The sequence below is a fragment of the Phalacrocorax aristotelis genome, unplaced genomic scaffold, assembly GCF_949628215.1.
Source record: "Phalacrocorax aristotelis unplaced genomic scaffold, bGulAri2.1 scaffold_64, whole genome shotgun sequence".
In the NCBI taxonomy this organism is placed as follows: Eukaryota; Metazoa; Chordata; class Aves; order Suliformes; family Phalacrocoracidae; genus Phalacrocorax; species Phalacrocorax aristotelis.
In genome coordinates this window covers 146,386-290,564 of record NW_027441142.1, presented here as the reverse complement: position 1 = coordinate 290,564, position 144,179 = coordinate 146,386, and the positions used below count along the sequence as shown (strand labels likewise).

At 55.4% G+C, this 144,179-nt stretch overlaps 1 long non-coding RNA gene across 1 annotated transcript; it reads right to left on the bottom strand.

The window, feature by feature from the left end:
- Positions 1-17,599: 17,599 nt before the first annotated feature.
- On the bottom strand, positions 17,600-21,274 carry LOC142050943 (uncharacterized). Its single transcript, XR_012658219.1, has 3 exons — positions 20,402-21,274; positions 19,728-19,886; positions 17,600-18,795 (listed from the first exon to the last, which is right to left on the bottom strand). It is a non-coding gene; the product is annotated as an uncharacterized LOC142050943 (long non-coding RNA).
- Positions 21,275-144,179: the final 122,905 nt, after the last annotated feature.

The following is a 144,179-nucleotide window of genomic DNA, read 5'->3' as shown; positions in this document are numbered from 1 at the left end:
CACCTGTTGATCTGCATTTTAGTCCCTAGGCGATCGTTAACGTCAGCAAAACAACAGACAACGTGCTTCTGTCAGAAAAGGACGACAAAACGCGGTTTCGTGGAGCGGACTGAGAGAACTAGCCAAGACTGCCAAGATTAACAGCCAAGAAGGTAAAAGGCAATTCTGGCAGGGGGAGATCGCGACCACCGACTCACGGACCACCACCGAGCCTGCGCAGCGATTTACATACGGAACGAGCAAGTTTGTACCGATCAGCAGACAGGACAATAATGAATACGTATGAATACGTAAAATTTTGATCTACAAATTGAACGGGAAAGGTGCGTGAGGTACGCACGCCAGGAGGAGCGATCCCCCGTGCATCCGGCGCCGTGAATAAAGAATGCCTGCTCTTTAATACTAAATTGGCGTTGAATAGATATTTCTGATTTTACCGCGTTTTTCGGTAACAGTTTTGGCACCCCAGATGGGACCCTGCTTTTGAATCTCGACGGATCCGCGGGACCGTGGGACCTGCAGCCAGCCCCAAGGAATTCTCGGGGAGAGCTTCCGATCCCCAGGCCAGAGAATTCTGAGCAAGATCCCTTGGACTGAAGTAAACAAGGCATTCTTTTAAGAAGAAACTTAGGTAGAATAATACGTGGGGTTAGCTTCCCACATAGGATAGGATAGTGGGTTTGAGTCCCACGGGCCTGCCCGTAAGGCGCGGCAAAAGCCACGCAGGGTTGGGGCCAAGAGGTACCCCGGTTGGTAAGTCTCTGCTAGGCGAAAGCCTGTGGAGCGGGACCCGAGGGTAGGGGGGTCTTCAACAGGGGGTTGAAGTCTCCAGGGATATCTAGCAGGGCGCTACAGATCCCAGTGGCGGATTTCCAGTGAGACCTCTAACGGGGGTTGGAGTCCCTCTGACTACTATTTGCGATAGCGCACAATCACAACTACTAGTTGACTGGGAGATGGGAGCATTTCTGAGTAAGAAACCTATCCCACAGAGAACACCTTTGGGATGTATTTTGAAGCACTGGAAAGACATCGGGGGTGATGACCTACTAACTCGGAAACCATTAATTGAATATTGCAATCATTGGTGGCCAACGTATCAATTGGAAGGTGGGCACAAATGGCCAGAACGTGAGACATTGCAATATCGTACCATCTTGCAATTAATGTTGTTTTGTAAAAAGGGAAGCCAAATGGGAAGAAGTGGCATATGTTGATTTGTTCTTTACACTGTGGAATCATCCAGCGTGGCAGAAACAGCGTGAGATACGTCCACAGGATTCTACGGCAATGTTTTTGGAGAGAGGAAAATGTGGTGAGAACTTGAAGTGTTGCTCTACTTGTGATACTGGATACTTCACTTGATGGAACTGACAAGAAAATAGTATTGAATACAGCCAGAAGGCAGGTGCAGGGAGCACATGCTAACAGGAATTTACAGAGAACAATTAATAAGAATTTTCCATCTACAAATCCCGAGTGGGACCCTAATCAGCCAGGACCCAGGGGAATGTTGACTAGATGTCAGAGAGAGATTTTATTTGGAGTAAGACATGCAATGCCAAAAGCAATAAATGGGTCAAAATTTAGGAAGCGAGACAAGAATTAAAGGAGTCCCCTTCAGCCTTTATGGAAAGACTGAAGGTGACTGCCAGAAAATATACTCATTTGAACGCAGAAAAACCAGAAAAAGCAATTCAGTTGGTCTCTATATTCATAAGACAATCAGCCCCAGATAGTGGGGGGGGGGGGGGGGCGGGGGGGAGAAGAAACCTTCAGAAGCTAGAAGAACCCGAATCCAGAGATCTGGGTAAAATGCTTGAAGTAGCTTGGCATGAAGGAGACCAGGGGAATCAACCCTAGCTGAACACCTGGTTACACTGAAGCTAGGGAATGAAGAAATAGAATTTTTGGTAGATACGGGAGCCACTTCTTTGGTATTGAATACACGTAAAGAGAAATTTAATCATAAATCCGTAGGTGGTGTTAGTGCGACAGGGCAAAGAAAAATTAGCCCCTCTCAGAGCCATTAAAGTTTAAATTGGAGAAGCAATGGGCAACTCACCAATTTCTGTATATGCCTGAATGTCCACTGCCTCTGTTATGATGAGATCTATTAAGTAAATTAGATGCTCAAGTAACTTTTAAAGATGGAGAGATTAAATTACTAATACCAGAATCAAAAGCCACAGAGGCGAGAGCGTTTATGTTACAGGATTCCTCCAGGGAGGAACAGGTTCCCGAAGAAGTGGAAAACGTAGTAATTATCCTTTGGTTTGAGCGAGCGGAGCTCCGGAGCGATCTAAGTGGGCAGAGCCGGTAAAAGTAACCTTAAAGCCTGGAGCCAAGCCGGTAAGACAAAAACAATACCCTATTAAGCGAGAGGCTCAAGAAGGATTAGAGAAGTTAATTATAAAATTTTTCAGAATATGAGCTTTTAGTGGAATGTGAATCAGAATATAGTACTCCTGTGTCGCCAGTAAAGAAATCTAGAGGCAAGGAGTATTAGCTAGTTCACCATTTAAGGGCTATATATCAGGTGGCCCAAGACATACATCCGGTAGTAGCTAATCCATACACTTTACTGACCTCTTTTAAAGGAGGAGCATAAATGGTTTACTGTACTAGATTTGAAGGATGCCTTCTTTTGCATACCTCCAGGCATAAAAAGTCAAAGCCTATTTGCTTTGGAATGGGAAAGCCCCACCACAGAATGAAAGACACAGCTAACATGGACCGTACTTACACAAGGATTTAAAATTAGTCCTACGATATTTGGGACTCAGCTGGCAAGAAAAAAATTAGAAATATAGAAATGCATAGAACAAACAGAACCCAGGGAGAGGCATATTGTTACAGAATGCAGGTGACATTCTGATAGTGGCAGAAAGTAAAGAATAATGTTTTGAAATGTTTAAATTTTCTGGGCCAAGGAAGATGCAGAGTTTCCAGAAACAAAACCCAAATAGGAGAAGCAGCAGCCATTTATTTAGGATTTGAAATATCTCAAAGACAAAGACAATTAGAAAGTGAAAAGAAAGAAACTATTTGTCAAATTCCCAAACCTAGCGGCCCGAAGGAATTGAGAGCTTTTCTGAAAATAGTGAAATGGCGTCAGCTCTGGATTCTGAACTACAGACTCTATGTAAAACCATTATATGAGGCATTGAAAGACTCAAAAGGATAAATATTTAACCTGGACGCCCGAATGCCAAACGGCATTCAAAGAACTGAAAAGAGCCTCGATGATGGCCCCTGCATTAGGCCTACCTGATTTCGCTAAACCTTTTCAGTTGTTTGTGCACGAAAGACAACATTTAGCCCTTGGAGTGCTGACACAGCGACTGGGAACCTGGAAGAGACCTGTGGGCTACTTCTCCAAACAACTCGACCACGTGAGTAAAAGACGGCCTAGGTGTTTACGGGCAGTAGCAACAACAGCGCTGCCGATCCGGGAAGCCCCAAAGTTAACAATGGGACAGAAGATGACAGTATGTGTCCCGCACATAGCGGTGACTGTTTTAGGACAAAAGGGGGGTCGTTGGCTATCCCTTAGCAGAATGTTGAAATATCAAGTTGTTCTGTTAGAACAAGACGATGTGGAATCGAAGACTACTGCTATACTGAATCCTGCTATGTTTTTAACAACAGAAAACCTTACGGACAATTTAGAACACGATCGCTTGCTAACTATTGAACAAGTCTATTCCAGCAGACCAGACCTGAGACACAAACCTCTGGGAAAATCCTGATCTGGAGCTGTTTACAGATGGAAGAAGCTCTGGGCGAGAAGAGAAGCGAATGGCCGGATATGCTGTCGTTATCGCCGCCGAGGGAACGGAGTCAGGGGTGCTGCCTGCAAACACCTCAGCACAGAAAGCAGCATTGGTAGCATTGAAGCGAGCTCTGCGAATGGCAGAAGGACAAAGGATAAATATCTAGACTGATTCCAAACGTGCATTTGGTGTGATCCACGATCATGGAGCTATTGGGGAGGAGAAAGGACTGCCATCAGCCCAAAAATCATCGATACAGCATAAAGAAGACACTCTCCAACTTCCGGAAGATGTGCAGAAACCAAAAGAAGTGGCGGTAAAGCGTTGCAAAGCTCATCGATTCGGCCAGACGGCTGTAAACATAAGCAAACGATTGACAGATAAAGCTGCAAAGAGGACTGCAGAGCAAGGTATCCTTGCGCTAGTACCAGTAAAACAGATCAGAATTCCAAAGTTGAAACCGAGATATAATAAATTGGATGAGCAATTAGCAGAACAATTGGAAACATCACAAAACACAGAGGTGGTAGATAACACCAGAAAAACAAGTAATAATAATAACAACCCCACAAGTTATGACAGAACTTGAAAAGAAAAGCATGAGCAAACACATTGGGGTGTAGACGCTACGGTTTTGAGTTTAAAAACATCTGTAGCATGTGTAGGCGTGACAAGAATAGTTAAACCCATAGTAGCTAAGTGTCCAATCTGTCCTAGAAATAATCCCCTGAACCAAAGGAAACCACCTTTAGGAGTAACAAAACAAAAAATTCTCCCGGAAATTATTAGCAAATTAAGTTCTCTGAGTTACCCAGACAAAATAGATATAGCAGTATTTCTTAGTGCTGATTGACAAATTTTCTAGATGGCCAGAAGCTTTCTCGTGCTGCACCAACAAAGCTAGAGTAGTAGTTAAAACGTTGCTGAAAGAAATAATACCAAGATTTAGAGTGCCAACGGGAATGTCCTCTGATAGAGCACCACATTTTTTTGCAGAGGTAGTTCAACAAATTAATAAAATTTTGGGTAGAAAATGGGACCTGCATACACCCTGGAGACCACAATCAAGTGAAAACTTTGAGAAGATGAACCAAACGCCGAACTGACATAGTGGAATATTATTGATCTAGGATGGAAGTATTGAGAAAATTATTATTTCAGAACTTCCATACGGGGGAAATGTAACCAAAGCGATGAAATCAACCAACCAGAGACAGTGTTCCATTACGGGAACATGGAGCGTACGAATCCGCGCATCCGTCGATCTGCATTTTAGTCACTAGGCGATCGTTAATGCAAACAGAACAGACGATGTGCTTCTGTCAGAAAAGGATGACAAAACGCGGTTTCGTGGAGCGGACTGAGAAAACTAGCCAAGAAGGTAAAAAGGTAATTCCTTTACGCAGGGGGAGATCGCGACCACCGACTCACAGACCACCACCGACCCAAGTAATACCACCTACTCAGAAGAGAACAACGGAAGAGGACAACCGAGCCTGCGCAGCGATTTACATACGGAACGAGCAAGTTTGTACCGATCAGTAGACAGGGCAATAATGAATATGTATGAATACGTAAAATTTTGATCTACAAATTGTACGGGAAAGGTGCGTGAGGTACGCACGCCAGGAGGAGCGATCCCCCGTGCATCCGGCACCGTGAATAAAGAATGCCTGCTCTTTAATACTAAATTGGTGTTGAGGAGTCGTTTCCGATTTTACCGCGTTTTTCGGTAACACAGGGAGTCAGACCAAGAGGGCCAGAGAAAGACAAAATACCGACAGGCTACAGGACAGAGCAGGAGGAATAAAAAAACGGAGCCAGAGCCAGGCAGAGAGAGGCGGAGATAGAAAAAGGAGCCACAGGCTACAGGACAGAGAGAGGGAGGACTGAAAAAGACGGGGAGGCAGGGAGCCACTCAGAGCGAGATGGAGAAAGAAGGTGCGGGGGGGGCCCAAAAGAAAAAATAAAATTTTGCAGCAGGTAAGGAAAGAGAGGGGGCCGGGGGAGAGACAGGGAGGGCCCAGGACGCACAAGAGAGGCAGCGGGGCCCCACTGGCCCAGGACTCACCGCGACTCTCGCTCTCAGCGCTGCTGGCACAATTTAGCCGTTCACATGCTTCTTTCCCCTTCTCTCCTCCCTGCCTCTTCTGCAGTTCCAGACTCTAGGCCGTCCTCCACCTGAAGAGAACACATGGGTGTCTTACAGCTCTTACGAGATGAGGCTTCCTCGGCACGTAGCCTAGCTCGCTCGTGCTGGAGCTGGGAGCAGGCGCACTGGGCAAGGGGGGCCAGGGGAGGCTGAGGGGGAGCTCTGGTGAGGTGGAGAGTCGGCCATCTTCTGCACCCTGGGCAGGGGGAAAAGGTCATCATCCTCCTCCTCCTTTCCCTCTTCCCTTCTATCAGCTCCCGAGTAACTCCTAGGGCTGCCCTCACCCACTCGCCTTTAGCATACCAGAAGCCTGCCTCGGCGGATCGTTTGAAGCTTCCCATCCCACCAGCCCCAGTAGTGCAGGCACACCAGGAGACACCCCTGCACCCACCAAAGGCGCTCGCTCACCTCGCCGGCAGCCCTAGGCCTCACCCGACACAGGGAATCGTGTCCGACACACCACCACGCTGCAGCAGGAGCGGAGGAGGCCTTTCCTTACCAGGAAGCAGCAACGAGCACGGCGGCATCACCTCGCAGGCACCGCAGCATCGCAGGGCTGTTACCTGCGGAGAGAGCAATGGGGATCACAGGGACGCCACCGCGCGTGCGCGGCTCCCGGGCTCAGTACCCAATTCTGGTCGCTGGGCAGCAGCATTATCTGAATTACTCTTCTCGATTAATACCATCCAGAAACCGTAACTTGGCTGCATCCACAGAGCTTCTATTCCTCTGCACCTTTCCCCCTCGCAGCCCCAGCAGCGCCGTTCATTGCCTCTGCACCAAACAGCAAAGCGTCTCGAGCATTTGTCCTTTCCTCTCGACCGCTTAAAAACATCTGGTGCTTGCTACTGTCCATGCCACTGCCCCCCCCATGCCCGAGGGAGGAGAAGCAGCACAGCAAACCTGGGGAACAAGGTTGGGTTCCCCACCCCCGCAGAATAAGCCCCAGGAACTGCTGGTAGGCATGTGGCATCAGGGTTGTGATAGGGTTTTGTTTTGGTTTTCTTTTTTTCCCCGCCTTCTTTACATAATGTAATAATTGGGGTTGCTTTTCCAAACTACTGAGTTCTGTGGGGACTTTTTGTGCTTTTACCCTACAAAAAATGGTCATTTTCACTTTCGGTTTTGTGCATGAGAATGGTTGGTGGGTGCTTTTAGGTGGTTGTTCCTTCCCCACCACCACCCTTTTTTTCCTTTCCAGCTGCACAAATCCAGCTGGAGTTGGCTTTCCCAGAAGCCCCAAGTTGTTTTCTTTCCACCAGAATTCTTTCTGTTTTTTCACCCCCCATTGCAGACCCAGAGTAAGGGGTTTGAGGTATTTTTGTGCCCAGGCAGCAGCTCCCAGGCTGCATAAGCAGCCCCACAGGGGGAAGTCCCCGTTTGAGGGAATCGGCCCCAAATTGGGATGGGAAAGTGAAGAGAAGGAGAAAAAACCCTGAATAACCTGAAAAAGAACACCTACTCCAGCCCACCAAGCACCGGTCACCTTGCCTGACTCACCTCCAGGGCCCAGATCACGCTCGGCTCATCGCTTAGCACCCTCGGATCACAAAAAAAAAAAAGAGTAAAACCCATAATGGAGCCCTATAGCCATCAGTCACATCTTCCCTCCAGTACTACACAGACTCACCTTCTTACAGCGCTCCCCTGGGCCCTCCTCCGTTGCCCTGCACGACTCATCCATCTGCACCTGGAAAAACAGCGTTACTGAACAAGTCACCTGGAGGCACAGCAACAGCTTAACCATTCCACAGCTCCTGCGCCCACGTAGGAATACCATCTAGAGCCCAACTACAGCCTGCCGTTAAAGGAAATGCATTAAATCAAACGTTAAGCCCTCGCACGTACAAGCCGGAACAGCAAAAACACGGCACGCTCGCGCACCCAGGGCGCAGCCCGACGGAGGTCCACGCGCACCTCGCCGGTTTGATGCGGAGCCACCCAGCATCCCTGCGAGCACAGCTGCAGGCGCAACAGCAGTTTCACCTACACCCATCTCGGCGCGCAGCGCTTCTGAAGCTTTAAGCTGAAAGCCCTACCTTGACGCTTGGCCACACTAGAAGCGAGCCGTAGCTAGAACTCCACAGAAACACAGCAACACAAATTGCGCACCCACAGCGGCGACAGCTTCGCAGCTATTTAGACCTGGAACAACAGAGGAAAGTAAAACAGCTTCATCACCCGCACAGGAAAAGCGGCAGACGGAGACAAAGGGTCAGCATTCATAGCCCTTACAGAACACAGGCGTTCTCTCTCCTTCCATTCCTAAACCCATCCCCACTTAGGTCTAAATATCGCAGCCCTGCTGTGGCAATAGCGAGAGCGGGGAACGAGAGCCCTGCCGCCGGCCGTTTGTGCAGCAGGACACAAAAACAGAGGGACATGTTTTGCCACGCACAACCCTGAATCTCCTGAAAATTTATGTTTACTAAAAATAGCCATTGGGAACATATTCCCAAAAACATTCGGCAATGAAACTTTTATGTGTTTGACACCCGCACATTTTTTGGGAACTTGCTATTTGCTTCCTGGTTTTGCTGGTCTTCCCTCAGAAATTCTACCTGCAGCCAAGTTATTCCCACCCGCCCGACCGGTTCAAGCATTCACCTTCCTGGTATTACCAGCACATTGACACAGGCGAGCAACTTAACTGCTCTTCTAAAACTATCCAAATGACAATTACAGCCCTGAAAGAGGAGTGGAAGAGAAGAAAAGGAGAGATCAGGCAGCAAAAGTGCTCTGCAGGCTGCTGCCGGCCAACACTGCACTCTTTTGTTAAAGCCACCCCGCCCCCCCAAACGCAACCAAAAAAACCCCATGACTGTGGAATGCGTTTTTTTTCTTTTCAGCAGTCCTTTTGGAGCTCATCCCTGTCTCAGCATCTTGTCTTGTCAGAGCATGAAGTGCAGATGATCTGTATCCCGATGACATTTGCATGGGATTAATACATTTTCAGAAATAGACCAGATGCGTGAGACTCCTGTCACCTTTGTGGTTTTAACAATCGTAACTCAATTTTATCGACTGACACACTTGTGAGAACTAATTAACTTTGAAACTTAGCCTCTCCTTGGGGAAAAAAACGTCTTAGACACCAAATGAAACCGATTCAGAGCTCCGAACCACGATGGAGCCGATAGAGCTGTTGTGACTTAGTTTGTATGATTAATTAATTGGTTAATAACTATCCTAAGCAGCACAGAAAGAAGAGCTGGACCCAAAGAGGGTGCGCTGCGCTGGATCCAAAAAGCACCCTTCCTCCAGAGACCCGCCTCAGGTGGCGAGTTCGCTCTGGTGCATGCCGGCCTCCCGAACTTCGGGGTCCGATGTGACCGGACCCCCACCTCCGGGGAGGGTCCTCATACCCTGCCCAACCCCTGCTTTCCCCTGCAGCCCCCAATGCCCCCACCCCCCAGCCTGCACAAGCAGCCAAACCGGCTGCTGCTTTTGGCCCCCAAACCAGCTCACTTTGGGACCGGTTCTGAGCCAAAAAGCCCAGCTGCTGAGCCTGTTCTCAAGTCCCAAAAATGCAGCACTTGACCTCTGCTCCTCAGCCCAAAACCACACGACTTAGTCCCCTCGCTCAGGCCCTCAAAACGCACGACTCGATCTGTTTCAGGGCCCCGGCGTCAGCCACAGGAGCCTGCTCTCAAGGCCCAGGAACAGAAGAGCTGTGCTCTCCCCGTTCAGGGACCAAACCAGCAGAGCCTGGCTGCGTCCCGGCCCCCTCCGCAGTCCCCACGGGCAACGCTCAGGGGCGCGGAGAGCGCAGCCACCCCACAGCCCTGCACCCCCACGGCCCACGCGGGCACTGTCGGGGAGGCCTTGGGAACTGAACTGCGCGGGCCCGGCCCCGCACCCCGGCGGGGCAGCCCAGCGCCGGCCCGGCAGCGCTTTCTTCCTGCTCTCGCAGGCCGCGTTTCCCCGGCAGCGCCGGGCCCGCACCCCAACCCCACAGGGGGCCGGGCCCAGCCCGCCTCCAGCAAACCGCGGCGGCAGCAGCCAGGGTCCTTGCCTGCCTCGCGGGCAAGGGGGGACCCGCCCGGCACCACAGGAGCCCCCGCCGGGGTCGCCGCCGCCGCCCGACCCCGACGAGGAGCAGCCGAGAGCCGGGTGGGGCTGCCCCTACTTCCCCACGGCCGGGCACGGGCTCGGCCCCAAAACCCAACCACCGACCCACGAAATCGCTCGGCCCGGGGCCACTGCTGCCCGCAACCCCCCCCCGGGGACTCCGCGGACCGGGAGACCCCACAGCCGAAACCCGCCGACCCACAGCGCGCCCGGCCACGCGGCTCCTCACCTGCCCCCCGGCGCGGCTCCGGCTGCCCCACGGCCCGGCAACGGAGCCGAACCCGGCCACCGGACCATCCGCCGCCCCCCCAACGCTCCGGGATGGTTCTCGTCCCTTTTCGCTCTGACGCCTCGAGCCGAGCCGGCCCCGCTCCTCCGAGCTACCGGCGGTGCCCGCTCGGCTGCTCGGGGCCAGGCCCTGTTCTCGCCCAGCCGCGAGAAGCCGCCCCGGGGTCTCCTCGGTGCGTCCAGCCCCGTGCCGTGCCGGAGCGGGGAGAGCCGGGTACGAGCGCGGAGCCCTGGGGCAGGGGTTGCCCCAGTGCCGCCGACTGTGTGGGGGTGTGTCGTCCCCCCCCGCCCCACGCGGGGGGCGCACACACGGTACACCCGCGGGGCAGGGGCATCCCCGGGGAGCCGTGCAGCCGGGCTGCGCCGTAGGAGGGAAGGGTGATGTTGGTTTCCCATTTTCCCCGCAGCCTGATCCTCCCCCTCCCCCGTACTGAGTCGCCCCCCCCCCCGCCCACCCCTTCCCGCGCGTTACAGCCCGCGAAAAAGCTTTTAACAACCCGATCGACAACACTCCCTTTATCCCTCTTCCAGCAGCAGCAGCAGCGAGAGATTAAGCCAACTGCAGCACAGAGGAAGAAGGCAAGGAGAGCCTTTTCAAGCAAGGGCAGGACAAAAATGCACGGCGTGGACAGGCACAGGAGAGGCTGCATTATCTGGAAAGCACAACACCTCCCCAACGGCAGAAAATAAGGAACGAATCGTTTCCAAGGAGCTGCAGCAGACGAATCACCTTTTTCTTTATTGCTCTCCTGCCCTTTGTTATCCAAAGCGATAGGCTTCACCACCGGGCAGAAAATATCTGCCTAGATTTACACGGACAACCAGAAACAATCAAGCCACCCAGGAAAAAGTTCACAGCAGAGGTATAACACATCAGCAGCTAAAACATTTGTTACGCAGGCACAACTAGGCACTAAACAAAGGCTTTCCAACACTGGAGGTCTAGAACAGGTAGACATTAGCACAGAAGCACAAGGGGCTCTGTCACCCTGCACAAATCTCCCCGTGCCTACACACGCACACGTTCAGAAGTTATTTATCAGAAAACGCCCAACTGAGCCATTTGCCACAGTCACCAGACTCACGACGTGATAACACGACATGACACACGAGGTGGGCTCAGAGTTTTAAGGCAAAAATACCTCCCCCGCCCCCCACCCGAGATCTTTCAGGCTCCGGACCTGCCATCTCCCCGCACCAAACCTACCCGGCCAAAGGGTTTCAGGTGGCCCAAAACACAGTACACAGAAAATAGACGGGGAAAGCCCTACATTGTGCAAAAGCGAACGATGCCCGACCAGGGCTTCTCTGCGGGGCCCGGGCCCGCACGGAGCCGCCCCCCCCACCCCGGCGCGGGCCCGGGCCCGGCCCGGAGCCGCCCCCCCCCACCCCGGCGCGGGCCCGGGCCCGGCACGGAGCCGCCCCCCCCCACCCCGGCGCGGGCCCGGGCCCGGCACGGAGCCGCCCCCCCCCACCCCGGCGCGGGCCCGGGCCCGGCACGGAGCCGCCCCCCCCCCACCCCGGCGCGGGCCCGGGCCCGGCACGGAGCCGCCCCCCCCCACCCCGGCGCGGGCCCCGGCCCGGCACGGAGCCGCCCCCCCCCCACCCCGGCGCGGGCCCCGGCCCGGCACGGAGCCGCCCCCCCCCCACCCCGGCCCGGGCCCCGGCCCGGCACGGAGCCGCCCCCCCCCACCCCGGCCCGGGCCCCGGCCCGGCACGGAGCCGCCCCCCCCCCACCCCGGCCCGGGCCCGGGCCCGGCACGGAGCCGCCCCCCCCCCACCCCGGCCCGGGGTCGGGCCCGGCACGGAGCCGCCCCCCCCCACCCCGGCCCGGGGTCGGGCCCGGCACGGAGCCGCCCCCCCCCCACCCCGGCCCGGGGTCGGGCCCGGCACGGAGCCGCCCCCCCCCACCCCGGCCCGGGGTCGGGCCCGGCACGGAGCCGCCCCCCCCCACCCCGGCCCGGGGTCGGGCCCGGCACGGAGCCGCCCCCCCCCACCCCGGCCCGGGGTCGGGCCCGGCACGGAGCCGCCCCCCCCCACCCCGGCCCGGGGTCGGGCCCGGCACGGAGCCGCCCCCCCCCACCCCGGCCCGGGGTCGGGCCCGGCACGGAGCCGCCCCCCCCCACCCCGGCCCGGGGTCGGGCCCGGCACGGAGCCGCCCCCCCCCACCCCGGCCCGGGGTCGGGCCCGGCACGGAGCCTCCTCCGCTGCCCGAACTCACTCACCAGCGCTCTCCGGCCCCTGGCCACAGCCGCGCTGCTCTCCCAGGCGGCTGCCGCAGGCGAGGGTCGGGCGCTGCCAGGCCTCCAGGAGTCCTGAGGAGCTGGCGGCCACCGCAGGGGATGGCTGCCTGCGGTCGGACTGCCGCGGCGCTCCCCGCCCAGCTCCGAGCAGTCTCCGCCGGCCACGGGCTTCCCACGCCGGGCCGCAGAGGGGCCCCGGCACCGCAAAGAGACACCTCGCGGCGCAGCCGCCCCACGCACCGCTCCCACCTCCGCTCCGCCGCGCTGCGCCACCGGAAGCCGGAGCCCCGCGGGGCGGCCCTTAGAGGGCGGCCGGAAGGACCGGCCCCCACCGGCCCCCTCCCCCGCGCCGGACCGCCCCCGCGCCCAGCCGGTGAGCGCCAGCGCCCCCTGCTGGCCGGGCCGCGCTCAGCTCGCGAGGGCGCCGTGGGCCGGGCGGGGGGGGACGCGCCGGCTCGGGGCCAGCTCCTTTCGGGGCGAGCGAGCGAGCGGGAAACCCCTGCGGGCCCCGGTCACGGCCGGGCAGAGCCGCGCGCCCTCCGAGAGCTGCTCAACGGGGCTGCCCCTCGTGACACATACCGAACCGTCCGCGACGGGAGCGGGCAGAGGAGGAAGGGGCCGGCGGCCGCGGGGCCCTGGCCCCAGGCGCGGGGTGGGGGGCTGGGGCCCGTGGGGCCGCCCTGCTGGGTCACTGCCCTGCGCCGCACCGCGCTGGGGGCTGGGGCCCGACCGGCGCCGGGGGACCGGGGGCAGCCACGAGCAGAGGGCCTGAGCTTAGCCACGGCCAGCAGAACACCCCGAAGCGTGAGACGCTGCAAGGCCAAGGTGGTCCTTGGCAATGGGGGCGCCTGGGCTCGGCCTCCGCCTTACCCGTCCTGGGTCTGCGTGGCGTTCCAGGGGAATGGTGTTTTCCTTGTGCGGAAGGTGGGCTGGCCGGTCGGCCGTGCCCCGGTCGTTACCGATACTGCCAAAGGCGCTCGCACGCTCTGGCCCATTACTGCTGCGGTGCCGCGCCGTAGCAGAAAGAAGAGGTGTTGTGTTATCTCACAAAAAGCCTCCTATGGTCAATTGAAGAAATAACCTCTTTCCGTGGCACTGACTCTTTTCGTACAGTCCATAGCCGGCTTTCGGCTTTTGTCTTTACAGCATTCAGTTTGCTTTCCGCCAAGCTTTCTACCTGCTGTGAAACATTTGGATGGTTTTTTCTTGTTGTTTTTTTTTTCCCCTACTTGCTCCACAACTCCCACACCAACCACCCAGCGCGGCTCGCCTTTCAGCCCCCAGACCGAGGAGCCTTGCCCTGGGACGGCCCTTACATGTCAGCAGAGTTGTTCCAGCTCTCACCCTGTCCCTACCCAGCTGAGGACGTCTGTGTCCGTGGGAGGCACCCAGAAACTCCCCCTGCTGCGTGGCAGTCCCCTGCCCCGTCAGAGAAAACTGCGGCAATATCGGCTAAGTTTAAAAGCGTCGGCAGGAGGTGCAGAATACGTAAATAAAGCGGCGGTTGGCTGCCGGGTATGGGTGCAATATAAATACATTTTGTTTATAGGCCTTCGTGCCTATTCAGCGTTGAACGGCACTGCAGCCCACCCAGCCCGGGGCTCGGAGAAGGGTCTCTCCAAGGGCACAACCTAAGACAGCGCAGGAAGCCCAGCTGCCACGCTCCCAGTCGCTACGGGACGCTCGCTTACAGTTACACTAACGAGGGTACGGATGAGGCTGGAACTAGCAGAAATGCTGACTCTTCTGGCCTTTTATTTGTGGAAGGTACAGCGCGCGAGCCTCGGCGGCTCACAGGAGAAGCGTGCAGTGCTGCCTGACTCTCATTCTCAGCTCACGTACTACTGCCAAAGCTCCTGCCCTGTGCTGTGCCAGATGCCGGCTGGCGTGAGCGCCTGGGCTCCTGAGGGACCCCCTTGTCCTGAGAGCCAGAGGTACTCGCTTCCCTTTGCATGAGGCCTGTAGGAGATATACCCTGCAATTTTAAAAATCTGTATCAAACGTGGCAGACTCAAAAGAGGGCATTTTTAAAAAGGCAGGTTTGTTTTCTTTTTTAACTTTACGATCTACAGCCTAGCAAAGAGCTCCCTTTCAGTGTCAGTCGCTTGGCTTTCTCCCCTACTGACGAGGTCCCAGCCTCCCGGTGAGATCTCGCTGGAGATATTATCAGTTTCCCTCGAGTACGTGGCTGCCCTGGCCCGAGGCCAGCGAAGAAGCTGACTTTGCCCGTGCCTGAATCAGCAACACGTCCAGCAGGCGACTTGCAGAGCCCAGGGAACCCTCGTAAAGAGGTTTGGGGGTGGGGCGCGCCACATCTGCGGCATCGGCCGTGGGAAAGGACCGGCGCAGTAAAACAGGTGGGTGAAACCGCGGTGCGCGCCAATACGTGCTGCTGCCTGGGGCATCGCTTTGCTGCGGGTCAAGTCAGATGCTCTCTGTAAGAGCGAGTCAGGGTAAAGGCAGCAGCAGATTTCTTTTCTGCTCATTTTAACAAAGGCTGGACGGAGCCCATAGAGGAAGGCACTACGCGTCTTGCTGGGTTGGTTTCCCTGCCTTCTCGTAAGCTGTCGCGGAAACTTGCACGAGGAAAGCCTGTGCAAGCTGATGATGACAGCCACACACGGTTGAAGAGGGAGCAGATGGTGAGAGCAGAGGTACGCGCTCAGGCTGTGCGCTGGAAGCTAATGCTAATGCTGCAAAATAAAGAGTGGATTTTCTTTTTTGGGTTTAGGTGAGCGCTAAACATTACATGTGCGTGTGTGCGTGTGTCTCTCGCAGGTTTTTGTCATACACCCCACCCTCCCACCCCAAAAAAACAACCCACACATGCCACGCGTTAAACAGTGGTTTTCCATTGTACTTAGACGTGCTTACATAGGTGTGTTGGTTTGTTACTTTTTTAATGCAGAAACAGCAATACGATAGATTTAATACAGCTAGCAGTTAGATGGGTGTAGCTTTAGAGCGTCGGCTGTTTACAAAGCAACTGCACACCTTCTTTAACTCACAGTTTAAACAAATGAACTTGCAGTGCATCACACGTGCTTTGTACAGTCACGTTCCACACGGCAGGTCAGATGCTTCACCCTGCCTTGTCCTTGTTCCCCCGACTCCGACGGGACCGCCGAGGCCATCCTGGGGACAGCGCCGCTTTCTAGCAGCTGGGTTGCTTGCCTGGACGCCCCACAGACAAACAATCATTTCCCCACTGAACCTCTTCTCAAATATTTTCCTACCCCTGCAGGCCCCACGTCCTTTGGTTCATATTTCCTTTTTTCCGGGCTTTATGCACAGGACCGATGATTTCCAGAAATAGAAACAGAGGCTGATTCAGTCCAGGCTAAACATTCTCTGACCTAAACCAAACTGCCTTCGAAGAGATAGCTGTACTGTAGGCACCACCTCAGGAACAGAAGTTGCCCTGTCATAAAAAAAAAAAAAAAAAAAAGAAGGAAAACAAGGCATTTCAGGCTGAGGAGGCTGAACGGTGTGCTGGGGGCGGTGGGGAGTTGGAAAGAAACAGTTCAGACGATCAGAGCGAGCTTAGCGTTGCAAAGCGTGCCATTATTTTTAATTTGGCAGTCAGAAGAAAATAGATTCCGACACTGATTTCCCGTGTGCTGCAGGAGTTCTCGCCTCAGCATTCCTGTGCACCATTTTACTTTTGTGTCCCGTCTGCTTTGCTTTTGCGCTGTAGCTCTCCGGTTCTAGCTACGCTTCCCACCACCCCCGTTACTCTTTGACAAGCCCAGCTCTCACTGCGCTTCCCTTCCCGTATGCGCGTGCAGGGAAAAGCCCGCGCGTCTGCCACTACAGGACACGCTCTGGGAGGCAGGAGAGATGACGACGCTCCCTGACAGAGGACACAGCTGAGGGGCGGTCCGCCGGGGCTGGGGAGATGGCAGCACCTTCCCTCAGCTGCCCCATCCGAGCACGGGTGCAGGTGAGCACTGAGGAGAGACAAGCAGGCAGGAGCCGCAGAGCGAGAGAGAAAATAAAATTCACGGGTGGGTGCTACTTGCGTCTCATTTTTAGCGCAAGGGATGAATTCTCAGCACATTCTTGGAGCTGCCCCTTTGGGACTCACGGAGAAGAGGGAGGTTGGCCACGCGGTGCAGCCCAGCTCTGCTTCCCCTAAATGGTTTTACTGTTCAGGTGTTGCCCTAATCTGGCCGGTACCCCTGCAAAGAGTTTGGGATTTCTGCTGCCTCTCCGGGCCAGCCGCAGACCCTGACTTCATCGCAGCGAATGACCCTGCACTCCTCAGAGCGGTTGCCGAGTCACATCCCGCTGCCTTCCCTGCAGAACTGGAGACCCTTTTTCAGCCCTTGCCCCCTCTTCTCTCAGCTCGTTGCCCATCCCTTTTTCAGGGCCAGCACCGATCCTGCCTCCAGCTCGCCCTGTCTCCACCTGCGAGCGCCCAACACGAGCTAAATGCCTCCTCAAGGACGCACGGAAGAGACGCGCAGGCAACCCAGCACAGACCCCCTGCAAACATCTTCTTTCCATTTTCTTTCCTCTCCTGACACGAAGAGATGACTTAGGAAAAGCGTACTGCTCGCATTTCACCTGCACTGCTTCTACTTTCACTTTCGCTCTCCTTGGCAGTAATTAATAGCGGTGGTTGGGGAGGGCTGGGGCATTCCCCCAAAGCGGCTGCAGTTACATCCGGGCGGTTGTGGCACTCCATTAGCTTTGTCATTTTAAATCTAAATCTTCTGGAATTGTTAGTTCTCGTCAGGAATCACCCGCACCTGCAAATTTTCTTAATGCCTACGCTTGACCCCAGCCACTGTTTAACAGCTCACCTTTATTTCTGTTCATTTAAGAATCTAAAGCTTCGTTTACTGCTTGGGTTGGAAGCAGGAGCTGTCGCTGCCTCTGAACTTTCTAACAGCCCTGTTACAATTTCAGTATTACCCACTCCCAATTTAGCTTTCCAGTTCAATTTTCATTGTAGATTCTAAAACTGTCCTTATTTTGTTTCTGATCAGGAGTCATTAATGCCTGCAGTTGATGTAATAACGGCTGTATTTAGATTGAGCTATTAATGACTCGCAACTCTATTTATGGCATAAAAAAGGACTGCCTTTATTTTTTTTTTAATTACAGATTAGGAATAATGACTGCCTGGTTTGCTCAGTAATAGGTGCGATTAAATTTAGTCACGACTCCTCCCTAAATAAAATGTATTTATTTGCACTCTAACAATTTAACCTTCCCTTTACCGGTCAGGGGCACCGACAAGTGCCCGTGCGTACCTCCGCTCCCCCTGCGCCGGCTCCCCAGGGAACAGCCTCTTACCCTGACCAGAGCCTGCAGCGGCCCGTTGTCGTCCCAGCTCCTCGCCCTCGAGAAAGCGGCCGCCTGAAGCGGCAGCAGATCCGCTGCTGCCCAAAGGGGACGGAAATGGCGTGGGGTAAATGATAATATGAAATGATAAATGAATGAAATGATCTCACAAGGGGGAAGAAAACCAGCAAAGCAAAAAACAAACCCCAAACAGAACACCATACCACTAAACCGTCTCACCGCCCCCTCAGCGCCCGAAACAACATCCCGGGAGAAAAAAAGCAAAGCAGGCCACAAGGGACCTTTCTAGTACAGATGCTGCCAAAGAGTGCCAAGCTCTGGAATCCTTACCTCAGGCAACGCCTCCGCTTCTCTAAACGCCAGAGCACGCCTGCCCGGGGGGCTGAGACAGCCCCAAAGCTGCGACCGCCCGAGGGAACACGGGAGCACCGACGGCAGAGAAGCCCAGGGGCAGCAAGAGCTGCCCGAGCCCCGGCTGGGGCTCTTCGACCCCCGGGCCCCGCCCCCGCCCTTCCCACAGCGCCCCGCAAAAGGGGCGGGCCGAGCCCCCCCGAGGGATGAAGGCTCGCAGGGTGGCAGCAGAGAGCAAAGTGCACCGCACAGCACCAAAGTGGGTGGGTGGGGCCAGGTGGGTCAGACATCAGACGGCCCGCCTGCCCATCGCCGGGGGCAGGGCCCGTTGCTAAGAGCGTGGCGAGGGGTATCAGGACCGCCCTCAACGGGCTATCGCAAGGGGTCAACACCTGTCGCTAGGGGCTGTGCCTACACGGTTCCGGCCCCCACGGTGACGTCACCACGTAGCGTGCGGGGGGTCACTAAGTGGCGTGGAGAAGTGAGCGCGGCAAAATGTCGCTACAGCCCGTGCACGGCTGCTGGCTGCAGTACCGCAGTTTGGTCGCACGGTGGCAGCAGAGAGCTAAAAGGTCGCCACTGCGCATGCGCGGCTGCCCACCTGCGGTACGAGGGTTTGGGCGCTCGGTGGAAGTAGGGGGCAGAAAATAAAGCGCCACCGCGCATACGGAACTGCCTGGCTGCAGTACCGGCATCTGCTTGCACGGTGGCAGCAGCGACCAGAGGAAAACTTCAGCCTGGGGAACGGGCAGCTTCCCGTCTGCAGTACCCGGTTTTGATCGACCGGTGACTGCCGCGATCGGGTAAGGGGCGGGTGGAAATCTCTACCAGGATAGCGCAGCTCCCGCCTGCAGTCCCGGGGTTCGGTCGCTTGGTGGAAGCAGCGAGCAGAATACAAAGGGTGGCCACTGCGCATGCGCGGCTGCCCACCTGCAGTACCGCGGTCTGATCGCACGGTGGCAGCAGAGAGCAGAAAGGCGGCACTGCGCATGCGCGGCTGCCCACCTGCAGTACCGCGGTCTGATCGCACGGTGGCAGCAGAGAGCAGAAAAGGCGCCACTGCACATGCGCGGCTGCCCACCTGCAGTACCGCGGTTTGGTCGCTCGGTGGCAGCAGAGAGCAAAAAGGCCCACTGCGCATGCGCGGCTGTCCACCTGCAGTACTGCTGTTTGATCGCACGGTGGCAGAAGAGAGCATGAAGAGACGCCACTGCGCATGCGCGGCTACCCACCTGCAGTACCGCGGTCTGGTCGCACGGTGGCAGCAGAGAGCAAAAGGGCGCCACTGCGCATGCGCAGCCGCCCACCTGCAGTACCGCGGTTTGGTCGCACGGTGGCACCAGAGAGCAAAAAGGCCCACTGCGCATGCGCGGCCCCCCACATGCAGTACCCGGGTTTGATCGCACGGTGGCAGCAGAGAGCAAAAAGGCGCCACTGCGCATGAGCAGCTCCCCCCGTGCTGTTCCGCGGTTCGGTCGCACGGTGGCAGCAGAAAGCAGAAAGAGGCGCCACTGCGCATGCGCGGCTGCCCACCTGCACTACGAGGGCTTGGGCGGTCGGTGGAAGTAGGGGCAGAAAGTAAAGCGCCACAGTGCATACAGAACTGCCTGGCTGCAGTACCGGCATCTGCTTGCACGGTGGCAGCAGCGACCAGCGGAAAACCTTCACCGTCGGGAACGGGCGGCTGCCCGTCTGCAGTACCCGGTTTTGATCGCTCGGTGACTGCCGCGAGCAGGGTAGCGCAGCTCCCCCCCGTGCTGTTCCGCGGTTCGGTCGCTCGGTGGCAGCAGCGAGCACAAAAAGGCGCCAGTGCGCATGCGCGGCTGCCCACCTGCAGTACCGCGGTCTGGTCGCTCGGTGGCAGCAGAGAGCAGAAAAGGCGCCACTGCGCATGCGCGGCTGCCCACCTGCAGTACCCCGGTCTGGTCGCACGGTGGTAGCAGAGAGCACAAAGGCGCCACTGCGCATGCGCGGCCGCCCACATGCAGTACCGCGGTTTGATCGCAAGGTGGCAGCAGCGAGCACAAAAAGGCGCCACTGCGCATGCGCGGCTGCCCACCTGCAGTACCGCGGTTTGGTCGCACGGTGGCAGCAGAGAGCAAAAAGGCCCACTGCGCATGCGCGGCCGCCCACCTGCAGTACCGCTCTTTGGTCGCACGGTGGCAGCAGAGCAAAAAAGGCGCCACTGCGCATGCGCGGCCGCCCACCTGCAGTACCGCGGTTTGATCGCTCGGTGGCAGCAGCGAGCACAAAAAGGCGCCACTGCGCATGCGCGGCTGCCCACCTGCACTGCGAGCGTTTGGGCGGTCGGTGGAAGCAGGGGCAGAAAGTAAAGCGCCACTGTGCATACGGAACTGCCTGGCTGCAGTACCGGCATCTGCTTGCACGGTGGCAGCAGCGACCAGCGAAAAAACTTCACCCTCGGGAACGGGCGGCTGCCCGTCTGCAGTACCCGGTTTTGAGCGCTCGGTGACTGCCGCGAGCAGGGTAGCGCAGCTGGCCCCCCGTGCTGTTCCGCGGTTCGGTCGCTCGGTGGCAGCAGCGAGCAGTGACACATCGTCGCCACTGCGCATGCGTCTGTTCCGGGTGCGGTACCGCACTTTGGCCGCACGGTGTCAGCAGGGTCCACCATCGCCACTCCGCATGCGCGATTCCCGGCTGCCGTAGCACAGCACGGCGGCAGCGGCACGACGTCCGTGACTCTTCTCTGGGGCAAGACCCGCGCCGGCTCTGGGTCACGTTCGCCGGGATAACGGAACTGTTACTGCGTGCGCAGAGCTCATGTTTCTCTGCACCTTCCCCACTCCCGCAGCCCCAGCAGTGTCAGTCGTTGCCTCCGCACCGCCCACCACCAAAGTGCCTCGAGCATTTTAGTCCTTCCGTCTCGACTGCTTTAAAAATCAGGTGGCCGTTACCGTCCTCCCTCCTGCCCCACTCACCCCCACCCCACGCCCTAGGGAGGAGAAGCAGCACAAACGACCTGGGGAGAAAGGTCCCCTTTCCCACCCCCCACCCCCCCGGAGTGAGCCCCATCAGTTGCTGTAGGCCTGCGGCATCAGGGCTGTGACAGGGAGAGCAGCAAGTCAACAGGTCCTAGAGGGTTAAAGAAGAAAATCAATCAGGGGAACACAGCTGCCCTTCCGAAGGCAGGCTGCCTGGGGTGAGGGGGGCAGCTGTGCGTCAGGGCACGGGGCAGCCAGGCAGACCAGGTGCCAGTGGCTGACCTGCAAAGGACTTGTGCGCTGCTGAGCCTTGGGCTTCGTTGGCTTGGCAGCGCCTCGCCTCGCCTCTGCACTGCCAGCACCCTGCTCTGCTCATCCTGCGTAAGCACAAGGCTTCAGCGAGCACAGAACAGGAGGCCAGGGAGAGGGAGGACGTCACCGGGGAAAAAAGAGTCATGCGGGGGGGCCATGTCAGGGGAAAGCGTTTGGGAGGGCACAGACACACGCAGAGGGAGGGCGGGGGAGGAGGCGGACACCGCTGGACAGGGGCATGTCTGGGCAGACACGCCACGGGGAACATGCATGGGGATGACTGACACCAGGGGGTCCCCCCAGGATAATCCACAACGGGCGACTCACCTGGGCTAACCTGCAGCAGATGATCCGCTCCAGATAACTGACCCGCTCCGGCGAATCCATTCCAGAGAAGCCCCAGCAATGCCCCTCAAACTGCCGGTGTTTCACCCCAAATTTTCCCCAGTTTAGGGTTTTCGGTGGGTTTATTTAGTTTTGGTGATTTCCGGTTGGATGGTTTGGCTTTTTTTGTTGTTGTTCGGGTTACTTTGGTTTTGTCCGTTTGGGGTTTTTTTTTTTTTTTGCTTTTCCATAAGGTAAAAGTTGGGATTGCTTTTCCAAACGGTTCACTTCCGGGTTTTTTTCACCCTTTCCACAACATTGAAATTGGCGATTTTTTGCTTTTGTGCATGAGAATGGTTAGCAGGGTTCCGCCCCCCCACCCCCGCTTTTTTTACCCCCCTCCTTTCCAACTGCACAAACCCAGCAGGAGTGGGCTTTCCCAAGAGCCCCGAATTGTTTTCTTTCCCCCAAACCTGTTTGGGGTTTTTCACCCCCCATTGCAGACCCAGACTCAGGGGCTTTGGAGTGTGTGTCTGCCCTGGCAGCAGCTCCCAGGCTGCCTACGCAGCCCCAGAGGGGAAAGTCCCCATTTGGGGGAATCGGCCCCAAATCGGGATGGGAGAAGGAGAACGGGGAAGGGGCAGCATTTGAAAGCGCTTTTGTGCCTTCAGTTGATTGGGGGGTGGGCTGTGTGTCTAATTTTTAAATCTTCTCTATAAACATCTCTATCAACGTGGTTTCTTTGCATTTTAAAACCTTACATAGCATAGACATTTGCACTATGTGTCTACTTACACATCCTTACGGAGTACATCTATATTTTATATATACTATCTGTTTTACATTTACATACAACATCTGTTTAGACTTAGCTATTATATTTACACTTACACCTATTTAGGCTATTTACACTTACACAGAATATCTCTTTACACATACCTGTTTAGACTTCCATATTAACACGTACATAAAACAGCTATTTAGGCTAGCTATCTGCTTACTTACCCTTTGACACTTCAATCTTTTTCGACTTCTCTATTTAGACATCTACTTACAGTTATACCTCGGCTTATTTCACTCTATATAACCTCTATTTAGATTACACATCTACTTAGACTATGTAACACACACTAAGCGTAGATGCTCGCTCTAGTCAGACTTTCTTCTGCTTTGAATTCCTTCATCTATCCTTTTCACTTTAAACTCCTTTATTTTTTGATCTAGATATATAGACGGTCGAGTTACTTTTGTGTTTTAAAACCCTGCATCTCGATGCAGAATTTTTGTATCCCGAAATCCGTTATATAATATAGGAGAGATAAGTTCTTATCTCAAAATCCCTTTATGCATCTATAAATTAATATTACACATGTCAATATATATAAGAGGTTTTTGTAATAGCCCCCCTGAATTTTCAGGCATTTTGGGGCTGTAACCCCCCTTTTTGGGGGGGAACCCCTACATGACGCCCCCACTCACCTGTTCCTCTGACGCATTATCAGCTCCCCCAGTGACACCGGGGCACCCCACATGACATCATCACACCCCCCCCAGGACTCCCCCAATTTTATTCACCCCCAAGAAGGGCACTAAACAAGGGAACCTGCTCCAACCTGCAGCTCGTTACTTTAATAGTGCCATTTACAAAGGTACACGCACACCCCTCCCACACCCCCCAGAAAAGGGGGAGCTCTGCTAAAATCTAAAAGGTGGGGCAGCCCCCCAAACAGCTGCAGCCCCCCCAGCCCCTGTCCGCAGGCTGGCGGCTGCCCCACGGCAGAGCAGGAGCGTGCCAGAGGACGGTGTCACGTCTCTCTCGGGCTCCGCTCGGACATGTTCCCGCACTGGGACGGGCTCCCCGGGGTGACAAACAGCCCCGGTCCCTGGGGGCCCCGACTCTCCCCACCGGGCAGCCCTCGCGGCCGCACCTGCGGGGCACCCGCTGGAGACAGAGCCAGGAGCCTCCAGGCCGAGGGATGGCCCCTTACCTTCACCACGCTTAACGACCGGCAGGCATCTCTTGAGCATCACGAGACACTTAGACGACATCTGAAAAACAGAAATCCCAAACTATATTTCAGCACGTTAATAAAATAGCACAGAAGAAAATGGAGGAGCTCAGTCAGCATAAGGGGTAGGAAGGAAATTGAGCCGCAGCAAGATTCCAGGCAAACGGGTCACGTCAAAACACAACACATCCTTTAAAAGCTAGAGTGATTGGAACGCTTGAAAACGGTATTAAGACTAACCGATACCATTTTGAACAGATCCTTCGCGTAACACTGAACGCTCTGGCTGGTGCTGGAAAACGTCTCATCCCTTCCTTACGGCACCGCTGCGGGGAGATAACCCCGTGAGGCTGCGGGGCAAAGTTGTACCGGAACCGGAACCTCCGCTTACAGACCCACCGCAGCAGCTACAGCCCTCGCCCTGCCGCCGCACGTCTTGCTGCCTGGCTCCACGAAGCCTGAAGTGAAGCGTGTCAAACTTGAAAGAGTAACGTAAAAAATTAAGAATAAATCTCAGTAATTCACTTTGTGCTGAGAAGGCGGGCGCGTGTTTACGCACATCCAATATGAGCGTCTAGGCTCTAAAAGCTTTCCATTTTCCTTCTGCGTTCATTCAACTCGCACAGCCGTTCACGCCCGCCATAAGATTATCTATCTCCAAAATACACAGCAGCAACGTGACTGGGGGGTTTTGGCGTGTTACGGAGTCGGGAGGGACGTCCGCCCGGCTGCCCCGCCCAAGAGATGCTGCTGAACTGCCAGGGAAACGCGCGTCGAAAGCGAGACTGAAATAAAGTACTTAAGAGCGCTCCCTCAAAATACCGGCAGGAAACACCCCCCCACAACATTCAGTCGCCCCTCATTAAATATTTACAACAAATACCTACCTGCTTAAGTACACCTAACAAATCGTACCCTACATCTGCTTGGCAGTTACAGCTGAAAGAGCGCAAGTCACGTCGTAAATCAGACGATGTTAGCTTTTTTTTAAACTTTCATTTATGACAGAAGAATCGGTGAGTGAAGAGATCCCCGATACAGTTTTACTTTTTTTGGGGGGGGAAAAAAATAATACCACAACAAAAAACCACACAAATCAAATCCCCAGTGTTGCAATACACGGGGCTACCAAGAAGGACCGGCAGACCTGCTAATGCGTTCGGCTGTACCGAAGCATGCAGGCGAACCGCATTTTATGGTATCTCGACTGTTACAACTGAGAACCCAAGCACTACCAATGCCATCAACCTTTGGAGTATGTGCTGTGCTTGGATCTCCGCAAGGACCATGGATTTTTTTATCTTTAAAAAAAAGCAATACTTTGCAAGTCTTGTGCTGATGAGTTCTGCTGACAAAGACACTGTCTCTAAGATGCACTCTGATGGCAAGTTCATAGAATGCAACCTCACTGAATAAGAAATATCTCAATTTTTCAAAATCTCTTCCTAACAAAAGTCACACTGTGGGGCTTTCAGATGGGTCAGATTATGAATCCTTTCACAACAAGAAACACACCAGCTAACCAGGATATTCTTGCAGTGGCCAGGTGCCTCTTCATCATAAGGAAAAAACCCAGAGCCAGCAATAAGTATCACACAGGTCAACACAGATCTCTTCCAGAGCACCCCCCTCATCAAAACGAACATGCCCATCAGCTCACCTGCTCTGCACAGATTCCAGCATCACACCCCGCTTCCGTCATCGCTTGTGGCACCAAACGTATCAACACACAGTAAACTACCGTTACGCTCGTGAGAAATCACCGCCCCGTGACTTCCTCATTACTACCCAGCTCACTTCTAATGCTCATACGCCGTTCCAAAGACGGCCCACGTGTTACCTACAAAACTGAAGAGCTCGACGACGGACCACAGCATTCTCTGGTCTTAGATGCTGGCCGCTGCCCCACCTTCTCAGACCTCTCATAGGCGTGTGGCAGCAGCACTCCGAGCCTGCCAGCGGCACCTGCAAAAAGCCAAGCGAAAAGGCACCTCCTGAGATGCTGCCCGATGCCACAGCCTGCCCGCACCGATCCCCGTCTCGCACCCCTTTCCCTCGACAGCCTCCCACCCGGCCTACGTCACTTGCAGCTGAACACGGCACCTCGCCCGCCGTCCGTAACACCCAAACGACACGCGTTGCTTATAACTTCACCAGCAACACAACACCTCAGAAAAGAGCTGCTACTTCAGCCCACCAATCACCACTCGCCTTGCTCGACTTGCCTCCTTTGCTCATTGCTACGCTACTTCAAAACCAAAACAAAAGACAAACGCAAGGAGCAATGGAGTCATAGAGGCATCGGTCACATCTTCCCTCTATATACACCACGCACCGACTCACCCGCTTACATCGGTCCCCTCAGTTCCCCTCCGTCGCCCTGCACGACTCGTCCCTCGGCATCTCCAAAACCAATACGAAACAAGTCGCCTGGTTGCACAGCAGTACCTTAACTGTTCCTGAACACCGACTATAACCTGCCATTAAAAACAAACATATGACATCAAACATGAAGCCCTACGCACGTACAAGCTTGAACACCCTGCAGAGGTAATCTGCTCAGCTGAACTCTAGCTGCCTCTCCCAGATAGCCACGGTCACGGCCTCCGAGCCCACAAAACGTCACGGTGATTACGGTCCTTGCCTGCTGAGGAGGGCCACTCCATCCGAGATGACGGTACCACCTTTCCCCCAACAGCCTTAGCATAGCAACAGATGAACCCTAAGCTCTCATCGCTGTGCCACCTACCCGACTCTACACGGCTAGCAAGGCGGCTCCGAGCCAAACTCACAAAACGCACACACCAACGCTATGAGAAACACTACAAACTGCGCGCCTCCGAGACGAGAGAACGCTCTCGGCAAACACAGAGACAACTGGACGGAAGAGCTCGTCCAGCAACAAGACCTGCAGAACCCTGACAGGGATGCAAGGAGGCCCTAACGAGATCCAAAATGATTAGAAGAGCGTCAGGGCCCGTGACAAGAAGTTCCTCTCAAAACTGAGAGGGAGGAGGCACAAGAAGCCCAGCTACAAGACCTAAGAACGTAAGGATGCAGGGAAGAAATCACGCTCCCTGAAAACAGACAGCGACAGAGCAGAGCTGTTCACGCATCTGGGAACGACGCCGCAGACGACAACTGCCCAGAAACTCCTCAAACATCAGAGCGATCCACGCTTTAAACTGTAACGCAAAAAGAAGCACCCGATGGGCGCCGGCCCCACAATTAGAACCTTGCCAGCCCCTAGGGATAGCGCTGTGCTCCTGAGAGCAAAGAGAACAAAGTCACCAGCCCCATGCGCCCCCTCACTGCGACCCAGCTCGCCTGAAATGCTCCTCAAATAGCCTTCGGTCGCATCTTCCCTTTAATCCCGCACACGGACCCGCTGCCTTAGTGTGCTCTACTCAGCTCTGCTCCATCACCCTGCACAGCTCCATCTTCATCCTCTGCAAGAACAGCATGATAGAACAAGTCACCTGGACGCACAGCAACAGCTTAACCATTCCACAGGTCTTGCTTCCACGTAGGAATACCATCTAGAGCCCAACTACTGCATGCCATTAAAGGAAATACCTTCAATCAAATGTTAAGCCCCACGCACGTACAAGCTTGAACAGCTGAGAGGTGCCCTCTGCTCAGCTAGCACTCTAGCTGCCTCTCCCAGGCAGCTACGGTCATCCCCTCGGCACCCACAAAACACCCCGGAAATTACCATCCTCGCCCGCTGCCAACGGCCACTCGCTCCGACGAGGGTTGTACGGGCGTTGCCAAAACAGTCTACGCATATTAACATTAACCATATACTCTTATTGCTATTCTTTCCTCCGCTCTACCATTGCTACACCCCCAGGCGGAGCAGCTCTGACACAGGCATCGACGTGCACGGACCGACACCGCTCACAAATACTACAAGCGACGCGATCGAGGCACCTAAGAAAACTCTCACCGAGACGACGGACTTCCGGCCCAGAGATGCCACCGGGCGAGAAGATCTATACGGCAGCGAGGAAGAAGCTATAGCATCCGCAGAGAAGTCACCTACCATCATCACCTGCAATAAAACCATATACCCACAACTAGGACGACGTACGAGCGACAAGCCACTCTTAAAGACCTCAGAACGTTCAGGTGCAGGGAACAGGTCCCAGAAAAGGGCTCTGCGTATTCAGACTGCTCCTCAGCAGCAGTATCGAGGCCGCCTTAATCACCGCTGCAAAAAGATGACCTTCTATAAAGGTCTAATATTTCAGACACAAGACAAATCTATGCAGTAGACTTAAAATGCGAGAAAGGAAGCTCTCGGTTACCGTTATGCCAATGAGCCAGGGCTTGCAAAACCCTCAATATTGCTACCTAGGTGCCTGCTCAGCACGGAGAACAACAGACACATCGAGACCCGAGTACAGTAAGGAACAAAGACAGACTACAAAATCCACACAACAGCACAAGCACAGGCAGGAACTCCCCTGCCTGGCAGATGCTTCTGTTTTGCAGAAAGGACACCACAACCTCTCTCGGCCCAAACGTGTCCGGTCTCTGAACGGTACCCTCCGCTGATTTTACAACCCCTGCCTGCCCCACCTGCGCTTCCCCCAACCGACCGGCCACCCGCACAAAGACCGCATCGGCCCCTCAGCTTCCCTTCCAAATCTGGGGGCTCAAAAGCCATCCTTTAAAAAGGCCACACAGGCTACGTAGGATGGGGCTGCGGTCACACGGATACTCTTCATCTCCAAACGTGCGGTGCCATCACTCAGCATCGCACCACTCAACGCCGGCCACTTCCGCAACAACAGCCTCCTCGGAAGCGCCGTGAACTTCCGCTCCCCCACGCTCTAATGAGGCTGGATGTCGTGGCCGCCACCACCTACGGTGCCTAGAGAACCAGAGAGACAAGGCGACCCCTGCGCCTGGAAGCGGCCGCCCGCTCACAAACAATTCCACACCTCAAAAATAACAGCTGCTACGGCTCCCTGTTCATCGCTCACCTTGCCCAACGAGCTCGGGGCAGACATCCCGCTTTGCATATAGTTTTGTGAGTCCCTTCATTAACTAGTCACATAGGTGCTCACACTGCACGACCCCTCCGTTGTCACGTGCTGACCTACCTTCTCACGATGCTCTGTTCGCCCCCTCCCTTCCGTGTCCGGCTCCCTACCGCGCATCTGCACCAACAGCCACATTCCAGACTCATCCTTTCCCCTACCGTGCCAACACGGCTCCGCTCACCTCCCAATCCGTGCCTCCCGGGTCAGTGGCCACGTCAGGTGCCTGCTCGCATTCTCGGTCCGTCCCCGATGGCTGGGGAACCGTCACCTTCAATGCCGGGCCCACTTCTGGGGAAATACGGAGAGGCACACAGATGTTGGACACTGCTTTCCAAAAGCAAGAGCTCACCACGCAAAACAAACTAACAAATCCTTTTGACCGACTTGTTCGGCAACACAGAGACCCCAAAGGCAGAAATCCCAGACGAGTGACCTCACAGCCCGCCCCGTCACAGCACACGACGCCATCTGCTCGCCTTTGCCGTCACGCCTCGCTCGACTGTCCTGCTTAACCCTCGACCTGTTACTTAAACTGCAAGAAAAAGTCAAACCACGCAACACACAAAAATCACAGTTCGTGTCAGATGACTCAAGCACAGGCGGACACCGATAGGGCAAATGCCAAAAGCAATACGGGAAGCAAACAGGCGTGGCTGGTGTAGCGACACACTCTCCTTTTGTAGGTAACTCACTCCTGAGCGACTCCATGAACAGCCGCGTGGAGAACCTCTCGGCAGACAGCACGCTCGAGTGGCCGTGCTGACACATACGGGGAAGGAGACTGGGCTACCGGAGGCTGCTTGCACACAGAACACGACCATTAGCTAACACTTAAACACCCCTTTCCCAACCATTCCCCGGTACCAAGACTTCAAAAACCCCTCCTCTCCTCCTGAACTGTCAGGGAAGGAACCTCACTCCTTCCCGACAGCTCCTGCCCTGTATTTGCACCCCTAAAGCCCCTCTGTCAGCCGCTCCTCGGGAGCCGCCCTTCCCACCTCTGCCCCGCGTTCTGCGAGCACCTCCCACCTTCCGGCTTCCCGCAGACTCCGTGCTCTCTACAGGCCCACAAAATAACAGAAGCCCTGATGCTTATAATCTACAAGGGACCTGCCGCAAGCTGCAAAGGTTCTCGGGACAACGTGGTACTCTGCGGGCGATCGGGAAAGGCGACGAGCAGTCCCGTACACCGACACACACTATGCGTTACGTCCCTGCTGCTTTCTGAAGGAAGGCTAGAGCTCCATATACAGATGTGTACAACACACTCACCCTAACCCCTACCGCAGCATCTCACCATCAGTCCTATTGAGAGATAACGTCAACAACTTGCACAACACAGGCAAAACTGGTGGAAAAAATATAAGGTTCTACCTTCAGTCAAGTCAAAATTCCTGGAAAACAAGACAAAACAAACAAAAAACCTACCACACACAAAAAAACCCAACAAACCACAAACAAAAAAACCCAGACAAAACCATAACACCCCCACAAAACCAAATAATCCAAAACACACTATTAGACCATCTTGCTACCCCTGAACACCCAACACAAACTTACTGACCCAAGGGAAAACAAAAGCTCGTACAAGTGTACTTCCTAATATATATCTGCTGCTCAACTTTGACTGCTCCTTAATCTCTTACCTCAACCAGAAACCTCCCCATCTCTGAATGTCAAAACACACCTACCCAAAGAGCTTAGACAGCTCAAAACCTGCAACCAACTCAAGGAACAGTACCAGAGAAGCCCAGGAGCAGAATGAGCCTCCCGAAAAAAGGCTGGGGCTCATCTACCCCAGCGGAATGGCAAAGCAGAACGAAATCTTTTAAGAACCCCTTCTCAAAAAATATCTCTGGTTATAAAGTAAATCATTTATTGTAAAGCCATCAACCATTCGGAGTCACCTCAACGCTCTCTCTCGCTCAGTCCCTTAACAGAACTAGATCAGTCTCAAAGGACAAAAAACACGAAAAGAAACGTGGAAATACACAAGCGTATCGGGAACCGTATGAAGCAGCTAAATTAACACCTCAGTAGCTGGGGCAAAACTAAATTGTAAAGGACAACAAAAAAACACCCCAGGAGACACATGGATTAAAACAGATGAAGGCTCTCTCTTCTCGCAGAAGCTCAAGAAGAGACCTGAGCCAACGGTACACAGCTCTGGGGTATCGGATACCGAAAAGAAACATACTCGAGACAGAAAACAGACTGCTGTGGAGCACAAAGGTGGCTTTGGCAAAGGTTCTGCCGGGACAAGAGTCACAGTTACAGGGAACGGACAGCGGCCGGCAGGGGAAACGCCGTCGGCGTGGAGGGGCCAGCGGGGGAAATGCCGCCCTCAGCTAACGCTGCGCTATCAAGCCTTAAGCGAAAACTGCAGAGTAGTTACAGGAGACGGGCATAAGATGGATGCTGAATATCACTTGATGGTCACAAAATCTCATGGGGATGGGCACCACGTAGCCTCACGGACACCCCTTAGACCCAAACGCTTAACGAAAGACGCTTCTTGCCAAAACACAAGCTCGACGAGGAAAAGCCAAAGCTGATGCGGGGGCAACTACTAAAATCTCAGTACGTGAGCAGGCATTACTTAAGATGGTGCGGTGGTTCTGCTGGGTCCGTCCAACCTGAGCAACGGGTTCTAACGCCTGTCCAGCAGCATCCATGATCTCTCTCACGGCCTCCCACATCAGAAACCTCCCCTGCCCAGGACCGCGTTTTGCATGTTCCACCCCTCCCCATCCCCGCAATGAAAATCAAACACAACAAATAAGCAGTCTACTTCATCTTCTTGGCCTCCAAAAGAAGCTTCCTTCCTCTGCTGAGCGTCGACACCAACATCCTCGTGCCGTTCCTCAAAAGCAAGCTGGTCCTCGGGTGCCCGTACTGCCAAAAGAAGACAAAACGATTATGCTCTTATAACGAGCTCCATCATCCTCTCCTCCTTCAGGAAATCGAGTCCCGATTGCTACATACCAGAAGTTTGTGCAGTAGATGGCCGAGGCCAGCCCCGTAAATGAAGCACTCTGTGACCCTGCTTTCTCTTTTGGCCACAGCACCCGCCACTGGGGAGCCCCAAACCCCTTCGTGACTCCCTACAAAAACCAGATACAACTAGTTCAAAACATCTGGCAGGTGAGAGATGACCGACAAACACGTACAGCCCACCTTACCCTCAAACCAGCCAGAGAGCTGACTTCCTCCCCCACTGAACTCTCATCTTCGACAAATTCACCAAACAGAACAATGTTTACACTGAACAGAACAAAACCCTTACCCTCTGACACTCTGAAACGGGTTTGTGCACCCACAAAATATATATATTCATGCTACCGACCCACGTACCACACTTCCTCAGGGTCAGCCCCACAAAGACAGGAGAACGCCCAATGCTCTCTCCATGGATACCCCGATGCTCCGCTCCCTTCTTTGCTGCTCCTGTCACGGGAAAACGCTGGGAATAAAAAAAGGTTCAGAGAAGCAAAACAATAAACAATAGGGAGAGGGACCAGCGCAAAGGAATAGAGAGAGGAAGAGACGAACAGGAAGGACAGACAACCCCATCCTGAGCACAGCCTCTGGGAGAGGGAAAGAGGAAACAGCAACCGTTATTACCGCAGATCAACCCTGACCAAAGCCTCCTTCCACAGGGGCTTCTGGACACACCGCTCCTTCCCCGCGCTACTGCTACGGGCCCCTGCGCCGAGGGGGAATCCAGTGCAGGCAGAGAGAGGCAGAGAAAAGTAGCCACAGGCTACAGGACAGAGAGAGGGAGGACTGAAAAGACAGGGAGGCAGGGAGCCACTCAGAGCGAGATGGAGAAAGAAGGTGCGGGGGGGCGCAAAAAAAAAAAAAAACCAAACAAAAAAAAATTTTGCAGCAGGTAAGGAAAGAGACGGGGCCGGGGGAGAGACAGGGAGGGCCCAGGACGCACAAGAGAGGCAACGGGGCCCCACTGGCCCAGGACTCACCGCGACTCTCGCTCTCAGCGCTGCTGGCACAATTTAGCCGTTCAGATGCTTCTTTCCCCTCCTCTCCTCCCTGCCTCTTCTGCAGCTCCAGACTCTAGGCCGACCTCCACCTAAAGAGGATACGTGGGTGTCTTACCGCTCTTACGAGATGAGGCTTCCTCGGCACGTAGCCTAGCTCGCTCGTGCCCTACACGCCCGTACCCAACTCTGGGTTACGCGTACGGACCCTGCGGTGCACGTTGGTGGCCTGGCCCGCTGCGGACTATGAAGGGGGATCCTTCCTCCCTCACCTGCATGGACAGGCTCTCTCTTGCCTGCAGCAGGAAGGCAGCTGGCAGCCAGAGCGCCTTCAGTTTCTTCTGCTTTACCTTTCGTTGGCGTCTCCAGCTTCAGCCGAGGCAGCTCCTGTCCACAGCCGGGAAGGGCTCTGTGTGTCCCTTTTCGCCCCGGCGCCGCGAGGATGGCAAAGCCGGGCAGAGAGAAGCCACACAAGCCTGAGACGGCCGCAGTCGACGGCGTCCCCGGGGGAAGGACAGACAACCACGTCCTCAGCACGGTCTCTGGGAGAGGGAAAGAAGAAACAGCGACCGTCATTACCGTCCATCGACCCTGACCAAAGCCCCTCCTTGTGCAGGGGCTTCCGGACACACCGCCCCTTGCCCGCGCTACTGCTACAGGCCCCTGCGCCGAGGGGGAATCCAGTGCGCTTGAGGGCCGGCTCGCTGCCTTCACGACAGGGCCTGGGGGCGGCCAAGGGCTACGTGGCACGCTTCAGGGGAGGTGCCGGGGCTGGGGGCAGGCGCACGGGGCAAGGGGAGGCTGAGCGGGAGGCTGAGCGGGAGCTCCGGCGAGCCGGGGAGGCGGCCATCATCTGCGCCCTGGGCACGGGGAAAAGGTCCTCCTCCTTTCCCTCTTCCCTTCTGTCAGCTCCCGGGGAACTCACCGCTTCTCGGGGAGCGGCCGCACCTGCAAGCCCCCAGAAATCAACACGAATCCAACCCCAAAAATACACCGCGCCTACCGTACGCGGCACGGCCGCCCGGCACCCGAGCGCCGGAAGACCGCGCCTCCCGCCACGCCCCGGCGAACCACGTGACAAGGCCGGCAGCCGCGCGCCGCAAGGACTACACCTCCCGGCATGCTCTGCGGCACAACACGGCCGCCCGCCAGCCGCGCGCCGCAAGGACTACACCTCCCGGCATGCTCTGCGACACAACACGGCCGCACGGCCAGCCTCCAGGCGCACCACCACAGCTCCCGGCACGCCGCCAGCCCGCCCTCCCCGCTCTCGGACCCTGCGGGCCACCGTCCCGGCCGCCGATGCACCCGGAAGCCCCACCGAGCCCTCAGCACAGCCTCGCTCTCCCCACCGCCCGCTCCGACCCGGCGCTGCCCCGCCGCAGCCCTCCTCGGGGCTTTACCCGGGACGCAGCGCTCCACCACCCAGCCCCCGCTCACCTCCTCCCTCGCTACAGTCGCAGCCCGCTGACGCTCGGCCACAGCTCCGCTCCGCCCTCGGCTCACACTGGCCCCCCGGAGCCGGGCACCACCCCTTTTCCAGGGAGGAGCCGGCACCGTCAGCCCCACCGCCCGCACCTGGGGCTCCTCCATCCAGACCCCGCCATCAGCTGAGGCGCAGCAGCAACGGGGGGCCCCCTCCCCTCACCCCCACAGTGCACCACCTCCTCCCCTGGGCTCCATCACAGCCCCTTGCCCCACGCAAAGGCAGCGCAAACGCAGCCCTGAGGGCAAACGAGAGGGCAGGTGTTTGTGCAGGCGCGCACGTAACAAGTCCCAGGAGCCATTCGTGGGTCAGGGTCCCCAACGCTCCCCCTGCCCCAAGGCCACCTCGGCCGCCGTTGCCGCAGCCGCACGGAGCTGGTGTTGGCTGGGATAGTGCTCATTTTCTCCACAGTAGCTAGGAAGGGATACGTTTTGGATTTATGCTCAAAACACCGTTAATAATGTAGAGATGTTTTGGTTCTTGCTGAGCACTGCTTCCACAGTCAGGGCCTCTTCTGGTTCTCTCAGTGCCCCACCAGCAAGTAGGCTGGGAGAGGACACAGCTGGGAAAGCTTTCCCAGCTAACTGACCAAAGGGATATTCCATACCATTTGACATCATGCTCAGCACACGCAGCTGGGGGAAGAAGGGGGAGTCCTTGGGGGGGGGGGGGGAGGGAGGGCAGGGGCTACGGCATTTCTCTCCCTAAGTAACCGTTACACATGACAGAGCCCTGCTTTCCCAGAGGTGGCTCAACACCTGCCCGCCGAAAAGGAGGAGCGAATTAATTCCTTGCTTTGCTTCCACGCACAGCTTTTGCTTTACCTATTAAACAGCCTTGATCTCAACCCATGATTTTTCTCACTCTTACCCTTCCAGCTCTCTCCCCCAGCCCACTGAGGGTGGAGTGAGCAAGCAGCTCCCTGGTGCAGAATAGCCAGCTGGGGCTAAGCCACGGCACGCGCTTGTCCCGGTTTGGCAGGGAACGGACCGTCCGTCGCCTGGCTCCTGGGGCGACGGGCTGCTGGGCAGAGGGGGAGGCCACCAAAGGTGAGGAGCAGGGCACGGGACAGTAGGAAGAGAGAAGAGAAGAGCGGCATCCGGCTGGACGGGGCGGGGGGGACGTGTGTGCGTGTAGTGAGAAGGCACGAGGCAGGGAACAGGACGGCCAGAGAAGGACAGGGAGCCTGACGGAGGTGGAGATAAAAGCAGCAGAGAGAGGGGAAGAGAGGCAGCAGAAAGAGGGAAGAGCAGGACACAGACCAACAAAGAAGGAAGAGGAGCAGGCTGGAGACGCACAAAGAACCTGGGGCAGGCAGCACGACAGCGAGGGAGGAAAGAAGAATGGGGGCAGGAAGCTGGACCGAGCGCGATGGAGAAAGACAAGATAAGCGACAAGAACAGGGCAGAAAGGGAAGAATGAAGCCACGGGGACAGGGAGCCGAGACAGCCAACGACAGAGGGAAGGGGCCGGGGAGGGAACACCACAAAACAAACCACGGGGCTACGTGGTACAGAGCACGAGAAGGCAGAGAATTAAGAATTAGGGACAGGGAGCCAGAAAAACAACAACAAAACAACACCCAAAACAAAGGGAGATGGGGAGCAAAAGGAATTGCAATGCGTACAGAAAGAAGAGAGAAACAATTCTAAAAGAGGGTCACGGGGAAGCCAGAGACAGCAAGATGGAGAAAGGACAAAAGCTGCAGGCTACAGGGCAGAGAGGGAAGAATTAATGGATAGACACAGAGAGCTGGGCAGAAAGAGGTGGAGAAAGGCTGACGATCACACGGCCAACAGGGAAGAGAGAAGAGAGGGAGGAATTTTAAAAACAGGGGCAAGAAGCCAGAGAGAGGGAGAGAGAGGCAACACTAAAATGGGGACAAGCCACAGGGCGGCGAGGAGGGAACCGATGAATAAGAACAGGAGACCAAAGAGAACACAACGTAGAATGGAAAAAAGGAACAGCGGCCCAACAGGGAAGGAGGAATTAAAGATCAGGCACTGGGAGGCAGACAGAGACACATGAAGAAACAAGTGGGAAAAAAAAAAAAACAAAACCAAAAACACAACAACAGCAATGGGCTACAAAGACAGAGAGAGAGGGAAGAAATAAAACATAGCAGCAAGGAGCTGGACAGAGAGAGATGAGGACAAACAAATAGCACGGGTCTACGTGACAGAGAACGTGGAATTAGAACGCAGAGAGAGGGAGCCGGACAGAGAGAGAGGCCGAGAGAAAAATCTAGACGGGCTACAGCGGGCAGAGGCAGGAATTAAAACCTAGGGACAGGGAGCTGGACAGAGAGAGACGGAGATCACAGGGAACAGCGGCGGGTGCAGGAAGAACACGAATTCATGAACAGGGAAAGGGAGCTGGACAGAGAAGAACTCAGAAAGGCAAGAACAGTAGCAGGGTACAGAGCAGACGAATTAAAAAGCGCGGCGGGAGCGTTGAGGCAGACAGAGAGATTAAGAAAAAAGTCACGGGCTACGTGGCAAAGCAGGAGGAATTCAGAAACGGGGATGGCAACCAAGGGAGAGTGAGCTGCTGAAGGATAACGGGCATTCAAAGTGAGGGACGGGGAGCTGGGAAAAGCGAGGCAGAGAAAAACAGAATCACAGAGAGAATCAAACAAAGCCAAAAAAGAAGAAACTGAACAACAGGAACAGGTGTAACCAAAGCGATGAAATCAACCAACCAGAGACGGTGTTCCATTACGGGAACGTGGAGCGTACGAATCGGTGTGTCTGTCGATCTGCATTTTAGTCACTAGGCGATCGTTAACGTCAACAGAACAACAGACAACGTGCTTCTGTCAGAAAAGGATGACAAAACGCGCTTTCGTGGAGCGGACTGAGCAAACTAGCCAAGACCGCCAAGATTAAGAGCCAAGAAGGCAAAAGGCAATTCTGGCAGGGGGAGATCGCGACCACCGACTCACGGACCACCACCGAGCCTGCGCAGCGATTTACATACGGAACGAGCAAGTTTGTACCGATCAGTAGACAGGGCAATAATGACTATGTATGAATACCTAAAATTTTGATCTACAAATTGTACGGGAAAGGTGCGTGAGGTACGCACGCCAGGAGGAGCGATCCCCCGTGCGTCTGGCGCTGTGAATAAAGAATGCCTGCTCTTTAATACTAGATTTGTGTTGAATAGATATTTCTGATTTTACCGCGTTTTTCGGTAACAGTTTTGGCACCCCAGATGGGACCCTGCTTTTGAATCTCGACGGATCCGCGGGACCGTGGGACCTGCAGCCAGCCCCAAGGAATTCTCGGGGAGAGCTTCCGATCCCCAGGCCAGAGAGTTCTGAGCAAGATCCCTTGGACTGAAGTAAACAAGGCATTCTTTTAAGAAGAAACTTAGGTAGAATAATACGTGGGGTTAGCTTCCCACATAGGATAGGATAGTGGGTTTGAGTCCCACGGGCCTGCCCGTAAGGCGCGGCAAAAGCCACGCAGGGTTGGGGCCAAGAGGTGCCTCGGTTGGTAAGTCTCTGCTAGGCGAAAGCCTGTGGAGCGGGACCCGAGGGTAGGGGGGTCTTCAACAGGGGGTTGAAGTCTCCAGGGATACCTAGCAGGGCGCTACAGATCCCAGTGGCGGATTTCCAGTGAGACCTCTAACGGGGGTTGGAGTCCCTCTGACTAGTATTTGTGATAGTGCACAATCACAACTACTAGTTGACTGGGAGATGGGAGCATTTCTGAGTAAGAAACCTATCCCACAGAGAACACCTTTGGGATGTATTTTGAAGCACTGGAAAGACATCGGGGGTGATAACCTACTAACTCGGAAACCATTAATTGAATATTGCAATCATTGGTGGCCAACGTATCAATTGGAAGGGGGGCACAAATGGCCAGAACATGAGACATTGCAATATCGTACCATCTTGCAATTATGTTGTTTTGTAAAAAGGGAAGGCAAATGGGAAGAAGTGGCATATGTTGATTTGTTCTTTACACTGTGGAATCATCCAGCGTGGCAGAAACAGCGTGAGATACGTCCACAGGATTCTACGGCAATGTTTTTGGAGAGAGGAAAATGTGGTGAGAACTTGAAGTGTTGCTCTACTTGCGATACTGGATACTTCACTTGATGGAACTGACAAGAAAATAGTACTGAATACAGCCAGAAGGCAGGTGCAGGGAGCACATGCTAACAGGAATTTACAGAGAACAATTAATAAGAATTTTCCATCTACAAATCCCGAGTGGGACCCGAATCAGCCAGGACCCAGGGGAATGTTGACTAGATGTCAGAGAGAGATTTTATTTGGAGTAAGACATGCAATGCCAAAAGCAATAAATGGGTCAAAATTTATGAAGCGAGACAAGAATTAAAGGAGTCCCCTTCAGCCTTTATGGAAAGACTGAAGGTGACTGCCAGAAAATATACTCATTTGAACGCAGAAAAACCAGAAAAAGCAATTCAGTTGGTCTCTATATTCATAAGACAATCAGCCCCAGATAGTGGGGGGGGGAGAAGAAACCTTCAGAAGCTAGAAGAACCCGAATCCAGAGATCTGGGTAAAATGCTTGAAGTAGCTTGGCATGAAGGAGACCAGGGGAATCAACCCTAGCTGAACACCTGGTTACACTGAAGCTAGGGAATGAAGAAATAGAATTTTTGGTAGATACGGGAGCCACTTCTTTGGTATTGAATACACGTAAAGAGAAATTTAATCATAAATCCGTAGGTGTTGTTAGTGCGACAGGGCAAAGAAAAATTAGCCCCTCTCAGAGCCATTAAAGTTTAAATTGGAGAAGCAATGGGCAACTCACCAGTTTCTGTCTATGCCTGAATGTCCACTGCCTCTGTTATGACGAGATCTATTAGGTCAATTAGATGCTCAAGTAACTTTTAAAGATGGAGAGATTAAATTACTAATACCAGAATCAAAAGCCACAGAGGCGAGAGCGTTTATGTTACAGGATTCCTCCAGGGAGGAACAGGTTCCCGAAGAAGTGGAAAACGTAGTAATTATCCTTTGGTTTGAGCGAGCGGAGCTCCGGAGCGATCTAAGTGGGCAGAGCCGGTAAAAGTAACCTTAAAGCCTGGAGCCAAGCCGGTAAGACAAAAACAATACCCTATTAAGCGAGAGGCTCAAGAAGGATTAGAGAAGTTAATTATAAAATTTTTCAGAATATGAGCTTTTAGTGGAATGTGAATCAGAATATAGTACTCCTGTGTCGCCAGTAAAGAAATCTAGAGGCAAAGAGTATTAGCTAGTTCACCATTTAAGGGCTATATATCAGGTGGCCCAAGACATACATCCGGTAGTAGCTAATCCATACACTTTACTGACCTCTTTTAAAGGAGGAGCATAAATGGTTTACTGTACTAGATTTGAAGGATGCCTTCTTTTGCATACCTCCAGGCATAAAAAGTCAAAGCCTATTTGCTTTGGAATGGGAAAGCCCCACCACAGAATGAAAGACACAGCTAACATGGACCGTACTTACACAAGGATTTAAAATTAGTCCTACGATATTTGGGACTCAGCTGGCAAGAAAAAAATTAGAAATGTAGAAATGTATAGAAAAAACAGAACCCAGGGAGAGGCATATTGTTACAGAATGCAGGTGACATTCTGATAGTGGCAGAAAGTAAAGAATAATGTTTTGAAATTTTTAAATTTTCTGGGCCAAGGAAGATGCAGAGTTTCCAGAAACAAAACCCAAATAGGAGAAGCAGCAGCCATTTATTTAGGATTTGAAATATCTCAAAGACAAAGACAATTAGAAAGTGAAAAGAAAGAAACTATTTGTCAAATTCCCAAACCTAGCGGCCCGAAGGAATTGAGAGCTTTTCTGAAAATAGTCAAATGGCGTCAGCTCTGGATTCTGAACTACAGACTCTATGTAAAACCATTATATGAGGCATTGAAATAATCAAAGGATAAATATTTAACCCGGATGCCCGAATGCCAAACGGCATTCAAAGAACTGGAAAGAGCCTCGATGATGGCCCCTGCATTAGGCCTACCTGATTTCGCTAAACCTTTTGAGTTGTTTGTCCACGAAAGACAACATTTAGCCCTTGGAGTGCTGACACAGCGACTGGGAACCTGGAAGAGACCTGTGGGCTACTTCTCCAAACAACTCGACCACGTGAGTAAAAGACGGCCTAGGTGTTTACGGGCAGTAGCAACAACAGCGCTGCCGATCCGGGAAGCCCCAAAGTTAACAATGGGACAGAAGATGACAGTATGTGTCCCGCACATAGCGGTGACTGTTTTAGGACAAAAGGGGGGTCGTTGGCTATCCCTTAGCAGAATGTTGAAATATCAAGTTGTTCTGTTAGAACAAGACGATGTGGAATCGAAGACTACTGCTATACTGAATCCTGCTACGTTTTTAACAACAGAAAACCTTACGGACAATTTCGAACACGATCGCTTGCTAACTATTGAACAAGTCTATTCCAGCAGACCAGACCTGAGACACAAACCTCTGGGAAAATCCTGATCTGGAGTTGTTTACAGATGGAAGAAGCTCTGGGCGAGAAGAGAAGCGAATGGCCGGATATGCTGTCGTTATCGCCGCCGAGGGAACGGAGTCAGGGGTGCTGCCTGCAAACACCTCAGCACAGAAAGCAGCATTGGTAGCATTGAAGCGAGCTCTGCGAATGGCAGAAGGACAAAGGATAAATATCTAGACTGATTCCAAACGTGCATTTGGTGTGATCCACGATCATGGAGCTATTGGGAAGGAGAAAGGACTGCCATCAGCCCAAAAATCATCGATACAGCATAAAGAAGACACTCTCCAACTTCCGGAAGATGTGCAGAAACCAAAAGAAGTGGCGGTAAAGCGTTGCAAAGCTCATCAATTTGGCCAGACGGCTGTAAACATAAGCAAACGATTGACAGATAAAGCTGCAAAGAGGACTGCAGAGCAAGGTATCCTTGCGCTAGTACCAGTAAAACAGATCAGAATTCCAAAGTTGAAACCGAGATATAATAAATTGGATGAGCAATTAGCAGAACAATTGGAAACATCACAAAACACAGAGAGGTGGTAGATAACACCAGAAAAACAAGTAATAATAATAACAACCCCACAAGTTATGACAGAACTTGAAAAGAAAAGCATGAGCAAACACATTGGGGTGTAGACGCTACGGTTTTGAGTTTAAAAACATCTGTAGCGTGTGTAGGCATGACAAGAATAGTTAAACCCATAGTAGCTAAGTGTCCAATCTGTCCTAGAAATAATCCCCTGAACCAAAGGAAACCACCTTTAGGAGTAACAAAACAAAAAATTCTCCCAGAAATTATTAGCAAATTAAGTTCTCTGAGTTACCCAGACAAAATAGATAGAGCAGTATTTGTTAGTGCTGATTGACAAATTTTCTAGATGGCCAGAAGCTTTCTCGTGCTGCACCGACAAAGCTAGAGTAGTAGTTAAAACGTTGCTGAAAGAAATAATACCAAGATTTAGAGTGCCAACGGGAATGTCCTCTGATAGAGCACCACATTTTTTTGCAGAGGTACTTCAACAAATTAATAAAATTTTGGGTAGAAAATGGGACCTGCATACACCCTGGAGACCACCATCAAGTGAAAACTTTGAGAAGATGAACCAAACACCGAACTGACATAGTGGAATATTATTGATCTAGGATGGAAGTATTGAGAAAATTATTATTTCAGAACTTCCATACGGGGGAAATGTAACCAAAGCGATGAAATCAACCAACCAGAGACAGTGTTCCATTACGGGAACATGGAGCGTACGAATCAGCGCATCCGTCGATCTGCATTTTAGTCCCTAGGCGATCGTTAATGCGAACAGAACAGACAATGTGCTTCTGTCAGAAAAGGATGACAAAACGCGGTTTCGTGGAGCGGACTGAGAAAACTAGCCAAGAAGGTAAAAAGGTAATTCCGGCAGGGGGAGATCGCGACCACCGACTCACAGACCACCACCGACCCAAGTAATACCACCTACTCAGAAGAGAACAACGGAAGAGGACAACCGAGCCTGCGCAGCGATTTACATACGGAACGAGCAAGTTTGTACCGATCAGTAGACAGGGCAATAATGACTATGTATGAATACGTAAAATTTTCATCTACAAATTGTACGGGAAAGGTGCGTGAGGTACGCACGCCAGGAGGAGCGATCCCCCGTGCATCCGGCGCCGTGAATAAAGAATGCCTGCTCTTTAATACTAAATTGGCGTTGAGGGGTCGTTTCCGATTTTACCGCGTTTTTCGGTAACACAGGGAGTCAGACCAAGAGGGCCAGAGAAAGACAAAATACCGACAGGCTACAGGACAGAGCAGGAGGAATAAAAAAACGGAGCCAGAGCCAGGCAGAGAGAGGTGGAGATAGAAAAAGGAGCCACAGGCTACAGGACAGAGAGAGGGAGGACTGAAAAAGACGGGGAGGCAGGGAGCCACTCAGAGCGAGATGGAGAAAGAAGGTGCGGGGGGGGCCCAAAAGAAAAAATAAAATTTTGCAGCAGGTAAGGAAAGAGAGGGGGCCGGGGGAGAGACAGGGAGGGCCCAGGACGCACAAGAGAGGCAGCGAGGCCCCAGTGGCCCAGGACTCACCGCGACTCTCGCTCTCAGCGCTGCTGGCACAATTTAGCCGTTCACATGCTTCTTTCCCCTCCTCTCCTCCCTGCCTCTTCTGCAGCTCCAGACTCTAGGCCGACCTCCACCTAAAGAGGATACGTGGGTGTCTTACCGCTCTTACGAGATGAGGCTTCCTCGGCACGTAGCCTAGCTCGCTCGTGCACTACACGCCCGTACCCAACTCCGGGTTACGCGTACGGACCCTGCGGTGCACGTTGGTGGCCTGGCCCGCTGCGGACTATGAAGGGGGATCCTTCCTCCCTCACCTGCAGGGACAGGCTCTCTCTTGCCTGCAGCAGGAAGGCAGCTGGCAGCCAGAGCGCCTTCAGTTTCTTCTGCTTTACCTTTCGTTGGCGTCTCCAGCTTCAGCCGAGGCAGCTCCTCTCCACAGCCGGGAAGGGCTCTGTGTGTCCCTTTTCGCCCCGGCGCCGCGAGGATGGCAAAGCCGGGCAGAGAGAAGCCACGCAAGCCTGAGACGGCCGCAGTCGACGGCGTCCCCGGGGGAAGGACAGACAACCACGTCCTCAGCACGGTCTCTGGGAGAGGGAAAGAAGAAACAGCGACCGTCATTACCGTCCATCGACCCTGACCAAAGCCCCTCCTTGCGCAGGGGCTTCCGGACACACCGCCCCTTCCCCGCGCTACTGCTAAGGGCCCCTGCGCCGAGGGGGAATCCAGTGCGCTTGAGGGCCGGCTCGCTGCCTTCACGACAGGGCCTGGGGGCGGCCAAGGGCTACGCGGCACACTTCAGGGGAGGTGCCGGGGCTGGGGGCAGGCGCACGGGGCAAGGGGGGGCCAGGGGAGGCTGAGCGGGAGCTCCGGCGAGCCGGGGAGGCGGCCATCATCTGCGCCCTGGGCACGGGGAAAAGGTCCTCCTCCTTTCCCTCTTCCCTTCTGTCAGCTCCCGGGGAACTCACCGCTTCTCGGGGAGCGGCCGCACCCGCAAGCCCCCAGAAATCAACACGAATCCAACCCCAAAAATACACCGCGCCTACCGTACGCGGCACGGCCGCCCGGCACCCGAGCGCCGGAAGACCGCGCCTCCCGCCACGCCCCGGCGAACCACGTGACAAGGCCGGCAGCCGCGCGCCGCAAGGACTACACCTCCCGGCATGCTCTGCGGCACAACACGGCCGCCCGGCAGCCGCGCGCCGCAAGGACTACACCTCCCGGCATGCTCTGCGGCACAACACGGCCGCACGGCCAGCCTCCAGGCGCACCACCACAGCTCCCGGCACGCCGCCAGCCCGCCCTCCCCGCTCTCGGACCCTGCGGGCCACCGTCCCGGCCGCCGATGCACCCGGAAGCCCCACCGAGCCCTCAGCACAGCCTCGCTCTCCCCACCGCCCGCTCCGACCCGGCGCTGCCCCGCCGCAGCCCTCCTCGGGGCTTGACCCGGGACGCAGCGCTCCACCACCCAGCCCCCGCTCACCTCCTCCCTCGCTACAGTCGCAGCCCGCTGACGCTCGGCCACAGCTCCGCTCCGCTCCGCCCTCGGCTCACACTGGCCCCCCGGAGCCGGGCACCACCCCTTTTCCAGGGAGGAGCCGGCACCGTCAGCCCCACCGCCCGCACCTGGGGCTCCTCCATCCAGACCCCGCCATCAGCTGAGGCGCAGCAGCAACGGGGGGCCCCCTCCCCTCACCCCCACAGTGCACCACCTCCTCCCCTGGGCTCCATCACAGCCCCTTGCCCCACGCAAAGGCAGCGCAAACGCAGCCCTGAGGGCAAACGAGAGGGCAGGTGTTTGTGCAGGCGCGCACGTAACAAGTCCCAGGAGCCATTCGTGGGTCAGGGTCCCCAACGCTCCCCCTGCCCCAAGGCCACCTCGGCCGCCGTTGCCACAGCCGCACGGAGCTGGTGTTGGCTGCGATAGTGCTCATTTTCTCCACAGTAGCTAGGAAGGGATACGTTTTGGATTTATGCTCAAAACACCGTTAATAATGTAGAGATGTTTTGGTTCTTGCTGAGCACTGCTTCCACAGTCAGGGCCTCTTCTGGTTCTCTCAGTGCCCCACCAGCAAGTAGGCTGGGAGAGGACACAGCTGGGAAAGCTTTCCCAGCTAACTGACCAAAGGGATATTCCATACCATTTGACATCATGCTCAGCACACGCAGCTGGGGGAAGAAGGGGGAGTCCTTGGGGGGGGGGGGGGAAGGGAGGGCAGGGGCTACGGCATTTCTCTCCCTAAGTAACCGTTACACATGACAGAGCCCTGCTTTCCCAGAGGTGGCTCAACACCTGCCCGCCGAAAAGGAGGAGCGAATTAATTCCTTGCTTTGCTTCCACGCACAGCTTTTGCTTTACCTATTAAACAGCCTTGATCTCAACCCATGATTTTTCTCACTCTTACCCTTCCAGCTCTCTCCCCCAGCCCACTGAGGGTGGAGTGAGCAAGCAGCTCCCTGGTGCAGAATAGCCAGCTGGGGCTAAGCCACGGCACGCGCTTGTCCCGGTTTGGCAGGGAACGGACCGTCCGTCGCCTGGCTCCTGGGGCGACGGGCTGCTGGGCAGAGGGGGAGGCCACCAAAGGTGAGGAGCAGGGCACGGGACAGTAGGAAGAGAGAAGAGAAGAGCGGCATCCGGCTGGACGGGGCGGGGGGGACGTGTGTGCGTGTAGTGAGAAGGCACGAGGCAGGGAACAGGACGGCCAGAGAAGGACAGGGAGCCTGACGGAGGTGGAGATAAAAGCAGCAGAGAGAGGGGAAGAGAGGCAGCAGAAAGAGGGAAGAGCAGGACACAGACCAACAAAGAAGGAAGAGGAGCAGGCTGGAGACGCACAAAGAACCTGGGGCAGGCAGCACGACAGCGAGGGAGGAAAGAAGAATAGGGGCAGGAAGCTGGACCGAGCGCGATGGAGAAAGACAAGATAAGCGACAAGAACAGGGCAGAAAGGGAAGAATGAAGCCACGGGGACAGGGAGCCGAGACAGCCAACGACAGAGGGAAGGGGCCGGGGAGGGAACACCACAAAACAAACCACGGGGCTACGTGGTACAGAGCACGAGAAGGCAGAGAATTAAGAATTAGGGACAGGGAGCCAGAAAAACAACAACAAAACAACACCCAAAACAAAGGGAGATGGGGAGCAAAAGGAATCGCAATGCGTACAGAAAGAAGAGAGAAACAATTCTAAAAGAGGGTCACGGGGAAGCCAGAGACAGCAAGATGGAGAAAGGACAAAAGCTGCAGGCTACAGGGCAGAGAGGGAAGAATTAATGGATAGACACAGAGAGCTGGGCAGAAAGAGGTGGAGAAAGGCTGACGATCACACGGCCAACAGGGAAGAGAGAAGAGAGGGAGGAATTTTAAAAACAGGGGCAAGAAGCCAGAGAGAGGGAGAGAGAGGCAACACTAAAATGGGGACAAGCCACAGGGCGGCGAGGAGGGAACCGATGAATAAGAACAGGAGACCAAAGAGAACACAACGTAGAATGGAAAAAAGGAACAGCGGCCCAACAGGGAAGGAGGAATTAAAGATCAGGCACTGGGAGGCAGACAGAGACAAACGAAGAAACAAGTGGGAAAAAAAAAACAAAAACCAAAAACACAACAACAGCAATGGGCTACAAAGACAGAGAGAGAGGGAAGAAATAAAACATAGCAGCAAGGAGCTGGACAGAGAGAGATGAGGACAAACAAATAGCACGGGTCTACGTGACAGAGAACGTGGAATTAGAACACAGACAGAGGGAGCCGGACAGAGAGAGAGGCCGAGAGAAAAATCTAGACGGGCTACAGCGGGCAGAGGCAGGAATTAAAACCTAGGGACAGGGAGCTGGACAGAGAGAGACGGAGATCACAGGGAACAGCGGCGGGTGCAGGAAGAACACGAATTCATGAACAGGGAAAGGGAGCTGGACAGAGAAGAACTCAGAAAGGCAAGAACAGTAGCAGGGTACAGAGCAGACGAATTAAAAAGCGCGGCGGGAGCGTTGAGGCAGACAGAGAGATTAAGAAAAAAGCCACGGGCTACGTGGCAAAGCAGGAGGAATTCAGAAACGGGGATGGCAACCAAGGGAGAGTGAGCTGCTGAAGGATAACGGGCATTCAAAGTGAGGGACGGGGAGCTGGGAAAAGCGAGGCAGAGAAAAACAGAATCACAGAGAGAATCAAACAAAGCCAAAAAAGAAGAAACTGAACAACAGGAACAGGTGTAACCAAAGCGAACTCAACCAACCAGAGACGGTGTTCCATTACGGGAACATGGAGCGTACGAATCGGCGTATCCGTCGATCTGCATTTTAGTCCCTAGGCGATCGTTAATGTCAACAGAACAACAGACAACGTGCTTCTGTCAGAAAAGGATGACAAAACGCGGTTTCGTGGAGCGGACTGAGAAAACTAGCCAAGAAGGTAAAAAGGTAATTCCGGCAGGGGGAGATCACGACCACCGACTCACAGACCACCACCGACCCAAGTAATACCACCTACTCAGAAGAGAACAACGGAAGAGGACAACCGAGCCTGCGCAGCGATTTACATACGGAACGAGCAAGTTTGTACCAATCAGCAGACAGGGCAATAATGAATATATATGAATACGTAAAATTTTGATCTACAAATTGTACGGGAAAGGTACGTGAGGTACGCACGCCAGGAGGAGCGATCCCCCGTGCATCTGGCGCCGTGAATAAAGAATGCCTGCTCTTTAATACTAAATTGGCGTTGAGGAGTCGTTTCCGATTTTACCGCGTTTTTCGGTAACACAGGGAGTCAGACCGAGAGGGCCAGAGAAAGACAAAATACCGACAGGCTACAGGACAGAGCAGGAGGAATAAAAAAACGGAGCCAGAGCCAGGCAGAGAGAGGCGGAGATAGAAAAAGGAGCCACAGGCTACAGGACAGAGAAAGGGAGGACTGAAAAAGACGGGGAGGCAGGGAGCCACTCAGAGCGAGATGGAGAAAGAAGGTGCGGGGGGGGCCCAAAAGAAAAAATAAAATTTTGCAGCAGGTAAGGAAAGAGAGGGGGCCGGGGGAGAGACAGGGAGGGCCCAGGACGCACAAGAGAGGCAACGGGGCCCCACTGGCCCAGGACTCACCGCGACTCTCGCTCTCAGCGCTGCTGGCACAATTTAGCCGTTCAGATGCTTCTTTCCCCTTCTCTCCTCCCTGCCTCTTCTGCAGCTCCAGACTCTAGGCCGTCCTCCACCTGAAGAGAATACGTGGGTGTCTTACAGCTCTTACGAGATGAGGCTTCCTCGGCACGTAGCCTAGCTCGCTCGTGCTGGAGCTGGGAGCAGGCGCACTGGGCAAGGGGGGCCAGGGGAGGCTGAGGGGGAGCTCTGGTGAGCTGGAGAGTCGGCCATCTTCTGCACCCTGGGCAGGGGGAAAAGGTCATCATCCTCCTCCTCCTTTCCCTCTTCCCTTCTATCAGCTCCCGAGTAACTCCTAGGGCTGCCCTCACCCGCTCGCCTTTAGCATACCAGAAGCCTGCCTCGGCGGGTCGTTTGAAGCTTCCCATCCCACCAGCCCCAGTAGTGCAGGCACGCAAGGAGACACCCCTGCGCCCACCAAAGGCGCTCGCTCACCTCGCCGGCAGCCCTAGGCCTCACCCGACACAGGGAATCGTGTCCGACACACCACCACGCTGCAGCAGGAGCGGAGGAGGCCTTTCCTTACCAGGAAGCAGCAACGAGCACGGCGGCATCACCTCGCAGGCACCGCAGCATCGCGGGGCTGTTACCTGCGGAGAGAGCAATGGGGATCACAGGGACGCCACCGCGCGTGCGCGGCTCCCGGGCTCAGTACCCAATTCTGGTCGCTGGGCAGCAGCATTATCTGAATTACTCTTCTCGATTAATACCATCCAGAAACCGTAACTTGGCTGCATCCACAGAGCTTCTATTCCTCTGCACCTTTCCCCCTCGCAGCCCCAGCAGCACCATTCATTGCCTCTGCACCAAACAGCAAAGCGTCTCGAGCATTTGTCCTTTCCTCTCGACCACTTAAAAACATCTGGTGCTTGCTACTGTCCATGCCACTGCCCCCCCCATGCCCGAGGGAGGAGAAGCAGCACAGCAAACCTGGGGAACAAGGTTGGGTTCCCCACCCCCGCAGAATAAGCCCCAGGAACTGCTGGTAGGCATGTGGCATCAGGGTTGTGATAGGGTTTTGTTTTGGTTTTCTTTTTTTCCCCGCCTTCTTTACATAATGTAATAATTGGGGTTGCTTTTCCAAACTACTGAGTTCTGTGGGGACTTTTTGTGCTTTTACCCTACAAAAAATGGTCATTTTCACTTTCGGTTTTGTGCATGAGAATGGTTGGTGGGTGCTTTTAGGTGGTTGTTCCTTCCCCACCACCACCCTTTTTTTCCTTTCCAGCTGCACAAATCCAGCTGGAGTTGGCTTTCCCAGAAGCCCCAAGTTGTTTTCTTTCCACCAGAATTCTTTCTGTTTTTTCACCCCCCATTGCAGACCCAGAGTAAGGGGTTTGAGGTATTTTTGTGCCCAGGCAGCAGCTCCCAGGCTGCATAAGCAGCCCCACAGGGGGAAGTCCCCGTTTGAGGGAATCGGCCCCAAATTGGGATGGGAAAGTGAAGAGAAGGAGAAAAAACCCTGAATAACCTGAAAAAGAACACCTACTCCAGCCCACCAAGCACCGGTCACCTTGCCTGACTCACCTCCAGGGCCCACATCACGCTCGGCTCATCGCTTAGCACCCTCGGATCACAAAAAAAAAAAAGAGTAAAACCCATAATGGAGCCCTATAGCCATCAGTCACATCTTCCCTCCAGTACTACACAGACTCACCTTCTTACAGCGCTCCCCTGGGCCCTCCTCCATTGCCCTGCACGACTCATCCATCTGCACCTGGAAAAACAGCGTTACTGAACAAGTCACCTGGAGGCACAGCAACAGCTTAACCATTCCACAGCTCTTGTGCCCACGTAGGAATACCGTCTAGAGCCCAACTACAGCCTGCCGTTAAAGGAAATGCATTAAATCAAACGTTAAGCCCTCGCACATGCAAGCCGGAACAGCAAAAACACGGCACGCTCGCGCACCCAGGGCGCAGCCCGACGGAGGTCCACGCGCACCTCGCCGGTTTGATGCGGAGCCACCCAGCATCCCTGCGAGCACAGCTGCAGGCGCAACAGCAGTTTCACCTACACCCATCTCGGCGCGCAGTGTTTCTGAAGCTTTAAGCTGAAAGCCCTACCTTGACGCTTGGCCACACTAGAAGCGAGCCGTAGCTAGAACTCCACAGAAACACAGCAACACAAATTGCGCACCCACAGCGGCGACAGCTTCGCAGCTATTTAGACCTGGAACAACAGAGAAAAGTAAAACAGCTTCATCACCCGCACAGGAAAAGCGGCAGACGGAGACAAAGGGTCAGCATTCATAGCCCTTACAGAACACAGGCGTTCTCTCTCCTTCCATTCCTAAACCCATCTCTTAGGTCTAAATATCGCAGCCCTGCTGTGGCAATAGCGAGAGCAGGGAACAAGAGCCCTGCCGCCGGCCGTTTGTGCGGCAGGACACAAAAACAGAGGGACATGTTTTGCCACGCACAACCCTGAATCTCCTGAAAATTTATGTTTACTAAAAATAGCCATTGGGAACATATTCCCAAAAACATTCGGCAATAAAACTTTTGTGTTTGACACCCGCACATTTTTTGGGAACTTGCTATTTGCTTCCTGGTTTTGCTGGTCTTCCCTCAGAAGTTCTACCTGCAGCCAAGTTATTAATTCCTACCCGCCCGACCGGTTCAAGCATTCACCTTCCTGGTATTACCAGCACATTGACACAGGCGAGCAACTTAACTGCTCTTCTAAAACTATCCAAATGACAATTACAGCCCTGAAAGAAGAGTGGAAGAGAAGAACAGGAGAGATCAGGCAGCAAAAGTGCTCTGCAGGCTGCTGCCGGCCAACACTGCACTCTTTTGTTAAAGCCACCCCGCCCCCCCAAACGCAACCAAAAAAACCCCATGACTGTGGAATGCGTTTTTTTTCTTTTCAGCAGTCCTTTTGGAGCTCATCCCTGTCTCAGCATCTTGTCTTGTCAGAGCATGAAGTGCAGATGATCTGTATCCCGATGACATTTGCATGGGATGAATACATTTTCAGAAATAGACCAGATCCGTGAGACTCCTGTCACCTTTGTGGTTTTAACAATCGTAACTCAATTTTATTGACTGACACACTTATGAGAAAACTAATTAACTTTGAAACTTAGCCTCTCCTCGGGGAAAAAACATGTTAGACACCAAGTGAAACCGATTCAGAGCTCCGAACCACGATGGAGCCGATAGAGCTGTTGTGACTTAGTTTGTATGATTAATTAATTGGTTAATAACTATCCTAAGCAGCACAGAAAGAAGAGCTGGACCCAAAGAGGGTGCGCTGCGCTGGATCCAAAAAGCACCCTTCCTCCAGAGACCCGCCTCAGGTGGCGAGTTCGCTCTGGTGCATGCCGGCCTCCCGAACTTCGGGGTCCGATGTGACCGGACCCCCACCTCCGGGGAGGGTCCTCGTACCCTGCCCAACCCCTGCTTTCCCCTGCAGCCCCCAATGCCCCCACCCCCCAGCCTGCACAAGCAGCCAAACCGGCTGCTGCTTTTGGCCCCCAAACCAGCTCACTTTGGGACCGGTTCTGAGCCAAAAAGCCCAGCTGCTGAGCCTGTTCTCAAGTCCCAAAAATGCAGCACTTGACCTCTGCTCCTCAGCCCAAAACCACACGACTTAGTCCCCTCGCTCAGGCCCTCAAAACGCACGACTCGATCTGTTTCAGGGCCCCGGCGTCAGCCACAGGAGCCTGCTCTCAAGGCCCAGGAACAGAAGAGCTGTGCTCTCCCCGTTCAGGGACCAAACCAGCTGAGCCTGGCTGCGTCCCGGCCCCCTCCGCAGTCCCCACGGGCAACGCTCAGGGCCGCGGAGAGCGCAGCCACCCCACAGCCCTGCACCCCCACGGCCCACGCGCGCACTGTCGGGGAGGCCTTGGGAACTGAACTGCGCGGGCCCGGCCCCGCACCCCGGCGGGGCAGCCCAGCGCCGGCCCGGCAGCGCTTTCTTCCTGCTCTCGCAGGCCGCGTTTCCCCGGCAGCGCCGGGCCCGCACCCCAACCCCACAGGGGGCCGGGCCCAGCCCGCCTCCAGCAAACCGCGGCGGCAGCAGCCAGGGTCCTTGCCTGCCTCGCGGGCAAGGGGGGACCCGCCCGGCACCACAGGAGCCCCCGCCGGGGTCGCCGCCGCCGCCCGACCCCGACGAGGAGCAGCCGAGAGCCGGGTGGGGCTGCCCCTACTTCCCCACGGCCGGGCACGGGCTCGGCCCCAAAACACAACCACCGACCCACGAAAGCGCTCGGCCCGGGGCCACTGCTGCCCGCAACCCCCCCCCGGGGACTCCGCGGACCGGGAGACCCCACAGCCGAAACCCGCCGACCCACAGCGCGCCCGGCCACGCGGCTCCTCACCTGCCCCCCGGCGCGGCTCCGGCTGCCCCACGGCCCGGCACGGAGCCGAACCCGGCCACCGGACCATCCGCCGCCCCCCCAACGCTCCGGGACGGTTCTCGTCCCTTTTCGCTCTGACGCCTCGAGCCGAGCCGGCCCCGCTCCTCCGAGCTACCGGCGGTGCCCGCTCGGCTGCTCGGGGCCAGGCCCTGTTCTCGCCCAGCCGCGAGAAGCCGCCCCGGGGTCTCCTCGGTGCGTCCAGCCCCGTGCCGTGCCGGAGCGGGGAGAGCCGGGTACGAGCGCGGAGCCCTGGGGCAGGGGTTGCCCCAGTGCCGCCGACTGTGTGGGGGGGTGTCGTCCCCCCCCGCCCCACGCGGGGGGCGCACACACGGTACACCCGCGGGGCAGGGGCATCCCCGGGGAGCCGTGCAGCCGGGCTGCGCCGTAGGAGGGAAGGGTGATGTTGGTTTCCCATTTTCCCCGCAGCCTGATCCTCCCCCTCCCCCGTACTGAGTCGCCCCCCCCCCGCCCACCCCTTCCCGCGCGTTACAGCCCGCGAAAAAGCTTTTAACAACCCGATCAACAACACTCCCTTTATCCCTCTTCCAGCAGCAGCAGCGAGAGATTAAGCCAACTGCAGCACAGAGGAAGAAGGCAAGGAGAGCCTTTTCAAGCAAGGGCAGGACAAAAATGCACGGCGTGGACAGGCACAGGAGAGGCTGCATTATCTGGAAAGCACAACACCTCCCCAACGGCAGAAAATAAGGAACGAATCGTTTCCAAGGAGCTGCAGCAGACGAATCACCTTTTTCTTTATTGCTCTCCTGCCCTTTGTTATCCAAAGCGATAGACTTCACCACCGGGCAGAAAATATCTGCCTAGATTTACACGGACAACCAGAAACAATCAAGCCACCCAGGAAAAAGTTCACAGCAGAGGTATAACACATCAGCAGCTAAAACATTTGTTACGCAGGCACAACTAGGCACTAAACAAAGGCTTTCCAACACTGGAGGTCTAGAACAGGTAGACATTAGCACAGAAGCACAAAGGGCTCTGTCACCCTGCACAAATCTCCCCGTGCCTACACACGCACACGTTCAGAAGTTATTTATCAGAAAACGCCCAACTGAGCCATTTGCCACAGTCACCAGACTCACGACGTGATAACACGACATGACACACGAGGTGGGCTCAGAGTTTTAAGGCAAAAATACCTCCCCCGCCCCCCACCCGAGATCTTTCAGGCTCCAGACCTGCCATCTCCCCGCACCAAACCTACCCGGCCAAAGGGTTTCAGGTGGCCCAAAACACAGTACACAGAAAATCGACGGGGAAAGCCCTACATTGTGCAAAAGCGAACGATGCCCGACCAGGGCTTCTCTGCGGGGCCCGGGCCCGGCACGGAGCCGCCCCCCCCCACCGCGGGGTCGGGCCCGGGCCCGGCAGGGAACCGCCCCACCCCCACCCCGGCCCGGGCCCGGGCCCGGCAGGGAGCCGCCGCCCCCCCCACCCCGGCCCGGGCCCGGGCCCGGCAGGGAGCCGCCGCCCCCCCCACCCCGGCCCGGAGCGGCCCGGGCCCGGCAGGGAGCCGCCGCCCCCCCCACCCCGGCCCGGAGCGGCCCGGGCCCGGCAGGGAGCCGCCGCCCCCCCCCACCCCGGCCCGGGGCCGGGCCCGGCACGGAGCCGCCCCCCCCCCCACACCCCGGACCCGGGCCCGGCACGGAGCCGCCCCCCCCCCCCACCCCGGCCCGGAGCGGCCCGGGCCCGGCACGGAGCCGCCCCCCCCCCACCCCGGCCCGGAGCGGCCCGGGCCCGGCACGGAGCCGCCCCCCCCCCCCACCCCGGCCCGGAGCGGCCCGGGCCCGGCACGGAGCCGCCCCCCCACCCCACCCCGGCCCGGAGCGGCCCGGGCCCGGCACGGAGCCGCCCCCCCCCCCCACCCCGGCCCGGAGCGGCCCGGGCCCGGGCCCGGCACGGAGCCGCCCCCCCCCCCCCACCCCGGCCCGGAGCGGCCCGGGCCCGGCACGGAGCCGCCCCCCCCCCCCACCCCGGCCCGGAGCGGCCCGGGCCCGGGCCCGGCCCGGAGCCGCCCCCCCCCACCCCGGCCCGGAGCGGCCCGGGCCCGGGCCCGGCCCGGAGCCGCCCCCCCCCACCCCGGCCCGGAGCGGCCCGGGCCCGGGCCCGGCCCGGGCCCGGGGTCGGGGGGCCCGGCACGGAGCCGCCCCCCCCCACCCCGGCCCGGGCCCGGGGTCGGGGGGCCCGGCACGGAGCCGCCCCCCCCCCACCCCGGCCCGGGCCCGGGGTCGGGGGGCCCGGCACGGAGCCGCCCCCCCCCCACCCCGGCCCGGGCCCGGGGTCGGGGGGCCCGGCACGGAGCCGCCCCCCCCCCACCCCGGCCCGGGCCCGGGGTCGGGGGGCCCGGCACGGAGCCGCCCCCCCCCACCCCGGCCCGGGCCCGGGGTCGGGGGGCCCGGCACGGAGCCGCCCCCCCCCACCCCGGCCCGGGCCCGGGGTCGGGGGGCCCGGCACGGAGCCGCCCCCCCCCACCCCGGCCCGGGCCCGGGGTCGGGGGGCCCGGCACGGAGCCGCCCCCCCCCACCCCGGCCCGGGCCCGGGGTCGGGGGGCCCGGCACGGAGCCGCCCCCCCCCACCCCGGCCCGGGCCCGGGGTCGGGGGGCCCGGCACGGAGCCGCCCCCCCCCACCCCGGCCCGGGCCCGGGGTCGGGGGGCCCGGCACGGAGCCGCCCCCCCCCACCCCGGGCCCGGGGTCGGGGGGCCCGGCACGGAGCCGCCCCCCCCCACCCCGGCCCGGGCCCGGGGTCGGGGGGCCCGGCACGGAGCCGCCCCCCCCCACCCCGGCCCGGGCCCGGGGTCGGGGGGCCCGGCACGGAGCCGCCCCCCCCCACCCCGGCCCGGGCCCGGGGTCGGGGGGCCCGGCACGGAGCCGCCCCCCCCCACCCCGGCCCGGGCCCGGGGTCGGGGGGCCCGGCACGGAGCCGCCCCCCCCCACCCCGGCCCGGGCCCGGGGTCGGGGGGCCCGGCACGGAGCCGCCCCCCCCCACCCCGGCCCGGGCCCGGAGTCGGGCCCGGCACGGAGCCGCCCCCCCCCACCCCGGCCCGGAGTCGGGCCCGGCACGGAGCCGCCCCCCCCCACCCCGGCCCGGGCCCGGGGTCGGGCCCGGCACGGAGCCGCCCCCCCCCACCCCGGCCCGGGCCCGGGGTCGGGCCCGGCACGGAGCCGCCCCCCCCCACCCCGGCCCGGGGTCGGGCCCGGCACGGAGCCGCCCCCCTCCACCCCGGCCCGGGGTCGGGCCCGGCACGGAGCCGCCCCCCCCCACCCCGGCCCGGGATCGGGCCCGGCACGGAGCCTCCACCGCTGCCCGAACTCACTCACCAGCGCTCTCCGGCCCCTGGCCACGGCCGCGCTGCTCTCCCAGGCGGCTGCCGCAGGCGAGGGTCGGGCGCTGCCAGGCCTCCAGGAGTCCTGAGGAGCTGGCGGCCACCGCAGGGGATGGCTGCCTGCGGTCGGACTGCCGCGGTGCTCCCCGCCCAGCTCCGAGCAGTCTCCGCCGGCCACGGGCTTCCCACGCCGGGCCGCAGAGGGGCCCCGGCACCGCAAAGAGACACCTCGCGGCGCAGCCGCCCCACGCACCGCTCCCACCTCCGCTCCGCCGCGCTGCGCCACCGGAAGCCGGAGCCCCGCGGGGCGGCCCTTAGAGGGCGGCCGGAAGGACCGGCCCCCACCGGCCCCTCCCCCGCGCCGGACCGCCCCCGCGCCCAGCCGGTGAGCGCCAGCGCCCCCTGCTGGCCGGGCCGCGCTCAGCTCGCGAGGGCGCCGTGGGCCGGGCGGGGGGGGACGCGCCGGCTCGGGGCCAGCTCCTTTCGGGGCGAGCGAGCGAGCGGGAAACCCCTGCGGGCCCCGGTCACGGCCGGGCAGAGCCGCGCGCCCTCCGAGAGCTGCTCAACGGGGCTGCCCCTCGTGACACATACCGAGCCGTCCGCGACGGGAGCGGGCAGAGGAGGAAGGGGCCGGCGGCCGCGGGGCCCTGGCCGCAGGCACGGCGGGGGGCGGGGGGCTGGGGCCCGGGGGGCCGCCCTGCTGGGTCACTGCCCTGCGCCGCACCGCGCTGGGGGCTGGGGCCCGACCGGCGCCGGGGGACCGGGGGCAGCCACGAGCAGAGGGCCTGAGCTTAGCCACGGCCAGCAGAACACCCCGAAGCGTGAGACGCTGCAAGGCCAAGGTGGTCCTTGGCAATGGGGGCGCCTGGGCTCGGCCTCCGCCTTACCCGTCCTGGGTCTGCGTGGCGTTCCAGGGGAATGGTGTTTTCCTTGTGCGGAAGGTGGGCTGGCCGGTCGGCCGTGCCCCGGCCGTTACCGATCCTGCCAAAGGCGCTCGCACGCTCTGGCCCATTACTGCTGCGGTGCCGCGCTGTAGCAGAAAGAAGAGGTGTTGTGTTATCTCACAAAAAGCCTCCTATGGTCAGTTGAAGAAATAACCTCTTTCCGTGGCACTGACTCTTTTCGTACAGTCCATAGCCGGCTTTCGGCTTTTGTCTTTACAGCATTCAGTTTGCTTTCTGCCAAGCTTTCTACCTGCTGTGAAACATTTGGATGGTTTTTTCTTGTTGTTTTTTTTTTCCCCTACTTGCTCCACAACTCCCACACCAACCACCCAGCGCGGCTCGCCTTTCAGCCCCCAGACCGAGGAGCCTTGCCCTGGGACGGCCCTTACATGTCAGCAGAGTTGTTCCAGCTCTCACCCTGTCCCTACCCAGCTGAGGACGTCTGTGTCCGTGGGAGGCACCCAGAAACTCCCCCTGCTGCGTGGCAGTCCCCTGCCCCGTCAGAGAAAACTGCGGCAATATCGGCTAAGTTTAAAAGCGTCGGCAGGAGGTGCAGAATACGTAAATAAAGCGGCGGTTGGCTGCCGGGTATGGGTGCAATATAAATACATTTTGTTTATAGGCCTTCGTGCCTATTCAGCGTTGAACGGCACCGCAGCCCACCCAGCCCGGGGCTCGGAGAAGGGTCTCTCCAAGGGCACAACCTAAGGCAGCGCAGGAAGCCCAGCTGCCACGCTCCCAGTCGCTACGGGACGCTCGCTTACAGTTACACTAACGAGGGTACGGATGAGGCTGGAACTAGCAGAAATGCTGACTCTTCTGGCCTTTTATTTGTGGAAGGTACAGCGCGCGAGCCTCGGCGGCTCACAGGAGAAGCGTGCAGTGCTGCCTGACTCTCATTCTCAGCTCACGTACTACTGCCAAAGCTCCTGCCCTGTGCTGTGCCAGATGCCGGCTGGCGTGAGCACCTGGGCTCCTGAGGGACCCCCTTGTCCTGAGAGCCAGAGGTACTCACTTCCCTTTGCATGAGGCCTGTAGGAGATATACCCTGCAATTTTAAAAATCTGTATCAAACGTGGCAGACTCAAAAGAGGGCATTTTTAAAAAGGCAGGTTTGTTTTCTTTGTTAACTTTACGATCTACAGCCTAGCAAAGAGCTCCCTTTCAGTGTCAGTCGCTTGGCTTTCTCCCCTACTGACGAGGTCCCAGCCTCCCGGTGAGATCTCGCTGGAGATATTCTGAGTTTCCCTCGAGTACGTGGCTGCCCTGGCCCGAGGCCAGCGAAGAAGCTGACTTTGCCCGTGCCTGAATCAGCAACACGTCCAGCAGGCGACTTGCAGAGCCCAGGGAACCCTCGTAAAGAGGTTTGGGGGTGGGGCGCGCCACATCTGCGGCATCGGCCGTGGGAAAGGACCGGCGCAGTAAAACAGGTGGGTGAAACCGCGGTGCGCGCCAATACGTGCTGCTGCCTGGGGCATCGCTTTGCTGCGGGTCAAGTCAGATGCTCTCTGTAAGAGCGAGTCAGGGTAAAGGCAGCAGCAGATTTCTTTTCTGCTCATTTTAACAAAGGCTGGACGGAGCCCATAGAGGAAGGCACTACGCGTCTTGCTGGGTTTGTTTCCCTGCCTTCTCGTAAGCTGTCGCGGAAACTTGCACGAGGAAAGCCTGTGCAAGTTGATGATGACAGCCACACACGGTTGAAGAGGGAGCAGATGGTGAGAGCAGAGGTACGCGCTCAGGCTGTGCGCTGGAAGCTAATGCTAATGCTGCAAAATAAAGAGTGGATTTTCTTTTTTGGGTTTAGGTGAGCGCTAAACATGACATGTGCGTATGCGCGTGTGTCTCTCGCAGGTTTTTGTCATACACCCCACCCTCCCACCCCAAAAAAACAACCCACACATGCCACGCGTTAAACAGTGGTTTTCCATTGTACTTAGACGTGCTTACATAGGTGTGTTGGTTTGTTACTTTTTTTAATGCAGAAACAGCAATACGATAGATTTAATACAGCTAGCAGTTAGACGGGTGTAGCTTTAGAGCGTCGGCTGTTTACAAAGCAACTGCACACCTTCTTTAACTCACAGTTTAAACAAATGAACTTGCAGTGCATCACACGTGCTTTGTACAGTCACGTTCCACACGGCAGGTCAGATGCTTCACCCTGCCTTGTCCTTGTTCCCCCGACTCCGACGGGACCGCCGAGGCCATCCTGGGGACAGCGCCGCTTTCTAGCAGCTGGGTTGCTTGCCTGGACGCCCCACAGACAAACAATCATTTCCCCACTGAACCTCTTCTCAAATATTTTCCTACCCCTGCAGGCCCCACGTCCTTTGGTTCATATTTCCTTTTTTCCGGGCTTTATGCACAGGACCGATGATTTCCAGAAATAGAAACAGAGGCTGATTCAGTCCAGGCTAAACATTCTCTGACCTAAACCAAACTGCCTTCGAAGAGATAGCTGTACTGTGGGCACCACCTCGGGAACAGAAGTTGCCCTGTCATAAAAAAAAAAAAAAAAAAAAGAAGGAAAACAAGGCATTTCAGGCTGAGGAGGCTGAACGGTGTGCTGGGGGCGGTGGGGAGTTGGAAAGAAACAGTTCAGACGATCAGAGCGAGCTTAGCGTTGCAAAGCGTGCCATTATTTTTAATTTGGCAGTCAGAAGAAAATAGATTCCGACACTGATTTCCTGTGTGCTGCGGGAGTTCTCGCCTCAGCATTCCTGTGCACCATTTTACTTTTGTGTCCCGTCTGCTTTGCTTTTGCGCTGTAGCTCTCCGGTTCTAGCTACGCTTCCCACCACCCCCGTTACTCTTTGACAAGCCCAGCTCTCACTGCGCTTCCCTTCCCGTATGCGCGTGCAGGGAAAAGCCCGCGCGTCTGCCACTACAGGACACGCTCTGGGAGGCAGGAGAGATGACGACGCTCCCTGACAGAGGACACAGCTGAGGGGCGGTCCGCCGGGGCTGGGGAGATGGCAGCACCTTCCCTCAGCTGCCCCATCCGAGCACGGGTGCAGGTGAGCACTGAGGAGAGACAAGCAGGCAGGAGCCGCAGAGCGAGAGAGAAAATAAAATTCACGGGTGGGTGCTACTTACGTCTCATTTTTAGCGCAAGGGATGAATTCTCAGCACATTCTTGGAGCTGCCCCTTTGGGACTCATGGAGAAGAGGGAGGTTGGCCACGCGGTGCAGCCCAGCTCTGCTTCCTCTAAATGGTTTTACTGTTCAGGTGTTGCCCTAATCTGGCCGGTACCCCTGCAAAGAGTTTGGGATTTCTGCTGCCTCTCCGGGCCAGCCGCAGACCCTGACTTCATCGCAGCGAATGACCCTGCACTCCTCAGAGCGGTTGCCGAGTCACATCCCGCTGCCTTCCCTGCAGAACCGGTGACCCTTTTTCAGCCCTTGCCCCCTCTTCTCTCCGCTCGTTGCCCATCCCTTTATCAGTGCCGGCACCGATCCTGCCTCCAGCTCGCCCTGTCTCCACCTGCGAGCGCCCAACAGGAGCTAAATGTCTCCTCAAGGACGCACGGAAGAGACGCGCAGGTAACCCAGCACAGACCCCCTGCAAACATCTTCTTTCCATTTTCTTTCCTCTCCTGACACGAAGAGATGACTTAGGAAAAAGCGTACTGCTCGCATTTCACCTGCACTGCTTCTACTTTCACTTTCGCTCTCCTTGGCAGTAATTAATAGCGGTGGCTGGGGGGGCTGGGGCATTCCCCCAAAGCGGCTGCAGTTACATCCGGGCGGTTGTGGCACTCCATTAGCTCTGTAGTTTTTAAATCTAAATCTTCTGGAATTGTTAGTTCTGCTCAGGAATCACCCGTACCTGCAAATTTTCTTAATAGCTACGCTTGACCCCAGCCACTGTTTAACAGCTCACCTTTATTTCTCTTCATTTAAGAACCTAAAGCTTCGTTTACTGCTTGGGTTGGAAGCAGGAGCTGTCGCTGCCTCTGAACTTTCTAACAGCCCTGTTACAATTTCAGTACTACCCGCTCCCAATTTAGCTTTCCGGGTCGATTTTCATTCTAGATTCGAAAATTTCCTTATTTTGTTTCTGATCAGGAGTCATTAATGCCTGCAGTTGATTTAGTAACGGCTGTATTTAGATTGAGCTATTAATGACTCGCAACTCTATTTATGGCATAAAAAAGGACTGCCTTTATTTTTTTTAACTACAGATTAGGAATAATGACTGCCTGGTTTGTTCAGTAATAGGTGTGATTAAATTTAGTCACGACTCCTCCCTAAATAATATGTATTTATTTGCACTCTAACAATTTAACCTTCCCTTTACCGGCCAGGGGCACCGACAAGTGCCCGTGCGTACCTCCGCTCCCCCTGCGCTGGCTCCCCAGGGAACAGCCTCTTACCCTGACCAGAGTCTGCAGCGGCCCGTTGTCATCCCAGCTCCTCGCCCTCGAGAAAGCGGCCGCCTGAAGCGGCGGCAGCTCCGCTGCTGCCCAGAGGGGACGGAAATGGCGCGGGGTAAAGCTCTCCGGGCCGCCTGCGTCCCGCGCGGAGGCGGTGACCTCAGCAGCCTGTACGCTGTTGGGGCCGAGCCAACAACCTGAGGAGGAGTCGCAGGGCGTAGCTGTTTCTGCAACAACCACGCTTTCCCGCCTGGCTGGACAAGAAAGCGGGGCCTGCGGGGGCCTGGAGAGGCAGCATCGCTGCAGGTTGTGCCACGGCTGTTGAGAGGCCAAGGCAACACCTGAAACAGTGAACGGCACAACTAGTGAAAACCCCCAAGGTTCCGGGTTCAGTAAAGACAGGAATTGCAGCAGCACAATAAAATGATCTCACGAGGGGAAAAAAAACAGCAAAGCAAAAACCAAACCCCAAACAGAACACCATACCACTAACCCGTCTCACCGCCCCCTCAGCGCCCAAAACAGCATCCTGGGAGAAAAAAAGCAAAGCAGGCCACAAGGGACCTTTCTAGTACAGATGCCGCCAAAGAGTGCCAAGCTCTGGAATCCTTACCTCAGGCAACGCCTCCGCTTCTCTAAACGCCAGAGCACGCCTGCCCGGGGGGCTGAGACAGCCCCAAAGCTGCGACCGCCCGAGGGAACACGGGAGCACCGACGCCAGAGAAGCCCAGGGCCAGAGCCGGGGCTCTTCCACCCCCGGGCCCCGCCCCCGCCCTTCCCACAGCGCCCCGCGAAAGGGGCGGGCCGAGCCCCCCGGGGGGTGAAGGCCCCGGGAGCCGGACGAGAGCCGCCTGGAGTTCCCGGCACGGGAGGGAGGGGGGAGAGAAAACACCCAAACCGAGCCCCCCGGGCGGAGCAAACACAGGCTCGGGCTGTTGCCGGGGGGCGGGGCCTGTCGCTAAGGGGAGAGAGCCGGCACCGCCCCCCGGGCCGTTGCCGGGGGGTGGGGCCTGTCGCTAAGGGGAGAGAGCCGGCACCGCCCCCCGGGCCGTTGCCGGGGGGTGGGGCCTGTCACTAAGGGGGTGTGTCCAAAGGGACGCTGGCAATGCCCCTGGAGCCATCACCAAGGGCAGGGCCTGTTGCTATGGAGGGTGGGGCCAGGCAGCACCAGCAACACCCCCAGGCTGTCACCAGGGGGTGGGACCTGTTGCTAACTGGGGATGCTGGGGAGCACACGAGCACGGCCCCACCCCACCAGGCCCTCGCCAGGGGGCGGGGCCTGTCGCAAAGGTGGGTGGGGCCAGAGGGGTCAGATATCAGCCCGCGCGTGTAGACCAGTGCGTCCCAGTAATGACCAACATGCCACACAGTATGGATCCCAGTACATCCCAGCTCCCTCCCAGCGACGCCCAGTACATCCCAGTTCCCTCCCAGTACATCCCAGTTCCCTACCAGTGCAGCCCAGTACATCCCAGATCCCTCCCAGTCCGTCCCAGTTCCTTCCCAGTCCGTCCCAGTACATCCCAGTTCCCTCACAGTACATCCCAGTTCCCTCACAGTTCACACACAGTTCACTCCCAGTTCCATTCCAGTACATCCCAGTACATGCCAGTTGCCTCCCAGTTTCCTCTAAGTACATCCCAGTACTTCAAAGTTCCCTCCCAGTACATCCCAGTTCCCTCACAGTACATCCCAGTACATCCTGGTACATCCCAGTTCCCACCCAGTACATCCTACTACATACCAGTTCCCTCCCCGTTCCATCCCAGTTCCATCCCAATTCCATCCCAGTACATCCCAGTACTTCACAGTTCCCTCCCAGTACATCCCAGTTCCCTCTAAGTACATCCCAGTACTTCACAGTTCCCTCCCAGCACATCCCAGTACGTCCCAGTTCCCCTCAGTACATAACACTTCCCTCCCCGTACATAACAGTACATCCCAGTGTCCTCACACTACGTCCCAGTTCCCTCCCAGTACATCCCAGTTCCCTACCAGTACATCCCAGTTCCCTCCCAGTTCCTTCCCAGTACATAACAGTTACCTCCCAGTACATCCCAGTACATCCCAGTAGATCCTGGTACATCCCAAATCCCTGCCAGTTCCACCCGGTACAACCCAGTACAAGCCTGTACATCCTAGTTCCTCCACGGTACATCCCAGGGCATCCCCGCACATTGTAGTGCCTCCCAGTAGATCCCAGCTCCCTCCCAGTACTGGGAGGGAACTGGGATGTACTGGGAGGGACCTGGGATGTACTGGGAGGGAACTGGGATGTACTGGGATGTAATGGGACGGAACTGGGATGTATTGGGAGGCACTGGGAAAGAAGTGGTAGCGAACCGGGAGGGAATTGGGATGTACGGGGATGAACTGGTAGGGAACTGGGATGTACTGGCATGGAACGGGGATGTATTGGGATGTACAGGAACGGAACTGGAATGTACTGCGATGTACTGGGATGTACTGGGAGCAAATTGGAATTTACTGGGATGTACTGGGAGGAAACTGGGATATACTGGGAGGAAACTGGGATATACTGGATGGAAACTGGAATATACTGGGAGGCACTGGGAGGGAAGTGGGTGTCAACTGGGACATTCCAGTTTGCTCCCAGTACATCCCAGTTCCCTACCAGTGCAGCCCAGTACATCCCATTTCCCTCCCAGTCCGTCCCAGTTCCCTCCCAGTCCGTCCCAGTTCCCTCCCAGTCCGTCCCAGTTCCCTCACAGTTCACACACAGTTCACTCCCAGTTCCATTCCAGTACATCCCAGTACATGCCAGTTGCCTCCCAGTTTCCTCTAAGTACATCCCAGTACTTCAAAGTTCCATCCCAGTACATCCCAGTTCCCTCCCACTCCGTCCCAGTACATCCCAGTTCCCTCCCAGTACATCCTACTACATACCAGTTCCCTCCCAGTTCACTCCCAGTACACAACAGTTACCTCCCAGTACGTCCCAGTTCCCTCCCAGTACGTCCCAGTACATCCCAGTTCCGTCCCAGTTCCCTACCAGTGCGTCCTAGTTCCCTCCCAGTACGTCCCAGTTCCCTCTTAGTCCATTCCAGTTCCCTCCAGTATATCCCAGTACATCCCAGTTCCCTCCAGTACATCTCAGTTCCCTCACAGTTCACACACAGTTCACTCCCAGTTCCATTCCAGTACATCCCAGTACATGCCAGTTCCCTCCCAGTACATCCCAGTTCCCTCACAGTTCACACACAGTTCACTCCCAGTTCCATTCCAGTACATCCCAGTACATGCCAGTTCCCTCCCAGTACATCACACTACATCCCAGTTCCCTCCCAGCTCCTGCTAAGTACACCCCAGTACTTCACAGTTCCCTCCCAGCACATCCCAGTACGTCCCAGTTCCCCTCAGTACATAACACTTCCCTCCCAGTTCCCTCCCAGTACATCCCAGTTCCCTCCCAGTCCGTCCCAATCCCCTCCCAGTACATCCCAGTTCCCTCCCAGTATGTCCCAGTACATCCCAGTTCCTTCCCAGTAAATCCCAGTTCCCTCCCAGTTCCCTCCCACTACATCCCAGTTCCCTCTAAGTACATACCAGTTCCCTCCCAGTACATCCCAGTACATCCTGGTACATCCCAGTTCCCACCCAGTACATCCTACTACATACCAGTTCACTCCCAGTACATCCCAGTTCCATCCCAGTACATCCCAGTTCCCTCCCAGTTCCTTCCCAGTACATAACAGTTACCTCCCAGTACATCCCAGTACATCCCAGTAGATCCTGGTACATCCCAAATCCCTGCCAGTTCCACCCGGTACAACCCAGTACAAGCCTGTACATCCTAGTTCCTCCACAGTACATCCCAGGGCATCCCCGCACATTGTAGTGCCTCCCAGTACATCCCAGTTCCCTCCCAGTACTGGGAGGGACCTGGGATGTACTGGGAGGGAACTGGGACGTACTGGGAGGGAACTGGGATGTACTGGGAGGGAACTGGGATGTGCTGGGATGTAATGGGACGGAACTGGGATGTATTGGGAGGCACTGGGAAAGAAGTGGTAGTGAACCGGGAGGGAATTGGGATGTACGGGGATGAACTGGTAGGGAACTGGGATGTACTGGCATGGAACTGGGATGTATTGGGATGTACAGGAACGGAACTGGAATGTACTGGTATGTACTGGGAGCGAACTGGGATTTACTGGGATGTACTGGGAGGAAACTGGGATATACTGGGAGGAAACTGGGAGGGAAGTGGGTGTCAACTGGGACATTCCAGTTTCCTCCCAGTACATCCCAGTCCGTCCCAGTTCCCTCCCAGTCCGTCCCAGTTCCCTCCCACTCCGTCCCAGTACATCCCAGTTCCCTCCCAGTACATCCTACTACATACCAGTTCCCTGCCAGTTCACTCCCAGTACACAACAGTTACCTCCCAGTACGTCCCAGTTCCCTCCCAGTACGTCCCAGTACATCCCAGTTCCGTCCCAGTTCCCTACCAGTGCGTCCTAGTTCCCTCCCAGTACGTCCCAGTTCCCTCTTAGTCCATTCCAGTTCCCTCCAGTATATCCCACTACATCCCAGTTCCCTCCAGTACATCTCGGTTCTCTCCCATTTCCCTCCCAGTACATCCCAGTTCCCTCACAGTTCACACACAGTTCACTCCCAGTTCACACACAGTTCACTCCCAGTTCCATTCCAGTACATCCCAGTACATGCCAGTTCCCTCCCAGTACATCACACTACATGCCAGTTCCCTCCCGGGTGCTGCTAAGTACATCCCAGGACTTCACAGTTCCCTCCCAGCACATCCCAGTACGTCCCAGTTCCCCTCAGTACATAACAATTCCCTCCCAGTACATACCAGTACATCCCAGTGTCCTCACAGTACGTCCCAGTTCCCTCCCAGTACATAACAGTTCCCTCCCAGTCCGTCCCAATCCCCTCCCAGTACGTCCCAGTTCCCTGCCAGTATGTCCCAGTACATCCCAGTTCCCTCCCAGTACATACCAGTTCCCTCCCAGTAAATCCCAGTTCCCTCCCAGTTCCCTCCCACTACATCCCAGTTCCCTCCCAGTACATCCCAGTTCCCTCCCAGTACATACCAGTTCCCTCCCAGTACATACCAGTTCCCTCCCAGTACATCCCAGTTCCCACCCAGTACATCCTACTACATACCAGTTCCCTCCCAGTTCACTCCCAGTACATCCCAGTACTTCACAGTTCCCTCCCAGTACATCCCAGTACATCCCAGTTCCCCTCAGTACATAACACTTCCCTCCCAGTACATAACAGTACATCCCAGTGTCCTCACACTACGTCCCAGTTCCCTCCCAGTACATCCCAGTTCCCTCCCAGTACATCCCAGTTCCCTACCAGTACATCCCAGTACATAACAGTTACCTCCCAGTACATCCCAGTACATCCCAGTAGATCCTGGTACATCCCAAATCCCTGCCAGTTCCACCCGGTACAACCCAGTACAAGCCTGTACATCCTAGTTCCTCCACAGTACATCCCAGGGCATCCCCGCACATTGTAGTGCCTCCCAGTACATCCCAGTTCCCTCCCAGTACTGGGAGGGACCTGGGATGTACTGGGAGGGAACTGGGACGTACTGGGAGGGAACTGGGACGTACTGGGATGTAATGGGACGGAACTGGGATGTATTGGGAGGCACTGGGAAAGAAGTGGTAGTGAACCGGGAGGGAATTGGGATGTACTGGGATGAACTGGTAGGAAACTGGGATGTACTGGCATGGAACGGGGATGTATTGGGATGGACAGGAACAGAACTGGAATGTACAGCGATGTATTGGCATGTACTGGCAGCGAGCTGGGATTTACTGGGATGTACTGGGAGGAAACTGGGATATACTGGGAGGCACTGGGAGGGAAGTGGGTGTCAACTGGGACATTCCAGTTTCCTCCCAGTACATCCCAGTTCCCTACCAGTGCAGCCCAGTACATCCCAGATCCCTCCCAGTACATCCCAGATCCCTCCCAGTCTGTCCCAGTACATCCCAGTACATCCCAGTTCCCTCACAGTACATCCCAGTTCACACACAGTTCACACACAGTTCACTCCCAGTTCCATTCCAGTACAGCCCAGTACATGCCACTTTCCTCCCAGTAAATCCCAGTTCCCTCCCACTACATCCAAGTTCCCTCCCACTTCCCTCTAAGTACATCCCAGTACTTCACAGTTCACTCCCAGTACATCCCAGTTCCCCCTCGGTACATAACAGTTCCCTCCCAGTACACCCCAGTACATCCCAGTTCCCTCCCAGTATGTCCCACTACATCCCAGTTCCCTCCCAGTCCATCCCAGTTCCCTCCCAGTAAATCCCAATTCCCAACACTTTCCACCCAGTACATCCCAGTTCCCTCCCAGTACATACCAGTTCCCTCCCAGTACATCCTGGTACATCCCAGTTCCCACCCAGTACATCCTACTACATACCAGTTCCCTCCCAGTTCACTCCCAGCACATCCCCGTACTTCACAGTTCCATCCCAGTACATCCCAGTACGTCCCAGTTCCCCTCAGTACATAACACTTCCCTCCCAGTACATACCAGTACATCCCAGTGTCCTCACACTACGTCCCAGTTCCCTCCCAGTACATCCCAGTTCCCTACCAGTACATCCCAGTTCCCTCCCAGTTCCTTCCCAGTACACAACAGTTACCTCCCAGTACATCCCAGTACATCCCAGTACATCCTGGTACATCCCAAATCCCTGCCAGTTCCACCCGGTACAACCCAGTACAAGCCTGTACATCCTAGTTCCTCCACGGTACATCCCAGGACATCCCCGCACATTGTAGTGCCTCCCAGTACATCCCAGGTCCCTCCCAGTACTGGGAGGGAACTGGGATGTACTGGGATGTAATGGGACGGAACTGGGATGTATTGGGAGGCACTGGGAAAGAAGTGGTAGTGAACCGGGAGGGAATTGGGATGTACGGGGATGAACTGGTAGGAAACTGGGATGTACTGGAATGGAACGGGGATGTATTGGGATGTACAGGAACGGAACTGGAATGTACGGCGATGTATTGGCATGTACTGGGAGGAAACTGGGATTTACTGGGATGTACTGGGAGGAAACTGGGATATACTGGGAGGAAACTGGGATATACTGGGAGGAAACTGGGAGGGAAGTGGGTGTCAACTGGGACATTCCAGTTTCCTCCCAGTACATCCCAGTTCCCTACCAGTGCAGCCCAGTACATCCCAGATCCCTCCCAGTCTGTCCCAGTACATCCCAGTACATCCCAGTTCCCTCACAGTACATCCCAGTTCCCTCCCAGTTCACACACAGTTCACTCCCAGTTCCATTCCAGTACATCCCAGTACATGCCAGTTGCCTCCCAGTTTCCTCTAAGTACATCCCAGTACTTTGAAGTTCCCTCCCAATACATCCAAGTTCCCTCCCAGTACATCCCAGTTCCCTGCCAGTATGTCCCAGTACATCCCAGTTCCCTCCCAGTACATACCAGTTCCCTACCAGTACATCCCAGTTCCCTCCCAGTTCCCTCCCACTACATCCCAGTTCCCTCCCAGTACATACCAGTTCCCTCCCAGTACATCCTACTACATACCAGTTCCCTCCCAGTTCACTCCCAGCACATCCCAGTACTTCACAGTTCCCTCCCAGTACATCCCAGCACGCACCAGTTCCCCTCAGTACATAACACTTCCCTCCCAGTACATAACAGTACATCCCAGTGTCCTCACAGTACATCCCAGTTCCCTACCAGTACGTCCCAGTTCCCTCCCAGTTCACTCCCAGAACATAACAGTTACCTCCCAGTACATCCCAGTACATCCCAGTAGATCCTGGTACATCCCAAATCCCTGCTAGTTCCACCCGGTACAACCCAGTACAAGCCTGTACATCCTAGTTCCTCCACAGTACATCCCAGGGCATCCCCGCACATTGTAGTGCCTCCCAGTACATCCCAGCTCCCTCCCAGTACTGGGAGGGAACTGGGATGTACTGGGATGTATTGGGAGGCACTGGGAAAGAAGTGGTAGTGAACCGGGAGGGAATTGGGATGTACGGGGATGAACTGGTAGGAAACTGGGATGTACTGGCATGGAACGGGGATGTATTGGGATGTACAGGAACGGAACTGGAATGTACTGCGATGTATTGGGATGTACTGGGAGCAAACTGGGATTTACTGGGATGTACTGGGAGGAAACTGGGATATACTGGGAGGCACTGGGAGGGAAGTGGGTGTCAACTGGGACATTCCAGTTTCCTCCCAGTACATCCCAGTTCCCTACCAGTGCAGCCCAGTACATCCCAGATCCCTCCCAGTACATCCCAGTTCCCTCCCAGTCTGTCCCAGTACATCCCAGTACATCCCAGTTCCCTCACAGTACATCCCAGTTCCCTCACAGTTCACACACAGTTCACTCCCAGTTCCATTCCAGTACAGCCCAGTACATGCCACATTCCTCCAAGTAAATCCCAATTCCCTCCCACTACATCCAAGTTCCCTCCCACTTCCCTCTAAGTACATCCCAGTACTTCACAGTTCACTCCCAGTACATCCCAGTTCCCCCTCGGTACATAACAGTTCCCTCCCAGTACACCCCAGTACATCCCAGTTCCCTCCCAGTATGTCCCACTACATCCCAGTTCCCTCCCAGTAAATCCCAATTCCCAACACTTTCCACCCAGTACATCCCAGTTCCCTCGAAGTACATCCCAGTTCCCTCGAAGTACATCCCAGTTCCCTCTAAGTACATCCCAGTACTTCACAGTTCCCTCCCAGTTCACTCCCAGTATACAACAGTTACCTCCCAGTACATCCCAGTACATCCCAGTAGATCCTGGTACATCCCAAATCCCTGCCAGTTCCACCCGGTACAAGCCAGTACAAGCCTGTACATCCTAGTTCCTCCACAGTACATCCCAGGGCATCCCCGCACATTGTAGTGCCTCCCAGTACATCCCAGTTCCCTCCCAGTACTAGGAGGGAACTGGGACGTACTGGGAGGGAACTGGGATGTACTGGGATGTAATGGGACGGAACTGGGATGTATTGGGAGGCACTGGGAAAGAAGTGGTAGTGAACCGGGAGGGAATTGGGATGTACGGGGATGAACTGGTAGGAAACTGGGATGTACTGGCATGGAACGGGGATGTATTGGGATGGACAGGAACGGAACTGGAATGTACGGCGATGTATTGGGATGTACTGGGAGCGAACTGGGATTTACTGGGATGTACTGGGAGAAAACTGGGATATACTGGGAGGAAACTGGGATATACTGGGAGGCATTGGGAGGGAAGTGGGTGTCAACTGGGACATTCCAGTTTCCTCCCAGTACATCCCAGTTCCCTACCAGTGCAGCCCAGTACATCCCAGTTCCCTCCCAGTCCGTCCCAATCCCCTCCCAGTACATCCCAGTTCCCTGCCAGTATGTCCCAGTACATCCCAGTTCCCTCCCAGTACATACCAGTTCCCTCCCAGTACATCCCAGTTCCCTCCCACTACATCCCAGTACATCCCAGTTCCCTCCCAGTACATACCAGTTCCCTCCCAGTACATCCCAGTTCCCACCCAGTACATCCTACTACATACCAGTTCCCTCCCAGTTCACTCCCAGTACATCCCAGTACTTCACAGTTCCCTCCCAGCACATCCCAGTACGTCCCAGCTCCCCTCAGTACATAACACTTCCCTCCCAGTACATACCAGTACATACCAGTGTCCTCACAGTACGTCCCAGTTCCCTCCCAGTACATCCCAGTTCCCTACCAGTACATCCCAGTTCCCTCCCAGTTCCTTCCCAGTACATAACAGTTACCTCCCAGTACATCCCAGTACATCCCAGTAGATCCTGGTACATCCCAAATCCCTGCCAGTTCCACCCGGTACAACCCAGTACAAGCCTGTACATCCTAGTTCCTCCACAGTACATCCCAGGGCATCCCCGCACATTGTAGTGCCTCCCAGTACATCCCAGATCCCTCCCAGTACATCCCAGATCCGTCCAAGTCTGTCCCAGTACGTCCCAGTACATCCCAGTTCCCTCACAGTACATCCCAGTTCCCTCACAGTTCACACACAGTTCACTCCCAGTTCCATTCCAGTACAGCCCAGTACATGCCACTTTCCTCCAAGTAAATCCCAGTACCCTCCCACTACATTCAAGTTCCCTCCCACTTCCCTCTAAGTACATCCCAGTACTTCACAGTTCACTCCCAGTACATCCCAGTTCCCCCTCGGTACATAACAGTTCCCTCCCAGTACACCCCAGTACATCCCAGTTCCCTCCCAGTATGTCCCACTACATCCCAGTTCCCTCCCAGTCCATCCCAGTTCCCTCCCAGTAAATCCCAATTCCCAACACTTTCCACCCAGTACATCCCAGTTCCCTCCCAGTACATCCCAGTTCCCTCTAAGTACATCCCAGTACTTCACAGTTCCCTCCCAGCACATCCCAGTACGTCCCAGTTCCCCTCAGTACATAACACTTCCCTCCCAGTACATCCCAGTAGATCCTGGTACATCCCAAATCCCTGCTAGTTCCACCCGGTACAACCCAGTACAAGCCTGTACATCCTAGTTCCTCCACACTACATCCCAGGACATCCCAGGACATTGTAGAGCCTCCCAGTACATCCCATTACATTCCAGTGCCTTCCCAGTACATCCCAGTACATCCCAGTACATCCCAGTACTTCACAGTTCCCTCCCAGTACATCCCAGTTCCCTCCCAGTACATCCCAGTTCCCTCTAAGTACATCCCAGTACTTCACAGTTCCCTCCCAGCACATCGCAGTTGCCTCTAAGTACATCCCAGTACTTCACAGTTCCCTCCCAGTACATCCCAGTACGTCCCAGTTCCCCTCAGTACATAACACTTCCCTCCCAGTACATACCAGTACATCCCAGTACATACCAGTTCCTTCCCAGTACATAACAGTTACCTCCCAGTACATCCCAGTAGATCCTGGTACATCCCAAATTCCTGCCAGTTCCACCCGGTACAACCCAGTACAAGCCTGTACATCCTAGTTCCTCCACACTACATCCCAGGACATCCCAGGACATTGTAGAGCCTCCCAGTACGTCCCAGTTCCCTCCCAGTACAACCCAGTAGATCCTGGTACGTCCCCGTTCCCCGCACTGTACGTCCCCATTCCTCGCACTGTACTGGGAGGACAACCGAGCCTGCGCAGTGATTGACATAGGGAACGAGCAAGTTTGTACCAATCAGCAGACAGGACAATAATGACTATGTATGAGTATGTGAAATTTTCATCTATAAATTGTACGGGAAAGCTATGTGAGGTACGCACGCGAGGAGGAGCGATCCCCCGTGCGTCCGGCGCCGCGAATAAAGAATGCCTGCTCTTTAATACTAAATTGGTGTTGAGGAGTCGTTTCCGATTTTAACGCGTTTTTCGGTAACACAGGGAGTCAGATCAAGAGAGCCAGAGAACAACAAAACACCGACAGGCTACAGGACAGAGCAGGAGGAATAAAAAAAAAAAAAACGGAGCCAGAGCCAGGCAGAGAGAGGCGGAGAAAGAAAAAGGAGCCACAGGCTACAGGACAGAGAGAGGGAGGACTGAAAAGACGGGGAGGCAGGGAGACACTCAGAGCGAGATGGAGAAAGAAGGTGCGGGGGGGGGGGGGCGCAAAAAAAAAAGTAAATTTTGCAGCAGGTAAGGAAAGAGAGGGGGCCGGGGGAGAGACAGGGAGGGCCCAGGACGTACAAGAGAGGCAACGGGGCCCCAGTGGCCCAGGACTCACCGCGACTCTCGCTCTCAGCGCTGCTGGCACAATTTAGCCGTTCACATGCTTCTTTCCCCTCCTCTCCTCCCTGCCTCTTCTGCAGCTCCAGACTCTAGGCCGTCCTCCACCTGAAGAGAATACGTGGGTGTCTTACAGCTCTTACCAGATGAGGCTTCCTAGGCACGTAGCCTAGCTCGCTCGTGCACTACACGCCCGTACCCAACTCCGGGTTACGCATACAGACCCTACGGTGCACGTTGGTGGCCTGGCCCGCTGCGGGCTATGAAGGGGGATCCTTCCTCCCCCACCTGCATGGACAGGCTCTCTCTTGCCTGCGGCAGGAAGGCAGCTGGCAGCCAGAGCACCTTCAGTTTCTTCTTCTTTACCTTTCGTTGGCGTCTCCAGCTTCAGCCGAGGCAGCTCCTGTCCGCAGCCGGGAAGGGCTTTGTCTATCCCTTTTCGGCCCTGCGCTGCGAGGACGGGCAGAGAGAAGCCACGCGAGCCTGAGACGGCCGCAGGCAACGGCATCCCCGGGGGAAGGACAGACAACCACGTCCTCAGCACGGTCTCTGGGAGAGGGAAAGAAGAAACAGCGACCGTCATTACCGTCGATCGACCCTGGCCAAAGCCTCTCCTTCCGCAGGGGCTTCTGGACACACCGCTCCCTCCCCACGCTACTGCTAAGGGCCCCTGCGCCGAGGGGGAATCCAGTGCGCTTGAGGGACGGCTTGCTGCCTTCACGACAGGGCCTGGGGGCGGCCTAAGGCTATGCAGCACGCTTATGGGGAGGTGCCGGAGCTGGGGGCAGGCGCACGGGGCAAGGGGGGCCAGGGGAGGCTGAGCGGGACCTCCGGTGGGCCGGGGACGCGGCCATCATCTGCGCCCTGGGCACGGGGAAAAGGTCATCGTCCTCCTCCTTTCCCTCTTCCCTTCTGTCAGCTCCCGGGGAACTCACCGCTTCTCGGGAAGCGGCCGCACCCGCAAGCCCCCAGTAATCAACACGAATCCAACCCCAAAAATACACCTCGCGTACCGTACGCGCCACGGCCGCCCGGCACCCGAGCGCCGGAAGACCGCGCCTCCCGCCATGCCCGGCGAACCACGTGACAGGGCCGGCAGCCACTGCGCCAGGAATACAGCTCCCGGCATGCTCTGCGGCACAACCCGGCCGCCCGGCAGCCGCAAGGACTACAGCTCCCGGCATGCTCTGCGGCACAACCCGGCCGCCCGGCGGCCGGTTTGATGCGGAGCCACCCAGCATCCCTGCGAGCACAGCTGCAGGCGCAACAGCAGTTACGCAGCCACAACTAGGCACTAAACAAAGGCTTTCCAACACTGGAGGTCTAGAACAGGTAGACATTAGCACAGAAGCACAAGGGGCTCCGTCACCCTGCACAAATCTCCCCGTGCCTACACACGCACACGTTCAGAAGTTAGTTATCAGAAAACGCCCGACTCAGCCATTTGCCACAGTCACGAGACTCACGACATGATAACACGACATGACACGCGAGGTGGGCTCAGAGTTTTAAGGCAAGAAATACCTCCCACGCCCCCCACCCGAGATCTTTCAGGGTCCACACCTGCCATCGCCCCGCACCAAACCTACCCGGCCAAAGGCTTTCAGGTGGCCCGAAACACTGTACACAGAAAATAACCAGGGACAGACCTGCATTGTTCGGAAGCGAACGATGCCCGACCGGGGCTCCTCTGCGGGGCACGGAGCCCCCCGGCCCCGCCCGGAGACACACACCCGCCCCCCGCTGCCCAAACTCACCCACCAGCGCTCTCCGGCCCCCGGACACGGCCGCGCTGCTCTCTCAGGCGGCTGCCGCAGGCGAGGCTCGGGCACCGCCAGGCCTCCAGGCGTCCCGAGGGGCTGCCGGCCACCGCAGGGGATGGCTGCCGGCGGCCGGACCGCCGCGGCGCTCCCCGCCCAGCTCCGAGCAGGCTCCGCCGGCCGCGGGCTTCCCACGCCGGGCCGCAGAGGGGCCCCGGCACCGCACAGGGACGCCTCGCGACCCGGCCGCCACACGCACCGGCCCTTCGGCCTCCACACGCACCGCTCCCGCCCCCGCTCCGACGCGCCGCGCACGCGCCACCGGAAGCCCGAGCCCCGCGGGGCGGCCCTTAAAGGGCGGCCGGAAGGAACGGCCCCCACCGGCCCCGCCACCGCGCCCAGCCGGTGAGCGCCAGCGCCCCCTGCTGGCCGGGCCGCGCTCAGCTCGCGAGGGCGCCGAGGGCCGGGCGGGGCGGGACGCGCGCCGGCTCGGGGCCAGCGCCTTCTCGGAGCGAGCGGGAAACCCCTGCGGGCCCCGGTCACGGCCGGGCAGAGCCGCGCGCCCTCCGAGAGCTGCTGAACGCGGCTGCCGCTCGTGACACATACCGAGCCGTCTGCGACGGGAGCGGGCAGAGGAGGAAGGGGCCGGCGGCCGCGGGGCCTGGCCCCAGGCGGGGGGGAGGGGCTGGGGCCCGGGGGGCCGCCCCCCTCCTCACAGTTCCCTCACAGTTCCCTCACAGTTCCCTCACAGTTCCCTCACAGTTCATCCCATGGACGGAACCGGGACCTACTGTGAGGCACTGGGAAAGAAGTGGGAGGAAGCCGGGACAGACCAATATAGCCCAGTATGGACTAGACCAATATAGCCCAGTATGGACTGGAGGGAACTGCGAGGGAACCGCGAGAGAACCCCACAGAACAAACCATGGGGCACGAGAAGGCAGAGAATTAAGAATTAGGGACAGGGAGCCAGAAAAAAAAAAGAAAAAAACCAAAGGGAGACAGAGAGCAAAAGGAATCGCAATGCGTACGGAGAGAAGAGAGAAACAATTCTAGCATAGGGTCACGCGGGAGCCAGGGACAGCAAGATGGAGAAAGGACAGAAGCTACAGGCTACAGGGCAGAGAGGGAAGAATTAATGAATAGACACAGAGAGCTGGGCAGAAAGACATGGAGAAAGGCTAAAGATCACACGGCCTACAGGGAAGAGAGAAGAGAGGGAGGAATTTTAAAAACAGGGGCAAGAAGCCAGAGAGAGGGAGAGAGAAGCAACAATAAAATGGGGACAAGCCACAGGGCAGCGAGGAGGGAATCAATGAATAAGAACACGAGACCAAAGAGAACACAATGTAGAATGGAAAAAAGGAACAGCGGCCTACAGGGAAGGAGGAATTAAAGATCAGGGACTGGGAGGCAGACAGAGACACATGAAGAAACAAGTGGAAAAAAAAAAACAACAAACAAACCAACAGCAATGGGCTACAAAGACAGAGAGGGAGGAAATGAGGAAATAAAACATCGCAGCAAGGAGCTGGACAGAGAGAGATGAGGACAAACAAATAGCACGGGTCCACGTGACAGAGAACGTGGAATTAGAACACAGAGAGAGGGAGCCGGACAGAGAGAGAGGCCGAGAGAAACATCTAGACAGGCTACAGCGGGCAGAGGCAGGAATTAAAACCTAGGGACAGGGAGCTGGACAGAGAGAGATGGAGGTCACAGGGAACAGCGGTGGCTGCAGGAAGAACAGGAATTCATGAATAGGGAAAGGGAGCTGGACAGAGAAGAACTCAGAAAGGCAAGAACAGTAGCAGGGTACAGAGCAGAGAAGACAAATTAAAAAGCACGGGGGGAGCGTTGAGGCAGACAGAGAGAGATTAAGAAAAAAGTCACGGGCTACGTGGCAAAGCAGGAGGAATTCAGAAACGAGGATGGGAACCAAGGGAGAGTGTGCTGGTGAAGGATAACGGGCATTAAAAGTGAGGGACGGGGAGCTGGGAAAAGCGAGGCAGAGAAAAACAGAATCACAGAGAGAATCACACAAAGCCAAAAAAGAAGAAACTGAACAACAGGAACAGGTGTAACCAAAGCGATGAAATCAACCAACCAGAGACGGTGTTCCATTACGGGAACATGGAGCGTACCAATCAGCGCACCTGTTGATCTGCATTTTAGTCCCTAGGCGATCGTTAATGTCAGCAGAACAACAGACAACATGCTTCTGTCAGAAAAGGATGACAAAACGCGGTTTCGCTTAGCGGACTGAGAAAACTAGCCAAGACTGCCAAGAGTAAGAGCCGAGAAGCTAAAAGGTAATTCCGGCAGGGGGAGATCGCGACCACCGACTCACAGACCACCACCGACCCAAGTAACACCACCTACTCAGAAGAGAACAACGGAAGAGGACAACCGAGCCTGCGCAGTGATTGACATAGGGAACGAGCAAGTTTGTACCCATCGCTAGACAAGACAATAATGACTATGTATGAGTATGTAAAATTTTCATCTACAAATTGTACAGGAAAGGTGCGTGAGGTACGCACGCCAGGAGGAGCGATCCCCCGTGCATCCGGCGCCATGAATATAGAATGCCTGCTCTTTAATACTAAATTGGTGTTGAGGAGTCGTTTCCGATTTTAACGCGTTTTTCGGTAACAGTTTTGGCACCCCAGGTGGGAACCTGCTTTTGAATCTCGACGGATCCGTGGGATCGTGGGACCTGCAGCCGGCCCCGAGGAATTCTCCGGGAGAGCTTCCGATCCCCGGGCCAGAGAATTCTGAGCAAGATCCCCTGGATTGAGGTAAACAAGGCATTCTTTGAAGAAGAAACTTAGGTAGAATAATACGTGGGGTTAGTTTCCCACATAGGATAGGATAGCGGGTTTGAGTCCCACAGGCCTGCCCGTAAGGCGCGGCGAAAGCCACGCAGGGTCGGGGCCAAGAGGTGCCTCGGTTGGTAAGTCTCTGCTAGGCGAAAGCCTGTGGAGCGGGACCCGAGGGTAGGGGAGTCTTCAACAGGGGGTTGAAGTCTCCAGGGATATCTAGCAGGGGGCTACAGATCCCAGTGGCAGATTTCCAGTGAGACCTCTAACGGGGGTTGGAGTCCCTCTGACTAGTAGTTGTGATAGTGCACTATCACAACTACTAGTCGACTGGGAGACGGGAGCATTACTGAGTAGGAAACCTATCCCACAGAGAACACCTTTGCGATGTATTTTGAAGCACTGGAAAGACGTCGGGGGCGGTGACCCACTAACTCGGAAACCATTAATTGAATATTGCAATCATTGGTGGCCAACGTATCAATTGGAAGGTGGGCACAAATGGCCAGAACACGAGACATTGCAATATCGTACCATCTTGCAATTAATGTTGTTTTGTAAAAAGGGAAGGCAAACGGGAAGAAGTGGCATATGTTGATTTGTTCTTTACACCGTGGAATCATCCCGAGCAGCAGAAACAGCGTGAGGTATGTCCACAAGATTCTACGGCAATGTTTCTGAAAAGAGGAAAACGTGGTGAGAACTTGAAAGAGTGTTGCTCTACTTGTGATACTGGATACTTCGCTTGATGAAACTGACAAGAAAATAGTATGGAATACAGCCAGAAGGCAGGTGCAGGGAGCACATGCTAACGGGAATTTACAGAGAACAATGAATAAGAATTTTCCATCTACAAATCCCGAGTGGGACCCTAATCAGCCAGGACCCAGGGGAATGTTGACTAGATGTCAGAGAGAGATTTTATTTGGAGTAAGACAAGCAATGCCAAAAGCAATAAATTGGTCAAAATTTATGAAGTGAGACAAGAATTAAGTGAGTCCCCTTCAGCCTTTATGGAAAGACTGAAGGTGACCACCAGAAAATATACTCATTTGAACCCAGAAAAACCAGAAAAAGCAATTCAGCTGGTCTCTATATTCATAAGACAATCAGCCCCAGATGGGGGCGGGGGGAGAGAAAACAACCTTCAGAAACTAGAACAACCTGAATCCAGAGATCTGGGTTAAATGCTTGAAGTAGCTTGGCATGAAGGAGACCAGGGGAATCAACCCTAGCTGAACACCTGGTTACACTGAAGCTACGGAATGAAGAAATAGAATTTTTGGTAGATACGGGAGCCACTTATTTGGTATTGAATACACGTGAAGAGAAATTTGATCATAAATCAGTAGATGTTGCTAGCGCAACAGGGCAAAGAAAAATTAGCCCCTCTCAGAGCCATTAAAGTTTAAATTGGAGAAGCAATGGGCAACTCACCAGTTTCTGCATATGCCTGAATGTCCACTGCCTCTGTTATGACGAGATCTATTAGGTCAATTAGATGCTCAAGTAACTTTTAAAGATGGAGAGATTAAATCACTAATACCAGAATCAAAAGCCACAGAGGCGAGAGCGTTTATGTTACAGGATTCCTCCAGGGAGGAACGGGTTCCCGAGGAAGTGGAAAACGTAGTAATTCCTTTGGTTTGAGCGAGCGGAGCTCCGGAGCGATCTAAGTGGGCAGAGCCGGTAAAAGTAACCTTAAAGCTTGGAGCCAAGCCCGTAAGACAAAAACAATACCCTATTAAGCGAGAGGCTCGAAAAGGATTACAGAAGTTAATTATAAAATTTTTCAGAATATGAGCTTTTAGTGGAATGTGAATCAGAATATAGTACTCCTGTGTCGCCAGTAAAGAAATCTAGAGGCAAAGAGTATTAGCTAGTTCACGATTTAAGGGCTATAAATCAGGTGGTCCAAGATATACATCCGGTAGTAGCTAATCCATACACTTTACTGACCTCTTTTAAAGGAGGAGCATAAATGGTTTACTGTACTAGATTTGAAGAACGCCTTCTTTTGCATACCTCCAGGCATAAAAAGTCAAAGCCTATTTGCTTTGCAATGGGAAAGCCCCACCACAGAATGAAAGACACAGCTACCATGGACCGTACTTCCACAAGGATTTAAAAATAGTCCTACGATACTTGAGACTCAGCTGGCAAAAAAAAATTAGAGATATAGAAAAAACAGAACCCAGGGAGAGGCACCTTGTTACAGAATGCGGATGACATTCTGATAGCGGCACAAAGTAAAGAAAAATGTTTTGAAATTTTTAAATTTTCTGGGCCAAGGAAGATGCGGAGTTTCCAGAAACAAAACCCAAATAGGAAAAGAAGCAGCCATTTATTTAGGATTTGAAATATCTCAGAGACAAAGACAATTAGAAAGTGAAAAGAAAGAAACTATTTGTCAAATTCCCGAACCTAGCAGCCCGAAGGAACTGAGAGCTTTTCTGAAAACAATGAAATAGCATCAGCTCTGGATTCTGAACTATAGACTGTATGTAAAACCATTATTTGAGGCATTGAAAGACTCAAAAGGATAAATATTTAACCTGGACGCCCGGATGCCAAACGGCATTCAAAGAACTGAAAAGAGCCTCGATGATGGCCCCTGCATTAGGCCTACCTGATTTCGCTAAACCTTTTGAGTTGTTTGTCCACGAAAGACAACATTTAGCCCTTGGAGTGCTGACACAGCGACTGGGAACCTGGAAGAGACCTGTGGGCTACTTCTCCAAACAACTCGACCACGTGAGTAAAAGATGGCCTAGGTGTTTACGGGCAGTAGCAACGACAGCGCTGCCGATCCGGGAAGCCCCAAAGTTAACAATGGGACAGAAGATGACAGTATATGTCCCGCACATAGCGGTGACTGTTTTAGAACAAAAGTGGGGTCGTTGGCTATCCCTTAGCAGAATGTTGAAATATCAAGTTGTTCTGTTAGAACAAGACGATGTGGAATCGAAGACTACTGCTATACTGAATCCTGCTACGTTTTTAACAACAGAAAACCTTACGGACAATTTAGAACACGATCGCTTGCTAACTATTGAACAAGTCTATTCCAGCAGACCAGACCTGAGACACAAACCTCTGGGAAAATCCTGATCTGGAGTTGTTTACAGATGGAAGAAGCTCTGGGCGAGAAGAGAAGCGAATGGCCGGATATGCTGTCGTTATCGCCGCCGAGGGAACGGAGTCAGGGGTGCTGCCTGCAAACACCTCAGCACAGAAAGCAGTATTGGTAGCATTGAAGCGAGCTCTGCGAATGGCAGAAGGACAAAGGATAAATATCTAGACTGATTCCAAACGTGCATTTGGTGTGATCCACGATCATGGAGCTATTGGGAAGGAGAAAGGACTGCCATCAGCCCAAGAATCATCAATACAGCATAAAGAAGAAATTCTCCAACTTCCGGAAGACGTGCAGAAACCAAAAGAAGTGGCGGTAAAGCGTTGCAAAGCTCATCAATTTGGCCAGACGGCTGTAAACATAAGCAAACGACTGACCGATAAAGCTGCAAAGAGGACTGCAGAGCAAGGTATCCTTGCACTAGTACCAGTAAAACAGATCAGAATTCCAAAGTTGAAACCGAGATATAATAAATTGGATGAGCAATTAGCAGAACAATTGGAAGCATCACAAAACACAGAGAGATGGTAGGTAACACCAGAAAAACAAGTAATAACAACAACCACCCCACAAGTTATGACAGAACTTGCAAAAGAAAACCATGAGCAAACACATTAGGGTGTAGGCGCTACGGTTTTGAGTTTAAAAACATCTGTAGCGTGTGTAGGCATGACAAGAATAGTTAAACCCATAGTAGCTAAGTGTCCAATCTGTCCTAGAAATAATCCCCTGAACCAAAGGAAACAACCTTTAGGAGTAACAAAACAAAAAATTCTCCCGGAAATTATTAGCAAATTAAGTTCTCTGAGTTACCCAGACAAAATAGATATAGCAGTATTTGTCAGTGCTGATTGACAAATTTTCTAGATGGCCAGAAGCTTTCTCGTGCTGCACCGACAAAGCTAGAGTAGTAGTTAAAACGTTGCTGAAAGAAATAATACCAAGATTTAGAGTGCCAACGGGAATGTCCTCTGATAGAGCACCACATTTTTTTGCAGAGGTACTTCAACAAATTAATAAAATTTTGGGTAGAAAATGGGACCTGCATACACCCTGGAGACCACAATCAAGTGAAAAATTTCAGAACATGAAGCAAACACTAAACTGACATAGTGGAATGTTATTGATCTAGGATGGAAGTATTGAGAAAATTATTATTTCAGAACTTCCAAACAGGGGAAATGTAACCAAAGTGATGAAATCAACCAGAGACGGTGTTCCATTACGGGAACATGGAGCGTACCAATCAGCGCACCTGTCGATCTGCATTTTAGTCCCTAGGCGATCGTTAATGTCAGCAGAACAACAGACAACGTGCTTCTGTCAGAAAAGGATGACAAAACGCGGTTTCGCTTAGCGGACTGAGAAAACTAGCCAAGACTGCCAAGATTAAGAGCCAAGAAGGTAAAAGGTAATTCCGGCAGGGGGAGATCGCGACCACCGACTCACAGACCACCACCGACCCAAGTAACAGAAGAGAACAACGGAAGAGGACAACCGAGCCTGCGCAGCGATTTACATACGGAACGAGCAAGTTTGTACCAATCAGCAGACAGGACAATAATGAATATGTATGAATACGTAAAACATTGATCTACAAATTGTACGGGAAAGGTGCGTGAGGTACGCACGCCAGGAGGAGCGATCCCCCGTGCATCCGGCGCCGCGAATAAAGAATGCCTGCTCTTTAATACTAAATTGGTGTTGAGGAGTCGTTTCCGATTTTAACGTGTTTTTCGGTAACACAGGAAGTCAGATCAAGAGAGCCAGAGAACAACAAAACACCGACAGGCTACAGGACAGAGCAGGAGGAAAAAAAAAAAAAAAACGGAGCCAGAGCCAGGCAGAGAGAGGCGGAGAAAGAAAAAGGAGCCACAGGCTACAGGACAGAGAGAGGGAGGACTGAAAAGACGGGGAGGCAGGGAGACACTCAGAGCGAGATGGAGAAAGAAGGTGCGGGGGGGGGGGGGGGGCGCAAAAAAAAAAAGTAAATTTTGCAGCAGGTAAGGAAAGAGAGGGGGCCGGGGGAGAGACAGGGAGGGCCCAGGACGCACAAGAGAGGCAACGGGGCCCCACTGGCCCAGGACTCACCGCGACTCTCGCTCTCAGCGCTGCTGGCACAATTTAGCCGTTCAGATGCTTCTTTCCCCTCCTCTCCTCCCTGCCTCTTCTGCAGCTCCAGACTCTAGGCCGTCCTCCACCTGAAGAGAATACGTGGGTGTCTTACAGCTCTTACCAGATGAGGCTTCCTAGGCATGTAGCCTAGCTCGCCCGTGCTGGAGCTGGGGGCAGGCGCACGGGGCAAGGGGGGCCAGGGGAGGCTGAGGGGGAGCTCTGGTGAGCTGGGGAGTCGGCCATCTTCTGCACCCAGAAGCTGCAGGGGGAAAAGGTCATCATCCTCCTCCTCCTTTCCCTCTTCCCTTCTATCAGCTCCCGGGTAACTCCTAGGGCTGCCCTCACCCGCTCGCCTTTAGCATACCAGAAGCCTGCCTCGGCGGGTCATTTGAAGCTTCCCATCCCACCAGCCCCAGTAGTGCAGGCACACAAGGAGATACCCCTGCACCCACCAAAGGGGCTCGCTCACCTCGCCGGCAGCCCTAGGCCTCACCCGACACAGGGAATCGTGTCCGACACACCACCACGCTGCAGCAGGAGCGGAGGAGGCCTTTCCTTACCAGGAAGCAGCAACGAGCACGGCGGCATCACCTCGCAGGCACTGCAGCATCGCAGGGCTGTTACCTGCGGAGAGAGCAATGGGGATCACAGGGACGCCACCGCGCGTGCACGGCTCCCGGGCTCAGTACCCAATTCTGGTCGCTGGGCAGCAGCATTATCTGAATTACTCTTCTCGATTAATACCATCCAGAAACCGTAACTTGGCTGCATCCACAGAGCTTCTATTCCTCTGCACCTTTCCCCCTCGCAGCCCCAGCAGCGCCATTCATTGCCTCTGCACCAAACAGCAAAGTGTCTCGAGGGAGGAGAAGCAGCACAGCAAACCTGGGGAACAAGGTTGGGTTCCCACCCCCGCAGAATAAGCCCCAGGAACTGCTTGTAGGCATGTGGCATCAGGGTTGTGATCGGGTTTTGGTTTGGTTTTCTTTTTTTTTCCCCCGCCTTCTTTACATAATGTAATAATTGGGGTTGCTTTTCCAAACTACTGAGTTCTGTGGGGATTTTTTGTGCTTTTGCCCTACAAAAAATGGTCATTTTCACTTTCGGTTTTGTGCATGAGAATGGTTGGTGGGTGCTTTTAGGTTGTTGTTCCTTCCCCCCACCCCCTTTTTTTTTTTTCCTTTCCAGCCGCACAAATCCAGCTGGAGTTGGCTTTCCCAGAAGCCCCAAGTTGTTTTCTTTCCACCAGAATTCTTCCTGTATTTTCACCCCTCATTGCAGGCCCAGAGTCAAGGGGTTTGAGGTATTTTTGTGCCCAGGCAGCAGCTCCCAGGCTGCATAAGCAGCCCCACAGGGGGAAGTCCCCGTTTGAGGGAATCGGCCCCAAATTGGGATGGGAAAGTGAAGAGAAGGAGAAAAAACCCTGAATAACCTGAAAAAGAACACCTACTCCAGCCCACCAAGCACCGGTCACCTTGCCTGACTCACCTCCAGGGCCCACATCACGCTCGGCTCATCGCTTAGCACCCTCAGATCACAAAAAAAAAAAAAAAAAGAGTAAAACCCATAATGGAGCCCTATAGCCATCAGTCACATCTTCCCTCCAGTACTACACACAGACTCACCTTCTTACAGCGCTCCCCTGGGCTCTCCTCCGTTGCCCTGCACGACTCATCCATCTGCACCTGGAAAAACAGCGTTACTGAACAAGTCACCTGGAGGCACAGCAACAGCTTAACCATTCCACAGCTCCTGCGCCCACGTAGGAATACCATCTAGAGCCCAACTACAGCCTGCCGTTAAAGGAAATGCATTAAATCAAACGTTAAGCCCTCGCACATACAAGCCGGAACAGCAAAAACACGGCACGCTCGCGCACCCAGGGCGCAGCCCGACAGAGGTCCACGCGCACCTCGCCGGTTTGATGCGGAGCCACCCAGCATCCCTGCGAGCACAGCTGCAGGCGCAACAGCAGTTTCACCTACACCCATCTCGGCACGCAGCGCTTCTGAAGCTTTAAGCTGAAAGCCCTACCTTGACGCTTGGCCACACTAGAAGCGAGCCGTAGCTAGAACTCCACAGAAACACAGCAACACAAATTGCACACCCACAGCGGCGACAGCCTTGCAACTACTTAGACCAGGAACAACAGAGGAAAGTAAAACGGCTTCATCACCCGCACAGGAAAAGCGGCAGACGGAGGCAAAGGGTCAGCATTCATAGCCCTTACAGAACACAGGCGTTCTCTCTCCTTCCATTCCTAAACCCATCCCTTAGGTCTAAATATCGCAGCCCTGCTGTGGCAATAGCGAGAGCAGGGAACGAGAGCCCTGCCGCCGGCCGTTTGTGCGGCAGGACACAAAAACAGAGGGACATGTTTTGCCACACACAACCCTGAATCTCCTGAAAAGTTATGTTTACCAAAAATAGGCATTTGGAACATATTGCCAAAAACAAAACATTCGGCAATAAAACTTTTATGTGTTTGACACCCGCACATTTTTGGGGAACTTGCTATTTGCTTCCTGGTTTTGCTGGTCTTCCCTCAGAAGTTCTACCTGCAGCCAAGTTATTCCCACCCGCCCGACCGGTTCAAGCATTCACCTTCCTGGTATTACCAGCACATTGAGACACAGGCGAGGAACTTAACTGCTCTTCTAAAACTATCCAAATGACAATTACAGCCCTGAAAGAGGAGTGGAAGAGAAGAACAGGAGAGATCAGGCAGCAAAAATGCTCTGCAGGCTGCTGCCAGCCAACACTGCACTCTTTTGTTAAAGCCACCCCGCCCCCCCAAATGCAAACAAAAAAAAACCCCATGACTTCATGAAGTGCGTGGGTTTTTTTTCTTTTCAGTAGTCCTTTTGGAGCTCATCCCTGTCTCAGCATCTTGTCTTGTCAGAGCATGAAGTGCAGATGATCTGTATCCCGATGACATTTGCATGGGATGAATACATTTTCAGAAATAGACCCGATCCGTGAGACTCCTGTCACCTTTGTGGTTTTAATAATCGTAACTCAATTTTATCGACTGACACACTTGTGAGAAAACTAATTAACTTGAAACGTAGCCTCTCCTCGGGGAAAAAATGTGTTAGACACCAAATGAAACCGATTCAGAGCTCCAAACCACGATGGAGCCGATAGAGCTGTTGTGACTTAGTTTGTATGTTTAATTAATTGGTTAATAACTCTTCTAAGCAGCGCAGAATGAAGAGCTGGACCCAAAGAGGGTGCGCTGCACTGGATCCAAAAAGCACCCTTCCTCCAGAGACCCGCCTCAGGTGGCGAGTTCGCTCTGGTGCATGCCGGCCTCCCGAACTTCGGGGTCCGATGTGACCGGACCCCCACCTCCGGGGAGGGTCCTCGTACCCTGCCCAACCCTTGCTTTCCCCTGCAGCCCCCGATGCCCCCACGCCACCCCCACAAGCAGCCAAACCGGCTTCTGCTTTTGGCCCCCAAACCAGCTCACTTTGGGACCGGTTCTGAGCCAAAAAGCCCAGCTGCTGAGCCTGTTCTCAAGTCCCAAAAGCACAGCACTTGACCTCTGCTCCTCAGCCCAAAACCACACCACTTAGTCCCCTCGCTCAGGCCCTCAAAACGCACGACTCGATCTGTTTCAGGGCCCCGGCGTCAGCCACAGGAGCCTGCTCTCAAGGCCCAGGAACAGAAGAGCTGTGCTCTCCACGCTCAGGGACCAAACCAGCTGAACCTGGCTGCGTCCCGGCCCCCTCCGCAGTCCCCACGGGCAACGCTCAGGGCCGCGGAGAGCGCAGCCACCCCGCAGCCCTGCACCCCCACGGCCCACGCGGGCACTGTCGGGGAGGCCTTGGGAACTGAACTGCGCGGGCCCGGCCCCGCACCCCGGCGGGGCAGCCCAGCGCCAGCCCGGCAGCGCTTTCTTCCTGCTCTCGCAGGCCGCGTTTCCCCGGCAGCGCCGGGCCCGCACCCCAACCCCACAGGGGGCCGGGCCCGGCCCGCCTCCAGCAAACCGCGGCGGCAGCAGCCGGGGTCCCTGCCTGCCTCGCGGGCAAGGGGGGACCCGCCCGGCACCGCAGGAGCCCCCGCCGGGGTCGCCGCCGCCGCCGCCCGACCCCGACGAGGAGCAGTCGAGAGCCGGGTGGGGCTGCCCCTACTCCCCGGGGACGGGCACGGGCTCGGCCCCAAAACCCAACCACCGACCCACGACAGCGCTCGGCCCGGGGCCGCTGCTGCCCGCACCCCGCCGCCCCCCCGGGGGCTCCGCGGACCGGGAGACCCCACAGCCCAAACCCGCCGACCCACAGCGCGCCCGGCCATGCGGCTCCTCACCTGCTCTGGCGCGGCTCCGGCTGCCCCACGGCCCGGCACGGAGCCGAACCCGGCCACCGGACCATCCGCCAACCCCCCCAACCCCCGGACGCTCCGGGACGGTTCTCGTCCCTTTTCGCTCTGACGCCTCGAGCCGAGCCGGCCCCGCTCCTCCGAGCTACCGGCGGTGCCCGCTCTGCTGCTCGGGGCCAGGCCCTGTTCTCGCCCAGCCGCGAGAAGCCGCCCCGGGGTCTTCTCGGTGCGTCCAGCCCCGTGCCGTGCCGGAGCGGGGAGAGCCGGGTACGAGCGCGGAGCCCTGGGGCAGGGGTTGCCCCAGTGCCGCCGACGGTGTGTGGGGGGGTGTCGTCGTCCCCCGCCCCACGCGGGGGGCGCACACACGGTACACCCGCGGGCAGGGGCATCCCCGGGGAGCCGTGCGGCCGGGCTGCGCCGTAGGAGGGGAAGGTGATGTTGGTTTCCCATTTTCCCCGCAAACTGATCCTCCCCCCCGGCCCCCCTTTCCCGCGCGTTACAGCCCGCGAAAAAGCTTTTAACAACCCGATCGACAACACTCCCTTTATCCCTCTTCCAGCAGCAGCAGCAGCAGCAGCAGCGAGAGATTAAGGCAACTGCAGCAGAGGGGAGGAAGGCAAGGAGAGCCTTTTCAAGCAAGGGCAGGACAAAATGCACGGCGTGGACAGGCACAGGAGAGGCTGCATTATCTGGAAAGCACAACGCCTGCCCAAGGGCAGAAAATAAGGAACGAATTGTTTCCAAGGAGCTGCAGCAGACGAATCACCTTTTTCTTTATTGCACTCCTGCCCTTTGTTATCCAAAGCGATAGGCTTCACCACCGGGCAGAAAATAGCTGCCTAGATTTACACGGACAACCAGAAACAATCAAGCCACCCAGCAAGAAGTTCGCAGCAGAGGTATAACCCATCAGCAGCTAAAACATTTGTTACGCAGGCACAACTAGGCACTAAACAAAGGCTTTCCAACTCTGGAGGTCTAGAACAGGTAGACATTAGCACAGAAGCACAAGGGGCTCCGTCACACTGCACAAATCTCCCCGTGCCTACACACGCACACGTTCAGAAGTTAGTTATCAGAAAACGCCCGACTCAGCCATTTGCCACAGTCACGAGACTCACGAGGTGGGCTCAGAGTTTTAAGGCAAGAAATACCTCCCCCACCCCCCACCAGAGATCTTTCAGGCTCCAGACCTGCCATCTCCCCGCACCAAACGTAACCGGCCAAAGGGTTTCAGGTGACCCAAAACACAGTACACAAAAAATAACCGGGGAGAGCCCTACATTGTGGAAAAGCGAACGATGCCCGACCGGGGCTTCTCTGCGGGGCCCGGCCCCCGCCCCGCCCCCGGCCCGACCCGCACGGAGATACCCCCCGGCCCGCGCCAGGCCTCACCTCACACGGAGACCCACCCGCTGCCCGAACTCACCCACCAGCGCTCTCCGGCCCCCGGACACGGCCGCGCTGCTCTCTCAGGCGGCTGCCGCAGGCGAGGCTCGGGCACCGCCAGGCCTCCAGGCGTCCCGAGGGGCTGCCGGCCACCGCAGGGGATGGCTGCCGGCGGCCGGACCGCCGCGGCGCTCCCCGCCCAGCTCCGAGCAGGCTCCGCCGGCCGCGGGCTTCCCACGCCGGGCTGCAGAGGGGCCCCGGCACCGCACAGGGACGCCTCGCGACCCGGCCGCCACACGCACCGGCCCTTCGGCCTCCACACGCACCGCTCCCGCCCCCGCTCCGACGCGCCGCGCACGCGCCACCGGAAGCCCGAGCCCCGCGGGGCGGCCCTTAAAGGGCGGCCGGAAGGAACGGCCCCCACCGGCCCCGCCACCGCGCCCAGCCGGTGAGCGCCAGCGCCCCCTGCTGGCCGGGCCGCGCTCAGCTCGCGAGGGCGCCGAGGGCCGGGCGGGGCGGGGCGGGACGCCCCGGCTCGGGGCCAGCGCCTTCTCGGGGCGAGCGGGAAACCCCTGCGGGCCCCGGTCACGGCCGGGCAGAGCCGCGCGCCCTCCGAGAGCTGCTGAACGGGGCTGCCGCTCGTGACACATACCGAGCCGTCTGCGACGGGAGCGGGCAGAGGAGGAAGGGGCCGGCGGCCGCGGCGCCCTGGCCCCAGGCGGGGGGGAGGGGCTGGGGCCCGGGGGGCCGCCCCCCTACTCACAGTTCCCTCACAGTTCCCTCCCAGTTCCTTCCCAGTACATAACAGTTACCTCCCAGTACATCCCAGTACATCCCAGTAGATCCTGGTACATCCCAAATCCCTGCCAGTTCCACCCGGTACAACCCAGTACAAGCCTGTACATCCTAGTTCCTCCACGGTACATCCCAGGGCATCCCCGCACATTGTAGTGCCTCCCAGTACATCCCAGTTCCCTCCCAGTACTGGGAGGGACCTGGGATGTACTGGGAGGGACCTGGGATGTACTGGGAGGGACGTGGGACGTACTGGGAGGGAACTGGGATGTACTGGGATGGAACTGGGATGTATTGGGATGTACAGGAACGGAACTGGCATGTACTGCGATGTACTGGGATGTACTGGGAGCAAATTGGAATTTACTGGGATGTACTGGGAGGAAACTGGGATATACTGGGTGGAAACTGGAATATACTGGGAGGCACTGGGAGGGAAGTGGGTGTCAACTGGGATATTCCAGTTTCCTCCCAGTACATCCCAGTTCCCTACCAGTGCAGCCCAGTACATCCCATTTCCCTCCCAGTCCGTCCCAGTTCCCTCCCAGTCCGTCCCAGTTCCCTCCCAGTCCGTCCCAGTTCCCTCACAGTTCACACACAGTTCACTCCCAGTTCCATTCCAATACATCCCAGTACATGCCAGTTGCCTCCCAGTTTCCTCTAAGTACATCCCAGTACTTCAAAGTTCCATCCCAGTACATCCCAGTTCCCTCCCACTCCGTCCCAGTACATCCCAGTTCCCTCCCAGTACATCCTACTACATACCAGTTCCCTCCCAGTTCACTCCCAGTACACAACAGTTACCTCCCAGTGCGTCCAAGTTCCCTCCCAGTACGTCCCAGTACATCCCAGTTCCGTCCCAGTTCCCTACCAGTGCGTCCTAGTTCCCTCCCAGTACGTCCCAGTTCCCTCTTAGTCCATTCCAGTTCCCTCCAGTATATCCCAGTACATCCCAGTTCCCTCCAGTACATCTCAGTTCCCTCACAGTTCACACACAGTTCACTCCCAGTTCCATTCCAGTACATCCCAGTACATGCCAGTTCCCTCCCAGTACATCCCAGTTCCCTCACAGTTCACTCCCAGTTCCATTCCAGTACATCCCAGTACATGCCAGTTCCCTCCCAGTACATCACACTACATCCCAGTTCCCTCCCACTTCCTGCTAAGTACACCCCAGTACTTCACAGTTCCCTCCCAGCACATCCCAGTACGTCCCAGTTCCCCTCAGTACATAACACTTCCCTCCCAGTACATATCAGTACATCCCAGTGTCCTCACAGTACGTCCCAGTTCCCTCCCAGTACATCCCAGTTCCCTCCCAGTCCGTCCCAATCCCCTCCCAGTACATCCCAGTTCCCTCCCAGTATGTCCCAGTACGTCCCAGTTCCCCTCAGTACATAACACTTCCCTCCCAGTACATACCAGTACATCCCAGTGTCCTCACACTACGTCCCAGTTCCCTCCCAGTACATCCCAGTTCCCTACAAGTTCACTCCCAGTACATAACAGTTACCTCCCAGTACATCCCAGTAGATCCTGGTACATCCCAAATCCCTGCCAGTTCCACCCGGTACAACCCAGTACAAGCCTGTACATCCTAGTTCCTCCACAGTACATCCCAGGGCATCCCCGCACATTGTAGTGCCTCCCAGTACATCCCAGTTCCCTCCCAGTACTGGGAGGGACCTGGGATGTACTGGGAGGGAACTGGGACGTACTGGGAGGGAACTGGGATGTACTGGGATGTAATGGGACGGAACTGGGATGTATTGGGAGGCACTGGGAAAGAAGTGGTAGTGAACCGGGAGGGAATTGGGATGTACGGGGATGAACTGGTAGGGAACTGGGATGTACTGGCATGGAACGGGGATGTATTGGGATGTACAGGAACAGAACTGGAATGTACTGCGATGTACTGGGAGCAAACTGGGATTTACTGGGATGTACTGGGAGGAAACTGGGATATACTGGGAGGAAACTGGGAGGGAAGTGGGTGTCAACTGGGACATTCCAGTTTCCTCCCAGTACATCCCAGTTCCCTACCAGTGCAGCCCAGTACATCCCAGTTCCCTCCCAGTCCGTCCCAATCCCCTCCCAGTACATCCCAGTTCCCTGCCAGTATGTCCCAGTACATCCCAGTTCCCTCCCAGTACATCCCAGTTCCCTCCCAGTTCCCTCCCACTACATCCCAGTACATCCCAGTTCCCTCCCAGTACATACCAGTTCCCTCCCAGTACATACCAGTTCCCTCCCAGTACATCCCAGTTCCCACCCAGTACATCCTACTACATACCAGTTCCCTCCCAGTTCACCCCAGTACATCCCAGTACTTCACAGTTCCCTCCCAGTACATCCCAGTACGTCCCAGTTCCCCTCAGTACATAACACTTCCCTCCCAGTACATACCAGTACATCCCAGTGTCCTCACAGTACGTCCCAGTTCCCTCCCAGTACATCCCAGTTCCCTACCAGTACATCCCCGTTACCTCCCTGTTCCTTCCCAGTACATAACAGTTACCTCCCAGTACATCCCAGTAGATCCTGGTACATCCCAAATCCCTGCCAGTTCCACCCGGTACAACCCAGTACAAGCCTGTACATCCTAGTTCCTCCACAGTACATCCCAGGGCATCCCCGCACATTGTAGTGCCTCCCAGTACATCCCAGTTCCCTCCCAGTACTGGGAGGGAACTGGGATGTACTGGAAGGGAACTGGGATGTACTGGGATGTAATGGGACGGAACTGGGATGTAATGGGACGGAACTGGGAAAGAAGTGGTAGTGAACCGGGAGGGAACTGGAATGTACGGGGATGAAATGGTTGGGAACTGGGATGTACTGGCATGGAACGGGGATGTATTGGGATGTACAGGAACGGAATTGGAATGTACTGCGATGTACTGGCAGCGAGCTGGGATTTACTGGGATGTACTGGGAGGAAACTGGGATATACTGGGAGGAAACTGGGATATACTGGGAGGAAACTGGGATATACTGGGAGGCATTGGGAGGGAAGTGGGTGTCAACTGGGACATTCCAGTTTCCTCCCAGTACATCCCAGTTCCCTACCAGTGCAGCCCAGTACATCCCAGTTCCCTCCCAGTCCGTCCCAATCCCCTCCCAGTACATCCCAGTTCCCAACCAGTACATCCTACTACATACCAGATCCCTCCCAGTTCACTCCCAGTACATCCCAGTACTTCACAGTTCCCTCCCAGTACATCCCAGTACGTCCCAGTTCCCCTCAGTACATAACACTTCCCTCCCAGTACATACCAGTACATCCCAGTGTCCTCACAGTACGTCCCAGTTCCCACCCAGTACATCCCAGTTTCCTCCCAGTACATCCCAGTTCCCTCCCTGTTCCTTCCCAGTACATAACAGTTACCTCCCAGTACATCCCAGTAGATCCTGGTACATCCCAAATCCCTGCCAGTTCCACCCGGTACAACCCAGTACAAGCCTGTACATCCTAGTTCCTCCACAGTACATCCCTGTGCATCCCCGCACATTGTAGTGCCTTCCAGTACATCCCAGGTCCCTCCCAGTTCACTCCCAGTACACAACAGTTACCTCCCAGTACATCCCAGTACATCCCAGTAGATCCTGGTACATCCCAAATCCCTGCCAGCTCCACCCGGTACAACCCAGTACAAGCCTGTACATCCTAGTTCCTCCATGGTACATCCCAGGACATCCCCGCACATTGTAGTGCCTCCCAGTACATCCCAGCTCCCTCGCAGTACTGGGAGGGAACTGGGATGTACTGGGATGTAATGGGATGGAACTGGGATGTATTGGGAGGCACTGGGAAAGAAGTGGTAGTGAACCGGGAGGGAATTGGGATGTACGGGGATGAACTGGTAGGGAACTGGGATGTACTGGCATGGAACGGGGATGTATTGGGATGTACAGGAACGGAACTGGAATATACGGCGAAGTATTGGCATGTACTGGCAGCGAGCTGGATTTACTGGGATGTACTGGGAGGAAACTGGGATATACTGGGAGGAAACTGGGATATACTGGGAGGAAACTGGGAGGGAAGTGGGTGTCAACTGGGACATTCCAGTTTCCTCCCAGTACATCCCAGTTCCCTACCAGTGCAGCCCAGTACATCCCAGATCCCTCCCAGTCCCTCCCAGTACATCCCAGTACATCCCAGTTCCCTCACAGTACATCCCAGTTCCCTCCCAGTTCACACACAGTTCACTCCCAGTTCCATTCCAGTACATCCCAGTACATGCCAGTTGCCTCCCAGTTTCCTCTAAGTACATCCCAGTACTTTAAAGTTCCCTCCCAGTACATCCCAGTTCCCTCACAGTACATCCCAGTACTTCACAGTTCACTCCCACTACATCCCAGTACGTCCCAGTTCCCCCTTGGTACATAACACTTCCCTCCCAATACATCCAAGTTCCCTCCCAGTACATCCCAATCCCCTCCCAGTACATCCCAGTTCCCTGCCAGTATGTCCCAGTACATCCCAGTTCCCTCCCAGTTCACTCCCACTACATCCCAGTTCCCTCCCAGTACATACCAGTTCCCTCCCAGTACATCCCAGTTCCCTCCCAGTTCCCTCCCACTACATCCCAGTTCCCTCCCAGTACATACCAGTTCCCTCCCAGTACATCCTGGTACATCCCAGTTCCCACCCAGTACATCCTACTACATACCAGTTCCCTCCCAGTTCACTCCCAGTACATCCCAGTACGCACCAGTTCCCCTCTGTACATAACACTTCCCTCCCAGTACATAACAGTACATCCCAGTGTCCTCACAGTACGTCCCAGTTCCCTCCCAGTACATCCCAGTTCCCCACCAGTACGTCCCAGTTCCCTCCCAGTACATAACAGTTACCTCCCACTACATCCCAGTACATCCCAGTAGATCCTGGTACATCCCAAATCCCTGCTAGTTCCACCCGGTACAACCCAGTACAAGCCTGTACATCCTAGTTCCTCCACAGTACATCCCAGGGCATCCCCGCACATTGTAGTGCCTCCCAGTACATCCCAGGTCCCTCCCAGTACTGAGAGGGACCTGGGACGTACTAGAAGGGAACTGGGATGTACTGGGAGGGACCTGGGATGTACTGGGATGTAATGGGACGGAACTGGGATGTATTTGGAGGCAATGGGAAAGAAGTGGTAGCGAACCGGGAGGGAATTGGGATGTACGGGGATGAACTGGTAGGAAACTGGGATGTACTGGCATGGAACGGGGATGTATTGGGATGTACAGGAACGGAACTGGAATGTACGGCGATGTATTGGGATGTACTGGGAGCGAACTGGGATTTACTGGGATGTACTGGGAGGAAACTGGGATATACTGGGAGGAAACGGGGATTTACTGGGAGGAAACGGGGATATACTGGGAGGAAACGGGGATATACTGGGAGGAAACGGGGATTTACTGGGAGGAAACGGGGATTTACTGGGAGGAAACGGGGATTTACTGGGAGGAAACTGGGAGGGAAGTGGGTGTCAACTGGGACATTCCAGTTTCCTCCCAGTACATCCCAGTTCCCTACCAGTGCAGCCCAGTACATCCCAGATCCCTCCCAGTCCCTCCCAGTACATCCCAGTACCCTCACAGTACATCCCAGTTCCCTCACAGTTCACACACAGTTCACTCCCAGTTCCATTCCAGTACGTCCCACTACATCCCAGTTGCCTCCCAGTTTCCTCTAAGTACATCCCAGTACTTCAAAGTTCCCTCCCAGTACGTCCCAGTTCCCCCTTGGTACATAACACTTCCCTCCCAATACATCCAAGTTCCCTCCCAGTACATCCCAATCCCCTCCCAGTACATCCCAGTTCCCTGCCAGTATGTCCCAGTACATCCCAGTTCCCACCCAGTTCACTCCCACTACATCCCAGTTCCCTCCCAGTACATACCAGTTCCCTCCCAGTACATCCCAGTTCCCTCCCAGTTCCCTCCCACTACATCCCAGTTCCCTCCCAGTACATACCAGTTCCCTCCCAGTACATCCTGGTACATCCCAGTTCCCACCCAGTACATCCTACTACATACCAGTTCCCTCCCAGTTCACTCCCAGTACATCCCAGTACGCACCAGTTCCCCTCTGTACATAACACTTCCCTCCCAGTACATAACAGTACATCCCAGTGTCCTCACAGTACGTCCCAGTTCCCTCCCAGTACATCCCAGTTCCCCACCAGTACGTCCCAGTTCCCTCCCAGTACATAACAGTTACCTCCCACTACATCCCAGTACATCCCAGTAGATCCTGGTACATCCCAAATCCCTGCTAGTTCCACCCGGTACAACCCAGTACAAGCCTGTACATCCTAGTTCCTCCACAGTACATCCCAGGGCATCCCCGCACATTGTAGTGCCTCCCAGTACATCCCAGGTCCCTCCCAGTACTGAGAGGGACCTGGGACGTACTGGAAGGGAACTGGGATGTACTGGGAGGGACCTGGGATGTACTGGGATGTAATGGGACGGAACTGGGATGTATTTGGAGGCAATGGGAAAGAAGTGGTAGCGAACCGGGAGGGAATTGGGATGTACGGGGATGAACTGGTAGGAAACTGGGATGTACTGGAATGGAACGGGGATGTATTGGGATGTACAGGAACGGAACTGGAATGTACGGCGATGTATTGGGATTTACTGGGATGTACTGGGAGGAAACTGGGATATACTGGGAGGAAACGGGGATTTACTGGGAGGAAACGGGGATTTACTGGGAGGAAACGGGGATTTACTGGGAGGAAACGGGGATATACTGGGAGGAAACGGGGATTTACTGGGAGGAAACGGGGATTTACTGGGAGGAAACGGGGATTTACTGGGAGGAAACGGGGATTTACTGGGAGGAAACGGGGATTTACTGGGAGGAAACGGGGATTTACTGGGAGGAAACTGGGAGGGAAGTGGGTGTCAACTGGGACATTCCAGTTTCCTCCCAGTACATCCCAGTTCCCTACCAGTGCAGCCCAGTACATCCCAGATCCCTCCCAGTCCCTCCCAGTACATCCCAGTACCCTCACAGTACATCCCAGTTCCCTCACAGTTCACACACAGTTCACTCCCAGTTCCATTCCAGTACGTCCCACTACATCCCAGTTGCCTCCCAGTTTCCTCTAAGTACATCCCAGTACTTCAAAGTTCCCTCCCAGTACATCCCAGTTCCCTCACAGTACATCCCAGTACTTCACAGTTCACTCCCACTACATCCCAGTACGTCCCAGTTCCCCCTTGGTACATAACACTTCCCTCCCAATACATCCAAGTTCCCTCCCAGTACATCCCAATCCCCTCCCAGTACATCCCAGTTCCCTGCCAGTATGTCCCCAGTACATCCCAGTTCCCTCCCAGTACATACCAGTTCCCTCCCAGTACATCCCAGTTCCCTCCCAGTACATACCAGTTCCCTCCCAGTACATACCAGTTCCCATCCAGTACATCCTACTACATACCAGTTCCCTCCCAGTTGACTCCCAGTACATCCCAGTACTTCACAGTTCCCTCCCAGTACGTCCCAGTTCCCCTCAGTACATAACACTTCCCTCCCAGCACATAACAGTACATCCCAGTGTCCTCACAGTACATCCCAGTTCCCTCACAGTACATCCCAGTTCCTTACCAGTACATCCCAGTTCCCTCCCTGTTCCTTCCCAGTACATAACAGTTACCTCCCAGTACATCCCAGTACATCCCAGTACATCCTGGTACATCCAAAATCCCTGCCAGTTCCACCCGGTACAACCCAGTACAAGCCTGTACATCCTAGTTCCTCCACAGTACATCCCAGGGCATCCCCGCACATTGTAGTGCCTCCCAGTACATCCCAGTTCCCTCCCAGTACTGGGAGGGAACTGGGATTAACTGGGAGGGAACTGGGATGTACTGGGATGTAATGGGACGGAACTGGGATGTAATGGGACGGAACTAGGATGTATTGGGAGGCACTGGGAAAGAAGTGGTAGTGAACCGGGAGGGAATTGGGATGTACGGGGATGAACTGGTAGGGAACTGGGATGTAGTGGCATGGAACGGGGATGTATTGGGATGTACAGGCACGGAACTGGAATGTACTGCGATGTACTGGGATGTACTGGGAGCAAACTGGGATTTACTGGGATGTACTGGGAGGAGACTGGGATATACTGGAAGGCACTGGGAGGGAAGTGGGTGTCAACTGGGACATTCCAGATTCCTCCCAGTACATCCCAGTTCCCTACCAGTGCATCCCAGTACATCCCAGATCCCTCCCAGTCTGTCCCAGTACATCCCAGTTCCCTCACAGTACATCCCAGTTCCCTCACAGTTCACACACAGTTCACTCCCAGTTCCATTCCAGTACAGCCCAGTACATGCCACTTTCCTCCAAGTAAATCCCAATTCCCTCCCACTACATCCAAGTTCCCTCCCACTTCCCTCTAAGTACATCCCAGTACTTCACAGTTCACTCCCAGTACATCCCAGTTCCCCCTCGGTACATAACAGTCCCCTCCCAGTACACCCCAGTACATCCCAGTTCCCTCCCAGTATGTCCCACTACATCCCAGTTCCCTCCCAGTCCATCCCAGTTCCCTCCCAGTAAATCCCAATTGCCAACACTTTCCACCCAGTACATCCCAGTTCCCTCCCAGTACATCCCAGTTCCCTCTAAGTACATCCCAGTACTTCACAGTTCCCTCCCAGTTCACTCCCAGTACACAACAGTTACCTCCCAGTACATCCCAGTACATCCCAGTTCCCTCCCTGTTCCTTCCCAGTACATAACAGTTACCTCCCAGTACATCCCAGTACATCCCAGTAGATCCTGGTACATCCCAAATCCCTGCCAGTTCCACCCGGTACAACCCAGTACAAGCCTGTACATCCTAGTTCCTCCACAGTACATCCCAGGGCATCCCAGCACATTGTAGTGCCTCCCAGTACACCCCAGTTCCCTCCCAGTACATCCCATTACATTCCAGTGCCCTCCCAGTACATCCCAGTACATCCCAGTTCCCTCCCAGTACATCCCAGTTCCCTCCCAGCACATCCCAGTACGTCCCAGTTACCCTCAGTACATAACACTTCCCTCCCAGTACATACCAGTACATCCCAGTTCCCTACCAGTTCCTTCCCAGTACATAACAGTTACCTCCCAGTACATCCCAGTACATCCTGGTACATCCCAAATTCCTGCCAGTTCCACCCGGTACAACCCAGTACAAGCCTGTACATCCTAGTTCCTCCACACTACATCCCAGGACATCCCAGGACATTGTAGAGCCTCCCAGTACGTCCCAGTTCCCTCCCAGTACAACCGAGTAGATCCTGGTACGTCCCCGTTCCCCGCACTGTACGTCCCCGTTCCCCGCACTGTACTGGGAGGACAACCGAGCCTGCGCAGTGACTGACATAGGGAACGAGCAAGTTTGTACCCATCACTAGACAAGACAATAATGACTATGTATGAGTATGTGAAATTTTCATCTATAAATTGTACGGGAAAGGTGCGTGAGGTACGCACGCCAGGAGGAGCGATCCCCCGTGCATCCGGCGCCGCGAATAAAGAATGCCTGCTCTTTAATACTAAATTGGTGTTGAGGAGTCGTTTCCGATTTTAACGCGTTTTTCGGTAACACAGGGAGTCAGATCAAGAGAGCCAGAGAACAACAAAACACCGACAGGCTACAGGACAGAGCAGGAGGAATAAAAAAAAAAAAAAAAACGGAGCCAGAGCCAGGCAGAGAGAGGCGGAGAAAGAAAAAGGAGCCACAGGCTACAGGACAGAGAGAGGGAGGACTGAAAAGACGGGGAGGCAGGGAGCCACTCAGAGCGAGACGGAGAAAGAAGGTGCGGGGGGAGCGCAAAAAAAAATAATTTTGCAGCAGGTAAGGAAAGAGAGGGGGCCGGGGGAGAGACAGGGAGGGCCCAGGACGTACAAGAGAGGCAACGGGGCCCCAGTGGCCCAGGACTCACCGCGACTCTCGCTCTCAGCGCTGCTGGCACAATTTAGCCGTTCAGATGCTTCTTTCCCCTCCTTCCTCCCTGCCTCTTCTGCAGCTCCAGACTCTAGGCCGTCCTCCACCTGAAGAGAATACGTGGGTGTCTTACAGCTCTTACCAGATGAGGCTTCCTAGGCACGTAGCCTAGCTTGCTCGTGCACTACACGCCCGTACCCAACTCCGGGTTACGCGTACAGACCCTACGGTGCACGTTGGTGGCCTGGCCCGCTGCGGGCTATGAAGGGGGATCCTTCCTCCCCCACCTGCATGGACAGGCTCTCTCTTGCCTGCGGCAGGAAGGCAGCTGGCAGCCAGAGCACCTTCAGTTTCTTCTTCTTTACCTTTCGTTGGCGTCTCCAGCTTCAGCCGAGGCAGCTCCTGTCCGCAGCCGGGAAGGGCTTTGTCTATCCCTTTTCGGCCCTGCGCTGCGAGGACGGCGAGGACGGGCAGAGAGAAGCCACGCGAGCCTGAGACGGCCACAGGCAACGGCATCCCCGGGGGAAGGACAGACAACCACGTCCTCAGCACGGTCTCTGGGAGAGGGAAAGAAGAAACAGTGACCGTCATTACCGTCGATCGACCCTGGCCAAAGCCTCTCCTTCCGCAGGGGCTTCTGGACACACCGCTCCCTCCCCACGCTACTGCTAAGGGCCCCTGCACCAAGGGGGAATCCAGTGCGCTTGAGGGACGGCTTGCTGCCTTCACGACAGGGCCTGGGGGCGGCCTAAGGCTATGCAGCACGCTTATGGGGAGGTGCCGGAGCTGGGGGCAGGCGCACGGGGCAAGGGGGGCCAGGGGAGGCTGAGCGGGACCTCCAGTGGGCCGGGGACGCGGCCATCATCTGCGCCCTGGGCACGGGGAAAAGGTCATCGTCCTCCTCCTTTCCCTCTTCCCTTCTGTCAGCTCCCGGGGAACTCACCGCTTCTCGGGAAGCGGCCGCACCCGCAAGCCCCCAGTAATCAACACGAAGCCAACCCCAAAAATACACCTCGCGTACCGTACGCGCCACGGCCGCCCGGCACCCGAGCGCCGGAAGACCGCGCCTCCCGCCATGCCCGGCGAACCACGTGACAGGGCCGGCAGCCACTGCGCCAGGAATACAGCTCCCGGCACGCTCTGCGGCACAACCCGGCCGCCCGGCAGCCGCAAGGACTACAGCTCCCGGCATGCTCTGCGGCACAACCCGGCCGCCCGGCGGCCGGTTTGATGCGGAGCCACCCAGCATCCCTGCGAGCACAGCTGCAGGCGCAACAGCAGTTACGCAGCCACAACTAGGCACTAAACAAAGGCTTTCCAACACTGGAGGTCTAGAACAGGTAGACATTAGCACAGAAGCACAAGGGGCTCCGTCACCCTGCACAAATCTCCCCGTGCCTACACACGCACACGTTCAGAAGTTAGTTATCAGAAAACGCCCGACTCAGCCATTTGCCACAGTCACGAGACTCACGACATGATAACACGACATGACACGCGAGGTGGGCTCAGAGTTTTAAGGCAAGAAATACCTCCCACGCCCCCCACCCGAGATCTTTCAGGGTCCACACCTGCCATCGCCCCGCACCAAACCTACCCGGCCAAAGGCTTTCAGGTGGCCCGAAACACTGTACACAGAAAATAACCAGGGACAGACCTGCATTGTTCGGAAGCGAACGATGCCCGACCGGGGCTCCTCTGCGGGGCACGGAGCCCCCCGGCCCCGCCCGGAGACACACACCCGCCCCCCGCTGCCCGAACTCACCCACCAGCGCTCTCCGGCCCCCGGACACGGCCGCGCTGCTCTCTCAGGCGGCTGCCGCAGGCGAGGCTCGGGCACCGCCAGGCCTCCAGGCGTCCCGAGGGGCTGCCGGCCACCGCAGGGGATGGCTGCCGGCGGCCGGACCGCCGCGGCGCTCCCCGCCCAGCTCCGAGCAGGCTCCGCCGGCCGCGGGCTTCCCACGCCGGGCCGCAGAGGGGCCCCGGCACCGCACAGGGACGCCTCGCGACCCGGCCGCCACACGCACCGGCCCTTCGGCCTCCACACGCACCGCTCCCGCCCCCGCTCCGACGCGCCGCGCACGCGCCACCGGAAGCCCGAGCCCCGCGGGGCGGCCCTTAAAGGGCGGCCGGAAGGAACGGCCCCCACCGGCCCCGCCACCGCGCCCAGCCGGTGAGCGCCAGCGCCCCCTGCTGGCCGGGCCGCGCTCAGCTCGCGAGGGCGCCGAGGGCCGGGCGGGGCGGGACGCGCCGGCTCGGGGCCAGCGCCTTCTCGGGGCGAGCGGGAAACCCCTGCGGGCCCCGGTCACGGCCGGGCACAGCCGCGCGCCCTCCGAGAGCTGCTGAACGGGGCTGCCGCTCGTGACACATACCGAGCCGTCTGCGACGGGAGCGGGCAGAGGAGGAAGGGGCCGGCGGCCGCGGCGCCCTGGCCCCAGGCGGGGGGGGGGGGCTAGGGCCCGGGGGGCCGCCCCCCTACTCACAGTTCCCTCACAGTTCCCTCACAGTTCCCTCACAGTTCCCTCACAGTTCATCCCATGGACGGAACCGGGACCTACTGTGAGGCACTGGGAAAGAAGTGGTAGTGAACCGGGAGGGAATTGGGATGTACGGGGATGAACTGGTAGGGAACTGGGATGTACTGGCATGGAACGGGGATGTATTGGGATGTACAGGAACGGAACTGGAATGTACTGCGATGTACTGGGATGTACTGGGAGCGAACTGGGATTTACTGGGATGTACTGGGAGGAAACTGGGATATACTGGGAGGAAACTGGGATATACTGGGAGGCATTGGGAGGGAAGTGGGTGTCAACTGGGACATTCCAGTTTCCTCCCAGTACATCCCAGTTCCCTACCAGTGCAGCCCAGTACATCCCAGTTCCCTCCCAGTCCGTCCCAATCCCCTCCCAGTACATCCCAGTTCCCTGCCAGTATGTCCCAGTACATCCCAGTTCCCTCCCAGTACATACCAGTTCGCTCCCAGTACATCCCAGTTCCCTCCCAGTTCCCTCCCACTACATCCCAGTACATCCCAGTTCCCTCCCAGTACATCCCAGTTCCCTCCCAGTACATCCCAGTACATCCTGGTACATCCCAGTTCCCACCAAGTACATCCTACTACATACCAGTTCCCTCCCAGTTCACTCCCAGTACATCCCAGTACTTCACAGTTCCCTCCCAGTACATCCCAGTACGTCCCAGTTCCCCTCAGTACATAACACTTCCCTCCCAGTACATAACAGTACATCCCAGTGTCCTCACACTACGTCCCAGTTCCCTCCCAGTACATCCCAGTTCCCTACCAGTACATCCCAGTTACCTCCCTGTTCCTTCCCAGTACATAACAGTTACCTCCCAGTACATCCCAGTAGATCCTGGTACATCCCAAATCCCTGCCAGTTCCACCCGGTACAACCCAGTACAAGCCTGTACATCCTAGTTCCTCCACAGTACATCCCAGGGCATCCCCGCACATTGTAGTGCCTCCCAGTACATCCCAGGTCCCTCCCAGTACTGGGAGGGACCTGGGATGTACTGGGAGGGAACTGGGATGTACTGGGAGGGACCTTGGATGTACTGGGATGTAATGGGACGGAACTGGGATGTAATGGGACGGAACTAGGAAAGAAGTGGTAGTGAACCGGGAGGGAATTGGGATGTACGGGGATGAACTGGTAGGGAACTGGGATGTACTGGCATGGAACGGGGATGTATTGGGATGGACAGGAACAGAACTGGAATGTACAGCGATGTATTGGCATGTACTGGCAGCGAGCTGGGATTTACTGGGATGTACTGGGAGGAAACTGGGATATACTGGGAGGAAACTGGGATATACTGGGAGGCATTGGGAGGGAAGTGGGTGTCAACTGGGACATTCCAGTTTCCTCCCAGTACATCCCAGTTCCCTACCAGTGCAGCCCAGTACATCCCAGTTCCCTCCCAGTCCGTCCCAATCCCCTCCCAGTACATCCCAGTTCCCTGCCAGTATGTCCCAGTACATCCCAGTTCCCTCCCAGTACATACCAGTTCCCTCCCAGTACATCCCAGTTCCCTACCAGTTCCCTCCCACTACATCCCAGTACATCCCAGTTCCCTCCCAGTACATACCAGTTCCCTCCCAGTACATACCAGTACATCCTGGTACATCCCAGTTCCCACCCAGTACATCCTACTACATACCAGTTCCCTCCCAGTTCACTCCCACTACATCCCAGTACTTCACAGTTCCCTCCCAGTACATCCCAGTACGTCCCAGTTCCCCTCAGTACATAACACTTCCCTCCCAGTACATACCAGTACATCCCAGTGTCCTCACGGTACGTCCCAGTTCCCTCCCAGTACATCCCAGTTCCCTCCCAGTTCACTCCCAGTACATAACAGTTACCTCCCAGTACATCCTAGTAGATCCTAGGACATTTCAAATCCCTGCCAGTTCCACCCGGTACAACCCAGTACAAGCCTGTACATCCTAGTTCCTCCACGGTACATCCCAGGGCATCCCCGCACATTGTAGTGCCTCCCAGTACATCCCAGGTCCCTCCCAGTACTGGGAGGGACCTGGGATGTACTGGGAGGGAACTGGGACGTACTGGGAGGGAACTGGGACGTACTGGGAGGGAACTGGGATGTACTGGGAGGAAACTGGGAGGGAAGTGGGTGTCAACTGGGACATTCCAGTTTCCTCCCAGTACATCCCAGTTCCCTACCAGTGCAGCCCAGTACATCCCAGTTCCCTCCCAGTCCGTCCCAATCCCCTCCCAGTACATCCCAGTTCCCTGCCAGTATGTCCCAGTACATCCCAGTTCCCTCCCAGTACATACCAGTTCCCTCCCAGTACATCCCAGTTCCCTCCCAGTTCCCTCCCACTACATCCCAGTACATCCCAGTTCCCTCCCAGTACATCCCAGTTCCCTCCCAGTACATACCAGTTCCCTCCCAGTACATCCCAGTTCCCACCCAGTACATCCTACTACATACCAGTTCCCTCCCAGTTCACCCCAGTACATCCCAGTACTTCACAGTTCCCTCCCAGTACATCCCAGTACGTCCCAGTTCCCCTCAGTACATAACACTTCCCTCCCAGTACATACCAGTACATCCCAGTGTCCTCACAGTACGTCCCAGTTCCCACCCAGTACATCCCAGTTCCCTACCAGTACATCCCAGTTCCCTCCCTGTTCCTTCCCAGTACATAACAGTTACCTCCCAGTACATCCCAGTAGATCCTGGTACATCCCAAATCCCTGCCAGTTCCACCCGGTACAACCCAGTACAAGCCTGTACATCCTAGTTCCTCCACAGTACATCCCTGTGCATCCCCGCACATTGTAGTGCCTTCCAGTACATCCCAGGTCCCTCCCAGTTCACTCCCAGTACACAACAGTTACCTCCCAGTACATCCCAGTACATCCCAGTAGATCCTGGTACATCCCAAATCCCTGCCAGCTCCACCCGGTACAACCCAGTACAAGCCTGTACATCCTAGTTCCTCCATGGTACATCCCAGGACATCCCCGCACATTGTAGTGCCTCCCAGTACATCCCAGCTCCCTCGCAGTACTGGGAGGGAACTGGGATGTACTGGGATGTAATGGGATGGAACTGGGATGTATTGGGAGGCACTGGGAAAGAAGTGGTAGTGAACCGGGAGGGAATTGGGATGTACGGGGATGAACTGGTAGGGAACTGGGATGTACTGGCATGGAACGGGGATGTATTGGGATGTACAGGAACGGAACTGGAATATACGGCGAAGTATTGGCATGTACTGGCAGCGAGCTGGATTTACTGGGATGTACTGGGAGGAAACTGGGATATACTGGGAGGAAACTGGGATATACTGGGAGGAAACTGGGAGGGAAGTGGGTGTCAACTGGGACATTCCAGTTTCCTCCCAGTACATCCCAGTTCCCTACCAGTGCAGGCCAGTACATCCCAGATCCCTCCCAGTTCCTCCCAGTACATCCCAGTTCCCTCACATTATATCCCAGTTCCCTCCCAGTTCACACACAGTTCACTCCCAGTTCCATTCCAGTACATCCCAGTACATGCCAGTTGCCTCCCAGTTTCCTCTAAGTACATCCCAGTACTTCAAACTTCCCTCCCAGTACATCCCAGTTCCCTCACAGTACATCCCAGTACTTCACAGTTCACTCCCACTACATCCCAGTACGTCCCAGTTCCCCCTTGGTACATAACACTTCCCTCCCAATACATCCAAGTTCCCTCCCAGTACATCCCAATCCCCTCCCAGTACATCCCAGTTCCCTGCCAGTATGTCCCCAGTACATCCCAGTTCGCTCTCAGTACATCCCAGTTCCCTCCCAGTACATCCCAGTTCCCTCCCAGTTCCCTCCCACTACATCCCAGTACATCCCAGTTCCCTCCCAGTACATACCAGTTCCCTCCTAGTACATCCCAGTACATCCTGGTACATCCCAGTTCCCACCCAGTACATCCTACTACATACCAGTTCCCTCCCAGTTCACTCCCAGTACATCCCAGTACTTCACAGTTCCCTCCCAGTACATCCCAGTACGTCCCAGTTCCCTCCCAGTACATAACAGTACATCCCAGTGTCCTCACAGTACGTCCCAGTTCCCTCCCAGTACATCCCAGTTCCCTCCCAGTTCCTTCCCAGTACATAACAGTTACCTCCCAGTACATCCCAGTACATCCTAGTAGATCCTGGTACGTCCGAAATCCCTGCAGTTCCACCTGGTACAACCCAGTACAAGGCTGTACATCCTAGTTCCTCCACGGTACATCCCAGGGCATCCCCGCACATTGTAGTGCCTCCCAGTACATCCCAGTTCCCTCCCAGTACTGGGAGGGAACTGGGATGTACTGGGAGGGAACTGGGATGTACTGGGATGTACGGCGATGTATTGGCATGTACTGGGAGCGAGCTGGGATTTACTGGGATGTACTGGGAGGAAACTGGGATATACTGGGAGGAAACTGGGAGGAAAGTGGGTGTCAACTGGGACATTCCAGTTTCCTCCCAGTACATCCCAGTTCCCTACCAGTGCAGCCCAGTACATCCCAGATCCCTCCCAGTCCCTCCCAGTACATCCCAGTACATCCCAGTTCCCTCACAGTACATCCCAGTTCCCTCCCAGTTCACACACAGTTCACTCCCAGTTCCATTCCAGTACATCCCAGTACATGCCAGTTGCCTCCCAGTTTCCTCTAAGTACATCCCAGTACTTTAAAGTTCCCTCCCAGTACATCCCAGTTCCCTCACAGTACATCCCAGTACTTCACAGTTCACTCCCACTACATCCCAGTACGTCCCAGTTCCCCCTTGGTACATAACACTTCCCTCCCAATACATCCAAGTTCCCTCCCAGTACATCCCAATCCCCTCCCAGTACATCCCAGTTCCCTGCCAGTATGTCCCAGTACATCCCAGTTCCCACCCAGTTCACTCCCACTACATCCCAGTTCCCTCCCAGTACATACCAGTTCCCTCCCAGTACATCCCAGTTCCCTCCCAGTTCCCTCCCACTACATCCCAGTTCCCTCCCAGTACATACCAGTTCCCTCCCAGTACATCCTGGTACATCCCAGTTCCCACCCAGTACATCCTACTACATACCAGTTCCCTCCCAGTTCACTCCCAGTACATCCCAGTACGCACCAGTTCCCCTCTGTACATAACACTTCCCTCCCAGTACATAACAGTACATCCCAGTGTCCTCACAGTACGTCCCAGTTCCCTCCCAGTACATCCCAGTTCCCCACCAGTACGTCCCAGTTCCCTCCCAGTACATAACAGTTACCTCCCACTACATCCCAGTACATCCCAGTAGATCCTGGTACATCCCAAATCCCTGCTAGTTCCACCCGGTACAACCCAGTACAAGCCTGTACATCCTAGTTCCTCCACAGTACATCCCAGGGCATCCCCGCACATTGTAGTGCCTCCCAGTACATCCCAGGTCCCTCCCAGTACTGAGAGGGACCTGGGACGTACTGGAAGGGAACTGGGATGTACTGGGAGGGACCTGGGATGTACTGGGATGTAATGGGACGGAACTGGGATGTATTTGGAGGCAATGGGAAAGAAGTGGTAGCGAACCGGGAGGGAATTGGGATGTACGGGGATGAACTGGTAGGAAACTGGGATGTACTGGAATGGAACGGGGATGTATTGGGATGTACAGGAACGGAACTGGAATGTACGGCGATGTATTGGGATTTACTGGGATGTACTGGGAGGAAACTGGGATATACTGGGAGGAAACGGGGATTTACTGGGAGGAAACGGGGATTTACTGGGAGGAAACGGGGATATACTGGGAGGAAACGGGGATTTACTGGGAGGAAACGGGGATTTACTGGGAGGAAACGGGGATTTACTGGGAGGAAACGGGGATTTACTGGGAGGAAACGGGGATTTACTGGGAGGAAACGGGGATTTACTGGGAGGAAACGGGGATTTACTGGGAGGAAACTGGGAGGGAAGTGGGTGTCAACTGGGACATTCCAGTTTCCTCCCAGTACATCCCAGTTCCCTACCAGTGCAGCCCAGTACATCCCAGATCCCTCCCAGTCCCTCCCAGTACATCCCAGTACCCTCACAGTACATCCCAGTTCCCTCACAGTTCACACACAGTTCACTCCCAGTTCCATTCCAGTACGTCCCACTACATCCCAGTTGCCTCCCAGTTTCCTCTAAGTACATCCCAGTACTTCAAAGTTCCCTCCCAGTACATCCCAGTTCCCTCACAGTACATCCCAGTACTTCACAGTTCACTCCCACTACATCCCAGTACGTCCCAGTTCCCCCTTGGTACATAACACTTCCCTCCCAATACATCCAAGTTCCCTCCCAGTACATCCCAATCCCCTCCCAGTACATCCCAGTTCCCTGCCAGTATGTCCCCAGTACATCCCAGTTCCCTCCCAGTACATACCAGTTCCCTCCCAGTACATCCCAGTTCCCTCCCAGTACATACCAGTTCCCTCCCAGTACATACCAGTTCCCATCCAGTACATCCTACTACATACCAGTTCCCTCCCAGTTGACTCCCAGTACATCCCAGTACTTCACAGTTCCCTCCCAGTACGTCCCAGTTCCCCTCAGTACATAACACTTCCCTCCCAGCACATAACAGTACATCCCAGTGTCCTCACAGTACATCCCAGTTCCCTCACAGTACATCCCAGTTCCTTACCAGTACATCCCAGTTCCCTCCCTGTTCCTTCCCAGTACATAACAGTTACCTCCCAGTACATCCCAGTACATCCCAGTACATCCTGGTACATCCAAAATCCCTGCCAGTTCCACCCGGTACAACCCAGTACAAGCCTGTACATCCTAGTTCCTCCACAGTACATCCCAGGGCATCCCCGCACATTGTAGTGCCTCCCAGTACATCCCAGTTCCCTCCCAGTACTGGGAGGGAACTGGGATTAACTGGGAGGGAACTGGGATGTACTGGGATGTAATGGGACGGAACTGGGATGTAATGGGACGGAACTAGGATGTATTGGGAGGCACTGGGAAAGAAGTGGTAGTGAACCGGGAGGGAATTGGGATGTACGGGGATGAACTGGTAGGGAACTGGGATGTAGTGGCATGGAACGGGGATGTATTGGGATGTACAGGCACGGAACTGGAATGTACTGCGATGTACTGGGATGTACTGGGAGCAAACTGGGATTTACTGGGATGTACTGGGAGGAGACTGGGATATACTGGAAGGCACTGGGAGGGAAGTGGGTGTCAACTGGGACATTCCAGATTCCTCCCAGTACATCCCAGTTCCCTACCAGTGCATCCCAGTACATCCCAGATCCCTCCCAGTCTGTCCCAGTACATCCCAGTTCCCTCACAGTACATCCCAGTTCCCTCACAGTTCACACACAGTTCACTCCCAGTTCCATTCCAGTACAGCCCAGTACATGCCACTTTCCTCCAAGTAAATCCCAATTCCCTCCCACTACATCCAAGTTCCCTCCCACTTCCCTCTAAGTACATCCCAGTACTTCACAGTTCACTCCCAGTACATCCCAGTTCCCCCTCGGTACATAACAGTCCCCTCCCAGTACACCCCAGTACATCCCAGTTCCCTCCCAGTATGTCCCACTACATCCCAGTTCCCTCCCAGTCCATCCCAGTTCCCTCCCAGTCCATCCCAGTTCCCTCCCAGTAAATCCCAATTGCCAACACTTTCCACCCAGTACATCCCAGTTCCCTCCCAGTACATCCCAGTTCCCTCTAAGTACATCCCAGTACTTCACAGTTCCCTCCCAGTTCACTCCCAGTACACAACAGTTACCTCCCAGTACATCCCAGTACATCCCAGTTCCCTCCCTGTTCCTTCCCAGTACATAACAGTTACCTCCCAGTACATCCCAGTACATCCCAGTAGATCCTGGTACATCCCAAATCCCTGCCAGTTCCACCCGGTACAACCCAGTACAAGCCTGTACATCCTAGTTCCTCCACAGTACATCCCAGGGCATCCCAGCACATTGTAGTGCCTCCCAGTACACCCCAGTTCCCTCCCAGTACATCCCATTACATTCCAGTGCCCTCCCAGTACATCCCAGTACATCCCAGTTCCCTCCCAGTACATCCCAGTTCCCTCCCAGCACATCCCAGTACGTCCCAGTTACCCTCAGTACATAACACTTCCCTCCCAGTACATACCAGTACATCCCAGTTCCCTACCAGTTCCTTCCCAGTACATAACAGTTACCTCCCAGTACATCCCAGTACATCCTGGTACATCCCAAATTCCTGCCAGTTCCACCCGGTACAACCCAGTACAAGCCTGTACATCCTAGTTCCTCCACACTACATCCCAGGACATCCCAGGACATTGTAGAGCCTCCCAGTACGTCCCAGTTCCCTCCCAGTACAACCGAGTAGATCCTGGTACGTCCCCGTTCCCCGCACTGTACGTCCCCGTTCCCCGCACTGTACTGGGAGGACAACCGAGCCTGCGCAGTGACTGACATAGGGAACGAGCAAGTTTGTACCCATCACTAGACAAGACAATAATGACTATGTATGAGTATGTGAAATTTTCATCTATAAATTGTACGGGAAAGGTGCGTGAGGTACGCACGCCAGGAGGAGCGATCCCCCGTGCATCCGGCGCCGCGAATAAAGAATGCCTGCTCTTTAATACTAAATTGGTGTTGAGGAGTCGTTTCCGATTTTAACGCGTTTTTCGGTAACACAGGGAGTCAGATCAAGAGAGCCAGAGAACAACAAAACACCGACAGGCTACAGGACAGAGCAGGAGGAATAAAAAAAAAAAAAAAAACGGAGCCAGAGCCAGGCAGAGAGAGGCGGAGAAAGAAAAAGGAGCCACAGGCTACAGGACAGAGAGAGGGAGGACTGAAAAGACGGGGAGGCAGGGAGCCACTCAGAGCGAGACGGAGAAAGAAGGTGCGGGGGGAGCGCAAAAAAAAATAATTTTGCAGCAGGTAAGGAAAGAGAGGGGGCCGGGGGAGAGACAGGGAGGGCCCAGGACGTACAAGAGAGGCAACGGGGCCCCAGTGGCCCAGGACTCACCGCGACTCTCGCTCTCAGCGCTGCTGGCACAATTTAGCCGTTCAGATGCTTCTTTCCCCTCCTTCCTCCCTGCCTCTTCTGCAGCTCCAGACTCTAGGCCGTCCTCCACCTGAAGAGAATACGTGGGTGTCTTACAGCTCTTACCAGATGAGGCTTCCTAGGCACGTAGCCTAGCTTGCTCGTGCACTACACGCCCGTACCCAACTCCGGGTTACGCGTACAGACCCTACGGTGCACGTTGGTGGCCTGGCCCGCTGCGGGCTATGAAGGGGGATCCTTCCTCCCCCACCTGCATGGACAGGCTCTCTCTTGCCTGCGGCAGGAAGGCAGCTGGCAGCCAGAGCACCTTCAGTTTCTTCTTCTTTACCTTTCGTTGGCGTCTCCAGCTTCAGCCGAGGCAGCTCCTGTCCGCAGCCGGGAAGGGCTTTGTCTATCCCTTTTCGGCCCTGCGCTGCGAGGACGGCGAGGACGGGCAGAGAGAAGCCACGCGAGCCTGAGACGGCCACAGGCAACGGCATCCCCGGGGGAAGGACAGACAACCACGTCCTCAGCACGGTCTCTGGGAGAGGGAAAGAAGAAACAGTGACCGTCATTACCGTCGATCGACCCTGGCCAAAGCCTCTCCTTCCGCAGGGGCTTCTGGACACACCGCTCCCTCCCCACGCTACTGCTAAGGGCCCCTGCACCAAGGGGGAATCCAGTGCGCTTGAGGGACGGCTTGCTGCCTTCACGACAGGGCCTGGGGGCGGCCTAAGGCTATGCAGCACGCTTATGGGGAGGTGCCGGAGCTGGGGGCAGGCGCACGGGGCAAGGGGGGCCAGGGGAGGCTGAGCGGGACCTCCAGTGGGCCGGGGACGCGGCCATCATCTGCGCCCTGGGCACGGGGAAAAGGTCATCGTCCTCCTCCTTTCCCTCTTCCCTTCTGTCAGCTCCCGGGGAACTCACCGCTTCTCGGGAAGCGGCCGCACCCGCAAGCCCCCAGTAATCAACACGAAGCCAACCCCAAAAATACACCTCGCGTACCGTACGCGCCACGGCCGCCCGGCACCCGAGCGCCGGAAGACCGCGCCTCCCGCCATGCCCGGCGAACCACGTGACAGGGCCGGCAGCCACTGCGCCAGGACTACAGCTCCCGGCATGCTCTGCGGCACAACCCGGCCGCCCGGCGGCCGGTTTGATGCGGAGCCACCCAGCATCCCTGCGAGCACAGCTGCAGGCGCAACAGCAGTTACGCAGCCACAACTAGGCACTAAACAAAGGCTTTCCAACACTGGAGGTCTAGAACAGGTAGACATTAGCACAGAAGCACAAGGGGCTCCGTCACCCTGCACAAATCTCCCCGTGCCTACACACGCACACGTTCAGAAGTTAGTTATCAGAAAACGCCCGACTCAGCCATTTGCCACAGTCACGAGACTCACGACATGATAACACGACATGACACGCGAGGTGGGCTCAGAGTTTTAAGGCAAGAAATACCTCCCACGCCCCCCACCCGAGATCTTTCAGGGTCCACACCTGCCATCGCCCCGCACCAAACCTACCCGGCCAAAGGCTTTCAGGTGGCCCGAAACACTGTACACAGAAAATAACCAGGGACAGACCTGCATTGTTCGGAAGCGAACGATGCCCGACCGGGGCTCCTCTGCGGGGCACGGAGCCCCCCGGCCCCGCCCGGAGACACACACCCGCCCCCCGCTGCCCAAACTCACCCACCAGCGCTCTCCGGCCCCCGGACACGGCCGCGCTGCTCTCTCAGGCGGCTGCCGCAGGCGAGGCTCGGGCACCGCCAGGCCTCCAGGCGTCCCGAGGGGCTGCCGGCCACCGCAGGGGATGGCTGCCGGCGGCCGGACCGCCGCGGCGCTCCCCGCCCAGCTCCGAGCAGGCTCCGCCGGCCGCGGGCTTCCCACGCCGGGCCGCAGAGGGGCCCCGGCACCGCACAGGGACGCCTCGCGACCCGGCCGCCACACGCACCGGCCCTTCGGCCTCCACACGCACCGCTCCCGCCCCCGCTCCGACGCGCCGCGCACGCGCCACCGGAAGCCCGAGCCCCGCGGGGCGGCCCTTAAAGGGCGGCCGGAAGGAACGGCCCCCACCGGCCCCGCCACCGCGCCCAGCCGGTGAGCGCCAGCGCCCCCTGCTGGCCGGGCCGCGCTCAGCTCGCGAGGGCGCCGAGGGCCGGGCGGGGCGGGACGCGCCGGCTCGGGGCCAGCGCCTTCTCGGAGCGAGCGGGAAACCCCTGCGGGCCCCGGTCACGGCCGGGCAGAGCCGCGCGCCCTCCGAGAGCTGCTGAACGCGGCTGCCGCTCGTGACACATACCGAGCCGTCTGCGACGGGAGCGGGCAGAGGAGGAAGGGGCCGGCGGCCGCGGGGCCTGGCCCCAGGCGGGGGGGAGGGGCTGGGGCCCGGGGGGCCGCCCCCCTCCTCACAGTTCCCTCACAGTTCCCTCACAGTTCCCTCACAGTTCCCTCACAGTTCATCCCATGGACGGAACCGGGACCTACTGTGAGGCACTGGGAAAGAAGTGGGAGGAAGCCGGGACAGACCAATATAGCCCAGTATGGACTAGACCAATATAGCCCAGTATGGACTGGAGGGAACTGCGAGGGAACCGCGAGAGAACCCCACAGAACAAACCATGGGGCACGAGAAGGCAGAGAATTAAGAATTAGGGACAGGGAGCCAGAAAAAAAAAAGAAAAAAACCAAAGGGAGACAGAGAGCAAAAGGAATCGCAATGCGTACGGAGAGAAGAGAGAAACAATTCTAGCATAGGGTCACGCGGGAGCCAGGGACAGCAAGATGGAGAAAGGACAGAAGCTACAGGCTACAGGGCAGAGAGGGAAGAATTAATGAATAGACACAGAGAGCTGGGCAGAAAGACATGGAGAAAGGCTAAAGATCACACGGCCTACAGGGAAGAGAGAAGAGAGGGAGGAATTTTAAAAACAGGGGCAAGAAGCCAGAGAGAGGGAGAGAGAAGCAACAATAAAATGGGGACAAGCCACAGGGCAGCGAGGAGGGAATCAATGAATAAGAACACGAGACCAAAGAGAACACAATGTAGAATGGAAAAAAGGAACAGCGGCCTACAGGGAAGGAGGAATTAAAGATCAGGGACTGGGAGGCAGACAGAGACACATGAAGAAACAAGTGGAAAAAAAAAAACAACAAACAAACCAACAGCAATGGGCTACAAAGACAGAGAGGGAGGAAATGAGGAAATAAAACATCGCAGCAAGGAGCTGGACAGAGAGAGATGAGGACAAACAAATAGCACGGGTCCACGTGACAGAGAACGTGGAATTAGAACACAGAGAGAGGGAGCCGGACAGAGAGAGAGGCCGAGAGAAACATCTAGACAGGCTACAGCGGGCAGAGGCAGGAATTAAAACCTAGGGACAGGGAGCTGGACAGAGAGAGATGGAGGTCACAGGGAACAGCGGTGGCTGCAGGAAGAACAGGAATTCATGAATAGGGAAAGGGAGCTGGACAGAGAAGAACTCAGAAAGGCAAGAACAGTAGCAGGGTACAGAGCAGAGAAGACAAATTAAAAAGCACGGGGGGAGCGTTGAGGCAGACAGAGAGAGATTAAGAAAAAAGTCACGGGCTACGTGGCAAAGCAGGAGGAATTCAGAAACGAGGATGGGAACCAAGGGAGAGTGTGCTGGTGAAGGATAACGGGCATTAAAAGTGAGGGACGGGGAGCTGGGAAAAGCGAGGCAGAGAAAAACAGAATCACAGAGAGAATCACACAAAGCCAAAAAAGAAGAAACTGAACAACAGGAACAGGTGTAACCAAAGCGATGAAATCAACCAACCAGAGACGGTGTTCCATTACGGGAACATGGAGCGTACCAATCAGCGCACCTGTTGATCTGCATTTTAGTCCCTAGGCGATCGTTAATGTCAGCAGAACAACAGACAACATGCTTCTGTCAGAAAAGGATGACAAAACGCGGTTTCGCTTAGCGGACTGAGAAAACTAGCCAAGACTGCCAAGAGTAAGAGCCGAGAAGCTAAAAGGTAATTCCGGCAGGGGGAGATCGCGACCACCGACTCACAGACCACCACCGACCCAAGTAACACCACCTACTCAGAAGAGAACAACGGAAGAGGACAACCGAGCCTGCGCAGTGATTGACATAGGGAACGAGCAAGTTTGTACCCATCGCTAGACAAGACAATAATGACTATGTATGAGTATGTAAAATTTTCATCTACAAATTGTACAGGAAAGGTGCGTGAGGTACGCACGCCAGGAGGAGCGATCCCCCGTGCATCCGGCGCCATGAATATAGAATGCCTGCTCTTTAATACTAAATTGGTGTTGAGGAGTCGTTTCCGATTTTAACGCGTTTTTCGGTAACAGTTTTGGCACCCCAGGTGGGAACCTGCTTTTGAATCTCGACGGATGCGTGGGATCGTGGGACCTGCAGCCGGCCCCGAGGAATTCTCCGGGAGAGCTTCCGATCCCCGGGCCAGAGAATTCTGAGCAAGATCCCCTGGATTGAGGTAAACAAGGCATTCTTTGAAGAAGAAACTTAGGTAGAATAATACGTGGGGTTAGTTTCCCACATAGGATAGGATAGCGGGTTTGAGTCCCACAGGCCTGCCCGTAAGGCGCGGCGAAAGCCACGCAGGGTCGGGGCCAAGAGGTGCCTCGGTTGGTAAGTCTCTGCTAGGCGAAAGCCTGTGGAGCGGGACCCGAGGGTAGGGGAGTCTTCAACAGGGGGTTGAAGTCTCCAGGGATATCTAGCAGGGGGCTACAGATCCCAGTGGCAGATTTCCAGTGAGACCTCTAACGGGGGTTGGAGTCCCTCTGACTAGTAGTTGTGATAGTGCACTATCACAACTACTAGTCGACTGGGAGACGGGAGCATTACTGAGTAGGAAACCTATCCCACAGAGAACACCTTTGCGATGTATTTTGAAGCACTGGAAAGACGTCGGGGGCGGTGACCCACTAACTCGGAAACCATTAATTGAATATTGCAATCATTGGTGGCCAACGTATCAATTGGAAGGTGGGCACAAATGGCCAGAACACGAGACATTGCAATATCGTACCATCTTGCAATTAATGTTGTTTTGTAAAAAGGGAAGGCAAACGGGAAGAAGTGGCATATGTTGATTTGTTCTTTACACCGTGGAATCATCCCGAGCAGCAGAAACAGCGTGAGGTATGTCCACAAGATTCTACGGCAATGTTTCTGAAAAGAGGAAAACGTGGTGAGAACTTGAAAGAGTGTTGCTCTACTTGTGATACTGGATACTTCGCTTGATGAAACTGACAAGAAAATAGTATGGAATACAGCCAGAAGGCAGGTGCAGGGAGCACATGCTAACGGGAATTTACAGAGAACAATGAATAAGAATTTTCCATCTACAAATCCCGAGTGGGACCCTAATCAGCCAGGACCCAGGGGAATGTTGACTAGATGTCAGAGAGAGATTTTATTTGGAGTAAGACAAGCAATGCCAAAAGCAATAAATTGGTCAAAATTTATGAAGTGAGACAAGAATTAAGTGAGTCCCCTTCAGCCTTTATGGAAAGACTGAAGGTGACCACCAGAAAATATACTCATTTGAACCCAGAAAAACCAGAAAAAGCAATTCAGCTGGTCTCTATATTCATAAGACAATCAGCCCCAGATGGGGGCGGGGGGAGAGAAAACAACCTTCAGAAACTAGAACAACCTGAATCCAGAGATCTGGGTTAAATGCTTGAAGTAGCTTGGCATGAAGGAGACCAGGGGAATCAACCCTAGCTGAACACCTGGTTACACTGAAGCTACGGAATGAAGAAATAGAATTTTTGGTAGATACGGGAGCCACTTATTTGGTATTGAATACACGTGAAGAGAAATTTGATCATAAATCAGTAGATGTTGCTAGCGCAACAGGGCAAAGAAAAATTAGCCCCTCTCAGAGCCATTAAAGTTTAAATTGGAGAAGCAATGGGCAACTCACCAGTTTCTGCATATGCCTGAATGTCCACTGCCTCTGTTATGACGAGATCTATTAGGTCAATTAGATGCTCAAGTAACTTTTAAAGATGGAGAGATTAAATCACTAATACCAGAATCAAAAGCCACAGAGGCGAGAGCGTTTATGTTACAGGATTCCTCCAGGGAGGAACGGGTTCCCGAGGAAGTGGAAAACGTAGTAATTCCTTTGGTTTGAGCGAGCGGAGCTCCGGAGCGATCTAAGTGGGCAGAGCCGGTAAAAGTAACCTTAAAGCTTGGAGCCAAGCCCGTAAGACAAAAACAATACCCTATTAAGCGAGAGGCTCGAAAAGGATTACAGAAGTTAATTATAAAATTTTTCAGAATATGAGCTTTTAGTGGAATGTGAATCAGAATATAGTACTCCTGTGTCGCCAGTAAAGAAATCTAGAGGCAAAGAGTATTAGCTAGTTCACGATTTAAGGGCTATAAATCAGGTGGTCCAAGATATACATCCGGTAGTAGCTAATCCATACACTTTACTGACCTCTTTTAAAGGAGGAGCATAAATGGTTTACTGTACTAGATTTGAAGAACGCCTTCTTTTGCATACCTCCAGGCATAAAAAGTCAAAGCCTATTTGCTTTGCAATGGGAAAGCCCCACCACAGAATGAAAGACACAGCTACCATGGACCGTACTTCCACAAGGATTTAAAAATAGTCCTACGATACTTGAGACTCAGCTGGCAAAAAAAAATTAGAGATATAGAAAAAACAGAACCCAGGGAGAGGCACCTTGTTACAGAATGCGGATGACATTCTGATAGCGGCACAAAGTAAAGAAAAATGTTTTGAAATTTTTAAATTTTCTGGGCCAAGGAAGATGCGGAGTTTCCAGAAACAAAACCCAAATAGGAAAAGAAGCAGCCATTTATTTAGGATTTGAAATATCTCAGAGACAAAGACAATTAGAAAGTGAAAAGAAAGAAACTATTTGTCAAATTCCCGAACCTAGCAGCCCGAAGGAACTGAGAGCTTTTCTGAAAACAATGAAATAGCATCAGCTCTGGATTCTGAACTATAGACTGTATGTAAAACCATTATTTGAGGCATTGAAAGACTCAAAAGGATAAATATTTAACCTGGACGCCCGGATGCCAAACGGCATTCAAAGAACTGAAAAGAGCCTCGATGATGGCCCCTGCATTAGGCCTACCTGATTTCGCTAAACCTTTTGAGTTGTTTGTCCACGAAAGACAACATTTAGCCCTTGGAGTGCTGACACAGCGACTGGGAACCTGGAAGAGACCTGTGGGCTACTTCTCCAAACAACTCGACCACGTGAGTAAAAGATGGCCTAGGTGTTTACGGGCAGCAGCAACAACAGCGCTGCCGATCCGGGAAGCCCCAAAGTTAACAATGGGACAGAAGATGACAGTATATGTCCCGCACATAGCGGTGACTGTTTTAGAACAAAAGTGGGGTCGTTGGCTATCCCTTAGCAGAATGTTGAAATATCAAGTTGTTCTGTTAGAACAAGACGATGTGGAATCGAAGACTACTGCTATACTGAATCCTGCTACGTTTTTAACAACAGAAAACCTTACGGACAATTTAGAACACGATCGCTTGCTAACTATTGAACAAGTCTATTCCAGCAGACCAGACCTGAGACACAAACCTCTGGGAAAATCCTGATCTGGAGTTGTTTACAGATGGAAGAAGCTCTGGGCGAGAAGAGAAGCGAATGGCCGGATATGCTGTCGTTATCGCCGCCGAGGGAACGGAGTCAGGGGTGCTGCCTGCAAACACCTCAGCACAGAAAGCAGTATTGGTAGCATTGAAGCGAGCTCTGCGAATGGCAGAAGGACAAAGGATAAATATCTAGACTGATTCCAAACGTGCATTTGGTGTGATCCACGATCATGGAGCTATTGGGAAGGAGAAAGGACTGCCATCAGCCCAAGAATCATCAATACAGCATAAAGAAGAAATTCTCCAACTTCCGGAAGACGTGCAGAAACCAAAAGAAGTGGCGGTAAAGCGTTGCAAAGCTCATCAATTTGGCCAGACGGCTGTAAACATAAGCAAACGACTGACCGATAAAGCTGCAAAGAGGACTGCAGAGCAAGGTATCCTTGCACTAGTACCAGTAAAACAGATCAGAATTCCAAAGTTGAAACCGAGATATAATAAATTGGATGAGCAATTAGCAGAACAATTGGAAGCATCACAAAACACAGAGAGATGGTAGGTAACACCAGAAAAACAAGTAATAACAACAACCACCCCACAAGTTATGACAGAACTTGCAAAAGAAAACCATGAGCAAACACATTAGGGTGTAGGCGCTACGGTTTTGAGTTTAAAAACATCTGTAGCGTGTGTAGGCATGACAAGAATAGTTAAACCCATAGTAGCTAAGTGTCCAATCTGTCCTAGAAATAATCCCCTGAACCAAAGGAAACAACCTTTAGGAGTAACAAAACAAAAAATTCTCCCGGAAATTATTAGCAAATTAAGTTCTCTGAGTTACCCAGACAAAATAGATATAGCAGTATTTGTCAGTGCTGATTGACAAATTTTCTAGATGGCCAGAAGCTTTCTCGTGCTGCACCGACAAAGCTAGAGTAGTAGTTAAAACGTTGCTGAAAGAAATAATACCAAGATTTAGAGTGCCAACGGGAATGTCCTCTGATAGAGCACCACATTTTTTTGCAGAGGTACTTCAACAAATTAATAAAATTTTGGGTAGAAAATGGGACCTGCATACACCCTGGAGACCACAATCAAGTGAAAAATTTCAGAACATGAAGCAAACACTAAACTGACATAGTGGAATGTTATTGATCTAGGATGGAAGTATTGAGAAAATTATTATTTCAGAACTTCCAAACAGGGGAAATGTAACCAAAGTGATGAAATCAACCAGAGACGGTGTTCCATTACGGGAACATGGAGCGTACCAATCAGCGCACCTGTCGATCTGCATTTTAGTCCCTAGGCGATCGTTAATGTCAGCAGAACAACAGACAACGTGCTTCTGTCAGAAAAGGATGACAAAACGCGGTTTCGCTTAGCGGACTGAGAAAACTAGCCAAGACTGCCAAGATTAAGAGCCAAGAAGGTAAAAGGTAATTCCGGCAGGGGGAGATCGCGACCACCGACTCACAGACCACCACCGACCCAAGTAACAGAAGAGAACAACGGAAGAGGACAACCGAGCCTGCGCAGCGATTTACATACGGAACGAGCAAGTTTGTACCAATCAGCAGACAGGACAATAATGAATATGTATGAATACGTAAAACATTGATCTACAAATTGTACGGGAAAGGTGCGTGAGGTACGCACGCCAGGAGGAGCGATCCCCCGTGCATCCGGCGCCGCGAATAAAGAATGCCTGCTCTTTAATACTAAATTGGTGTTGAGGAGTCGTTTCCGATTTTAACGCGTTTTTCGGTAACACAGGAAGTCAGATCAAGAGAGCCAGAGAACAACAAAACACCGACAGGCTACAGGACAGAGCAGGAGGAAAAAAAAAAAAAAAACGGAGCCAGAGCCAGGCAGAGAGAGGCGGAGAAAGAAAAAGGAGCCACAGGCTACAGGACAGAGAGAGGGAGGACTGAAAAGACGGGGAGGCAGGGAGACACTCAGAGCGAGATGGAGAAAGAAGGTGCGGGGGGGGGGGGGGGCGCAAAAAAAAAAAGTAAATTTTGCAGCAGGTAAGGAAAGAGAGGGGGCCGGGGGAGAGACAGGGAGGGCCCAGGACGCACAAGAGAGGCAACGGGGCCCCAGTGGCCCAGGACTCACCGCGACTCTCGCTCTCAGCGCTGCTGGCACAATTTAGCCGTTCAGATGCTTCTTTCCCCTCCTCTCCTCCCTGCCTCTTCTGCAGCTCCAGACTCTAGGCCGTCCTCCACCTGAAGAGAATACGTGGGTGTCTTACAGCTCTTACCAGATGAGGCTTCCTAGGCACGTAGCCTAGCTCGCCCGTGCTGGAGCTGGGGGCAGGCGCACGGGGCAAGGGGGGCCAGGGGAGGCTGAGGGGGAGCTCTGGTGAGCTGGGGAGTCGGCCATCTTCTGCACCCAGAAGCTGCAGGGGGAAAAGGTCATCATCCTCCTCCTCCTTTCCCTCTTCCCTTCTATCAGCTCCCGGGTAACTCCTAGGGCTGCCCTCACCCGCTCGCCTTTAGCATACCAGAAGCCTGCCTCGGCGGGTCATTTGAAGCTTCCCATCCCACCAGCCCCAGTAGTGCAGGCACACAAGGAGATACCCCTGCACCCACCAAAGGGGCTCGCTCACCTCGCCGGCAGCCCTAGGCCTCAGCCGACACAGGGAATCGTGTCCGACACACCACCACGCTGCAGCAAGAGCAGAGGAGGCCTTTCCTTACCAGGAAGCAGCAACGAGCACGGCGGCATCACCTCGCAGGCACTGCAGCATCGCAGGGCTGTTACCTGCGGAGAGAGCAATGGGGATCACAGGGACGCCACCGCGCGTGCACGGCTCCCGGGCTCAGTACCCAATTCTGGTCGCTGGGCAGCAGCATTATCTGAATTACTCTTCTCGATTAATACCATCCAGAAACCGTAACTTGGCTGCATCCACAGAGCTTCTATTCCTCTGCACCTTTCCCCCTCGCAGCCCCAGCAGCGCCATTCATTGCCTCTGCACCAAACAGCAAAGTGTCTCGAGGGAGGAGAAGCAGCACAGCAAACCTGGGGAACAAGGTTGGGTTCCCACCCCCGCAGAATAAGCCCCAGGAACTGCTTGTAGGCATGTGGCATCAGGGTTGTGATCGGGTTTTGGTTTGGTTTTCTTTTTTTTTCCCCCGCCTTCTTTACATAATGTAATAATTGGGGTTGCTTTTCCAAACTACTGAGTTCTGTGGGGATTTTTTGTGCTTTTGCCCTACAAAAAATGGTCATTTTCACTTTCGGTTTTGTGCATGAGAATGGTTGGTGGGTGCTTTTAGGTTGTTGTTCCTTCCCCCCACCCCCTTTTTTTTTTTTCCTTTCCAGCCGCACAAATCCAGCTGGAGTTGGCTTTCCCAGAAGCCCCAAGTTGTTTTCTTTCCACCAGAATTCTTCCTGTATTTTCACCCCTCATTGCAGGCCCAGAGTCAAGGGGTTTGAGGTATTTTTGTGCCCAGGCAGCAGCTCCCAGGCTGCATAAGCAGCCCCACAGGGGGAAGTCCCCGTTTGAGGGAATCGGCCCCAAATTGGGATGGGAAAGTGAAGAGAAGGAGAAAAAACCCTGAATAACCTGAAAAAGAACACCTACTCCAGCCCACCAAGCACCGGTCACCTTGCCTGACTCACCTCCAGGGCCCACATCACGCTCGGCTCATCGCTTAGCACCCTCAGATCACAAAAAAAAAAAAAAAAAGAGTAAAACCCATAATGGAGCCCTATAGCCATCAGTCACATCTTCCCTCCAGTACTACACACAGACTCACCTTCTTACAGCGCTCCCCTGGGCTCTCCTCCGTTGCCCTGCACGACTCATCCATCTGCACCTGGAAAAACAGCGTTACTGAACAAGTCACCTGGAGGCACAGCAACAGCTTAACCATTCCACAGCTCCTGCGCCCACGTAGGAATACCATCTAGAGCCCAACTACAGCCTGCCGTTAAAGGAAATGCATTAAATCAAACGTTAAGCCCTCGCACATACAAGCCGGAACAGCAAAAACACGGCACGCTCGCGCACCCAGGGCGCAGCCCGACGGAGGTCCACGCGCACCTCGCCGGTTTGATGCGGAGCCACCCAGCATCCCTGCGAGCACAGCTGCAGGCGCAACAGCAGTTTCACCTACACCCATCTCGGCACGCAGCGCTTCTGAAGCTTTAAGCTGAAAGCCCTACCTTGACGCTTGGCCACACTAGAAGCGAGCCGTAGCTAGAACTCCACAGAAACACAGCAACACAAATTGCACACCCACAGCGGCGACAGCCTTGCAACTACTTAGACCAGGAACAACAGAGGAAAGTAAAACGGCTTCATCACCCGCACAGGAAAAGCGGCAGACGGAGGCAAAGGGTCAGCATTCATAGCCCTTACAGAACACAGGCGTTCTCTCTCCTTCCATTCCTAAACCCATCCCTTAGGTCTAAATATCGCAGCCCTGCTGTGGCAATAGCGAGAGCAGGGAACGAGAGCCCTGCCGCCGGCCGTTTGTGCGGCAGGACACAAAAACAGAGGGACATGTTTTGCCACACACAACCCTGAATCTCCTGAAAAGTTATGTTTACCAAAAATAGGCATTTGGAACATATTGCCAAAAACAAAACATTCGGCAATAAAACTTTTATGTGTTTGACACCCGCACATTTTTGGGGAACTTGCTATTTGCTTCCTGGTTTTGCTGGTCTTCCCTCAGAAGTTCTACCTGCAGCCAAGTTATTCCCACCCGCCCGACCGGTTCAAGCATTCACCTTCCTGGTATTACCAGCACATTGAGACACAGGCGAGGAACTTAACTGCTCTTCTAAAACTATCCAAATGACAATTACAGCCCTGAAAGAGGAGTGGAAGAGAAGAACAGGAGAGATCAGGCAGCAAAAATGCTCTGCAGGCTGCTGCCAGCCAACACTGCACTCTTTTGTTAAAGCCACCCCGCCCCCCCAAATGCAAACAAAAAAAACCCCCATGACTTCATGAAGTGCGTGGGTTTTTTTTCTTTTCAGTAGTCCTTTTGGAGCTCATCCCTGTCTCAGCATCTTGTCTTGTCAGAGCATGAAGTGCAGATGATCTGTATCCCGATGACATTTGCATGGGATGAATACATTTTCAGAAATAGACCCGATCCGTGACACTCCTGTCACCTTTGTGGTTTTAATAATCGTAACTCAATTTTATCGACTGACACACTTGTGAGAAAACTAATTAACTTGAAACGTAGCCTCTCCTCGGGGAAAAAATGTGTTAGACACCAAATGAAACCGATTCAGAGCTCCAAACCACGATGGAGCCGATAGAGCTGTTGTGACTTAGTTTGTATGTTTAATTAATTGGTTAATAACTCTTCTAAGCAGCGCAGAATGAAGAGCTGGACCCAAAGAGGGTGCGCTGCACTGGATCCAAAAAGCACCCTTCCTCCAGAGACCCGCCTCAGGTGGCGAGTTCGCTCTGGTGCATGCCGGCCTCCCGAACTTCGGGGTCCGATGTGACCGGACCCCCACCTCCGGGGAGGGTCCTCGTACCCTGCCCAACCCTTGCTTTCCCCTGCAGCCCCCGATGCCCCCACGCCACCCCCACAAGCAGCCAAACCGGCTTCTGCTTTTGGCCCCCAAACCAGCTCACTTTGGGACCGGTTCTGAGCCAAAAAGCCCAGCTGCTGAGCCTGTTCTCAAGTCCCAAAAGCACAGCACTTGACCTCTGCTCCTCAGCCCAAAACCACACCACTTAGTCCCCTCGCTCAGGCCCTCAAAACGCACGACTCGATCTGTTTCAGGGCCCCGGCGTCAGCCACAGGAGCCTGCTCTCAAGGCCCAGGAACAGAAGAGCTGTGCTCTCCACGCTCAGGGACCAAACCAGCTGAACCTGGCTGCGTCCCGGCCCCCTCCGCAGTCCCCACGGGCAACGCTCAGGGCCGCGGAGAGCGCAGCCACCCCGCAGCCCTGCACCCCCACGGCCCACGCGGGCACTGTCGGGGAGGCCTTGGGAACTGAACTGCGCGGGCCCGGCCCCGCACCCCGGCGGGGCAGCCCAGCGCCAGCCCGGCAGCGCTTTCTTCCTGCTCTCGCAGGCCGCGTTTCCCCGGCAGCGCCGGGCCCGCACCCCAACCCCACAGGGGGCCGGGCCCGGCCCGCCTCCAGCAAACCGCGGCGGCAGCAGCCGGGGTCCCTGCCTGCCTCGCGGGCAAGGGGGGACCCGCCCGGCACCGCAGGAGCCCCCGCCGGGGTCGCCGCCGCCGCCGCCCGACCCCGACGAGGAGCAGTCGAGAGCCGGGTGGGGCTGCCCCTACTCCCCGGGGACGGGCACGGGCTCGGCCCCAAAACCCAACCACCGACCCACGACAGCGCTCGGCCCGGGGCCGCTGCTGCCCGCACCCCGCCGCCCCCCCGGGGGCTCCGCGGACCGGGAGACCCCACAGCCCAAACCCGCCGACCCACAGCGCGCCCGGCCATGCGGCTCCTCACCTGCTCTGGCGCGGCTCCGGCTGCCCCACGGCCCGGCACGGAGCCGAACCCGGCCACCGGACCATCCGCCAACCCCCCCAACCCCCGGACGCTCCGGGACGGTTCTCGTCCCTTTTCGCTCTGACGCCTCGAGCCGAGCCGGCCCCGCTCCTCCGAGCTACCGGCGGTGCCCGCTCTGCTGCTCGGGGCCAGGCCCTGTTCTCGCCCAGCCGCGAGAAGCCGCCCCGGGGTCTTCTCGGTGCGTCCAGCCCCGTGCCGTGCCGGAGCGGGGAGAGCCGGGTACGAGCGCGGAGCCCTGGGGCAGGGGTTGCCCCAGTGCCGCCGACGGTGTGTGGGGGGGTGTCGTCGTCCCCCGCCCCACGCGGGGGGCGCACACACGGTACACCCGCGGGCAGGGGCATCCCCGGGGAGCCGTGCGGCCGGGCTGCGCCGTAGGAGGGGAAGGTGATGTTGGTTTCCCATTTTCCCCGCAAACTGATCCTCCCCCCCGGCCCCCCTTTCCCGCGCGTTACAGCCCGCGAAAAAGCTTTTAACAACCCGATCGACAACACTCCCTTTATCCCTCTTCCAGCAGCAGCAGCAGCAGCAGCAGCGAGAGATTAAGGCAACTGCAGCAGAGGGGAGGAAGGCAAGGAGAGCCTTTTCAAGCAAGGGCAGGACAAAATGCACGGCGTGGACAGGCACAGGAGAGGCTGCATTATCTGGAAAGCACAACGCCTGCCCAAGGGCAGAAAATAAGGAACGAATTGTTTCCAAGGAGCTGCAGCAGACGAATCACCTTTTTCTTTATTGCACTCCTGCCCTTTGTTATCCAAAGCGATAGGCTTCACCACCGGGCAGAAAATAGCTGCCTAGATTTACACGGACAACCAGAAACAATCAAGCCACCCAGCAAGAAGTTCGCAGCAGAGGTATAACCCATCAGCAGCTAAAACATTTGTTACGCAGGCACAACTAGGCACTAAACAAAGGCTTTCCAACTCTGGAGGTCTAGAACAGGTAGACATTAGCACAGAAGCACAAGGGGCTCCGTCACACTGCACAAATCTCCCCGTGCCTACACACGCACACGTTCAGAAGTTAGTTATCAGAAAACGCCCGACTCAGCCATTTGCCACAGTCACGAGACTCACGAGGTGGGCTCAGAGTTTTAAGGCAAGAAATACCTCCCCCACCCCCCACCAGAGAGATCTTTCAGGCTCCAGACCTGCCATCTCCCCGCACCAAACGTAACCGGCCAAAGGGTTTCAGGTGACCCAAAACACAGTACACAAAAAATAACCGGGGAGAGCCCTACATTGTGGAAAAGCGAACGATGCCCGACCGGGGCTTCTCTGCGGGGCCCGGCCCCCGCCCCGCCCCCGGCCCGACCCAGGCCTCACCTCACACGGAGACCCACCCGCTGCCCGAACTCACCCACCAGCGCTCTCCGGCCCCCGGACACGGCCGCGCTGCTCTCTCAGGCGGCTGCCGCAGGCGAGGCTCGGGCACCGCCAGGCCTCCAGGCGTCCCGAGGGGCTGCCGGCCACCGCAGGGGATGGCTGCCGGCGGCCGGACCGCCGCGGCGCTCCCCGCCCAGCTCCGAGCAGGCTCCGCCGGCCGCGGGCTTCCCACGCCGGGCCGCAGAGGGGCCCCGGCACCGCACAGGGACGCCTCGCGACCCGGCCGCCACACGCACCGGCCCTTCGGCCTCCACACGCACCGCTCCCGCCCCCGCTCCGACGCGCCGCGCACGCGCCACCGGAAGCCCGAGCCCCGCGGGGCGGCCCTTAAAGGGCGGCCGGAAGGAACGGCCCCCACCGGCCCCGCCACCGCGCCCAGCCGGTGAGCGCCAGCGCCCCCTGCTGGCCGGGCCGCGCTCAGCTCGCGAGGGCGCCGAGGGCCGGGCGGGGCGGGACGCCCCGGCTCGGGGCCAGCGCCTTCTCGGGGCGAGCGGGAAACCCCTGCGGGCCCCGGTCACGGCCGGGCAGAGCCGCGCGCCCTCCGAGAGCTGCTAAACGGGGCTGCCGCTCGTGACACATACCGAGCCGTCTGCGACGGGAGCGGGCAGAGGAGGAAGGGGCCGGCGGCCGCGGCGCCCTGGCCCCAGGCGGGGGGGAGGGGCTGGGGCCCGGGGGGCCGCCCCCCTACTCACAGTTCCCTCACAGTTCCCTCACAGTTCCCTCCCAGTTCCTTCCCAGTACATAACAGTTACCTCCCAGTACATCCCAGTACATCCCAGTAGATCCTGGTACATCCCAAATCCCTGCCAGTTCCACCCGGTACAACCCAGTACAAGCCTGTACATCCTAGTTCCTCCACGGTACATCCCAGGGCATCCCCGCACATTGTAGTGCCTCCCAGTACATCCCAGTTCCCTCCCAGTACTGGGAGGGACCTGGGATGTACTGGGAGGGACCTGGGATGTACTGGGAGGGACGTGGGACGTACTGGGAGGGAACTGGGATGTACTGGGATGGAACTGGGATGTATTGGGATGTACAGGAACGGAACTGGCATGTACTGCGATGTACTGGGATGTACTGGGAGCAAATTGGAATTTACTGGGATGTACTGGGAGGAAACTGGGATATACTGGGTGGAAACTGGAATATACTGGGAGGCACTGGGAGGGAAGTGGGTGTCAACTGGGATATTCCAGTTTCCTCCCAGTACATCCCAGTTCCCTACCAGTGCAGCCCAGTACATCCCATTTCCCTCCCAGTCCGTCCCAGTTCCCTCCCAGTCCGTCCCAGTTCCCTCCCAGTCCGTCCCAGTTCCCTCACAGTTCACACACAGTTCACTCCCAGTTCCATTCCAATACATCCCAGTACATGCCAGTTGCCTCCCAGTTTCCTCTAAGTACATCCCAGTACTTCAAAGTTCCATCCCAGTACATCCCAGTTCCCTCCCACTCCGTCCCAGTACATCCCAGTTCCCTCCCAGTACATCCTACTACATACCAGTTCCCTCCCAGTTCACTCCCAGTACACAACAGTTACCTCCCAGTGCGTCCCAGTTCCCTCCCAGTACGTCCCAGTACATCCCAGTTCCGTCCCAGTTCCCTACCAGTGCGTCCTAGTTCCCTCCCAGTACGTCCCAGTTCCCTCTTAGTCCATTCCAGTTCCCTCCAGTATATCCCAGTACATCCCAGTTCCCTCCAGTACATCTCAGTTCCCTCACAGTTCACACACAGTTCACTCCCAGTTCCATTCCAGTACATCCCAGTACATGCCAGTTCCCTCCCAGTACATCCCAGTTCCCTCACAGTTCACACACAGTTCACTCCCAGTTCCATTCCAGTACATCCCAGTACATGCCAGTTCCCTCCCAGTACATCACACTACATCCCAGTTCCCTCCCACTTCCTGCTAAGTACACCCCAGTACTTCACAGTTCCCTCCCAGCACATCCCAGTACGTCCCAGTTCCCCTCAGTACATAACACTTCCCTCCCAGTACATACCAGTACATCCCAGTGTCCTCACAGTACGTCCCAGTTCCCTCCCAGTACATCCCAGTTCCCTCCCAGTCCGTCCCAATCCCCTCCCAGTACATCCCAGTTCCCTCCCAGTATGTCCCAGTACGTCCCAGTTCCCCTCAGTACATAACACTTCCCTCCCAGTACATACCAGTACATCCCAGTGTCCTCACACTACGTCCCAGTTCCCTCCCAGTACATCCCAGTTCCCTACAAGTTCACTCCCAGTACATAACAGTTACCTCCCAGTACATCCCAGTAGATCCTGGTACATCCCAAATCCCTGCCAGTTCCACCCGGTACAACCCAGTACAAGCCTGTACATCCTAGTTCCTCCACAGTACATCCCAGGGCATCCCCGCACATTGTAGTGCCTCCCAGTACATCCCAGTTCCCTCCCAGTACTGGGAGGGACCTGGGATGTACTGGGAGGGAACTGGGATGTACTGGGAGGGAACTGGGATGTACTGGGATGTAATGGGACGGAACTGGGAAAGAAGTGGTAGTGAACCGGGAGGGAATTGGGATGTACGGGGATGAACTGGTAGGGAACTGGGATGTACTGGCATGGAACGGGGATGTATTGGGATGTACAGGAACAGAACTGGAATGTACAGCGATGTATTGGCATGTACTGGCAGCGAGCTGGGATTTACTGGGATGTACTGGGAGGAAACTGGGATATACTGGGAGGAAACTGGGATATACTGGGAGGCATTGGGAGGGAAGTGGGTGTCAACTGGGACATTCCAGTTTCCTCCCAGTACATCCCAGTTCCCTACCAGTGCAGCCCAGTACATCCCAGTTCCCTCCCAGTCCGTCCCAATCCCCTCCCAGTACATCCCAGTTCCCTGCCAGTATGTCCCAGTACATCCCAGTTCCCTCCCAGTACATACCAGTTCCCTCCCAGTACATCCCAGTTCCCTCCCAGTTCCCTCCCACTACATCCCAGGACATCCCAGTTCCCTCCCAGTCCGTCCCAATCCCCTCCCAGTACATCCCAGTTCCCACCCAGTACATCCTACTACATACCAGATCCCTCCCAGTTCACTCCCACTACATCCCAGTACTTCACAGTTCCCTCCCAGTACATCCCAGTACGTCCCAGTTCCCCTCAGTACATAACACTTCCCTCCCAGTACATACCAGTACATCCCAGTGTCCTCACAGTACGTCCCAGTTCCCACCCAGTACATCCCAGTTTCCTCCCAGTACATCCCAGTTCCCTCCCTGTTCCTTCCCAGTACATAACAGTTACCTCCCAGTACATCCCAGTAGATCCTGGTACATCCCAAATCCCTGCCAGTTCCACCCGGTACAACCCAGTACAAGCCTGTACATCCTAGTTCCTCCACAGTACATCCCTGTGCATCCCCGCACATTGTAGTGCCTTCCAGTACATCCCAGGTCCCTCCCAGTTCACTCCCAGTACACAACAGTTACCTCCCAGTACATCCCAGTACATCCCAGTAGATCCTGGTACATCCCAAATCCCTGCCAGCTCCACCCGGTACAACCCAGTACAAGCCTGTACATCCTAGTTCCTCCATGGTACATCCCAGGACATCCCCGCACATTGTAGTGCCTCCCAGTACATCCCAGCTCCCTCGCAGTACTGGGAGGGAACTGGGATGTACTGGGATGTAATGGGATGGAACTGGGATGTATTGGGAGGCACTGGGAAAGAAGTGGTAGTGAACCGGGAGGGAATTGGGATGTACGGGGATGAACTGGTAGGGAACTGGGATGTACTGGCATGGAACGGGGATGTATTGGGATGTACAGGAACGGAACTGGAATATACGGCGAAGTATTGGCATGTACTGGCAGCGAGCTGGATTTACTGCGATGTACTGGGAGGAAACTGGGATATACTGGGAGGAAACTGGGAGGGAAGTGGGTGTCAACTGGGACATTCCAGTTTCCTCCCAGTACATCCCAGTTCCCTACCAGTGCAGGCCAGTACATCCCAGATCCCTCCCAGTCCCTCCCAGTACATCCCAGTTCCCTCACATTATATCCCAGTTCCCTCCGAGTTCACACACAGTTCACTCCCAGTTCCATTCCAGTACATCCCAGTACATGCCAGTTGCCTCCCAGTTTCCTCTAAGTACATCCCAGTACTTCAAACTTCCCTCCCAGTACATCCCAGTTCCCTCTAAGTACATCCCAGTACTTCACAGTTCACTCCCACTACATCCCAGTACGTCCCAGTTCCCCCTTGGTACATAACACTTCCCTCCCAATACATCCAAGTTCCCTCCCAGTACATCCCAATCCCCTCCCAGTACATCCCAGTTCCCTGCCAGTATGTCCCCAGTACATCCCAGTTCGCTCTCAGTACATCCCAGTTCCCTCCCAGTACATCCCAGTTCCCTCCCAGTTCCCTCCCACTACATCCCAGTACATCCCAGTTCCCTCCCAGTACATACCAGTTCCCTCCTAGTACATCCCAGTACATCCTGGTACATCCCAGTTCCCACCCAGTACATCCTACTACATACCAGTTCCCTCCCAGTTCACTCCCAGTACATCCCAGTACTTCACAGTTCCCTCCCAGTACATCCCAGTACGTCCCAGTTCCCTCCCAGTACATAACAGTACATCCCAGTGTCCTCACAGTACGTCCCAGTTCCCTCCCAGTACATCCCAGTTCCCTCCCAGTTCCTTCCCAGTACATAACAGTTACCTCCCAGTACATCCCAGTACATCCTAGTAGATCCTGGTACGTCCGAAATCCCTGCAGTTCCACCTGGTACAACCCAGTACAAGGCTGTACATCCTAGTTCCTCCACGGTACATCCCAGGGCATCCCCGCACATTGTAGTGCCTCCCAGTACATCCCAGTTCCCTCCCAGTACTGGGAGGGAACTGGGATGTACTGGGAGGGAACTGGGATGTACTGGGATGTAATGGGACGGAACTGGGATGTATTGGGAGGCACTGGGAAAGAAGTGGTAGTGAACCGGGAGGGAATTGGGATGTAAGGGGATGAACTGGTAGGAAACTGGGATGTACTGGAATGTACGGCGATGTATTGGCATGTACTGGGAGCGAGCTGGGATTTACTGGGATGTACTGGGAGGAAACTGGGATATACTGGGAGGAAACTGGGATATACTGGGAGGAAACTGGGAGGAAAGTGGGTGTCAACTGGGACATTCCAGTTTCCTCCCAGTACATCCCAGTTCCCTACCAGTGCAGCCCAGTACATCCCAGATCCCTCCCAGTCCCTCCCAGTACATCCCAGTACATCCCAGTTCCCTCACAGTACATCCCAGTTCCCTCCCAGTTCACACACAGTTCACTCCCAGTTCCATTCCAGTACATCCCAGTACATGCCAGTTGCCTCCCAGTTTCCTCTAAGTACATCCCAGTACTTTAAAGTTCCCTCCCAGTACATCCCAGTTCCCTCACAGTACATCCCAGTACTTCACAGTTCACTCCCACTACATCCCAGTACGTCCCAGTTCCCCCTTGGTACATAACACTTCCCTCCCAATACATCCAAGTTCCCTCCCAGTACATCCCAATCCCCTCCCAGTACATCCCAGTTCCCTGCCAGTATGTCCCAGTACATCCCAGTTCCCTCCCAGTTCACTCCCACTACATCCCAGTTCACTCCCACTACATCCCAGTTCCCTCCCAGTACATCCCAGTTCCCTCCCAGTTCCCTCCCACTACATCCCAGTTCCCTCCCAGTACATACCAGTTCCCTCCCAGTACATCCTGGTACATCCCAGTTCCCACCCAGTACATCCTACTACATACCAGTTCCCTCCCAGTTCACTCCCAGTACATCCCAGTACGCACCAGTTCCCCTCTGTACATAACACTTCCCTCCCAGTACATAACAGTACATCCCAGTGTCCTCACAGTACGTCCCAGTTCCCTCCCAGTACATCCCAGTTCCCCACCAGTACGTCCCAGTTCCCTCCCAGTACATAACAGTTACCTCCCACTACATCCCAGTACATCCCAGTAGATCCTGGTACATCCCAAATCCCTGCTAGTTCCACCCGGTACAACCCAGTACAAGCCTGTACATCCTAGTTCCTCCACAGTACATCCCAGGGCATCCCCGCACATTGTAGTGCCTCCCAGTACATCCCAGGTCCCTCCCAGTACTGAGAGGGACCTGGGACGTACTGGAAGGGAACTGGGATGTACTGGGAGGGACCTGGGATGTACTGGGATGTAATGGGACGGAACTGGGATGTATTTGGAGGCAATGGGAAAGAAGTGGTAGCGAACCGGGAGGGAATTGGGATGTACGGGGATGAACTGGTAGGAAACTGGGATGTACTGGAATGGAACGGGGATGTATTGGGATGTACTGGGAGCGAACTGGGATTTACTGGGATGTACTGGGAGGAAACTGGGATATACTGGGAGGAAACGGGGATTTACTGGGAGGAAACGGGGATTTACTGGGAGGAAACGGGGATTTACTGGGAGGAAACGGGGATTTACTGGGAGGAAACGGGGATTTACTGAGAGGAAACGGGGATTTACTGGGAGGAAACGGGGATTTACTGGGAGGAAACGGGGATTTACTGGGAGGAAACGGGGATTTACTGGGAGGAAACGGGGATTTACTGGGAGGAAACGGGGATTTACTGGGAGGAAACGGGGATTTACTGGGAGGAAACGGGGATTTACTGGGAGGAAACTGGGAGGGAAGTGGGTGTCAACTGGGACATTCCAGTTTCCTCCCAGTACATCCCAGTTCCCTACCAGTGCAGCCCAGTACATCCCAGATCCCTCCCAGTCCCTCCCAGTACATCCCAGTACCCTCACAGTACATCCCAGTTCCCTCACAGTTCACACACAGTTCACTCCCAGTTCCATTCCAGTACGTCCCACTACATCCCAGTTGCCTCCCAGTTTCCTCTAAGTACATCCCAGTACTTCAAAGTTCACTCCCACTACATCCCAGTACGTCCCAGTTCCCCCTTGGTACATAACACTTCCCTCCCAATACATCCAAGTTCCCTCCCAGTACATCCCAATCCCCTCCCAGTACATCCCAGTTCCCTGCCAGTATGTCCCCAGTACATCCCAGTTCCCTCCCAGTACATACCAGTTCCCTCCCAGTACATACCAGTTCCCTCCCAGTACATACCAGTTCCCTCCCAGTACATACCAGTTCCCTCCCAGTACATACCAGTTCCCTCCCAGTACATACCAGTTCCCTCCCAGTACATCCCAGTTCCCATCCAGTACATCCTACTACATACCAGTTCCCTCCCAGTTGACTCCCAGTACATCCCAGTACTTCACAGTTCCCTCCCAGTACGTCCCAGTTCCCCTCAGTACATAACACTTCCCTCCCAGCACATAACAGTACATCCCAGTGTCCTCACAGTACATCCCAGTTCCCTCACAGTACATCCCAGTTCCTTACCAGTACATCCCAGTTCCCTCCCTGTTCCTTCCCAGTACATAACAGTTACCTCCCAGTACATCCCAGTACATCCCAGTAGATCCCAGTACATCCCAAATCCCTGCCAGTTCCACCCGGTACAACCCAGTACAAGCCTGTACATCCTAGTTCCTCCACAGTACATCCCAGGGCATCCCCGCACATTGTAGTGCCTCCCAGTACATCCCAGTTCCCTCCCAGTACTGGGAGGGAACTGGGATTAACTGGGAGGGAACTGGGATGTACTGGGATGTAATGGGACGGAACTGGGATGTAATGGGACGGAACTAGGATGTATTGGGAGGCACTGGGAAAGAAGTGGTAGTGAACCGGGAGGGAATTGGGATGTACGGGGATGAACTGGTAGGGAACTGGGATGTAGTGGCATGGAACGGGGATGTATTGGGATGTACAGGCACGGAACTGGAATGTACTGCGATGTACTGGGATGTACTGGGAGCAAACTGGGATTTACTGGGATGTACTGGGAGGAGACTGGGATATACTGGAAGGCACTGGGAGGGAAGTGGGTGTCAACTGGGACATTCCAGATTCCTCCCAGTACATCCCAGTTCCCTACCAGTGCATCCCAGTACATCCCAGATCCCTCCCAGTCTGTCCCAGTACATCCCAGTTCCCTCACAGTACATCCCAGTTCCCTCACAGTTCACACACAGTTCACTCCCAGTTCCATTCCAGTACAGCCCAGTACATGCCACTTTCCTCCAAGTAAATCCCAATTCCCTCCCACTACATCCAAGTTCCCTCCCACTTCCCTCTAAGTACATCCCAGTACTTCACAGTTCACTCCCAGTACATCCCAGTTCCCCCTCGGTACATAACAGTCCCCTCCCAGTACACCCCAGTACATCCCAGTTCCCTCCCAGTATGTCCCACTACATCCCAGTTCCCTCCCAGTCCATCCCAGTTCCCTCCCAGTAAATCCCAATTGCCAACACTTTCCACCCAGTACATCCCAGTTCCCTCCCAGTACATCCCAGTTCCCTCTAAGTACATCCCAGTACTTCACAGTTCCCTCCCAGTTCACTCCCAGTACACAACAGTTACCTCCCAGTACATCCCAGTACATCCCAGTTCCCTCCCTGTTCCTTCCCAGTACATAACAGTTACCTCCCAGTACATCCCAGTACATCCCAGTAGATCCTGGTACATCCCAAATCCCTGCCAGTTCCACCCGGTACAACCCAGTACAAGCCTGTACATCCTAGTTCCTCCACAGTACATCCCAGGGCATCCCAGCACATTGTAGTGCCTCCCAGTACACCCCAGTTCCCTCCCAGTACATCCCATTACATTCCAGTGCCCTCCCAGTACATCCCAGTACATCCCAGTTCCCTCCCAGTACATCCCAGTTCCCTCCCAGCACATCCCAGTACGTCCCAGTTACCCTCAGTACATAACACTTCCCTCCCAGTACATACCAGTACATCCCAGTTCCCTACCAGTTCCTTCCCAGTACATAACAGTTACCTCCCAGTACATCCCAGTACATCCTGGTACATCCCAAATTCCTGCCAGTTCCACCCGGTACAACCCAGTACAAGCCTGTACATCCTAGTTCCTCCACACTACATCCCAGGACATCCCAGGACATTGTAGAGCCTCCCAGTACGTCCCAGTTCCCTCCCAGTACAACCGAGTAGATCCTGGTACGTCCCCGTTCCCCGCACTGTACGTCCCCGTTCCCCGCACTGTACTGGGAGGACAACCGAGCCTGCGCAGTGACTGACATAGGGAACGAGCAAGTTTGTACCCATCACTAGACAAGACAATAATGACTATGTATGAGTATGTGAAATTTTCATCTATAAATTGTACGGGAAAGGTGCGTGAGGTACGCACGCCAGGAGGAGCGATCCCCCGTGCATCCGGCGCCGCGAATAAAGAATGCCTGCTCTTTAATACTAAATTGGTGTTGAGGAGTCGTTTCCGATTTTAACGCGTTTTTCGGTAACACAGGGAGTCAGATCAAGAGAGCCAGAGAACAACAAAACACCGACAGGCTACAGGACAGAGCAGGAGGAATAAAAAAAAAAAAAAAAACGGAGCCAGAGCCAGGCAGAGAGAGGCGGAGAAAGAAAAAGGAGCCACAGGCTACAGGACAGAGAGAGGGAGGACTGAAAAGACGGGGAGGCAGGGAGCCACTCAGAGCGAGACGGAGAAAGAAGGTGCGGGGGGAGCGCAAAAAAAAATAATTTTGCAGCAGGTAAGGAAAGAGAGGGGGCCGGGGGAGAGACAGGGAGGGCCCAGGACGTACAAGAGAGGCAACGGGGCCCCAGTGGCCCAGGACTCACCGCGACTCTCGCTCTCAGCGCTGCTGGCACAATTTAGCCGTTCAGATGCTTCTTTCCCCTCCTTCCTCCCTGCCTCTTCTGCAGCTCCAGACTCTAGGCCGTCCTCCACCTGAAGAGAATACGTGGGTGTCTTACAGCTCTTACCAGATGAGGCTTCCTAGGCACGTAGCCTAGCTTGCTCGTGCACTACACGCCCGTACCCAACTCCGGGTTACGCGTACAGACCCTACGGTGCACGTTGGTGGCCTGGCCCGCTGCGGGCTATGAAGGGGGATCCTTCCTCCCCCACCTGCATGGACAGGCTCTCTCTTGCCTGCGGCAGGAAGGCAGCTGGCAGCCAGAGCACCTTCAGTTTCTTCTTCTTTACCTTTCGTTGGCGTCTCCAGCTTCAGCCGAGGCAGCTCCTGTCCGCAGCCGGGAAGGGCTTTGTCTATCCCTTTTCGGCCCTGCGCTGCGAGGACGGCGAGGACGGGCAGAGAGAAGCCACGCGAGCCTGAGACGGCCACAGGCAACGGCATCCCCGGGGGAAGGACAGACAACCACGTCCTCAGCACGGTCTCTGGGAGAGGGAAAGAAGAAACAGTGACCGTCATTACCGTCGATCGACCCTGGCCAAAGCCTCTCCTTCCGCAGGGGCTTCTGGACACACCGCTCCCTCCCCACGCTACTGCTAAGGGCCCCTGCACCAAGGGGGAATCCAGTGCGCTTGAGGGACGGCTTGCTGCCTTCACGACAGGGCCTGGGGGCGGCCTAAGGCTATGCAGCACGCTTATGGGGAGGTGCCGGAGCTGGGGGCAGGCGCACGGGGCAAGGGGGGCCAGGGGAGGCTGAGCGGGACCTCCAGTGGGCCGGGGACGCGGCCATCATCTGCGCCCTGGGCACGGGGAAAAGGTCATCGTCCTCCTCCTTTCCCTCTTCCCTTCTGTCAGCTCCCGGGGAACTCACCGCTTCTCGGGAAGCGGCCGCACCCGCAAGCCCCCAGTAATCAACACGAAGCCAACCCCAAAAATACACCTCGCGTACCGTACGCGCCACGGCCGCCCGGCACCCGAGCGCCGGAAGACCGCGCCTCCCGCCATGCCCGGCGAACCACGTGACAGGGCCGGCAGCCACTGCGCCAGGAATACAGCTCCCGGCACGCTCTGCGGCACAACCCGGCCGCCCGGCAGCCGCAAGGACTACAGCTCCCGGCATGCTCTGCGGCACAACCCGGCCGCCCGGCGGCCGGTTTGATGCGGAGCCACCCAGCATCCCTGCGAGCACAGCTGCAGGCGCAACAGCAGTTACGCAGCCACAACTAGGCACTAAACAAAGGCTTTCCAACACTGGAGGTCTAGAACAGGTAGACATTAGCACAGAAGCACAAGGGGCTCCGTCACCCTGCACAAATCTCCCCGTGCCTACACACGCACACGTTCAGAAGTTAGTTATCAGAAAACGCCCGACTCAGCCATTTGCCACAGTCACGAGACTCACGACATGATAACACGACATGACACGCGAGGTGGGCTCAGAGTTTTAAGGCAAGAAATACCTCCCACGCCCCCCACCCGAGATCTTTCAGGGTCCACACCTGCCATCGCCCCGCACCAAACCTACCCGGCCAAAGGCTTTCAGGTGGCCCGAAACACTGTACACAGAAAATAACCAGGGACAGACCTGCATTGTTCGGAAGCGAACGATGCCCGACCGGGGCTCCTCTGCGGGGCACGGAGCCCCCCGGCCCCGCCCGGAGACACACACCCGCCCCCCGCTGCCCGAACTCACCCACCAGCGCTCTCCGGCCCCCGGACACGGCCGCGCTGCTCTCTCAGGCGGCTGCCGCAGGCGAGGCTCGGGCACCGCCAGGCCTCCAGGCGTCCCGAGGGGCTGCCGGACACCGCAGGGGATGGCTGCCGGCGGCCGGACCGCCGCGGCGCTCCCCGCCCAGCTCCGAGCAGGCTCCGCCGGCCGCGGGCTTCCCACGCCGGGCCGCAGAGGGGCCCCGGCACCGCACAGGACGCCTCGCGACCCGGCCGCCACACGCACCGGCCCTTCGGCCTCCACACGCACCGCTCCCGCCCCCGCTCCGACGCGCACGCGCCACCGGAAGCCCGAGCCCCGCGGGGCGGCCCTTAAAGGGCGGCCGGAAGGAACGGCCCCCACCGGCCCCGCCACCGCGCCCAGCCGGTGAGCGCCAGCGCCCCCTGCTGGCCGGGCCGCGCTCAGCTCGCGAGGGCGCCGAGGGCCGGGCGGGGCGGGACGCGCCGGCTCGGGGCCAGCGCCTTCTCGGGGCGAGCGGGAAACCCCTGCGGGCCCCGGTCACGGCCGGGCACAGCCGCGCGCCCTCCGAGAGCTGCTGAACGGGGCTGCCGCTCGTGACACATACCGAGCCGTCTGCGACGGGAGCGGGCAGAGGAGGAAGGGGCCGGCGGCCGCGGCGCCCTGGCCCCAGGCGGGGGGGGGGGGCTAGGGCCCGGGGGGCCGCCCCCCTACTCACAGTTCCCTCACAGTTCCCTCACAGTTCCCTCACAGTTCCCTCACAGTTCCCTCACAGTTCCCTCACAGTTCCCTCACAGTTCCCTCACAGTTCCCTCACAGTTCCCTCACAGTTCCCTCACAGTTCCCTCACAGTTCCCTCACAGTTCCCTCACAGTTCCCTCACAGTTCCCTCACAGTTCCCTCACAGTTCCCTCACAGTTCCCTCACAGTTCCCTCACAGTTCCCTCACAGTTCCCTCACAGTTCCCTCACAGTTCCCTCACAGTTCCCTCACAGTTCCCTCACAGTTCCCTCACAGTTCCCTCACAGTTCCCTCACAGTTCCCTCACAGTTCCCTCACAGTTCCCTCACAGTTCCCTCACAGTTCCCTCACAGTTCCCTCACAGTTCCCTCACAGTTCCCTCACAGTTCCCTCACAGTTCCCTCACAGTTCCCTCACAGTTCCCTCACAGTTCCCTCACAGTTCCCTCACAGTTCCCTCACAGTTCCCTCACAGTTCCCTCACAGTTCCCTCACAGTTCCCTCACAGTTCCCTCACAGTTCCCTCACAGTTCCCTCACAGTTCCCTCACAGTTCCCTCACAGTTCCCTCACAGTTCCCTCACAGTTCCCTCACAGTTCCCTCACAGTTCCCTCACAGTTCCCTCACAGTTCCCTCACAGTTCCCTCACAGTTCCCTCACAGTTCCCTCACAGTTCCCTCACAGTTCCCTCACAGTTCCCTCACAGTTCCCTCACAGTTCCCTCACAGTTCCCTCACAGTTCCCTCACAGTTCATCCCATGGACGGAACCGGGACCTACTGTGAGGCACTGGGAAAGAAGTGGGAGGAAGCCGGGACAGACCAATATAGCCCAGTATGGACTAGACCAATATAGCCCAGTATGGACTAGACCAATATAGCCCAGTATGGACTGGAGGGAACTGCGAGGGAACCGCGAGAGAACCCCACAGAACAAACCATGGGGCACGAGAAGGCAGAGAATTAAGAATTAGGGACAGGGAGCCAGAAAAAAAAAAGAAAAAAACCAAAGGGAGACAGAGAGCAAAAGGAATCGCAATGCGTACGGAGAGAAGAGAGAAACAATTCTAGCATAGGGTCACGCGGGAGCCAGGGACAGCAAGATGGAGAAAGGACAGAAGCTACAGGCTACAGGGCAGAGAGGGAAGAATTAATGAATAGACACAGAGAGCTGGGCAGAAAGACATGGAGAAAGGCTAAAGATCACACGGCCTACAGGGAAGAGAGAAGAGAGGGAGGAATTTTAAAAACAGGGGCAAGAAGCCAGAGAGAGGGAGAGAGAAGCAACAATAAAATGGGGACAAGCCACAGGGCAGCGAGGAGGGAATCAATGAATAAGAACACGAGACCAAAGAGAACACAATGTAGAATGGAAAAAAGGAACAGCGGCCTACAGGGAAGGAGGAATTAAAGATCAGGGACTGGGAGGCAGACAGAGACACATGAAGAAACAAGTGAAAAAAAAGAAAAAAACAAACCAACAGCAATGGGCTACAAAGACAGAGAGGGAGGAAATAAAACGTCGCAGCAAGGAGCTGGACAGAGAGAGATGAGGACAAACAAATAGCACGGGTCCACGTGACAGAGAACGTGGAATTAGAACACAGAGAGAGGGAGCCGGACAGAGAGAGAGGCCGAGAGAAACATCTAGACAGGCTACAGCGGGCAGAGGCAGGAATTAAAACCTAGGGACAGGGAGCTGGACAGAGAGAGATGGAGGTCACAGGGAACAGCGGTGGCTGCAGGAAGAACAGGAATTCATGAATAGGGAAAGGGAGCTGGACAGAGAAGAACTCAGAAAGGCAAGAACAGTAGCAGGGTACAGAGCAGAGAAGACGAATTAAAAAGCACGGGGGGAGCGTTGAGGCAGACAGAGAGAGATTAAGAAAAAAGTCACGGGCTACGTGGCAAAGCAGGAGGAATTCAGAAACGAGGATGGGAACCAAGGGAGAGTGTGCTGGTGAAGGATAACGGGCATTAAAAGTGAGGGACGGGGAGCTGGGAAAAGCGAGGCAGAGAAAAACAGAATCACAGAGAGAATCACACAAAGCCAAAAAAGAAGAAACTGAACAACAGGAACAGGTGTAACCAAAGCGATGAAATCAACCAACCAGAGACGGTGTTCCATTACGGGAACATGGAGCGTACCAATCAGCGCACCTGTCGATCTGCATTTTAGTCCCTAGGCGATCGTTAATGTCAGCAGAACAACAGACAACATGCTTCTGTCAGAAAAGGATGACAAAACGCGGTTTCGCTTAGCGGACTGAGAAAACTAGCCAAGACTGCCAAGAGTAAGAGCCGAGAAGCTAAAAGGTAATTCCGGCAGGGGGAGATCGCGACCACCGACTCACAGACCACCACCGACCCAAGTAACACCACCTACTCAGAAGAGAACAACGGAAGAGGACAACCGAGCCTGCGCAGTGATTGACATACGGAACGAGCAAGTTTGTACCCATCGCTAGACAAGACAATAATGACTATGTATGAGTATGTAAAATTTTCATCTACAAATTGTACAGGAAAGGTGCGTGAGGTACGCACGCCAGGAGGAGCGATCCCCCGTGCATCCGGCGCCGTGAATATAGAATGCCTGCTCTTTAATACTAAATTGGTGTTGAGGAGTCGTTTCCGATTTTAACGCGTTTTTCGGTAACAGTTTTGGCACCCCAGGTGGGAACCTGCTTTTGAATCTCGACGGATCCGTGGGATCGTGGGACCTGCAGCCGGCCCCGAGGAATTCTCCGGGAGAGCTTCCGATCCCCGGGCCAGAGAATTCTGAGCAAGATCCCCTGGATTGAGGTAAACAAGGCATTCTTTGAAGAAGAAACTTAGGTAGAATAATACGTGGGGTTAGTTTCCCACATAGGATAGGATAGCGGGTTTGAGTCCCACAGGCCTGCCCGTAAGGCGCGGCGAAAGCCACGCAGGGTCGGGGCCAAGAGGTGCCTCGGTTGGTAAGTCTCTGCTAGGCGAAAGCCTGTGGAGCGGGACCCGAGGGTAGGGGAGTCTTCAACAGGGGGTTGAAGTCTCCAGGGATATCTAGCAGGGGGCTACAGATCCCAGTGGCAGATTTCCAGTGAGACCTCTAACGGGGGTTGGAGTCCCTCTGACTACTATTTGCGATAGCGCACAATCACAACTACTAGTTGACTGGGAGACGGGAGCATTACTGAGTAGGAAACCTATCCCACAGAGAACACCTTTGCGATGTATTTTGAAGCACTGGAAAGACGTCGGGGGCGGTGACCCACTAACTCGGAAACCATTAATTGAATATTGCAATCATTGGTGGCCAACGTATCAATTGGAAGGTGGGCACAAATGGCCAGAACATGAGACATTGCAATATCGTACCGTCTTGCAATTAATGTTGTTTTGTAAAAAGGGAAGGCAAATGGGAAGAAGTGGCATATGTTGATTTGTTCTTTACACCGTGGAATCATCCCGAGCAGCAGAAACAGCGTGAGGTATGTCCACAAGATTCTACGGCAATGTTTCTGAAAAGAGGAAAACGTGGTGAGAACTTGAAAGAGTGTTGCTCTACTTGTGATACTGGATACTTCGCTTGATGAAACTGACAAGAAAATAGTACTGAATACAGCCAGAAGGCAGGTGCAGGGAGCACATGCTAACGGGAATTTACAGAGAACAATGAATAAGAATTTTCCATCTACAAATCCCGAGTGGGACCCTAATCAGCCAGGACCCAGGGGAATGTTGACTAGATGTCAGAGAGAGATTTTATTTGGAGTAAGACAAGCAATGCCAAAAGCAATAAATTGGTCAAAATTTATGAAGTGAGACAAGAATTAAGTGAGTCCCCTTCAGCCTTTATGGAAAGACTGAAGGTGACCACCAGAAAATATACTCATTTGAACCCAGAAAAACCAGAAAAAGCAATTCAGCTGGTCTCTATATTCATAAGACAATCAGCCCCAGATGGGGGCGGGGGGAGAGAAAACAACCTTCAGAAACTAGAACAACCTGAATCCAGAGATCTGGGTTAAATGCTTGAAGTAGCTTGGCATGAAGGAGACCAGGGGAATCAACCCTAGCTGAACACCTGGTTACACTGAAGCTACGGAATGAAGAAATAGAATTTTTGGTAGATACGGGAGCCACTTATTTGGTATTGAATACACGTGAAGAGAAATTTGATCATAAATCAGTAGATGTTGCTAGCGCAACAGGGCAAAGAAAAATTAGCCCCTCTCAGAGCCATTAAAGTTTAAATTGGAGAAGCAATGGGCAACTCACCAGTTTCTGCATATGCCTGAATGTCCACTGCCTCTGTTATGACGAGATCTATTAGGTCAATTAGATGCTCAAGTAACTTTTAAAGATGGAGAGATTAAATCACTAATACCAGAATCAAAAGCCACAGAGGCGAGAGCGTTTATGTTACAGGATTCCTCCAGGGAGGAACAGGTTCCCAAGGAAGTGGAAAACGTAGTAATTCCTTTGGTTTGAGCGAGCGGAGCTCCGGAGCGATCTAAGTGGGCAGAGCCGGTAAAAGTAACCTTAAAGCTTGGAGCCAAGCCCGTAAGACAAAAACAATACCCTATTAAGCGAGAGGCTCGAAAAGGATTACAGAAGTTAATTATAAAATTTTTCAGAATATGAGCTTTTAGTGGAATGTGAATCAGAATATAGTACTCCTGTGTCGCCAGTAAAGAAATCTAGAGGCAAAGAGTATTAGCTAGTTCACGATTTAAGGGCTATAAATCAGGTGGTCCAAGATATACATCCGGTAGTAGCTAATCCATACACTTTACTGACCTCTTTTAAAGGAGGAGCATAAATGGTTTACTGTACTAGATTTGAAGGACGCCTTCTTTTGCATACCTCCAGGCATAAAAAGTCAAAGCCTATTTGCTTTGCAATGGGAAAGCCCCACCACAGAATGAAAGACACAGCTACCATGGACCGTACTTCCACAAGGATTTAAAAATAGTCCTACGATACTTGAGACTCAGCTGGCAAAAAAAAATTAGAGATATAGAAAAAACAGAACCCAGGGAGAGGCATCTTGTTACAGAATGCGGATGACATTCTGATAGCGGCACAAAGTAAAGAAAAATGTTTTGAAATTTTTAAATTTTCTGGGCCAAGGAAGATGCGGAGTTTCCAGAAACAAAACCCAAATAGGAAAAGAAGCAGCCATTTATTTAGGATTTGAAATATCTCAAAGACAAAGACAATTAGAAAGTGAAAAGAAAGAAACTATTTGTCAAATTCCCGAACCTAGCAGCCCGAAGGAACTGAGAGCTTTTCTGAAAACAATGAAATAGCATCAGCTCTGGATTCTGAACTGTAGACTGTATGTAAAACCATTATTTGAGGCATTGAAAGACTCAAAAGGATAAATATTTAACCTGGACGCCCGGATGCCAAACGGCATTCAAAGAACTGAAAAGAGCCTCGATGATGGCCCCTGCATTAGGCCTACCTGATTTCGCTAAACCTTTTCAGTTGTTTGTCCACGAAAGACAACATTTAGCCCTTGGAGTGCTGACACAGCGACTGGGAACCTGGAAGAGACCTGTGGGCTACTTCTCCAAACAACCTGACCACGCGAGTAAAAGATGGCCTAGGTGTTTACGGGCAGTAGCAACAACAGCGCTGCCGATCCGGGAAGCCCCAAAGTTAACAATGGGACAGAAGATGACAGTATATGTCCCGCACATAGCGGTGACTGTTTTAGAACAAAAGGGGGGTCGTTGGCTATCCCTTAGCAGAATGT